Source organism: Cnephaeus nilssonii (assembly GCF_951640355.1).
Source record: "Cnephaeus nilssonii genome assembly, chromosome: 18".
NCBI lineage: Eukaryota > Metazoa > Chordata > Mammalia > Chiroptera > Vespertilionidae > Cnephaeus > Cnephaeus nilssonii.
This window is the reverse complement of record NC_137089.1, coordinates 32351604-32495782: the sequence shown is the minus strand read 5'-3', so window position 1 is coordinate 32495782 and position 144179 is coordinate 32351604. Positions and strand designations below refer to the sequence as shown.

General features: G+C 41.9%; 1 protein-coding gene and 1 pseudogene across 3 annotated transcripts; both read left to right on the top strand.

Annotated features, from left to right (window-relative positions):
• The first annotated feature begins 41814 nt into the window (after nt 1-41814).
• CA8 (carbonic anhydrase 8) lies at nt 41815-125251 on the top strand. Of its 2 annotated transcripts, none has more exons than XM_079796370.1 (9): nt 41815-41945; nt 43133-43324; nt 55284-55408; nt 86893-86988; nt 93890-93952; nt 97055-97103; nt 98460-98572; nt 106462-106630; nt 124423-125251. In XM_079796370.1, the coding sequence occupies exons 1-8, from the start codon at nt 41846-41848 to the stop codon at nt 106594-106596; spliced, it is 873 nt and encodes a 290-aa protein (XP_079652496.1). In that variant the 5' UTR covers nt 41815-41845; the 3' UTR covers nt 106597-106630; nt 124423-125251. The 2 variants fall into 2 exon arrangements, with proteins under 2 accessions (XP_079652496.1, XP_079652497.1); XM_079796371.1 differs by lacking the exon at nt 124423-125251 and adding an exon at nt 116301-116345.
• Nucleotides 108813-109587, top strand: LOC307113910 (TIP41-like protein; annotated as a pseudogene). Its single transcript has one exon. The product of its transcript is annotated as a TIP41-like protein (transcript).
• Nucleotides 125252-144179: the final 18928 nt, after the last annotated feature.

Below are 144179 nucleotides of genomic sequence, written 5' to 3'. Positions count from 1 at the left end.
ACATCATTTGCATTGTAAATGGTAAATAGTAGGCACACGATTCTGCTTATTAGGATATCTTACAACAGAAACCACACAAATACTACAAGTTGTTTTTACAAATGGACAAAGGAGACACATAATGATGAATTGGTTTTTCTCTGAGTAGACAGCAAAAGAACATTCCTAAAACTGACTGTGTGAATTTAGTCACTTAGTTTACATGTTTGAATATCTGTCTTGTTCAAATTGTGACTTTTTTCCTTTCACTGAGTTATTTAATTTTCAGGAATAGGATTAATGTATGAAAAACAAATTAAAGCACAGAATACACCGTCTCTTCATGATTGACTAGAATGTGGCAATTGAATATAATCTAGCTATCTATATAAAAGCCTAAGCAACCAAACGACTGAACGACCAAACGACTGAACTACCAAACGACCATTTGACCGGTCGCTATGACGCACACTGACCGCCAGAGGGCAGATGCTCAACGCAGGAGCTGCCTCCTGGTGGTCAGTGTGCTCTCACAGTGGGAGTGCCACTCAGCTGACTGATGGGTGCCAGATGCTGGGCTCATAGCATCTCCCGCCTCCATGGCTGCACGCTACTGAGCAGTGGTGGCAGGTGCAGCGGGGCCGGGATGAGTGGGAATGGTGCGGCACCCAGCCAGGGCTTGGGCTCCTCCCTGGCCACCTGCAGCTTTGCGCACTACTACATCCCTTGGGGGATGTCGGACTGCGGGGATTGGGCTGAAACTGGCAGTCCAACATCCCCCAAGGGGTCCCGGATTGCGAGAGGGCGCAGGCCAGGCTGAGGGATCCACCAGTGCACGAATCTGTGCACCAGGCCTCTAGTCAATAATATTGTAGTAACTATGTATGGTGCCAGATGGGTACTAGAAATGTCGGGGTGACCACTTTGTGAAGTATATGATTATCTAACGACTATGTTGTACACTTGAAACTAAAACAAAATAGTATTAAATGTAAACCATACTTGAAAAATAAAAACAAATAAATAAAAGAATAAAACTAAGCAAAAAGAAAAAGAGAAGTGAATGAGTTCGGAAACAGATAAGGAAGGGGAGGGAATGAAGAATGACCCGGGAACATTGCTGGTCTTGATTTCTCATAGTTCTTTCAACATGTATTGTTTAACAATCAAGTTTGTGAGTGGAAAAAGTAATTAGCAATAATTTTCCCCAGAAGCAATAGCTAGAAGAAAGTGGCACTCAATTCTAGTTAAGAAATCAAAACAAAAAGGCATATTTCTATTCAGCCAAATTGAGAAGTCTCTAATCTCCTAGTATGATTTGGAAAGTATGTTCTAGATTTTTCTCCCCCGGGGACAATGTATTAGTGATAAATTCTTATGTATTCCCCACCCATTCCCACATTCTCTTTACACATTTCATTCTGATATTCATCTCCCTCTTCAACTGTCCCTTACTTTTATTTATTTTAATTTTTGATATATCTTTATTGTTAAAAGTATTACAGGTAATCCCCTATATTCCCCATTGACCCCCTCCATCCTGCTCTCATCCCCTCCCTTTTAATTGCCAACTATTGTGGATAGTAGTGGTCTCAATTTAGCCTGGCTTATTTGCTACAGCTCATATGTAAATTAAAGGAGCATCTCTTACATAGCTTTATGCTAGTTTAGCCTTCTTGTTATGGTACTGAAAACCTTTACCCTTTCTTCTTAATTTGGGGATAATAAAAAACATCATGGCTATTATATCACATTGCATATGTTAGTGTGGTCATATCATTAACTCTTTGCACTCGCTTGCTTTTTTCTCGATTCCTTTATTCTACTCAGGATTTAATTTTTTAAATACCCCAGATTTTACAAAGCGCGGCAGTAGAATAAAAAACTGGAGTTTCTTTTCATACAAACTTATTTATTTGGATTTTTTAATATTTCAAATTATTGATACATTCAAAGAGTAATTTTAATCTCGACATCCGAGTGCAAAAGGTTAAGATATAAGTATAGTATTTATCAATACCTGGTCTTGGAGACAAATTGAACCTTGTAGACTTAGAAGCACTTTATATAGTCTTATAGTATAAGTATAAAATATTTTGGACACATTGAAGCTATGTCTTGAGCTATAAATAGGTTAATGAAATAACTAAAGGGGATCATGACATATCTCACAAATGTTCTAGCTAAACAGCTGTAGAAGTTCTGTTAATGATGCCCTAAGCTTGGGAGCTGGGAAGGAAAAGCTGCAGCAACTGTCAGACAGCACGGGGAGCTTTTCCAGTGCAGAGCATCCTTCTAATTTCTCCCTCACAATGAAAAAGAGAAATACAACGTAGTAAGTGCTTTGTCTTTAAAGCATTCAAGGGATTACAGACAATTCTGTTCTGGCTGGAGAAATATTTTGATTTCCACTATTGCCAAGTCATTTCTTCCCAAGCATCCAGGACAGCTTTCTGCCTGAGGGAACAGAGACCAGAGAAAAGCTAGTGGAGCTCCGATGGACAGGGTTTGGAGTGGAGCAGGTGAATGGGGAGGATGGATGGGCGGAGGATGCACTGGGAGAAGACTCGAAAGGACAGCCGGGAGGTGGACTACTTTCTCGTACATCTGACTCGCTCACATTCTGTTTGAGATCCAATTAGACACGAAAACTTCACCCAAAGAACAAGCCAAGCAGCTAAATAAACACGTCTCCCTGGGCAGATACCACCTCCAGAAAAGAGGACAAATGACCATGGCGTCCCAGGCGTTTTCAGTCACACCCACACCGAGGAGGAAGTCTCCGGTCATGAAACTCATTGGAGGACCAGTATTGGAACACCAGGAGGGGCAATTTCTCTGTCCCTTTGACCCGACACTCAAATAAATAGGCCCATTTTCTTTTCTTTTCTTTTTTTTCTTCTGTGCGTAGTTTTAAAGTAAAGCTGTATTGACTTGGCCTTGAGGTGGGGCAATGGAGAATGGAAGTAGGCTGCCTGTAACATGTTCATGTGAACACGAGAGTCAAGGTGCTTGCTAATATGTTCATTTCTGAGAGGTACATGGTATCTTGCAGGCAATGGGAGTTCATCATATTTCATTTCTGGTTACCGAACGATTCATCATTCTTAATACCACTTTTCAAAGAAGATTTTGAATCAGGAACAAGCATCTTGGGGAATTTGTGATATAGTGAAGTTGGATGGAAGGCTTACATTCAGAGCAGCGACTGAAAACAAATAGATATAAAAATCACCAACTGAGCCTGCAAAACAGAGATCGGCCTAAAGTCTTTGTATTTGCTACATATAATTATGGTTTTTAAAAAATGCTCAGAACTAAAAAAACCCCAACACATCCCACACAAAGGAACAGCCCATTTAGTTTAGAAGGAAATGAGAAGAATTGTCGAGTCTGCGTTTTATCTCTTTTTCAGTGTCCTAAGTCATTGCATTTCATCCACTACTCATTTAACCTTGCATCAAAAAAGAGGTAAGCCTTTGGGAAGCAGTTTTTAGGGCTCCCCTGCGTAACTGCAGAGCTCAACATTATAAACTTCATTTGAAGTCACAACTCCATCGTTCATTGTTGGAATTCAGACATTCAGAGGTGACAACAAAGTCGGCATCCTCTGATATATGCTTCTCAAGTGCATTCATGTAAATCTTCAAAGAGTTTTTCCAAAGCCTCATTTGGGATGGAAGCTATGATTTTAACATAGAAACCGATGTGAAGAACACAGTGTTGTATATGTTGTCTGTAGTTAATAATAATTTTTCTCATCACATATAGGGTTTTAAAAAGTAGTAAGACAACCAAACAAAAATAACCACATCCAATATCAAGAACATCCCTGTAAGCCTCCCCGACTCCTTCACTCTAGGTGCAGGGGGTCACTATGAGGTGGCAGTTACTTGGAGGCCTGACGTTTGTGCCTCCTTTTAAAAATGTGTTTACCACTTTAAACTTTAGATCTTAGTTTTAGGAAGCAAGTGGTAAAATCTATTGAGTCTGAGTTTCTTCTCCATCCACTTAATTCATCTGATCTTGGGAATATCCTATAGGGTGGCTGACTTTGGCAAACCTCATCAAACCCATAGGCCCACTCTGTGTGATGGTGTAGAGGAGAGAAATGTTGTTCCCTGGATGTTGCATCATTTCCATATACCAAACACTGATATTGTGTTAAAAGTATTTTTCCTCTGATTCTTGTACTTGTTCTGTCTTTAACTATTTGGGAGACATTATGTCATAGTAATTAATAATTCAAATATTAGAGTTAGATAATTATATATTTGAATTCAGACTTCCACACATGATAGTTCTGTGACCTTGGACATGTTCATTCAACTTTTCTGGAGCCTTAAAATGGTAATTTTAGTATTTATCTCATAGGCTGTTGGGAAAATCAAAATTTGCATATTATTGTGATATAAGAGAAAGTTATTTTTCTCTTTGGTACTCAATTTTCTTTTTTTTGAAAACAGTGGAAATGATTTTGCTAACATTCAATGAATTTTTGATTTATTGGGAAGTCTTTGGGTTACTCTCTAGTTTTTATGTAGATTTTTATCCCAATATGATGGAGAAGGTTGTATACATTAATTTAATACAAAGCAAATGCTTTGGTTGCTGCAATTCGATTAATACTTGTTTATCAGAGGTACAGAAATCTGGTTATGCTACCAATGTTGGACTGTAGAAAAGTTTTCTAACCTCTGTGAGTTTCATCTTCAAAATGGAGATAATAACATCTACTCCACAAAGCTGTTGAAAGAGTAGATGAAATAATATATGCAAAGTACTTAAGGCAGTGCCTGATGTATTATTTTCATTATAATTATTGAACATAGAAAATGTAAAGAATTTCTGACAAATTATGTGGGGGAAAATGGGTCAGGTTGAAGAATGTAAATGGTACAAAGAGGTCATGTAAGTACTGTATATACAGGTCAGAAATAGTCATTGGACATTTGGAATACAGATACCATCTTAATAAAACCTAACAGAAAAACTGCCCAGTGAGCCACAGAACCAATATCCAGGGGATGGCAGATTTACCCTGGGTTATTTGCTGGGTGGCTGAAATGAGCAGTATTAATCACCCCCCAACGAGCAGTCATTTTCTCTTACCTTAAAATTATTTTTTCATTACATAAACAAAACATGTTTGTGAAGGTTGAGGTTTCACTGGGTTGATACTAGAGGTGTTTGATTAAGAGACACAAATTCCTTTATTGACCTAGCTACCTTGTTTCCTCCTGAGGTTGATGAGAGAGATTTAATCCAAGGGACTAATGGGCATATCTGTCTATCTATATAAAACCCTAATATGCAAATCAACTGAACAGCGGAACTACCGGCAGAATGACCGGTCACTATGATGTGCACTGACCACCAGGGGGCAGACGCTCAACTCAAGAGCTATCCCCATCCCGCAGGCCTGTACCGGCAGCGGTGGCCAGCCAAGGCGGGTGAGAGCAGGGGCCCTGATCACCCCGCTGGTTGCCCCACAGATTGGCCCTGATCACTGGCCAGGCCTAGGGACCCTACCCATGCACGGATTTTGTGCACTGGGCTTCTAGTCAGATAAAGAAATACATCCTTTGATTGGGCTTTAACACTAAACACTCCTGCAGAACAGCAGGAGCTGGGTGGGACCCTTTTGAGAGCAAGGCTTCCCCAGGCTGGTTACTATGACTGTTACTATGACTGCCTGGTACCGACCAAGTCACACGTGTGCCTGTTTGACTTGCACCTCTGTACACAGGTAAGTCTGGGAATTTGCTTTGCAAATGAAACAAAATACTATCGTGGCAGGCAGAGCAAAACAGCAGGTTCTCTCCTATGGGATCGTTTAAGCTCCCTTGTCTTTGTCTCTAAAATCAGGACAATTTTCCTTTTTACCACAGAGTAAAGGGGGTGGGGTGGGTAGAAAAGGACTTCCGGGGCAGTGTCCTCAACCAGCCTGCTCATTACAACTTTAGAACTATTGACCCCTGGTGCCTACCACAGGCTAACCAGAATCCCTGGGGGCAGGCCTGGGAATTTAAAGAAAAGCTCCCAGGTGATTATGGGGTGCAGCCAGGACTGAGAGCCACCATCCTAGAGGCTAGCATTATTTGTTATGAGAAAATGAAAAAAACTACAGCCAGACAAAATCAAACAAACAAAGAAACAAACATGATCTCACTACCTCAAAATACTGACCGTTTCCCTTGTGGTCATATCTATATCACACCTCTATCTCTGCATCTATCTCTGTCTATGAGATATTTTAAAACAATGTGCAGAATTACTTTCGGTAACCTATAAGTAGTGCATATAAAATTTCCCTTTTATAATTTGTCCTTTTTCTGAACAGGATTCTTTCCTGAAGCCATTAACCAAAAAAAAAAAAAAAAAAAAAAACCACAAAAAACAAAAAACACCCTGCCTCAGTCTGTTCCGGCTGCTATAACAAAAGGCCACAGACGAGGCATAAACCACAAACATATATTTCTCACTGTCTGGAGGCGTGGAGTCCGAGGCCCGAGTGCGAGCATGGTTGGGGGAGGGCCCTCTTCTTGGTTTGTAGCCAGCACCTCGTTGCTGCGTCCTCTCGGTGGAAGGGGATGGGGTCCCTCTGGAGCCTCTTCTATAAGAGCACTGATCCCCTGCCTGAGGGCTGTATCCTCAAGACCTAATCTCCTCCCAAAGGCCCCCCCCCACACCCCTCCCTGCTAATCCCATCATCTTTCACGGTTAGAATTTCAACAGATGATTTTTTGTTGGGGGCGGGGCACACACATTGAGAACATAACCTCTCAATCATGTTGCTTCCTATTTAACTTCTTCCCTCATCCCTCCCTTGGCTGTAGAATGCGTTGCCCACCAGGCAGCCACCGGAGCTTCAGTTCTTCGAGATGTGCAGGTCCACGTGGCCTTGAGACATTCCAGGCCCTCACCTTGTGGCCCTGTCGTTGGTTCCCCATAAGGAGCAGAGCTGACCTGTTTACCACTTTGCATACTTAACAATAAACCCTCCCATCAGAAACCCTGCCCCTTCAGCTGTGATGTTTTCAGAACCAAAATGGTCTTCCATTTTACCTAAACTATTGGATGAGGCTAGATCTGCCTCCTCCGGATAAAAGAAAAGAAATGTCTTTTAAAAGAGTGGGGGGCATTGTTCTTCAGTTCTCCTATAGAAAATAATTGTCTGAAGGAAAAAAAAGAGGTTTGAATGTGATTACTCAAGAAAAGTCTCTCTGTTTTTCCTCCCCTCATTATTCTTGGGATACATTTGGTATTTCTTCACCTCAAACTTCATTTATCCCCCCTCCTCCAGTGTAGACCAAAACTCTCCATTCACTCTGTTGAGGAATCCTGGGCGAAAGTACCTGGATTACAGCACAGCAAGGCTGCTGCGTGGATCAGAGTCAGCACTGGGATGCAGGGAGGGAGGGGGACTGTGGGAGCCTGAATTAGGAGCGGTGGCAGGGAGGAGGGGGAAATGGAGTTGGGCCTGAAATGGATTGGTGCAATTGAGAATCCAAAAGTTAGGGGAAATGAAAATGGAGACAGAGGCAGGCACGTAGCAGGAGAGGACCAAAGTGAGGATCTCTGGGTGCAAGGACAGAGAGCTGCAGGGGTGGTTTTGGCCTGGCCCAGCCGCCATGAAAGGCAGGTGCAAGAAATGTGGTTGTGAGGGAGGCTGGGGACTTCAGAAGACGCACTGCTGAGCAAAGGAGAGTGAGCCCTTTATTCTGTGGGCACTGGGGAGCCAGTGAAGAATTCTGCGCAGGAGTGTGATAAGAAAACAGTCCTTTATAAAAATGAATTCGGTAGCCATGGGTAGGATGGCTTGGGAGAGGAGATGATGGGGGGTGGTTACAGCACTGTGGCCTTGGCTCAGGCATTGAGAATTGAGGGACTCACCTAGGAAGAGCACAGGGGGAAGGGAGAGATGGGGATGGGTGTGAAAAACACTGCAAATATCCTCTGAGGATGAAGTAATTGGATGGGATTGGCCTGTGGCAAGAAGAAGAAGAGGAAGGGGGAGGGGGAGGGGGAGGAGGAGGGGGAGAGGAGGGGGAGGGGGAGGAGGAGGAGGAGGAGGAGGAGGAGGAGGAGAAGCCAAGGTTATAAGCCTGGGTAACTGCAAGAATGGTGATCCCGTAAACAGAAACCAGGAATGCGGGAGGGTTTGGGAGTTAGAGGCTGTGGATACTACAGACAGAGCTTTACAAGGATTTTAGTTAAGAACAATGACAACAAAAGTTCTAAGTTTTGAACTCCACACCCCGAAGGGAAGAGGAGGGTTTAAATGCCCAGGAGACTTGTGAAGAATGAACTAGAAGACAGTGCCCACCTGGCCACATTTGGAAGGAAGGTTAGTTTTAAAATCATCTCAATCTGTCTGGCTCAGGCAGGTGAAACTTCTTCCTAGAAACTCCCTCTGGAAATTGCGTTTGTAGCTTCTTACATAATCGTCAAATATTGACTTTCTGAAAGGGGACCCCTTTCATGCCAAGTGAGGTGATTTTTAAGGTAAAAGAAGGTTCCACTGATGCACCCTTACCGGAGTCCTATTAATATTTCATTAATAGCACTATTTACATCTGAATAAGGGTTAATTGTCTCCTTCAGGGCAGCTTTTATTACAAAACTATGAATCTGCTTCCTCCCTCCCACTTCCAGGTCTCCCAGGGGTCTTAATTAGAACCCAACAGACCTGCTACAGAAAATACATAGATGGCTTTATTTTAAAGGATTTTTTAAAGCTCATTTGAAAAATGTCATGGCAAAAAATTGTACGGATTTATCCGGTAGTTTTCACATTGGGCTGTTTCGTAGTCCCCTTGCCAGAGTGTTCACTGACAGTCTGTGGGGATATGTGTATTTATATACATAGCACCTACAGGGGGCTACAAATAATTCGCAAAAGGAGTTCTTTGTTCAGCGCATTTTTTATGCTGTGTTCACTGCTTTCCATGAATTCTTTCATTTATCTCTATAGCAACCTGCTGCAGTGGGCACTGTTGTTAGTGTCCGTCTACATTATTTGGAGCGTCTGTGCTTGTGATTTCACGTACTTGCTAACATTTATTTGTGACCCTGAAATCCATACTCGTGGCGGTTTCACAGTCATTGTTGGCCATGACAGGTGCAGAGCAGAGAAAATTTCGAGTTGATCGACGCACACAGGCCCAGGGGGGTCAGACGTGGCTACATTCTGGGAACTTGTTTCACTTCTCATACTGTAAGCTGTTGTTGTTGAGATCTATTTAGTGCTATGCTTTTCGCATTTCTTTTGCTCTATGTTGATGATTTCATTGTTTTAAAAGGCTCCCAAGCTAGTCAGGCCAGTGTGGCTCACTGGTTGAATTCAACCCATGAACCAGGAGGTCACATTTCGAGTCCCAGTCAGGGCACATGCCCAGGTTGCAGACTCTATCTTGGGATGTACAGGAGGCAGCCGGTCAATGATTCTCTCATCATTGGTGTTTCTCTCTCTCCTTCTCCATTCCTTTTTCTGAAATGAATAATAAAATATATATATATATATATAGGCCCCCAAGCTAGTATTCTTCCTAAGAGCAAGAAGGCTGTGATGTGCCTTATGGAAAAAATAGGTGTGTTAGACATAACATTTATATATTTATGTGTGTATGTATGCATTCCTACCCTATTATTTTGTATTTTCTCCAAACTCCTCTAGATTTCTTTTTCTATTCTTTCTTGCTTTTCCAAATATTTTTTTCTTATTTGATTTTTCTCCTTTACCAATTTGCAAATTATGCCTTTTTTTGCTATTTACACTAGAAATTTTAAATGCATATTTTAATCGTCTAAGTCTAGATTTAATCAATATCTTTACTTTTTTTCTTAAACAAAACAAAGACCTTAAAGCTAATTCTAATCTTCCCACTCCTAGAAAAAAGAAAAGAAAAAGGTATGTTAGATAAGCTTTGAGCAAGCATGAGTAATTAGTTCATTGCAAGGTCAATGTTAATGAGTCAACGCTATATATATGTTAAATGAGGTGCCTTAAATAGAAACACCCATAAAACAAGGTTCTGCACTGATGGGTTGAGGAAAATATTGTGACCAGAGTCTCCCAGAAACCTAACCCTGTGCTTTCCGTAGGGGCAATGGTTTCATGAAAGCGTTCACTAATTCAGCAACTCTGTAAAACAAACAACTGCAGTGGATATGGGAATCCACTGGTATCTCCATGTTGAGAAAGCTGAGGCCTCAGGTCATATGCCCCAGGGCTTTCTGTCCGAAAGGTAAGTGACAGAGCCCAGATTCGACTGGTTCAGTTTAATCACTTCAATGCTCTGCTGTCTCCAAAAATCCAGTTTAAAATTGTTCTTTGCTCCTTCCCATGGTCTCCCGCTGTTTATATTTTCTACGTCAGCCATTTGCGTTCTAAGGAACATGCCTTCCACTTAGAGGTTGATATTCTCACTTCCCACGTGCTCTGTGCATGGGAATTGGGGCTGGCCCTTCATAATTACTTATGGGGACTCTGGACTCCCTGGCTGTCATGTCACCCCTCTCCTGAGTCCACAGGGCGTGAGTGCCTACAGCACCGGGAAATGTGGCATCAGATGTTGGGGGCAGCGGAAAAGTCAGTGCACGTGCAAGGTCAGAGGAATCGTCAACCTTGGTTTTTATCCTGAGGAATTCTGAGCGCAGCTCCTGCAGGTTGCAACCTGGTGTCATTACCGACATTGTATTCCCGGGCCAACGTTTTATGCCTGGGCTCTTTGCTTCAGCCCACCGCCAACATTAAATCCTCATCCAGAACTTCCTGACAAAACATAGCTGATTTCAACCACTTAAGGGACTTTGAAAGGTTATAATTTGTTAACACAAAAGTGTTGGCGATAGCACACATTTTGTTTAACTTTACATAAAGTCAACACCTTCATTTGCAAGCCTTTGTTCTCCCAGAGCTCTTGAGCTTCCAGTGGTAGACATCTGCACTCCCAAATTTACTTTATTATTTTGGAATTTTTTTTTTTTCTGAATAGAAAACGAATAGATGTTTCTTGCAGATTGTTTGGAATATGAAGAAAAGCAAAGAGAAGAGACTATAGGTGGTAATTGCTAGTCCCATCACTCACGCATAATTCTTTCAGTGTATGGGTCCTTTCGGTTTTTTCTCCTTTATACTAGTACTTTATAAAGTACAAAATGTTGCATTTCAAGCTCTTTTATTTAATATTGCAAGATAAATATTTTCTCATTTGGTTAGATATAGTCATTACTACTATTAAATGGTAGCAAAATGTTTTAGTGTGTGGGTTCACCACAAATCGAAGATTTTATAAAGCTGTATATTCAGGGTGTTTTTTTTTTTGCTTATTTTTATATTATAAAACAACTCTATAAGATTCCTTGTAGCTAAATCCTTGCACAAATCTCTAGTTATTTTCTTTGGAAAAATTATTAGAAATGAAATTGGTAGATCAACAATATGCACATTTTTGAGGCCTTTGAAAGACTCGCACCCGGTTGCTGTGTAAATATTGGTTAGGATCCAAACAGCTTTTCCTCTTTAACTGAAATTTCTTCGTGCCAGCAAACATATTAGTGGTATGGTAGGCAGGGTGAGGCTTAGAGAAATCTACTTCAAGGACTGTGTGTTGGAAGAAAAATTACTATTACCTTTTATATCTTCCAAATATCGATGGCACAAAGATAAGGGTCAATTAGAACCAGATTGAATGTGTGTGTATGTCTGGTAGGGAGGCGGGGGAGTGGGGATGCTCTGTTAGTTTGGTCTGTCATAAGGGGCCCTTTTGTTTCCCAAGTTCTAGACCATCCTGACTTAGGCTGTATACTGGGACTTGCCCGGAATAGTAGCTGTGATGGGATGGTGACTTTTGAACACCTTATACTGAACACCTTATACTCAGAACTTGCCACCTCTCCTTTAACTGGCCACATTCCCAAACAATACTCATCTAGAGCTTGGAACAAAGTGACTTCTGCAGGTGTAATTGCTGCAGGGTAGAGCTCCACTGGGCGAGTTCTCCTTAGTTATGAAACAATTATTTAGTGGAGACAGTCTCTAGCTGCACCTGCAAGTATCTATTTTCATTTCTGGGAAAGATAGCATTGTTGTCAGTGTGCAATACCATTGGCAAACCATTGGCAAACTTGTGACTGTTATGCCTAGAGCAAACCATCACCACCACATACGTCTTCCTGCTTATAGAGTAATTAAGGATAACTCTTAGGAAAGGGTAAGTGTTGTTTATGTCTACCAATAAAGAAGCAGTCAGGCACACTCAACTCCCCCACCCATGGTCCAATAAGGCATTACACATGGTTTATGTGTCAGATCAAAATGTCTTTTTGAGATCTGAACCAATCAGATGGCAGAGAGCAATAGCATTTTCCTCTCGACGAAGGAAACTTTTATAGTGCACGGTGTTAGTTTACACATGTCCACATCTGTCACAACAACAGGAATTTGGCCTTTCCTTTGTCTTCTAAATAGCTGGTGGTAGCAGCAAATGGTACTTACTCTGCACTAACCCTGGCAGGCGATTCAAAGGCTAGTTGTCAGGGCTGGCAAAAGTGTCTGGCAGGTTGTTTGTGGTTGAGGTCCGTACTCTCATTTCTTGTACACTTTCTTCACTTTCTTTCCTCCTCACTTTCTCTTTTTTAACCTAAGTCATAGAGAAGAAGGATCTGCCAAACAAATACTTATTATGATGATAAAATGTATGTGATTCCTCCTAGGAATATTTTAATTTTAAAGTAAGCCTACAAGAAGGAGGAGGCCCTTAATTTAAAAAAAAAGCATTTAATTTCCAATGTGTGATTTAATGTCATTGCTGTAGGTATGTATTTCAATGCCATTGCAATATATAGGTATATATTTATAAAGATGCATATTTATTTTGTTGGTAAGAGGGTAAGAAATGTCTGAATCAAATAAAATGTGCATATTAAAGTTTCTAGTGTAACCACTAAAAATAGCAAAAAAGGCATAATTTGCAAACTATTAAAGGAGAAAAGTGAAATAAGAAATGAAATAAGAAAAAAAATAATTGGAAAAGCAAGAAAGAATAGAAAAAGTAATCTAGGAAAGCTTGGAGAAAATACGAAATAATAGGGTAGAAATACATACACATATAAAGACATAAATGTTATGTCGAACACACCTATTTTATCCTCCTTCCCCCCACACTGGCTTCGGTCTATACCAAAGGGGCCTCAGATTCACTCAGAGTAGCTTCTTGAAGAAATATGATGGCTTGTTCACTTGGGAAATATTGCCATAATACTTAGAATTCTTAAAACTTTTCACTTGTCGAGCTGCTAACCTCCCAGTAGAAACATGACTTGATCTAGATTCTCTTAGTTGACATTTATTGAAGAGGTCAGTTTTAACGGCACTAAAACTGCATCACAGAAACCTCCCATTACAAAAGGCCATGCCAAGTGCAATAGGTGAGAAGTTGATTTTCCTTAAAACTTCATTTCCCCCATCTTTTAAATCAAATGTATCTCAATTACCGTAGGAAAATCCTGAAGCACTAATATTACCTTTTATTAATTCACAGTATCTCATGATAATGGCTAAAACCTTATAAGATATACTTTAAAAAGGCCAGTGTGTTTGATAGAAAAAAACCAAAGTGATGTTTCACAGAAGCCATTGGTCATATAAAAGCCCAATTCCATAGCTGGGAAAACATACATTTGCAATATCTGTAATCTGTCAAGATTAGTGAACATGGGCTCTGGCCCATGTAGCTCAGTTGGTTAAGTGTCATCCTATGCACCAAAAGGTTGCAGGTTTGATTCCTGGTCAGAGCACATGCCTGGCTTGTGAGCTCAGTCCCCAGAAGGGGGCGTGCAAGAGGCATCTGATCAGTGTTGGTCACATCCATGTTTCTCGCTCTCTCTCCCTCACCCTTGCTCTCTCTCTAAAATCATTAAAAACATATTTAAAAAAGATGGGGACCATATAAAAGTCTAGCTTTTGAGAAACCTGTTCTTAGCAGCAACATAATTTCCACTGGGAAAGTCATCCTTGAACCAGTTAAGGAATTACCTGGAGTTTCAGTATCCAGGTAAAGCCTGCTTATTTAGGATAAACCTGCTTTGGGGTTTCAAGATTTATAAAACTTTGCCCTGCCTCGTATTTTGAAGTTTATTAAAGTACGGCCAAAAAAAGTCTATATGATTGCTCTAGAGAAGCAGCAGCTTTTATTGAGCTCTCGGGGTACGGTGTAGTACAACACAGAGCAAAGCCTCCTGTGTTCTGTGATAGAACATGATCCTGTAACATGGTAAGCTAATGACAGAAGAGGCATCTACTCGGCTTTACCCCGGTGCCCAGAAGAGAACAACTAACGCTCTGACACCTAATAAGTAATCCAATGGCAAACGGAACATTAAAGAGAACGGAAGTTGCCTCAGGCATTTTCCAAATACTAATTGTGCCTTTGGGAGACCTGTGATTGTAGAGAGTTTGGAAGCAAAATAATCGATTTTTCTCCTATTGAATGAATGATTAACATTTCGCCAAGGCATCTTAGGAAACTTAGGTCTTTGCTTTAGGGAAAACTTAGCGTTACATTTCCCGGGGTTCCAACGCCCGCCCGTCTGAAAACCCCGCCAGTTCCACCTCTCATCCTGCTCTCTGCTCTCTGTGCCTCCTGCTGCCCTGAATCCTCCCAGTGTCTTACTGCTTCCAAGTCGCTGTTCTGCTAGAAATCCTCCCTTGCCATCACTGCCTCCCATTTCCAAAGGTCTAATTCAAATATCACTTCCTTGGAAAAACCTCGGGTCCCCACAACTGGGAGCAGCCTCTCCTTGCTAAGACCACTCAGCACACAGAGCTCATCACGCGGTTGTGTTAACAAAGCCTATTTAGTGCATGTGTTTCTCGGCAACACTCCACACACACCCTGCCACCCAGCGCTTAATTGTCCCCCTCTGCCCCTGTCCTTCAGCTAGACCAGTGGTCGGCAAACTCATTAGTCAACAGAGCCAAATATCAACAGTACAACGATTGAAATTTCTTTTGAGAGCCAAATTTTTTAAACTTAAACTTCTTCTAACGCCACTTCTTCAAAATAGACTCGCCCAGGCCGTGGTATTTTGTGAAAGAGCCACACTCAAGGGGCCAAAGAGCCGCATGTGGCTCGCGAGCCGCAGTTTGCCGACCACGGAGCTAGACTATACACTCTGGGAGGGGTGGCTGTTCTAGAAGTCTCTTGAGAGCCATTCTATCCAGCGTCCACATCATTGGAAGGGTGACCCACAGGAGGCGTTAAACACATTTGTGGTTGCTTTCTCCCTCTGCAATTTCTTTCATAGTGTGCTGGCATTAATAAATATTTTTTTCATTTGGTTCAAACTGTGTTTATTAATAAGCTTGCCCAATCTGTCAAGGGCTTTTGGAAATGAAATAATAGAGTTGTCTAAGCCCAGCTCAGTTTCTCCAAAGCATCCTTTGGGCTGTGTTATTAATGACACTAGAGGCCTGGTGCATGAACTTCATGCATGGAGCGGGGGGGGGGGGGGGGGTCCCTCAACCCAGCCTGCACCCTCTTGCAATCCGGGACATCCCTCTCACAATCTGGGACCGCTGGCTCTTAACCGCTGGCCTGCCTACCTGCCTGATCGCCCCTAACCACTCTGCCTGCCTGCCTGATCGCCCCTAACTGCCTCTGCCTCGGCCCTGCCACCGTGGCTTCGTCGGGAAGGACATCCAGAATGACCTCTGGAAGGTCGTTCGGCTGTCTGATCTAATTAGCATATTACGCTTTTATTATTATAGATAGAAATGCTTTGGAACATTGCCGGACTGTTTGCACAGCCGAGAATGGACTTCTGTAGGTATCGGGCCTCTCAAGTCAGCAAAAGCCACAATGATCGATGAAAAGGAAGGCACACACACAAATAGGATGGTGAAGGCCTGGGGTGGGGGGCGAGGGCGGGCTGGGAGAAGTCAATGGGGGAAAGAGGGGACATGTGTGATACTTTCAACAATAAAGATTAAAAAATATATATTTCCAGAAACCAAACAAACAAATAAAAGGAAGGCACACAGATGAGCACAGGATACATTTCCAATGTTGTAAATTTTCCTCTCCTAAGGGGATTATTGGAAAGCAATTTGTAACCCAATGTATATTCCTATAACTTCTCGGCATATAAAAACAAGGATACGTAGCAAACTGAAACCTATCATATGCTAAACTAAATATATTAGAAGTGTGCAAAGCGTATCCCTGTGGCTTTCTGATTTTGTAATTTGTAATAAAACCGTCAGTATTTGGTACAAATGTTGGCAGAACGTTTCCGTCCAAACACGGCTGCATGAAGGAGCTAGCTGTTGAGAGGAAAGCGGAATGTGGGAACACTTCCACTGCGGGGTGTGCGTGTGGGAGTGCCGCCTTCTCCACGGTGACACCCTGCTGCCCGCGTTTAGAAACTATTTACAGAAAATAGCACTGAATCTCAGACCCTCTCAGATGTGCAAACCCAAGATTAAACATCAACATCAACGGCACAAACTGGGTGGAGAGGCTGTTCGCTCTCTAACATAGGCCTTTTCATGGACATAAATTAGGTGATTTCCGCCCCCTCCCCCCCAAGTTAAACTTTGGTTCATTTTAATTTAAGGTTGCTATTTGTTCCGATATTTGTCCCCCGTTTTCCCAGCGGCACAACGTCGTTGGAACATTCTTAGAAACCAGAATCCAGACTTGACTCCAGTGAGAAGATACACAGGCAGAGTGGAGATTTCCACGCCCAAGCGCGGGCCGCCCCGCTCCAGTTCCTTCTCCATCACGTCCTGCATTTTCCAAGACAAGAACAAGGAGGTTGAATTGCAGCGAGAGCTGGCTGTGTGAACATGTTTAGCTTTACTTACTTACTTGGAATGAGGGCCGTCTGGGGAAAGGAAAAGTTCCCTGTAGGCTCTCGCCAGCAATGCTAACCCCGGACAGTAATGTCCTTGCTGCCTTCTCTCCTGAGCCAGCTGACAGCATCCTATTCTCTGGCCTCGTGCAGGCTTTTCTACTTTCCCCTCTCTCTGTGTGTTGGCCCATTTTTACAAACCTTCTTATTTTCAGCTTTGGAGCCATTGTAACTCTTTTTGACTCTGAACTTCAATTTTGTGCATATTCAAAACGCTTGAAGACATCCTAACTCGATAAATGTCTCCCTTCGATAGTTACAGAAGAGCCGTTGAAAGTGTGGTTCAGGAGGCAGACTGCACAGATTCAGAGCCAGACGCCACTCTTGCCTGGCTGTGTGGCTTCTGGCAAGTTCCTCACCCTCTCCAAGCTTCTGTTTTAGCACCTCTAAAATGGAGATAATAATCAAACCGATCTCTTAAGGCTGGGATGAGGATAAAGAAGATAATGTTTATAAATAGCACAGTGTCTGCCAGGCAGTGCTCAATAGATGTGAGCGACGCTTTGTATGTGGGTTATCGTTACTGCACAATCTTTTAATTTTTATAAAATTCTCTTGGAAATATCATCCCAGCCAGCCCTTCATTATAATCATAATTGGGTCATCCTAAGTTATCTCTGCCAGAGCGGTGCTCCGGGCCTCACCTTACCGAGCACCGGTATTAATTCGGTTCTTGTTAATTTATCAAGGGACTTCCACTAGCTACTCATTTAGCAGAGCCCAGAGTCTCCCCGTGTATCCTTGAGCTGAGAGGCAGGAGATCAAGTACATAGAAAAAAACCTCCCACTAATTGCTTAGCCTTCCAGCTGTTCATTTTCTTGTTTCTCAAAATGGCTCTTAGCAGCTAGCAGGAGACGGGGAAAAGGTTGCTCTCAATTGGAACTTGATTTAAGGTGTGTGGACACAAAACGTTCACTTTCAGCTGCCCTCCCGCCCCCAGTCAAGCCTGAAAATACACGAAGTACAACCTGTAATGTAGTTAGTAAGTGCTGAGTGGCCCAAGGTCAAAGGCAACCTGGCCCGAGGGGAAATCGGATCTTGTTCAAAAGTGGCTCTTGGAGGCTGCCTTAGGCCGCATGGGCTCTTGATTGTTACCTTGGTTCTGGGAAGGCAGGAGCAGGGAGATGAACGCTGGCCCCTTTGGATCAGGGAGAGAACGCCTTTCCGGATTCCTTTCTCTGTGTCTTAGACTGAAGTAGCTGGAGCTGAGGCCACAGTGCCCACTGGTCCAGGCAGAAGGGACGTTGCGGTGCAGCCTGCTGGGCGCGGAAGGTCCTCTGTCAGTGCTCAGTGCCACTGCAGGGTCCAGGTCCTGTTTGCTGAGAGCCAGGAGAAAGGGGCTATTTCCATTTTATTTGTGGGAAATGGTTTCTCTGCCTTGTTTTTCTGTTTCAAGTCATTGACTTTAAAATAAAATGTTTGGCCCTGACTGGTTTGGCTCAGTGGATAGAGCGTCGGCCTGCGGACTGAAAGGTCCCAGGTTCGATTCTGGTCAAGGGCATGTACCTTGGTTGCGGGCACATCCCCAGTAGGGGGTGTGCAGGAGGCAGCTGATTGATGTTTCTCTCTCATCCATGTTTCTAACTTTCTATCCCTCTCCCTTCCTCTCTGTAAAAAAATCAATAAAATATATCTTTTAAAAAAAAATTAAAAAAATGTTTGTATTGATTTTTAGAGAGAGAGAGAGGAAGGGAGAGGGATAGAGAGATAGGAACGTCCATAAGAGAGAAACATCATGGATTGGCTGCCTCCTACACGCCCCCTACTGGGGATCAGGCTGAAAAGTGCCCTGACCAGGAATCTAACTAGTGACCTCTTGGCTCCTGGGTCAATGCTCAACTACTGAGCCACACTGGCTGGGCTCAACTCATTGACTTTTATAGTTAAGACTCATCAAGGGGTAAAAAGCATAAGATCTTAAGGAATATTTATTTCATAAAATCTAAAGATAAATTCTCTCTTTTTCCTCCACTCCATCTTTATTCAGAAAAATTACATATAATGTAGAAACAGGAATTTTTACCCCCGAAACTATAATTCAGACACTAAAGAGTTGTTTTATTTGGTCTCAATATTTCTGGATGTCTGTTTCCTAAGATAGAAAGTGAGGGGCTGGGAGAATAGACACACTGTGAAGCTCCTGTCAGATTTAAAAACCTCATGGCTCTGCTAGAGGCTTAATTTATATAGAAATATCCTGCCCCCCCCCCCCGCCCCAGTCAGTTCCAGATAATGTGCTATTTTTCACAACATTGCTGATAGAGCATCTATTTTCAGTTTCCAATAAAATGGAGAGCAATGTGACCCATTTAAAAGCTAGCTCATGAGAGAATATTATCCACCAGTTATCAATCCTTCTATTTAATTTTCTTGATAAAGACCATATGATAGAAACATCTTTTTACTGCAAAACTAGTAGCAGTGTAGACTACATTTGATAACACTGTACATGCTCTCTGCAATAGCCCCGAAAGATAATTTCATATTCATTGCCAATTCAACTTGGATGTGCTGAGAAAAAGGAAAAAATCACTTTTGTGCTCATCCCGCCCGAACAACCGAACAGTTAAGAAGACATATGGTTTCTCCAGATCATTAGAAACTATAACTGTTCATTTCAATGTGGATTGCTCTTGTGTTTATGATCCAGAAATGACTGCCATTAAGATCATAAGAATTTTTTGTTTAGTTTTAAGAAACTATTCTCCTATTTATATACATGCTTTTTTAGAATGAGTTAAAGGATGTTCACAGTATTATAACCCAGTTTATGGATGCCATTTCCCAAATTTCATTTATCTAACAACAATCTATGGGTGATAGTAAAGAGATTGTACACATTTGTTTCCTTAGGGAAGGACAAGAGTTGGACATTTTGGATAAATGATGTCAATTCCTCATCTTAATATTCCATTTTGGTAACTAAGTTCTTATTCCTGGGTTAGGGGCAAACACCAGAGTATTTATTTTTAGTGATAGGCTAACTTCTAGATGACACAATTAAAAAAACCCCACACAAGATGATGGTACCTTAGCCAGTAAATATTCTGCACACAAAGATGTTTAAGAGATGCTTTATAAAAACAAAAAAAAATGAACCCATAATACTGACATTAGTTCTTTAAAAATTTTCTTTATTTGTTATTGAAGTATAGTAGACATACAATATTGTATTAGTTTCAGTGCACAACATAGTCATTCGACATTTCTATACCTTACGATGTGATCACCATGACAAGTCACTAGACTGAACCATCTTGACAGTATCAGTCTGAATGCTTTCCAGTTTCTAATACCCTGACCGGGAACACTCCATACGCACACAGACGCACACGTACACACACTACATGTACACATAGACACACACTCAGGTGCACACACACACACACACACACATGCACACACACAGAGACACACCTGTGCTCACATACCACAGACAGAGACACACATACTGGTGTCGGTGGTGGGAAAGGAGGACACACCCAGGAGTGGCAGGAATGCCAGGAGAAGGCAACGGTGGGAGGACTGAGTCGGCTCAGAAACCAAGGCCGCCAGGACCATTCCATGTGATGCTCCCTCACCTCCGAAGGCAGCTGTAGGAAAGGTGCCGGGGAGGGGGGAGTCACATGGGCACACCAACCAGGGGGCATTGTCAGCAGGCTGCTCGTGGATGGTGCCCCTGTCTCCAGCTCACTTTTGAAAACAGTGGTATGGGGGGAGGGAGTGGAGAGTGAAGAGTGAGTGGGGAGTGAAGAGAGAAAGAGTGAGGGTGGGAGAAAGGCACTCCCTAAAACACAGACTTGGCAGAAGAGGAGGCTGCCAATGCATCCTGCTTTGCCCGTTGTCTTTGACTTAGAAACAGAGTCCTTTCACTCTAAAAGTGTCTCAATATGGATGATAAATTGTTACCCTATATATGTGTCCCAAATGCTGTTAGCCTAATTAATGATGGGCCCCCAGTCCTGGGACTCTAAAGGGTCAAGTGCTGCAACCAGGGAAGGAAAATGGCTGAAGGTTCGCAGATAACGTGGACAAAGGGAAGAAAATGTCGGCACTTTTCTTATATCTATATATATAAAAGGCTAATACACAAAGTGTCCCCTTGGGAGTTCGAACAGGAGACTGGGAGTTCGATTGCTCGCTATGACGTGCGCTGACCACCAGGGGGCGATGCAGAACGAAGGAAGGCCCCAGCTGGCAGCTGGAAGGCCCCGATTGGCCCCAATTGCCGGCCAGGCCTAGGGACCCTACCCCTGTGGGTGTCTAGTACTTGTATAATTTTATTGACAGACTCCTGGCAGCTTAGAAATGTGGAGAAGTGTTTTTGTATCAAAAACAAAAATTTTAAGGTTGGGTACGACTTTTCCCTCATTCAAATCTCTGTCACTATCTTCCTTCAGCCTCTAAATAGCCTCAGCGGTGCTCGTGCCCACATGCTGCCCCTCCCCTAGAGGAAGGCTGGGTCTGGTGACTCCTTCTAGCACACAGAGTGGGGCAGAGGTGAGAGGACGCCTCTTCGGAGATTACGCTATTTATCTCGGTTCTCTCTCTCTCTGAGACTGGCAGCCATGCTGTGAGTTGCCCCCAGGAATGATGTCTCTGGCCAGCAGTTAGCAAGGACTGAGGCTGCCAACAGCCAGGTGAGTGGCCTGGAAAGAAGATCCTGCCCAGGGAGCTTTGAGATGAGAGCCGCCCCAGCCCCAAACTCGACTGCAGCCTCATGAAGGCCGGAGGTGGGCCTCCAAGCCGTGCCCAGATTCCTGACCCACAGAGACGATGGTTTTTAAGCTCCTGCATTTGGAGTAATTTATTATCAGCAAGAGATAATCAAGACAAACACCATTTTTATTCCCTTGCAGGTTCATGGATTGGCTTTCCGCTCCCCCACGGGCCAAACTTGAGTAAAGCCAAATCCCACGGCTGGCTGTCACTGCACAGCACTCGGGGAGTGCCTGTTTAGGGGGAGGGCAGGAAATCAACAGACTTTACAAGGGAAATGCCACAGTGAGAGGATTTATAGGCAGAGGAGCTTTTGTCCTGGCGCATTGACCCAGGGGAGACCTTGCCCTACTCACTGTGTAAAGTCTCCAACTCCTGTAGCTCAGATTGTCTGTATGAAGACTGCCCATCGAGATCCCTCAAATGCATCCACTTCCATTCCTGATGGAGCTGCTTTCAGTGACTGAAACCTCATCCACTTTCTCCACCGGAGACCCAGCCCCCCAAGGCCCTGTCAGGGTGGCCGGGCCGAGGCGAGGCCAGGCAAGTGGTGCTCCCTGTGTTTGCAGAGCCAGGACCCATTTCCCTGCAGCTGACGGGTGAAACTCTGCTGGCTCGATGCACATTTTCCTTTGCTGGTTTGAAAGCACAGCTTCCATATAAATGAAGCACCATTTCTCTTTTTGATAAGGGCTCTCCTCCGGTTTCATTCACTCTTGCGAGGCAACAAAGCCTGGTGGTTCAGAGCTTGGTTTTGGATCTGATCCTGACTTCCTGCCTTCAGGTTCTGGCTCTCGTGGTTTTGGCTGTGTCCTCAGGCCATGTGCTTCACCATCCTGTGCATCTGTTTACTCAAACAAAACTGGATAATAGTACCTGTTTTTGAACCCTAGATGGTTGGCTCAATGGATAGAGCATCGGCCTGGGGACTGAAGGGTTCCAGGTTCGATTCCAGCCAAGGGCACATGCCTGGGTTGCGGGCTCGATACTCAGTGGGGGGCATTCAGGAGGCAGCCAATCAATGATTCTCTCTCATTATTGATGTTTCTATCTCTCTCTCTCCCTCTCCCTTCCTCTCTAAAATCAATAAAATATATTAAAAAAACACAACAAAACTGGATAATAGTACCTGATTTGAACCCTAGATGGTTTGGCTCAGTGGATAGAGCATTGGCCTGGGGACTGAAGGGTGACTGAAGGGTCCCAAATTTGATTCCGGCCAAGGGCATGTACCTTGGTTGTAGGCTCCATCCTGGGTTGGGGAGTATGTGGGAGGCAACCAACCAATTAATGTGTCTATCTCACATCAATGTTTCTCTCTCTCTGTCTCTCCCTCTTCCTTCTACTTTCTCTAAAAGTTAAATAACCTTGGGTGAGGATTAACAAACAAACAAACAAACAAAGTACCTGCTATTGGGCACCAGCGAACACGTATCCTTCATTCACTTGTAAGGGCTAGAAACGGTCCGCTGTCTTGGAGTGCCGCACAGTCGGGAACACATGGACGATGGCCTGCAGGGTGTTGGGCATCAGGAAGTTAATGTGTGCAAAGTGCTCACAGCAGCGCCTGGCTCCCCGTGAGCTTCAATAGCACAGTGTCATCTGGCACAGATATAAGCAATCATGTTTTAAATCAAAATGCTTTCTTGAGCTGGGATGACTGTCCAATTAAAATTTTTGGAATTTGCTACGAGTTGTGAAATAACCCTCTGGCATATGCTGGGTTCTTAGAGAGCACTCCATGACTCAGATTCCTCAACAGAGGCAAGACCTCTCTCTGTAAAGCCTTAAGAAGTCATTTGTATTCAAAGTGTGGGGATACGTCTTGAATTACTCCGAGGAAAGAGAAATTGCCTATTTAATAGGTAAGATGAGGACTCCACAGAATTGTTTATGGAACTTCCAAAGAACCGCCTGTTTGTAAAATAAGCGAGGCATTGCAGAAAAGTCAGTTCTGTTAGTCAAAGGAGCGTGGGGTTTCCGTTTCAACGTTCCAGGCAGAGGAGGTGGTGATGCAGAGCTGTTCACAAAGACCTCATTTCATAGGCCTGACGAATAGCTCTGGTTTCCAGTGGAGTAAGGAGCAATACTCTGCTTATAAAGCATGGGAATGGGTGATCTGTTTTGGAATTAAAACACACACACACACACACACACACACACACACACACACACACACACGGCACAACTTTCACAAGAGGCCTGGGTGTATCTTCGCCTAGAGTCTGGACTTTTCTTTCTGCTTCCCTGACTCTGCCCCACTCTCTCGACTCCCTACTTGCTGTCACCTCCCCTGCTTCTCTCCGTTCTTTCCCTCAGCTGGCTCCTGGCTCCATTCACACGCTCCATGCCCAGGCCTAGCACAGGATGTGCAGGTGTCAGAAGGTATTGGTTGGAGCCACAATACATACAGTTTGGAGCCACAATACATACAGTGGTGATGAAAATGTGAAGTCTGCACATAATTTTTCCCACACGCACTGGAGTAGACATGAAGGAAAAAAAAATCTATGAATGAATATATCAGATGAAAAACAATAACCCACACTAAAGTAGATCCTAGACCCTTGAACTCAAAGTGTGGTCCCTGGACCACCAACACTGGCATTACCTGGGAGCTTGTTAGAAAGGCAGAATATCTAAACTAGACCTCTGACATCTAATCAGCTTTTTGGTCAGATTCCCTAGAGGTTTGTATGTACATTAAAGCTTTAGAAGCACTTCCTGAGAAAGGCGAGGTTAAAACTCAAGTTCTCGTGGCAGCATGGCATTGCAGTAAAAGCACAGAACCTAATGCTAGACTGCCCAGGTCCAAATCTGGCCTCCATCTTCTACAGCCTGAATCATACAACTTTCTTAACCTCACAGACTCAGTTTTCTCATCTATGAAATGGGAATGATGACAATACTACCCCCATGAGCTTGCAATTGAATTAACAATTGGAGAATGCCTAGAACAGTGATTAGCACATAACAACTAAGTGCCATATAAGCATCAGTTAAATACATTTGCCTAAAGCTCAGTGTAATATAATAAAAAAGTTCTAGAACTTCTGTAACAAATTTATGGAGTGATTCCCAAAGTCTACTTGAACAATTCCTTCACATTCTCACCCACTATTTCCTTACTCCCTCAACTAGGCTGCTGCTGAGCCTTGTACATATTTCTACTCCGCGCTTCTTACAATACAATGTCATTATTTGTTTATTGCTCTGACTTTGACTATGGGCCCTTGGGAACAAGGGGACTGTATCTTAGTCTTTCTCATGTCCCTCCAGAGTTTGGTACAAGAAAGTGATCAACAAGAGCTTTTAATATGAACGAACAGATGTTTGATTGATCACTCTTTCCTAATCATTCTCAAGGCCCTGATATTTATTTTTCTCATGCATTTTTCTCTTTGTATTAACACCATCAATTGATATTTATGAGGATATTTATGAAGAATTTTTGCTTTAAGTAAGTTTGGCCATGTATTCTTCACTAACAGCGGGATTGACTCCATCCAGCTTTTAGCCCATCTGGACACACGTATTATGTATTATGTATTATGTAGTATGTATTATGTAGTATGTATCATGCACCTAGATATTTGGACCTAAAGAAGACATGCAATCCTATCTTTGATTACTCATCAGAGTATTAGCAAACCAAAGCCAGCAATATATAAAAATGACGTACCATGAGAAAGTGGGATTCATTCCAGAGTGCAAGGCTATATCATTATTAATATAATAAAAGACAAAAACTACATGATCCTCTTAATAAGCACAGAAAAATATTTGATAAAATCTACCACCTTTTCATGATAAAAATAATCAACAGACTAGGAGTAGAAGGAAACTCTTCCAAACTGAGAAAGAGGATCTGTAAAACACCGCCAGCAAGGATCGTGCTTAAATGGTGAATGACTGAATACTTTCCCCTTACAACTGGGTGCTCAAGCCCATTTTATAAAATTGTGTGGGATTGGCATATGATCTACTCATATCCCCCCGTATACTCTAAATCATCTGTGGGTTAATTACAATACCTAATACAATTTAAATGCTATGTAAATAGTTGTTCTACTGTATTTGTACGTCTTCCACACAGACGTGACCATCGTAGGCCTAACTGCACAGCACACATCAGCAACAGTGCAGTTTGACCTGCGGTTGGTTGAATATGCGGATGTGAAACATGCAGCTGTGGAGGGCCGGCTGCCCATATCTTCCATAGGGTGGGGAGTCACAGAAAGGAGTGACATAAAAGTTGTGACAAGTATAAAATCAGCACTACGGGTTTGGAGAACTTTATCTTTGCATTCAGCTAGCTGACTTCATAGCTGACTAGTGGGGAAGCCAAAGAAACTTGGGTTCAGGATCCTCACTTTCACAGGGTCCCTTGCAGGGCCTTGGAGGGGCTCTAGCAATTTCATATTCCTTTAAGGAGAGTAATTTGATTGAAGTATAACATTACATAAGGAGAGTGGACAATTCTTCCTGAAAAGGATGCTCCACCCTCAAATTGTGTAAGTTTCAGGCCCCACAAGGGCTGCTTGAGCTTCTGCTGGACCTTGCTCCTGGAGAGAAATTCGTCCCCTCCTTCCTCTCTCCCAATCTAGCCATAGAAGCAGGTCCTGTTTACCACAAGGTTCCCTGAGTTCCGAGTGGCTCTGGCATTTGGTAAAGACTTAAACAACACAACAGTGGTTTGCTCAGGCTGAAATCATGTGTTCAAACTCTCAACATTACATCTCAAAGGCATAGCTGTAAGAAAAATGTCTAGCATTCTATATAACAAAAGGGTAATATGCAAATCACCTAACGGCAGAATGACCGGTCGTTATGACGTGCATTGACCACCAGGGGGCAGACACTTAATGCAGGAGCTGCCCCCTGGTGGTCAGTGTGCTCCCACAGGGGGAGAGCCGCTCAGTCAGAAGCCCTGAGCCGGCCAGTGCAGTGGTGGTGGTGGAATCCTCTCCTGCCTCCTCGGCAGTGCTAAGGATGTCCGACTGCCGGCTTAAGCCCGATCCCCGAGGGCAGGGGCCATCAGTTGGACATCCCCTTAGGGCTCCCAGACTGCAAGAGGGTGCAGGCTGAGCTGAGGGACCCCCCCAGAGTGCATGAATTTCCTGCACTGGGCCTCTAGTTTGAAATAAAAGGTATAGGATAGGGGAAGCTTGGCTAGAGTATCATCTGTGAAGAAAAGAATTAAGTGTTTTGTTTCACCATAAACTCCATGTGTCAGTGGTACTAAGGAGGTTATTACGTAGACAGCTCTCGAGTTATGAGATGTGGACTAACCAGGCAAGCTAGAGGAGTCCCCTGTACTCAGACCACATCTAGGGTATCATATTGTGTTCTGGGGATCCTATTTTGAAGGTGTTGAAGTATAATTTTCAAAAAGGTAAAAATTGCAAAAATAAAATGAATATGTGTCAGATATTTTACTGAACCCATTAATTAAAATCCACTTAAAATGAGATTTTGACTCACAGAGATTTATAGCCTCTGTCAGACAAAATTTATTTGCATTTCCACGAACAGCAATCATTTGCATTCCTGTGGCTATTCAACATTTGCGTTGTTACCCATTTTCTATAACTTACACTCTGTTTCTACAGATTTGTGACATAGCCAATCAAAGGCAATCCAAAGTACCGCCCTATACAATCAGATAATCCCATGGGGTCGGGTAAATATGCTCTCAGCTCCACTGGAAAGACACCAGAAATCACTTTGGCCCATTTACAATAGTTGTCCCATGTTCCCTGCATGAGGGATATTACCACAGGGAAGACTGTTCAGCAGAGAGTAACCCCAAAAGCAGAAGCCGCTGAAATCATGCATCATAAGGACAAAGCAATGGTACAGGGGTCTGACAAAGACATGACACATCGTTGATAATGTTTCAAGTTATAAAAAAACGAAGGAACTGTCATAAAGCAAAGGGTCATCCTTATTTCGTTAATTCTGCAGCTCAGAACCAGGATAAAGGAAAAAACAAAACCAAAACTGGTAGTTACAGCAAAAAAGATGTTAATTTAATATATGCAAGACCTGTTCAGAAATGAAAGTGCTGATCTGTGGGTTCCTCGCCATTGACTATATTCAAGGAGTTATAGAATTTTCTATAGGAATTTTGTGGAGCAAAATTTTATATTTCTCAGAAGTTTGCTCTAGAATGGTGTTATCCTGTTGAAATATAATGCAATTAAAAAAATATAATGCAACTCATATGTAATTTTAAACTTTCTTGTAGCCACATTTTTTAATAACCTAGTTAAATTGATTTAATAATATACTTTATTTAACCTGATATATTCAAATCATTATTATTTCAACATGTTATCAATAGAAAAACATTAATGAAATCTTTCATTTTGTTTGTACTAAGTATTTTACAACTACCAGCAGGTCTCAGTTGGATGAGCTACATTTCAAATGCTCCATAGCAGCATGTAGCTGGTAGGAAACGTTCAAACCTGTTAGGATTTTTATGAGTTTGTTTTTTTTTAGCCAAACCGACGGACAACTGCTGGGAAGCAAAATCTCAATGGATTGAGAAAATGCTCCAGAGAATGGCAGTTTTACCACTTATTTTATATATCAGAATTAAAGGAGAAGACCCCGGGGGGTTATGTGAAATCCATCAGTGACAGATTAGGGAGGAGGGAGGAAGCAAAGTGGGGAAATCTGAGATTGGATAGAAAGTGAAACGGATAGACACATGCTTCTTTCACATTGGTGGGTATAGGATAGTTCACAATCAACATTTACAGCCATAGAGATGGTATTCGGGTCACAAGATAACAATGAGGGGTTCTTTTGGTGGGAGATTGTGCCCTGAGGGGTCTGGAAAAAGGGGTTTGCTCTGACATCCAAAGGCATGTTATTGTAGATGCAAAAAGACAAGAGGCAGGCTCAGTTAAGGTAAAGATGGGCTTTTGTCAGGAAGATACTGGCCTAGGACATGATTACCAGTCATGACTTACTTTTAGTTAAGACGTTTTAATTTCAGACCATCCTATGTGTTACTTTAGGTCCCTGAGTTTGTAAGGCCGCCATGTAGCTCCCCCTGAGCTTGTTGGGTTTGGTATGTGGCCCCTTTCTCATCCACCTGGTAATTACCTTAGACAGTACAGGTCTAGGGCATTGGTTCTCAAATCCTGGCCTGGGGGACTTGTTAGAACATGATTGCTGGGCTCCATCCCCCAAGTCTCTGATTTGATGAGTCGGGAGAGGAGCCCAGGAATTTGCATGTCTGACAATTTCTCAGGTGAAGCTGATACACTTTAAAGACCACGGGTCTAGCCCTGGCGGATCTCTCTCGCTCTCGCTCTCTCTCTCTCTCTCTCTCTCTCTCTCTCTCTCTCTCTCTCTCTCTGAAAAATCAATTAAAAATCCCCCACTGGTTTAGACAAACCTAAGATCTTTTCACATAAGATGAGAAATGCTTCTCTTGTCTCATTTTTGTGAGATGATTTTTTTTTATGTTTAGTGAAATTGAGACTTTCCGTGTTGACTCCAAATGATTCTGCTGTTCTCAGCCTTCACTGAAAGTTTCCTCTATTATATCATCTTCTCCAGCTCCTGATGTTACTGGACAGGGGCCAGCCGGGAGCAGGTCTGCGTCGGGCCGGCCTGCAGTGTGTGGGTCCTTACTTCGTGTGAGCAGGAAAGATTTCTCAACAAGAGTCCAGTTGGATTTGAGAGTTTGTTTATTAATGCTGGGGGCAGTGAAACAAAGGAAGAAATCAGGGTAGAGGAAGCAGCAGGGGAGAGCCTCCGAGGTGCTCTGCGGGGTCTGCCTAGAAAAGTTACAGGAAAGAAGGAGCCAAGGCGGGGCTGCTGTTAGCTCACTGGGAAGTGAAGGTCAAAGTGGTAGACGTGGGCCTAGGCGGGGCTGCTGTAGCTCCCTGGGAAGTCAGAGGAAAAGCGGGCCTTGGCGACAGGATCAGGGCTGAGCCTGGGTCCAGCTGCTGTGCCCACTGCTCCCTTGGCTGCAAGCCTCCTGAGGACCCTTAGGAATAAACAGTTCATGCCAGGAAGGGGCATGGGGGTGCTCTAGAGCCAGCCTTTATTGAGTCTTTGTCCTGAGGGCTTTTTATCCTTTTTTATTTTTCGGCCGGTGAGAATCTTGGGGGAGGGTTTCAGTAGAATATTCACCAGCTTTCCAGGTGCATTTTTTTTTTTAAATATTTTATTGATTTTTACGAAGAGGAAGGGAGAGGGATAGAGAGTTAGAAACATCGATGAGAGAGAAACATCGATCAGCTGCCCCCTGCTCGTCCCCGCATTGGGGATCGAGCCCTCAACCCAGGTACATGCCCCTGACCGTAATCGAACCCGGGACCCTTCTTCAGTCTGAGGTCAGATGCTCTATCCTCTGAGCCAAACGGGTTAGGGCTTTCCAGGTGCATCCATTCAAGTGAGTGCATAGGGGAGTTTTGGATTATTCTTGGGTCTGTTTTACTGTTATCTTAGGTCTGTCTGGTTTTAATGGGGTTTCTGTAATTTTGTCCCCAAGACTTCACCTGTTCTTGGGTTTAGCTGGCACGAATGGCATTAATTGGGGCTTTGTCCTCTATGTTTCCCAGGCCAGGGTGATTCAAGCTATGTGTTTTCTGGTCAGGGAGGAGGGTATGAACCATTTGCTCTCACGTGCCCTTGGTTGGGGAAGATAAGGTCTTGCAATTCCCAAGCTGGCTGCAAGCTGCCCGAACTGTTTGGCCTGGTTTAATTTTCTTGCCTCAGTTTCCCCATTCTACTTGCCCAGGGATTTTCCTAGCTTCTTGCTATCCGGCTACACTAGTGCTGTCTTTGTATTTGACTTTCAATAGAGGTACTTTTACAAATGTCACTGAGAACATGAACATAAGAATAAGTAAAAGGTGGAGTTTAAGACTGTTGCAGTCTAAAGGGCAATGAGGGATGGGACACAATTTCCCAATGTGTTAGACCCCAGAGGCATATTTTTATTTTTAAAAAGATTTTTATTGATTTTTAGAGAGAGAGAGAGAGAAAGGGAGAGGGAGAAAGAGAAACATCGACATAAGAGCAGAACATCAGTCGCTGCCTCCTGTCTGCCCCTCCCAAGACTTCATCTGTCTTGGGCATGTTTCCTGAAGGGGAATCGAGGAACGGAGCCAGCAAACTTTTAGTGCCTGGGATGACATCAACTGAGCCACACCAGCCAGGACTGAACATTTTTATGTTTTCTTTTGTATAACATATCCTTCGGCTTCTAAACCCAGGATTTATCTAAATTTCTTGAAACTGAATGTTTTAAACTATCATAATTTTTTTGAAGATTAACAGTATAAAGTAGGCCTTTTTATTTTCCCTCAAATTACATCTTTTAATCTCCCCATGAGGAACTTTCTTAATTTTATTACTCCAGAATGTGGCAAACACATCTATATCTGATTACTGCCATCACATTATTTCCCAACTAGATTCCGTTTAGATATTGCTTTGGAAACTTTAGTCAGGGTCTTACCCGTTGGTGCTTATCCATTGGCTACATCCATCCAAATCCATAAGGGATTCCTTTTTCAACATGTGCTATCAATACCCACATTTCTTGCTTTAGCCGCTTTGGCTCAGTGGATAGAGTGTCGACGTGCAGACTAAAAGGTCCCAGGTTCGATTCCGGTCAAGGGCACATGCCCAGGTTTCGGTCTTGATCCCCAGTGGGGAGCGTGCAGGAGGCAGCCAATCAATGATTCTCTCTCATCATTGATGTTTCTATCTCTCTCTCCCTCTTCCTTCCTCTCTGAAATTAATAAAAATATATTTAAAAAAACATTAAAAATGCTGACCTTGGGATCATGGACTTAAAAAAAAACCACCCCCCCAGACCCCACATTTCTTGCAAAAGGTTTTTGCTTTGGCCCCTTAAAAACCAGTACCAAAGCAGTTATGAAAAGAGAAAGGAAATTAAAAAGAAGGAATTATTTGGATTATTCTTTGGTCTGTTTTACTTTTATCATAGGTCTATCTGGCTTTAATGGGATTTTTGTTATTTGCTCCCAACTTCATCTGTCCTTGGGTTTAGCTGGCATGAATGGCATTAATTGGGTGTTTTTTCTCTATTTTCCAAGGCCAGGGTGAGTCAAGCTATGTATTTTCTGGTCAGGGAGGAGGGTATGAACTATTTGCTGGAAAATGGGACTGGTCTAGATATTCTTGGGAGCCAAGAAGACACAAGTTTCTTCTCAGTGGAAACAAAGAGACAGATATCTTTATTTTTCATGTAACCAAGAAACACAAGTTTCCTTCCTTCTTAGGAAGTTCAGGGTTTCTCACAGTCACCACAAATGCACAAGGTTCCCATCAACTCCAAATATAACTGGGCTTGGATGTGCTTGCTAGTCAGGAACACCAGGTTCCCATCAAGCCCCTTCCAGAATTTTTAAAATTATGGTTCTTGGCCCTCACTCTGTCCCACAGCTTAGAACCCCTGCTGTAGATTCACTTAAAAGAATTCTTCGGAAGGTCAAACTGACTTGGGGCCATTATTTTCGTTTTTCCCAGGAGGAGAGCCATTGCTCTCAGCTATCCTAAAAGTCCACAGGGATGCTCTTTCAGAATCTGCAGAATCATGTTGATAACTTAAAATTGCCACATGACCGTTCCCCAGTACCTTTGGTTTACGTTCATTTCATTGTGAGAGATTCCTTCTTTGGGTCACAAAATGAGCTAGGATTTTTTTTCTTTTTCTGGCAGAAACAATATGCTAACGTTATATAATTTTGTTCACTTGGGGTAATTGTAAGAATTGGTCTAGATTGGAACACTTTTACAGTAGGACAAGGCTCTGTGGGTGTTAGTAAAACACCAACCAGGTGTTGGAAAAACAGACGCTGAGCCTAGTGGAATCACAGTGGAAGTGTTGGGATTCTTCACTGTGGGGGGATATCTAGAACAACTCCACCTTGTGCAGCCCCTACTGAGAGACTCCCAGAGAGCGTGCTGTCAGAGAGGAACTTGGAAACTCAGAGAGCATCAATTAAAACAGTGGTCGGCAAACCGCGGCTCGCGAGCTGCGGTTTGCCGCTCTGTTGACTAATGAGTTTGCCCACCACTGAATTAGAAGATAAAGAGAAGTTGCTAGAGTTCAGGGTTGGATATGCCCAGCTGCAGAGAAATGCTGAAAGACTGTATGAATGTCAAGCATCAAGAAGGGACGTGAAACTTGGCTCTAGTCTTGGCTTCCCATCAACTACAGGGTAAACTCGGGGAATCACAGGACCTCTCTGGACTTTGCCTTCAAATTAAGGGATCTTCAAGGTCTCTTCAGTCAGGAAAAGTCAGGAAAGGCCTTTGAAATGAGCACAGTTTCTGGGTTTATCTCATGTTTCTCACAGACAAAAGTGTCATGAGAAAACAGGGAAGTTTTGTGCTCAAACTGTTCCCTAATATATCAATTGAATTGGAACAAATATGCATTTTCAAAACAAGCATTCTAGTCAAACTGGCTGTTCCAGTTTAAGCGCATTATCTTTATTAACTTTTTAAATCCTCCCAACACCCCTTTTGGTTTGGTACTATTATTATTATTATTATTATTATTATTATTATTATTATTTTGGTCTGTGATGATCAATATCTTTACTTCTAAAGCATACATCGGACTTACTATATATTAACATCAAAAGGGGCTATCTAAAATGGGGTCGTTCTTCTTAAAAATCCAAATTCTCACATTTTGAAATAAGATCCAAAATGAAATTTCGATGTTATGATAATGATGCTCAAAGTAACATTCAGTGAAACCTAATCAGTGGGGTTCCAATCATAATGCAAACATGCTGTACTCCATCAGTATTACAAATGTTTATTGCTTTGTGTGTTTCATTAGTGTCCCCATTCCTCCTCATTCCACAAACTTTTTATGGAATAGAAATATTTAATGTAAGACATCTTGAATGCTTTCTGGTTTTGAAGAGTAGCATTTTTAGATTGCTAAGTAGGCACTTAATTCCCTCAATGGGAAGAGAAGCATGTGCCTACAGGAGGGTAGAAATCACGGCAGCAGTCTTTGGAGAAAACCACTGTGCTCAAATTATTATTTTCCTGTGAACGGGTTTGCCATCTTACAAGACAGCCAACAGCATGCTGTAGGAGAGGTGTCCTGGTTGCTATGGGAACTGAAGTATGGGTGTAGCCAAGGGGCCATTCTAATTTGGCCACTGCATCTTCTCTCTCTCTCTTTTAAAAAAAAATATATTTTATTGATTTTCTACAGAGAGGAAGGGAGAGGGAGAGGGATAGAGAGTTAGAAACATTGATGAGAGAGAAACATCGATCCAGCTGCCTCCTGCACACTCCCCACTGGGGACGTGCCCGCAACCAAGGCACATGCCCCTGACCGGAATCGAACCCGGGACCTTTCAGTCTGCAGGTCGATGCTCTATCCACTGGGCCAAACCAGTTAGGGCTGCATCTTCTCTTAATGTATAAAGGGCTCAATACATTTTTTTAGAATTGTTCTGTCAACAGTATGTGTTCATCAAAGCATGTCATTTACTTTGTATTTTATTTCATGTCATGAGATTATTTTGAATCATATTTTAAAAATCTCTAAAACAAACATAGACACACTATTGAAATGTATCATTTTGCACTTATATTTATACCATGGAAAAACTATTCACACTATAAAAAGGAAAATAATCTTGATCAAAAAGTGAACCCACACTGGCTTCTATATTTGACTGTTGGTTGTTTGTTTTTCCTTTTAACTGGCCTGCCCTTACCTCCTTTCCACCTCCCTTCTGTGGGCAAAAGAGCACCTATTTATCTTGCCAGACCCAGCGTCCTTTATGAAGCCCCTCTTGACATACCTGCCGCCAAGTAAACTTTATTACACTTTTTTAAAAATATATATATTTTATTGATTTTTTACAGAGAGGAAGGGAGAGGGATAGAGAGTTAGAAACATGGATGAGAAAGAAACATCGACCAGCTGCCTCCTGCACACCCCCTACTGGGGAAGTGCCCACAACCAAGGTACATGCCCTTGACCGGAATCAAACCTGGGACCCTTCAGTCCGCAGGCCAACGCTCTATCCACTGAGCCAAACCGGTTAGGGCTATTACTCTTTCTTTATGACCCCACTGCACCCTGAAAGCCTTTTCGTGAGTAGTCAGACTTTTATTGCGCTAATATCTACAAAGGCTCGTCAGATCACTGTGTGGCTGGTGGCACAGGGAAGTGAATTCCTAAGTGCCGCTTCTGTGCTGCTTGGGGGGATACAGAGAGGAAAAAGATGAACCCTTTGCTCTCGGGGAGCTCATTGTTTATGAGCCTTTTGCACTCGGATGTCGAGTGTGACTCGACATGGTTAGCATCGGTAGCAGCTCTTTTTATACTCTTTGAATGTATCAATAATTTGAAATATAAAAAAATCCAAATAAATAAGTTTGTATGAAAAGAAACTCCAGGTTGTTTTTTTTAAAAAATATTTTATTGATTTTTTACAGAGAGGAAGAGAGAGGGATAGAGAGTTAGAAACATCGATGAGAGAGAAACATCGATCAGCTGCCTCCTGCACACCCCCTACTGGGGATGTGCCCGCAACCAAGGTACATGCCCTTGACCGGAATCGAACCTGGGACCTTTCAGTCCGCAGGCCGACGCTCTATCCACTGAGCCAAACCGGTTTCAGCAAAACTCCAGTTTTTTATTCTACTGCCACGCTTTGTAAAATCTGAGGTATTTAAAAAATTAAATCCCGCGTAGAATAAAGGAACCGAGAAAAAAGCAAGCGAGTGCAAAGGGTTAGAGAAGGTGCTTATAAAATACGTACTTACAACACAATTTCAGGGCTAGAGATCTATACAGGGTGGTAGGGAAGCACTTGGGAAACCACTTGAGTGAGGGTTTCATTTGGCAAATGCTAGGGAGGCTCCCGAGACAAGGTGGATTTCAGAGTCATCAACATAGTGATCTCAAACATCCCAACTTCAGGGGCTGTCGTTTTGGTGCTGAAGTAGGTGTAGGGCTCCAGGCATAATTGGTGTGATCTCAGAGAAGTGAAGAGAGCTACAGGCCACGTCTACTTCAGGAGACGGGGATTTTCTATGGGTTAGAGCTTTCTCAGTGAGTGCTGAGGTAGCGAGGATCCCAGTCAGGGCCAGGGCTTCTAAGAAATTGGCAAGGGATTGATAAGGGTACTGTTTTAGACTGTTTAGTGTCCTTGCAGGCCAGAGAGATACTTTTACTTTGAGGAAAAAAAAAGACATGCAAAAAAGCATTTGAACAAATAAAAATTACCCTTGAACTTACCTTTACCTGATGGGCTACTGTAATAGTCAACTTTTGGTAGGTTATCCTATCTAATAAAGACAGAATATGCAAAATTGACCGTCACTTTGTGACAAAGACGGTGGCACCCACAGCCAATAAGGAGGGAATATGCAAATTGACGTGACAAAGCCCTGCTCTGGGCCTCTGGGCTGCTTGCGAAGGTAGAAGGCGGCTCCAGGCTGGAGGGAAGGCGGAAGGAGGCTGCCAGAGGGAAGGAAGGCCCGGGTCCGGGTCCCAGCAGCCAGGGGAAGGGAGGCCTATTCTTGCACAAATCTTCGTGCATCGGGCCTCTAGTGCTACTATAACAAACAACCCCCAATCTCGGTGGCTTATAAAACATAGGTTTATTTCCACATTACATGCTGTTGACTTCAGGTTCTCTGTCCTCTGATCCATGGGTCTTCTTCATTCCAGGATCCAGAAAGAAGGAACAGTGCCTTTCGTGGACTGGGTAATTTGGGGGCCAGGGGACAACAATGATGGTGCAACCACACGAGAGCAGCTAAGGCTTCTATTAGGAAGTGGTGTCTACACCTCTGCCCATATTTACTTTGTCAAAACCATGAGGTATAATATCACAAAGAGGGGCTGTGAATGACAGAAACAATACAATTTGCCACAGCTACACTGAACTCTAAGACTAAAAGCTGATGGTTCTGAAGACAAAAAACCAAGAAGAGCTCAAATAAAAGTAGGGTGTGATACAACTTAAGTTAGCAAAATATAAGATTAATCAGTTGAAGAAATAAGTGTGAAAGAAAGAATCAGGGGTGGTGAACACATAATGCAATATATAGATGATGTATTATAGAATTGTGTAACTGAAACCTATATAATTTTATTAACCAATATCACCCAATAAATTCAGTTAAAAATGTAGTTCAGCATGATAAAGTAGAAAGACTATCAAGCTGCGTGTCAGAAGACCTGAAATCTATTCCTAGCTCTGCTACTAACTGGCTGGCCGACTTGGGGCAAATATCTCATTTCTCTGAGCCTTGGTTTTCTTATTTGTAAAATGTGGAGACAGGTTTGGAAGATTACAATTCTGTGATCACCAATGTCAGATCTTGCAGCACTTTCTATGCCAAGAGAGATGCTAAGCAAATTATCAAATACTCTTGTATAATAGAAAACAGCATTTCATTAACTCCATTACCTCCCATGGGGTCTGAGGTAGACAGAGGAGTCCAAACACTTGGTATATTATACATCCAGTTGATCCTAATTTATCTGTAGTTTATCTCTTCTCTGACACTTAAGAAGGGTCAAAATTCTCAAGAGCTTAATAGGAATGTGAATGTCCTTTAAAATGGTATGGCCACTTGGTTAATGTTACATCATTCAAAGGTCCCGCGGATTGTGAAAAATGAATGACAGTGACCTTGAACATCTACTCTCCACTTGTCCAGAGAGTAGGGGCAAGGGAAAGGGAATAATACTGTTAATCTTTCAAATGTTATATAATTGCTGTTAGTATATTATAATGCTCTGTTCACATCTCTACCTTGATATGTATGTCCTGATGGGCAACTTTTTTACATCGAAAGATTCATGTGCAAGATTTCTACTCAGATAGTAAGATGCAGTGTAATTATAATAAACATCAGCTTGCAAGAGAGAGAGAGAGAGAGAGAGAGAGAGAGAGAGAGAGAGAGAGAGAGAGAATCAGAGCTTTTTGGCTTATAAACAAAAGATTGAAATCTTCAAAAATCAAAATGTATATAATGAGGAAAATATTGATGGTCTTACTGACAAAACAAAAATCACGCTAACAAAGTAACCAACCAGAGAAGTGTCCTACTTCAGGCATGAGCCCATTGAAGCCCACAGTTTCTGAGTAATTTGGACTGGGTTTGACAGGTCTCAGGAGGTACTCGAGGAGAGAATTGGTCTTTAAGAGCATTGCCATTATTCAGCACCATTGCCCATGCCTGGAATGCTATCCACTCACTCAGTGCTCCCCCCCCCCCGCCCCGCCCCTCCCCCCCCCCCCCCCCCCCCCACCAATCCTCTTTATCCTTTTTGGTTTGCCTCGAATGATATCTTTTCCAAGAAACCATCCTGGATTGTTTCCATGCATATGATTTGCATCATCCTTAGATGTAATGGTACTTGCATCTCTATTGAACATATTGCCTTTATTATTGCTAATTATTTACTTTCCACCCCTTCTTAAGAGAACTGTGCATTCCTTGAGGGCATATGAAAGAACATAATTCATTGTTGTTGAAGTTCAGAGATTTACAATCTGGTTAGAAGTCATCTGACGTGCACATGTTAGCTCTATCCTTGAGGTGTTCCCAGAGCATGAGGTGCCCACAAGAAGAAGGTAATAATTATTTATGCCTATTCTAGGGCCAGAACCCACCAACACAGTAAGAAAGCTCAGTAAGATAGCAACTGGTGAGAAAAGATTGGCAAGAGAGGGTTGTGTGGGTATGGGGTGCTGGACCCAATCTTCTCTCTTTGTTCCTTTGACATCTAGGTAGTCTGTCCCTTTTAGGTGCTTCTATTTATATTCTCTTAGTATCAAATAGTAATTAGCGATATAGGCCTTAGTTTTAATAAATTGGGATATTGCCTGGCCAGTCTGGCTCAGTGGTTGAGCATCGACCCAGGAAATAAGAAGTCACAGTTCAATTCCTGGTTTGGGCACATGCCTGAGTTGTGGACTCGATCCCAATGTGGGGCATGCAGGAGGCAGCTGATCAATGATTCTCTCTCTTTCATCACTGATGTTTCTGTCTCTCTCCCTCTCTCTTCCTCTCTGAAATCAATAAAAATATATTTAAAAAATAAATTGTGCTACTGATGTTGTTTAGTGTTAGTTATGCAAACACTAAAAGTAAGTAATATAATGTAAGGAATCAAGTATGGTGTTAGGTTAAAATGCATTAAAATTATATAAAGGGATATGTGGAGTACTTGTGTTCAAATATAGAGCATGAATATTTTTAGATTCTTTGATATTACATTGAGGTGTGCTTGTTCTATTTTGTAAATCCAAGAATTGCCCTATATCTTTGATCTGTGTGTTTAGGTTTTATGGTGGCAGATACCTTATAATAACTAGAAATAGAAACTCCATCTTTAGGGATAATATAGTACAGGAACCTGAGAAGAGAAGGTCTTAAGGTGCTGTTAATTAGCAGAAATCTGAAGCATACAGTCTCAAAGCAATTAAGGCTGTTAATTGAATATTTGGATGCACAGTGGAACGGCTCATATGTTGATGGACAGTGTACTGTAGGCTTGAGAGGAGTTACATTATACACATGATGTTGAAAAATTCAGAAAGAACAAATGTGGGTAAACATGTTTGTCTGGTAGTTAACTGCACTTATGAATGGTGATTCATTGTTGGCTATATGCAAAATTACCTGTTAGCTGCAAAATTCAGTATTAACAATTCAGTCTTTTAGCTTATCTGCGGTAAATGTGGCACACCATTTACTCGTGGAAAGTGGAGTTTTTACCATGGTGACTTTACTGTCCTCTGGTTTGGTAAACATGTCTATCATTCATGTGATACTTTAAATACAATTGGTGGTCACACAATGGCTATGATGTAGCCTCTACATACATTTGGGGGCAGAGAGAAATGAACATTGCTGATGGGCTCAGGGTAGCAAAAATATTTTGTTCTGCAACCCTCAATGGGGTCCATTAGCTGTAGCATTTGATTAATGCATGGGCATATTTCTAAAACAAAGTTTATAAATCTTTCAAGATTCTGAAAAGGTTTTCATGAAAGGAGAAAGAAATGAAATGTTCCTTTAGAAGAAAGTGGTTAATATTTGGGGTAGTGTTTCTTTACTTCTTTTTTGGAAATAGCCATAGCCTTAGCCCAGTCAGCATGGCTCAGTGCTTGAACACTGACCTATGAACCAGGAGGTCAAGGTTCGATTCCCTGCTAGGGTACATGCTTGGGTTGTGGGCTCAATCCCCCCAGTGTGGGGTATGTGGAAGGCAGCCAATTAATGATTCTCTCTCCCTCTCCCTTTCTCTCTGGGGGAAAAAAAAATAAAAAGCTATAGCTTTGGGATAGAGTTCTGCTCTGTCAAGCTCTGGCTCACGAAGGTGCGGAGGAGAGAGGCTATTCAAGAAAGAACACCCAGAAGGCACTGAGTAAAGAAAGAATTTAGTTTCTCTCAGACTGTGGCTCAGTCCTCTGAATGGTGGACTTTCTGGTGTTGTGTTAAGGAGAAAGACAAATTACTCGAATTACAGGAAATCCACAGGTCATCCTCACAGCTACTAAAGTTGACCAATAGTTTTCACCTATTTTGCTAAACATTCGAGAAAGTGGCAGATTGTTGAATCCCCCCCCCCCCGCCCCCCCTCACCCCCGCCCCCTTTCAGTCCCAATCCATTTTCTGGAGAAATTTCTAATTGCCTGTGAAGTCGCTTTTTAAAAAAGGGGAGGGCTGAGCAGGCAGTGGACAACGGAACCCCAAATCCCCAAACTGAGCATCTCTGTCTTTACTCTATGAGGAATGAAGCATTCATAGGACGGTATGATTTAGGAACCCACCATTCAAACTGCGAACAGACATTTTAATGAGTGCACAGAGCATATTAAAAACAAGCTTCACCGAAGGCCCAAATCGGAGTTTATTATACACAGATACCTTCTAAAAAAGTGGTGTTACCTGCTCAGGGGTTACTGGCTACAGCTTTTAAAAAGACGTTGGAACAGGGGGCTGAAGTCATTAGCACTGGGTTGGGAGGTAGCAATGCCACCTCCTTGGGCCAGGAAAGTTCCTGTTTGTTATGCAATGTGTGCATTTCATTATTTACACGATTTCATTAGGCGACCGGGAGCTGTGTACACAGCGAGCTACCGCCGCAGCAGCACCCGAGGGTCTGAAACTAAAAACAAATGCGCTTTCTTGCCTTTCACTACTCTTGCCTGGGAAATATATATATATATTTTTAATGGAAAAATATCCCCAACTTATATTTACTTCTCTAGATTCAAACAATTTCTTCTCTTACATGTTTTTTTAGGAACTACACATTTCTTGGAAGTGTTTCCATACTCCTTTCCACTGTGTTGCCAGGAAAGTCAATAAATACTCAGTAATAAAGATTGAGAGTGGGGGCCGCTCTTCAGTGAATGCGCTCTCCCAGCCTTCTCTTTTCTCCTACCCTAGGCAATCCATCTCTCTCCTCCCCGACCCCCTTTCTTTCTTTTTTTTTTGGCATTTCCTGGAGTTAGGATAAGAAGAAGTAAGAGCAGCAAGGCCCTGGCGGGGCCCCGCACACCGGGGTCCTGAGGACAGACCCGGGTGACTCACGGGGCTGGGGACCGCAGGCGCGAGGCTCAGGAAGCGCGGCGAGAGCGGGGCGGAGAGCGGGGCGGGGAGCGGACCCAGCGGTTTCCGAGGTTTCTGCGCGGTCGCCCAGGGCCTTTTCCTGCGGTTCACCGCCCCCCCCCCCCCCCCTCGCATCTCCCGCCCCAGGTCAGGGCCACCAAGCCGAGGGGGCGGGTCCTCCTGTGCCAGACACGCCCCCGCCGGGTTTATAATTCGCCGGCCTTCGCTCCGAGGGCTGCCGCTTCCCCCGCGCTCCGCCCAGGCTGGCGACGCGCTCCCCGCGCTGACCGCCCGAGAACCGGGCCCGAAGCACGCGCTTACTCACCCCCGCGCGCACACTCACCCCCGCGCGGACACTCACCCCCGCGCGGACACTCACCCCCGCGCGGACACTCACCCCCGCGCGGACACTCACCCCCCCTCGCCTTTCGCCACGAGCGCTCTCGCTCAGTCCCCTGCGCTCCCACTCGCACCCGCGCGCCCCCCACCCCACGCGCTCGCACTCTCTCGCGCGCACTTTCCCGCGCTCCCACTCCCACTCCCGCTCGGCCCGCTGACCCTGCGGGGGCGCTGACCCTGCGGAGGACCCACGGCCTCCCCATGGCTGACCTGAGCTTCATCGAAGATTCCGTCGCCTTCCCGGAGAAGGAGGAGGATGAAGAGGAGGAGGAGGAGGGTGTGGAGTGGGGCTACGAAGAAGGTAACCCGCCGCAGGTCGAGGTGTCCCGGGTCCCCGGACGGCGGGCGCGTCGGGGGCTGCGCGCCGCGGGTGTCCCGCCCAGCGCGCGGCTCCGCACACCGCGGCTCTCTCGCGCTCCCAGCACCCCCGGGGCCCCCGCTTTCCCACGTGGGTCCCTGGGCCCTTTCCCGGTCCCCTGGCCGGTTTCGGGGCACCGGCCGCGGCGGGGCTAGCGGGCGGGCCTGCCACCTGCGTTCGCGTTGGGCAGCCTGGCCTTACCGCCCGGCAGGTGTTGGCACCGCCTCCACCCCGAGGGCGAGCCTGACAGCCGCGGCTGGGACGTTTCTTGTCTTCGGAGTAGCTGAGAGGAACAGCGCTGCCTTCTGCTCCACACCCTGAGAACACAGTGTTAGCGAAACGATTGGTGTCTTACTTGCTAGAAGCAAGCATTTCTGCCTCTACTCCTTTCCTGAAGGATGCTAGCCAGGCTCCTCTCAGGCCAGACATGTCCTCAATTCCAGGCTGAGTCAGTGGGCTTGGAGAGAAGGGGGTGGACTTTTCTCAAAGTTTAGATTCCTGAATGTATCCCTGAAGATGTAGGTCTCTTAATGGAGCCGACCACTGGTGCTGATGTTGACCACATCTATTGAAAAAAAATGCCTAGTTTATAATTTTCATTATAAAAATATGGAAAGAGCATATATGAATGAATACACAGGTATGTGTACCTGTACATATGTACACTTCAAAATGCTGTATTTGCATTTTTGAGAAGAGGCGTTTATTCATGAGCATCAGATTTGTTGTTTTGGGTTCTCACTAAGCATGTTGAGAGTTACAGGTATTTCCCAAGTACTGCACATAACTGATGAGCAGAGAAAAACTTTGTGCTATTACTTTTTTTCTGATCACTTAAAGATGACCTGAGTTTCTTAGTCATAAATTACTACCCCTTTGTGGACAACTACAAACAGAATATTTTGTTAGTTCAGGATTTTGTATGTAGTATTTGAGACTATTAGATTATATAAAGTATAAATGCAAATATTGACACACATTTACCATAGTTCATCTGTATAGAGATGGTAGTCATAACCCTCTTAATGATGTCAAGGATTATAAACAGTGTTTCAACTAGTTTTAACATGTTAAGTTTTGCTGTCACTTTTTTTGTAACCTGTTATAAATGTGCTTCATTCTGTCCTTAGGTGTTGAATGGGGGTTGGTGTTTCCTGATGCCAATGGGGAATACCAGTCTCCCATAAACCTGAATTCACGGGAAGCCAGATATGACCCCTCACTGCTGGATGTCCGCCTCTCGCCGAATTATGTGGTCTGCCGGGACTGTGAGGTCACCAATGACGGACATACCATTCAGGTTATCCTGAAGTCAAAATCAGGTATTTTAGAAGATGCTTGGCATGCTCTCGTAAACTCAAGTCATCTTGCAGCTGTTGAACTCTCCTTTAGCTTGCGTGACCTTAAAGGTAGAACTGACATAGCTCCATTGTCAGGTACCCTTATGTGTTATAAAATGCGTTTTGGGGAATTGTTTTTGAAAGGATGAAATTATGAAGATGCCAGTTTGGTTGTTCTACGTTGTACGATGTTACTTGAGCAATCTTAGTTGGTCAACTTACACCTTGTGGGGATTTGTGGACAGGTACACATAGGTGTACCAATCTGCATTTTGTCCTAAATTGTTGATTAGTGTAAACTATTTGGATAATTATAATTCTTTGCATTGTAAAACTAAAGATTATGATTTATTGACATTATCTGGCATTTAATGTAGACGTTTCATATTTATTTTTCTACTATGTTAATGACAAGAACATTTTTAATGAATAGCAATCAAAAATATCCTCTAAGCTCAGCAAAAGATTTATCTAGTAAACAAAGCTTTTGCTTTTATGTATTTATTGTATTTTTTAAACTCCTCTTCTCCCCATCTGAACCTATTTGAGCTGGATCTGAAATGTTTTGTGGAAAGGGTGCTGGGCAGTTACCAAGGAAATTGGTTTTCAGCGTAAATGCAGGGAAGAGGAAAACAGAATTCTAAAAATTAGCATTATTATTATGCTATTCATAGTGAATAGTGACTTATTTCCCTCTTAGAAAGAATGTAAAATTAGGATATTTGAAATGATAGGAAGTGCTTACTGGAGACCAACTGTGCTCAAATTCTGGATCAATAAGTTTGATATTTTAAAACATAAAACCATCAGATTAATTATTAGGTCAGGCAGGTATTGATGAGCAGCTATGGATTTTTCATTCATTGTGAATGTTCCTGAGCTTTAATTTAGAATCCATGAGGTAGTCATAGGTTCATGCAGCCTTCTCTGCCTTTCTGAGGTCAAAGTATGGGCATCGCCCAAAACAGAGTCTAGGTTGCATGCGCATTTAGAGAGACAGCTTCAGATGTAAATTTGAATTTAAATCAGAGTATTTGTGTGTGTGTGGGGGAGTTATCTATGAAGGGACATTATGTATTATTATTATTTTAAAATATATTTATATTGATTTTAGAGAGGAAGGGACAGGGAGAGAGAGATAGAACATCAATGGTGAGAGAGAATCAGATTGACTGCCTCCTGCATGCCCTGCACTGGAGATCGGCCCGCAACCCAGGCATGTGCCTGTCCAGGAAGGAATCAAACTGTGATCTCCTGGTGTATAGGTTGATGCTCAACTACTTAAGACACTCTGGCCAGGTACAGTCTGTATTATTTTAAAAATGTGTAGTAAAATTACTGAATACTGACTTCTGACCTATAAAAACATGTTAAGGTAATACGTGTGTGTTGGTGTATTGACATGCTTTTGTACTTCTGGAAAGAAAATGTTCCTATATCTGCACAACAAAAATGCATTTCCTGTCAGGCGCCACTGTGAGTCAGTGTTGGTTGTGTATAGGTGGACAAGATGGTTCTTGAGGATTCCTGGTTTAGTAGGAACACAACCCTTTAAAGTACTAGTGTTAACATGACAATGGTGTTAGCTTTATGGGAGCACGGAGGAATGACTGAGGACAAATACTGTCAATTAAGCGTGTGTCTATCCTGCTCTAAGGTCAAATTTACTTGATCAGATTGAGGTTAACGTTTTCTTCTGGTAACTTCTCAAACACTCTCCTTGGCCGCCTCAGAAAAGAGATTGTCCAGCGCTGTGTTGGCCCTCTCACCACAGGTATGTGTCTTGCTCAAGTAGCTTTCTTTGCCGGTTGATTCTTCTCCGTCCTCCACCCCTGGTCACTGAGGGAGAGCCGTCTGTTGGTCTGTCTCGGACTGTTTGGGATACACAGGCCCCCGACCCCTTCCTCCTGCCTCCTCAGGGGGAACGCGCTCCTTCAGATGCCCCATCTCCTTTCTGCCTCTAGGATGACTTCGCCAGTGTTTCCCCAAACGTAAAAGGAAGTAACAAAAAGTTCCATGTCTGGACCAGTTTATTTATTTATTTTTCTAGGATATTTGAGCTTCTTAAAGGGATAGGCTACAAGCCCAAACACCCTGCCATTCGTTTATTTAGTTCAAGTTTTATCAAAATAGAGTATAAACATAATTGAAATAATGGACTAGTACTGTATTTCTCTCTGCCTCTGGGGTCTAACCTGCTCCTCCCACCTAACACCACTTTTTGTCCTGGGGACAATCACTTTCAGCCCTTTGCTGTTCCTCCTGCTGTCACTGCCATTCTTCTTAATATGGGGAGAGCCGGGGGCTCCCTTTTCTGAAGATGGGGCCAGTTCTCTTATTCCCCTCCCACATCGTAGTTTTGCTCCCCATTGTCCCTATACTTAAATTATAATTTCTACTTAAGTTAATACTCAGTGTTCTTTTATTTTATTTTATTTTTTATATTTTATTGATTTTTTTACAGAGAGGAAGGGAGAGGAATAGAAAGCTAGAAACATCGATGAGAGAGAAACATTGACCAGCTGCCTCCTGCACACCCCCTACCGGGGATGTGCCCACAACCAAGGTACATGCCCTTGACCGGAATCGAACCTGGGATCTTTCAGTCCGCAGGCCGACGCTCTATCCACTGAGCCAAACTGGTTTTGGCAATACTCAGTGTTCTTATTATTATGATTGTGTAGCTATTATTTCTGGCTGAGATTATAGTCTATTTCCTTTACTGAATAATATGTTCCCCTACTCCCCCCAGAATTAATGTATTTTTAAATTTACTTTTTAAATTTATCTTTCATGATTTCATTTTCAAAGTCTCTGACAGATGGCAGATCTTCTCCCAGGATACTGACACATAATCAGGTTATCCTTCCCTCCCTCTCATCCATCCTTCCCCCCGACCCCACACCCCACCTCCAGGCCTCTCTTCCATCTATTCCTGCCCGGCTGGTCCGCTTGTTCTCCAGGCCTGTTGCATGGCCATGCCCCGCAGCTCCCTGGAACCGAGGCCCAGCAAGTCCCTGTACTTGTCTCCCGTGTCCAGTCCTGTGTTTTCTAGATGCCGTGACATGCTCTTGTGGGGTCGTTCCCTCATTTGAAGGCGTTTTCTAGGTTTATTCCCTTCTGCAGCTCATCTTCTAGTAACCTCCCGAGAGGAAGGGCACGTGAGGGTAAATGTTGGGAGACCTGTGTGTTTGCACGTGTCTCACTTGTATGGAGTTGGCCTGGGCGAAGCAGCCCGGGCTGGAACTGTTCGCCCGCAGATATTTGATGTCACTGCTGCATTACCAGGAGGTATTCTGCCCTCCAGGGTGCCACCTGCTTGTCAACTCTTTTATATGACCTTTTCCCTTCTCTAGAAGCTTTTACAGTTTCCTCTCTGTGGCGATTGCTTTGAAATTTTACAACCCTATGCTTTGGTGTGGTTCTTTTTTCAGTCTCTGTGCTGGGGACTAGGTGGGCTGCTTCAAATCAGGATTTCTCAAAGTTTTCTTACATTATTTCATGGATAAGTCTTCTGTTTTTCCTTTTTATCTTCTTTCAGTCACTCTTATTTTTTGTTCGTCTTTTTCTTCTACTTTCTGTAGTGTCCTCAACTTTTAGATTTCCTACGGAACTTTTAACTTCTGCTAGTTATTTTTAATTTCTAAAAAGATCTGCTTATTCTAGGAATTGTTTTAATTTTTAACCTCCAATATCCAGCATTTATTTCATGAGTGCAGAATCTATCTCCATTCTTTTCTGTATTGCTTTTTTGTTTCTTTTTTTTAAAAATCTTTATTGTTGAAAGTATTACAAATATCGCCTTTTTCCCCCATTGACCTCTCCCAGCCTGCCCCCGCTCCCCACCCCCCGGGCTTCACCACCATATTGTCTGTGTCCATGGATTATACATATATGCATAAAAGTTCATTGTATTGCTTTTTCTTTTCCCGTCACGTGTCTGTTTATTCTGGGTTCCTTCTTCTGTTTGTTTTGCTCTCTTTTATTATTGGAGGTTTTCCTCAAATGTCTAGTGACTGCTGGCTCATGGTTCCTATTTAGGAGTGGGTCTAAAGAGGGGATTAGGAGCTCTGTGCACCTGGGCAGGAATATGGTCTGGTGGACGTCACAGTAATCTGACGAGGTAGGGACCTGGCCATGTTGCAGGAGGAGCCTTTGTAGGTTTTGTCTGTTTCTTTGGGGGCAGGGTGCGTGGCAGCTCACAGCTGGCTGTTTGCCGCTGGTTACTGACTGCAGGCAAGAGGGTAACCAGAGTGCACACCGGTGACAGCTGGTGACCCTGCACTAGCACATCACCATCTGCGGAAGTCCACAGCTTACCTGAGGGGTCACTGTGGTGTGTGTGGTACACTCTCTGGGTTGGAGCAGATGGAGAATGACATGTCACCATCACTGTGGTGTCATTCAGAACAGTTTCACTGCCCTCAGAGCCTCTGTGCTCCGCCTGTTCCTCCCTCTCTTCCCAGCCCCAGGCAGCCACCGATCTTTTTACTGTCTCCATTGTCTCACCTTTTCCAGAATGTCACATAGTTGGAATCATCCATTATGTAGCCTTTACAGTTTGACTTCTTTTTCTTAATAATATATGTTTATGTTTTCTTGGGTGTTGCCTTTTTAAATAGAATATTCATAGAATAAGCACAGTTATTTTAAGAAATCAAACTTATTTCATACACACCACCCAACTGAAACGTCTGGCCTCACGGAGGCTGTCAGTGGCCTGGGCTACTTTATTCTTTCTTTCTGTGTTTTCTTTGTTTGTTTGTTGTTGCTTTGTCTATAGTAAACAATAAAAAAGAATCGCCAAAAACAGTTACAAAAATTGTAGCATAATTTAAATGGTGACACCTATTAAGTTAAAGCTTTTAACATAATCCTAATGATACAGTGCCTATATATAAACCCGTCTGGATGTATTGCCTTACTTTAAACTTGAGGCATGCCCTGAGCATGAGCCCTCCACTCCCAAACCCCTGCTGGAGCTCCCAAACCAAGGTCATTGATGATCTCCTCATCCCACAACCAATGGATACTTACAATTTCTTTACATACTTTAATTCTGATGCATTTGCAGTGGGCTTTTTGGAAACTCTCTCAGGTTTGTCTCTGTGACACTTCACCTCCTGATGTTTCTTCTTAGTTTTGACTATTGCCTTTTCTCTGCCAGTTCTTGATTCTCCATTCCCTTAAATAATGGGGTTTCTCAAGGTCTCCTCCTCGGCCCTCCTCTCTTGTACAACATGCATCCGTAAGCAGTACACTCATACAGACTGCATGCTTTCGGTTCAGTGTTCTGCTTTCCAGCAAGACAGCACGTGAGTCTGGGAAAGGGGCTAAAGTCGTAGATTCCGGGAGTGCAATGGGCCCTGGAGGGCAGCCAGGGCAGCCTCCCGTCTGAGGTCCTCTGGTGGCAAGTGGCTGAGCGTCCTCAGCGTGAACAGCGCAGGAGAGGAAATTCATTCCTCACTGAGAAAACCCATTTTGTTTTTTGAGTAATTTCAAAGATTGAAAAGTTCTATGATCTCCCTCATTGTTTCCATTTTGGGGTTCTGGACCTACATAGGACAAATATAATTGTCACTAGAAGCCCGGTGCATGAAAATTCAGGAGGCGACCTGGCGATCAGGGGAAGGTGACGCCCCCATCACACCTCTGCTGCTGCCACTGTCGGCAGCGCAAGCCTCGGCCGGCCCTGGTTAACTGAGCCTCGGGTGGCCCTGGGCGGCTGGGGGGCTGAAGGCGGGTCCAGCCACACCGTGCACCTGCCACCCCTCCGGCCTCCCCACCCCCCAGCGGGGCTGAAAGGACTGGAGGATTCCAGCGGGGCTGAGGGGACTGGGTGTCGCCATCTTGTGGCTATGGGCACTGTCATCTTTGTGATGGTGTGACGGTCAATTTGCATATTCCCTCTTTATTAGATAGGATTTCCACATGTCATCCTTTAAAATATTGACTACCATCATCATATTATGAAAATGCCATTTTCCCTTTTAAACATATTTGTTCCTCCAACTGTTCCTCAGACATAGTCTTTCATTCATAAATATGTAGTGATTGATCATTTATTACAGGAATTACACACCTATCTCTGAGGCCAGGCAGGTATCATAGATGAGAGCAGCCAGGAGAGCAACTCCTGTAAATGGCTATTGATCCTCTGCTTTAGGTGTAGTGTTGGGAGGCAATAGGGACTGGTGGAGACTGTGGGAAACCGGCACACCTAGTTTGCCAGATGTTTAATGTGTCAGGAAGAGGTGGAGATGGGGGCTTGTGAGCCAGACACACAGCCACTGGGTTCATCTGGCCTGGAAAGTGCAGTTTGCAGTCTTTGTTTTACCTTATGCAAGGTGTTCCATGCTTTGGGGAAGGTAAATACAAATCACACCCAATGCCTGCTCTCAAGAAGGTTACAGTGGTAGGTTGTGAAGAATAGGTGTACAGGGGGAGATTATTTTTTTGCCTGGAATTGTTAGGGAAAGATCTGGGGGAGGAAGTGGCATTTGCAATGATCCTGGAAGGGTGAATAGCATTTGGATCTGGGAGAATGGGATGAGTGGGAAGGGAGAGCAGTCTGGAGAAAATATGTGGCTACGTACAGGGAAAACACATCCTTCAGTACATCTGGAAGAAAAGTTTCTTTCATAAGTGAGGTTAATAGAAAATATAACGGAGAGGGTATGTTGGAGCAAATTCATGAGGGACCTTGAACCAAGTCTCCTGAGTATAACCACTTTTTATTTTCTGTCGGATAATCAGAATGTTGCTTTAGGAAAATGAACCTGGCAGCGCTGAATAAGATGGGATCTGGGGAAATTGGGAGTCAGTTTGCAGGTTATTGGGTGAGACTCAGTTTACCAGGACAGCAGCTACAGTGTTGACAGCGTCAGTGGGAGAAAGGGATGACACAAGAGAGATTTCGGAGGTGCCACCTACGAACGGGGTTGACTATATGGACCAGGGGAGGAGAGGGTGGGCTGGGGTGGAGGCCCTGCAACTGGACCATGTTTTGGATCCTGTCACTGTTCTTCTCCCTCTGCTCTGAGCATGTTTCAAGGAGACAGAGTGCCTCCGACGGGGAGTTGAGCCAAGGGTCGCGTTCCAGGTGGGACCTGACCAGACTGTTGGCCCGTTATCTCCCCGACTATGGAGAATTTCATGAACGCTGCCACATGAGTCTCCGTGGGACACGTGGATACTGTTCTGTGGGAATCGTAACAATTTAGTGTACACAGACACATTAAAATGGGACATACTTATGGCGATGTAGAAAGTAGCTGAAGTGTAAAAATGTAATTGTTATAGGTTTCTCGCCTGAGTGGTTTGATACTTACGTTGTGAAAAAGTGTGAGACTGCCCAAGCTTGTGCAATAGAACGTCATTCCATCTGACGGCAAGCAGTGTGTTAAGGGTGATGACATGGTTAAAGGGCCAGGGGCCCGGGAGAAATTGCTAATCAAGGCAGGTCACTTGTGCCCTTTCCTGCAACTTATTATAGAAACCCTAATTAGAAAATTCCACTCCTGGGTCTTTTATAATTCTTAATGCTAATTTTAGGCTAGATTATTATTTTTTATTATTAACCATACTTGTAAAAAATGACCACTTTTTATAGTGCTTCTTAGCAGCCTTGCTGATTTAAATACGGGGTTGTCAGAAATATCTTAAAAATTATTTTCTCTCGCCCTAGCTGGTTTGGCTCAGTGGATAGAACATCAGCCTGCGGACTGAAGGGTCCCAGGTTCGATTCTGGTCAAGGGCACATGCCCGGGTTTCAGGCTTGATCCCCAGTGAGGGATGTGCAGGAGGCAGCCGATCAGTGATTCTCATCATTGAGGTTCCTATCTCTCTCCCTTCCTCTCTGAAATCAGTAAAAAAATATTAAAAAAAAAATTTATTTTCTCTCATCTTGAGGCCCGACCTTGGCCATGGGTGACCTCCAGCTTCATTCCCTCGGGACACATTCAAGCTGCTTCCCATCTTGGAGCCCCTCTCAGCCTCCTCTCCCTGCTGGCCTGCGCCTTCTCACTTCTCTCAGCTTCCTCTTCAAGGCTCTGCTTGGCAGTCGTCTCCTGTGCCAAGTTCCCTGACTTTCTGATGCCCTTGGTGCTGGCTCATTCCTTGCTGGGTGTTCTCCTAGTGCCTTGTGCACTTTCCCTTACTCTTCTGATGCAATTTATGTAAACCGTCAAATCCAGCTCCACAAGCACTGAGAGGGCCCCGCCAGCACCACGGCTGTATCCTCTCTCTATGAACTGGGTGCTCGGCGCAGGGCATGGCGTCCGTCTCGCAACGCGCGGGTTGAACTCAAATGCAATGAGGGAGATAAGCCTTGATGGACAACAGCCTTTGAACTACCTGGGAGATTTGTTTTCAGCGAATGGAGAGAGAAGCTTAGATAGGTTGAGGTAGATGTATATATATCATGTCTCTGTGAGGTTCCCAAATTTTGGAGCAGGATCTCTTTTTATCTCATAAGCATCGTAGCAGTGACTATTACAGAGCATTAAAGAAAATGGGTGCAGCAGCAATGACATCGGTTTATTTTGTATTTTTTCCCACAAGTTTTTTTATTCTAAGGAAATGCAGCATGTCATCAGTGTGAGTTTCATTGTAAAACATTTTACTGACCTTAGTGACGTCACAACTAATAAACCTGCCATATGGTGGCACAATATCACTCAGCAAAATTTGGTAATCGTAAATATGATATGAGGGGTCTCCTTATTTGAAGAAAAGCTATACCGAGGCAGAAAAATGCCTTAAGCGGATGTTGCCAAATGGGTAAAACTGAGCTACTGTTTATTTTTAGTCTGAAAACAGAGTCATTCTTAGGGGATGCACAGGTAATACTTAGCTGGCACCTCATAAAATTCTGCTTTCAGGATTTCGTCATTCTTTGTGGCTTTGGACAGCCACATGATTTTAGTGCGGTTTAACTTTGGAATACTCATCTGCAGGAAAAGTGAAAGGTTCCCAGCGCCTGATTCCTGGCTGACGCTGCCTCTTTGTCACCCCTCCCTGGGGACCAGGCCTGGGCAGAATGCTTCCCTTTTCTGTGCTCATTGTAAAAATCCACGAGATCACGAAATGTTGTCTCTTTTGTCAAGATCGGTATATCTTGCCCTGGCTGATGTGGCTCAGTTGGAGCATTATCCTGTACACCAGGAGGTGGCAGGTTCGGATCTCTGTCAGGGCACATACCCGGTTGTGGGTTCAATTCTGGTTGGGTTGTGTGAGGGAGGCAACCGATCGATGTTTCTTTTCTTCTCTCTCTCTCTCTCTCTCCCTCCCTCCCTTCCTCCCCGCTTCCTTTCTCTCTCTAAAGAAGAATCAGTGTACCTTAAGCACTTAATACAGTGTCTGGTACAATGTATGTGATCAGTGGATCCCTGGGGGCCTTCAACTTCTCCTAGCAAGACAGATCTATGGAGTTTCCAGGTTCTTTTTCTGGTCTCTTAAAGTCACTGTCAACATCAGTTATAGCATCCATTTTTTTTTTAAATAAGTAAGTACCAGTAGTTTTTAAAAATCCTCTCTCCCATTTCACATGACTTTATTTCACAATATTTCTCCTTCCTTGTCCTTAGCAATGTGGCGCTAAGCCTCCTCTAAGGCAGTTTTCACCTTTAAAAAGCAGAGCCCACCCCGGTGAAGCGCTCAGCTGTGCTCCCACAGGGTGAGGGGTGTGTTCTCTAGTTCTCATGATGAGGCTGGGGTTCAGCCAGGGACTTCCTTGCTTTGCCCTCTGTTTGGTTTGGGAGGTGGGGTACACTGTGGCTAGACTGCAGGCCTCCTTCTGGGTTTTCCTTAAGACCAAGTTTGGACAGCTGTGGGGAAGGAAGAGAGAGTTTTGAGATAATTCAGAAACTGTGGCACCCGGTTGAAATAGAAACCTGTCATCCCTTCTTCCATCCATAGCTGGGTGTTTATTGAAGATGCTCCGTGAGCCACACTGCAGCTCTGGATATCTGTGACCCGTTGTGATCCATGTACTTAAATTTTTTTTTATAGTCCTGGGAAATAGAACTGCAGTTTAGAACCATAGACTTAAAGAACTCATTGTTTTCCTGGCCGCGGTGGCTTAGTGGTTGAGTGTCGACCAGTGAACCAGGAGGTCACAGTTCGATTCCATGTCAGGGCACATGCCTGAGTTGCGGGCTCCATCCCCAGTGTGGGGCGTGCAGGAGGCAGCCGATCAATGATTCTCTCTCATCATTGATGTTTCTCTCTCTCTCTCTTCCTCTCTCTGAAGTCAATAAAAATACATTTTAAAAAAAGAAGTCATTGTTTTTCATGCTTGCAGATACTAAAATTTGGTTTTCCCCACCCCTGTCGCACCCTGGGACGTGGGTCAGAGGACCCTGGGTGGCTAGGGCAGGCCGCATTTACCCCCTCTCAGCCATGTTCTTCTCTCCTGTCCATGGGGACGATCCCACTGACCCCTCAGATTTGTTGTGAGACTTAAGTAAGACCAGGTCTGAGGAGAAGCATTAAAATTGTGAAATATAGTATCCTAAAGGCCATGCACTTCACCTCCTTCCCCCATGATGTGAGGTTTATACACTTGAAAAATGAAAACTGCTTTTTGCTATTGAAGCTCTTTTTCTTCACTGAGCTGGTAGAAAGCTTAAAAGCAAGTTTTCGGGCACTTTTAGCAAGGACTTCTGACACTGGTGTGTGCGATCGCCTCATTTCTCCAGCTGTTTTCTGCCCCTGTCTTTGTTTAACCTTTGTTCTTCTTCCTAATGTATGCTTTCTGGCTGTGTTTTATGTACCTTGATATAAGCAGCTTGAAATTCTTTTTGGAACAAGTTATGGGGTGTAGAACCGACCAAACAAGTAAATACCTGTTGCACTAGTTTGCTTTCTTCTCCTTTGAGTTTTAGAGTGAGATAGACAGCCAAGCTGTTCCTCGGGAGAGCAGGCTGGACATTGTCACTTGCTCTGCAATGGCAACCCAGGTGTCAACGCTCACATGTTTGAGAGCACTTCTGGGGGAACGGGGTGAATTTTGTCAGCATCTTGACTGAAAAATAACCTTCAGTTCTTAGCTGATACCATTTACAATGAACATTTTTTTAACAAGAAAAATGCAAACAACCTTTATTTATATTGAAATAGGTAATTTAAAATAAACTTTATTTCAAGTTTTTCCATATGATAATCAGGGAGTGTTTAACTAAAGAAAGTATTTTATCGCTTCAAGACAGGTTCTTGCACAAATTTATTTTTCATTACTTTTAGAGTGCCCTTCTTTGGGACAAAATTCTGAGTCATATCCAGAAATGAGAACTAGAGACATGGCCCTATAGAACCGATGCTCATATTTTAAGTATTAATATTTTATTAAATTTTATTTTGTTTGCATTGTGTGTGACACTGAGCGGTAAATTGCTTTTTAAGTGTGATTGCATTGTTGAAAAATCTGATTGGCTTAATAATAATTCTCTTCTAAGATAATTTTATTAGCTTACACCTATTCTCTAAATTGAAAGCCTATTGCTACAAATGGATGATCTGAAAACAAGGTTTAATTTATTGATACATCTATAGCAAGTTATTGGTTAATCTGAGACTCAAACAATATTTTTGCTCTCCTGATGAGTGCTAAGTTTATATCTCAGAGGGCATAACTACTGCATTGATTTTCTTTGTCTAAAGTTAACCACGTTAAAAATGAAATGATATACATATCATTACGAAGGTATTCCAGAGTTTTTGAACTTCTGCTTTTATCTGAATGGCATTATAAGAATTTCAGCAAAAACCCACATAGTGTAAATTCACAGTTGTGATGTATTTCTCATTTTGGCTATACAAATGGAATCTATAGAGCTCATTCGAGTTTTTGGCAAAACATGTCCCCAGTGTTTCTATTGCTGTGCTGATGAATATGTTTGAGATGTAATTAAATAGAATTTATTTTATTTTATTTTTTCAGTTCTGTCGGGAGGTCCATTGCCTCAAGGGCACGAATTCGAACTGTATGAGGTCCGATTTCATTGGGGAAGAGAAAACCAGCGTGGTTCTGAGCACACAGTTAATTTCAAAGCTTTTCCCATGGAGGTAAGAATAACAGATCATCTTGTAAAAACTCCTGTTGTTCACAAAAAGTATTCAGTGACTTACTAAAAATGGTTCAATTTAAAAGTAGATGCATAGCTTTTCCATTTTTACCAATTTGCATTAAAATTAAAAAGTGTGTAATGAAATGTAAGCTTGGGGCAGCAAATGAGGCTTCTCAGGGACTTCCGTGGGCTTGGAGAGTGCACGTGGGCTGTTGGCCATAAAGGTAATCTATTCAGTAAAGCCATTAAGTTTCATCCTATTATTATTCCTGTTGTAAGAATTTTGCTGCCTCTGCAAATTCAGTAGGTCACTTTTGTAGATGCTCTGACTTGGTAATAAGCTGAAAATAAATAACTTTTGTTTTTTTTTAGTAACTAAACGTCTAGGTTAGCTCTGATTAAAATTGGTAGGTTGGTTCTATTCTTCACCACAAGCAATTAGAGAGAGAGATTTTTAGAAGGTCGTTTTTGTTTTTTTTTTGTTTAAAGAACTTCTGTCCTCATTATCTTTTTAGTCAATCCTGTTCTTTTTCCAATATCTAGTTGAAGTATCAATTTCTTCCTTGGGACTTGAGTTCCTTCTCGAGGCAGAATTAATTTCTCCCTGATCTTTGCTCCCAGGGTCCTTGGTAGGTTGCTGCTGTGGCACTGATCTCATGGATTGTAAAACCTTTAGTGTCTAAAGTGTCTTTCTCATTGACTGTGGGCTTCTGTTATGGACTCAATGCTTGTGTCCTCCCCTCCACCCCAAATTCATATGTGGAAACTCTACCTCACCCCAGTGTTAGGAGATGGGGCCTTGGGGAGGTGGTTAGGGTTAGATGAGGTCATGAGGGTGGAGCCTTCATGAATGGAATTAATGTCTTCGTAAGAGTCCAGAGAGCTTGCTTCTCTACTCTCTGCCTGGTGAGGACAGGATGAGAAGACAGGCATCTACAAGCCAGAAAGTGGGCCCTCACCGGGCAATGGGATCTGCAGGCACCTTGATCTTGGACTTCCCAGCCTCCAGAACGGAGAAATCAGTGTTTGTTGTTTAAGCCTCCAGTCTATGGTAATTTGTTACACAGCCTGAGCTAAGAAAGCTCCTGAAGAAAAAGTCTCCCCCTCCTCCTTTTTACTCGAATTTTTTAGTCCAGTGCCAGGAACATCAGAGACAATCCAGGCTGGTGAAAGGGAGGAGATGTCTTGGTTGGTCCCGGCCTTGTTTATATTTCTTTTCTAAGGATCCGCAGTTCTGTCTAGGATGTAGCTCTTCAGTGGCAGGGAACAGTATATTTTGGGGGATGCTGACATGCCAGTCCTCCTTCTCTGTGGTTCCCAGCTGCACATCTGCTTAATCTTGTATAGCACTGCTCATGGTCAGATCCAGGCCTTAGTAACTGAAATCACTGCTGTATAATTTAATAACTTATTCATTTAAAAATATATTTTTATCGATTTCAGAGAAGAAGGGAGAGGGAGAGAGAGATAGAAACATCAATGATGAGAGAGAATCATTGATTGATTGCCTCCTGCACACCCCTCATTGGGGACTGAGCCACAACCCCGGGCATGTGCCCCAACCAGGAATCGAACCGTGACCTCCTGGTTCATAGGTCGACGCTCAACCAATGTATAATTTATATAAGGATATATATGCCTCAAGGAATGAAGTTAGAGGAAATATTTCCCAACAATACTTGAATTATAATTTAATAATGTAATCCTTTGGAAGTTCAGGATGCTCCTTTCATTAAAAAAGACTCCAATCTTAAAAGTGGAATAATCAATGCTTTGAGGATAGAAGGGAAAATCTCATTGTAGTTAGTTAAAGAGAATATGTGATATATACTCTTGTGATAGGACAATAACAGCTTCTTGAAGGCCTTGATGGGGAAGGTTGGGACTTCAAATGTCACATTTCCAGGAACTTTTTATTCTCAAAGCCTACAGACCCCCGGTCACTTCTAACTGCCTTAACCTTTTGCACTCGGATGTCGAGTGTGACTCAACACGGTTAGCATTAGAATAAAGGAATCGAGAAAAAAGAAAGCGAGTGCAAAGGGTTAAAACACGTCCTCCCTGTCTCTGTGGCACCTCTGGCTACTGCTCTGTCCTCATGCAAAGTGAGAAGGAAAAGTTCACACCAGATGCATCAAAGAGGAGGACGTGAAATCATCCAAAACAACTAAACCTGCAGGTGTGGAGGGCAAAGTGAGGGGGAGGAAAGGCCACTTCATCATTTTGTCTCCACCAGGCCTCCAAGACGTCCTCTAATAACAAAAACTTGAAGGAGAGATGGGAGTAACCGGGTAGGCAATGACTTCTGGCTGGGAATTCAGTGGCCTTGCTTGTGCCACAGGGTATTCACAGTCTTGGGAAAGTTTAATTAGATTAGGCGAGTCAGTGGTGTGTGCTCTTTGCTCTGCAGTTGAATAGAATTTCCGGACCAAATGTTCAGGCTGGTCCTGCTCATTGGTGGTGGTGTAGCTGCTCCGGTCCATTAACCACAGGTAATGGTTTGTTTGGAGTGAAAATTAAATTCTGCTAGTGAGGCTTTGTTTCTGCAGAAATATTTATATTTCACATCATGGGATTACTGACTGTAGTTTTTCCAAAATAGGTTATGAATAATATTTATATTCTTTGTTAACCCAGATTATCCCTGACCCAATCAAAGAGAGAATATATGTATCAATCATTCAGTGTTTGTTTAGTGCTGCATCTTACTGTGTGCATGAATGCTGTGGGTATACAGAATTAGAGGGGGATAGCTGCAAGCCAGGTAGGTTTTTGGTTTGTTTGTTTTAAAAAATATATTTTTACTAGAGGCCCGGTGCACGAAATTCGTGCACAGAGGGGGGGGTTGTCCCTCAGCCCAGCCTGTACCCTATCTAATCTGGGACCCCTGGAGGGATGTCCGACTGCCCGTTTAGGCCCGATCCCACAGGGATCGGGCCTAAACGGGCAGTCGGACATCCCTCTCACAATCCAGGACTGCTGGCTCCCAACTGCTTGCCTGCCTGCCTTCCTGATTGCCCCTAACCGCTTCTGCCTGGCAGCCTGATCACCCCCTAACCACTCTGCTGCCAGCCTGTTTGCCCCCAACTTCCCTCCTCTGGCGGCCTGGTCACCCGTAACTGCCCTCTCCTGCAGGGTTGATCACCTCCAACTGCCCTCCCTTGCAGGCCTGGTCCTTCTCAACTGCCCTCCCTTGTAGGCCGGGTGCCTCCCAACTGCCCTCTCCTGCTGGCCATCTTGTGGTGGCCATCTTGTGTCCACATGGGGGCAGGATCTTTGACCACATGGGGGCAGCTATATTGTGTGTTGCAGTGATGATCAATCTGCATATTACTCTTTTATTAGATAGGATAGAGGCCTGGTACACGGGTGGGGGCCAGCTGGTTTGCCCTGAAAGGTGTCCCTGATCAGGGTGGGGTTCCCTTGGGGCGTGGGGCGGCCTGAGCGAGGGGCCTGTGGTGCTTTGCAGGCTGGCCACGCCCCCTGGCAACCCAAGTGGAGGCCCTGGTATCTGGAATTTATTTTCCTTCTACAATTGAAACTTTGTAGCCTGGAGCGGAGCCAAGCCTGGGGCTCCCTCCTCGGCCGGCAGCCATTTCTGTTGGGGTTATAATTGAAACTTTGTAGCCTTAAGCAGAGGCCTGGGCTCAGCCAGGGTGTGCGGAAAGCTTTGCTTCCCCTGTTGTCGGGGGCAACCCTGGCCTGCTCTCTCAAGCTCCATTCTGCCGCCATTTCTGTTTGGATTTGTTTACCTTCTATAATTGAAACTTTGTAGCTTGAGTGGAGGCTTAGGCCTGGCAAGGGCAGGCGGAAAGCTTGGCTTCCTCTGTTACCTGGGAAACCTTGCTCTCTGTGGCTATAGCCATCTTGGTTGGGTTAATTTGCATACTCGCTCTGATTGGATGGTGGGCGTGGCTTGTGGGTGTGTCAGAGGTATGGTCAATTTGCATATTTGTCTATTACTAGGTAGGATTGACTTCAGAGAGGGAGGGAGAGGGAGAGAGAGGTAGAAACATCAATGATGAAAGAGGATCATTGATTGGCTGCCTCCTGCATGCCCCACACTGGGGATCGAGCCTAAAACCCGGCCATGTGCCCTGACTGAGAATCAAACCATGACCTCCTGGTTCGTAGGTCAATGCTCAACCGCTGAGCCACATTGGCCGGGCTGTTTTGTTTTGTTTTACTTTAATGGAGGCTGTGAATACCAAGCTGGGCTTTAAGGAGGAGAGGACTCACAGGGTGTGCTGAAGGAGAGGAGAGAAGGACTCCACATAGAATAGTCCAGGATGGAATGAGATGGCTTATGTGGAGACGGGTAGATAATTTCCTGAATTGCCATCAGGGGCTATAGGACAGCTGTGTTTGGGAACCAGGTACCCTTTGGGGTACATGATTAAAAAAATTTAGGACACTTTTCATATTTTATTTACGTTTTAGGACTAACTTTAATCTCTAAATCACATATCAATCCATATTTCCATTTTGTTGATTTCACTTAAACTTCAATGGATGGTTTATTAAATAAACACTGTAAATAAATATTTACAAGTTTGTTATATGTAACAGGAATGGCTTTTAACAGAAATTCATCAACCTCCTTCTTGGCTTTTTAAAATTATAAATACAGATGTAAAAGCAATCTTGAATATATTTTGTTACTACTTGAAGCCAGCACCCACATCGCTTCAAAAAATAACACAATTTGTGACATTAGACAATTTAAACTCTGGCTCTTTCATTAAACGAGATGGATAAAGTATGCCATTTTTGTTTTTCCTTAAGATTTTTATTTTTCAGAAACACACTTTTCTTGCCATGCTTTCATCTTGTAAACCTGACTCCTATTGTGAATACTCAAGATTTATGCTTAATGGCAGTGCCTTAATGAGGAAAAACATAGTGCAGCATTTTTCTCCCTATTACCTGAAAATGTAATTTTACTTAACGTGCTGATGTTTTGCATCATGAAATTTAATCAAGACAGCCACATGAGTAGAATAGAAGGTTGTTGATTTAAGATAAGTTTGAGATCCCATCAAATTAATTTCTGCATGTTTTCCTGGTGGCTACGGAAGCTTCATATTTTCCTCGACGTCATAAATGTCTTTGCTTTTGAAATCCAACCATCAATACTCTGTGAATATGCATTTAGCTCCTTTGCTAACACTGGTATGCTCTGTGCATCCACCATCTCACTAGAATTATTCCATTCTTATTAATTTTTGTTACAAATCTAACTGATGGGAGAACTTCTAGGTATTCAGGTTCACATTCTACTTTCAGGCTACATATTCTGTTTTCATCATTTGTCTTTGGAGACTGTTATCTTCTTTGCTTTTTCAAGGTAGCCTAATTCTGTGTAACTCTTGCTAAATTATGATTAATCTTTAGACATGAACAGCTACTTTCATACTTCTGTGGGACAGTACTTCCCAGGCATTTAGATTTTATCCTGGGTCAGTAAATCTTTTTAATTTTTGTTTTTCAATTACAGGTGACATTCAATGTTAGACATTTGCATAATTTATGAAGAGACACCCCCCACATAAGTCTAGTACCCACCTGGCACCATACATGGTCATTACTGACTACTTTGTAACTACTGATTTATACTTTTGAATCACTTCATCTTTTTTACCCAGGCCCGGCTCAGTAAAATAAAAATAAAAAATTAGTGGATTGGGAGATCACGGCCAAGTTTTTCTTTTCCAAATAAAACATTACTAACTTTCTGCTCTCCCCATCATTCTTTTAAGAGAGGGTCTTTACTTTAATAGCTAAATGTAGGAAGGATAGGGTCTGAGAATAATAAACATGGACGTGTAAATTGGATAGTTTTAGCCTTTAGAAAACTCACTGCCTTATTTCTGTTTGTCTCATTTCACTTCACATGAACGATAGTTTTGTCAGGTTGGGTGCTGGTCCTTCCCACAGACCAGCAGGAGAGCATGTATGGTGGGTCTGACTTCCTTGCCCTTTGGACCTAATAAAAGTTTATGGTTGGAGAGTGAATTACCAAGAAAGAGGCACAGCATATTGTAGGTGAAACGCTTATCGTAATTTGTATTGTATTTAAAGTGCAGCTATTGCTTTGTGTACCCTGAAAGGGCTGTGATAATTGAGCTAGCCACATACCAGCTGGTTATGGAAAATTGAGTGCATTAGGAAGTAGAAAGGAAAAAAAATGAGTTTCATTGTGGAGAGCAGGATTCTTTAATTGTGAAGAGTCCAGGTCTTGGTTGCAAAATAGGCCAAAAATAATTATGAAGAAAATGTCTCATATCATAGTGCCAGTCCTGTATGTTACCCACCGCCCTTAGCGTTCCAGGTCTCCAGATACCTTACATGTCTTCTTTTCTTTTCAGGCATATGTAGTGCTTACCATTTACGTGTTCTTTTAGTGAGAATGACCTGGCCTTGTGGGTTGCTGCCTCCCAAGTCATTTGTGCATGCTCATTTATTTTACTGCTCCGAGAAGATGCCAGGAAGAGTTTGCTTGTTTAACAGTGAAATGATGGTCTTTACAAGCTATTTCACTTCAGTAGATGTCTCAATAGAGCTTCATGTTTGTGAATTTCCTCCAAAACAGACTTTCCCAAGGAATGTAAGAGGGTGACTTTAGTGAGACAGGACATGGGAGGATTATATATATAATTAAGAATTTATTTTTAAAAGGAACTTTAGAAATCACCTGGTCCAATAACGTAGGAGAAATCCAAGGCTCCAAAGGGTCACAGGGCAACTTAGAGGAAACCATAAGGTATGGCCTGGGTGAAGAAAGATCTATTTTCGTTAATTAAATATTCCATTTAAGAAAGAATCACCCAGGGGGGCAACAGGGAGACATCTGTAATTCTCTCAACAATAAAGAAATTACTCCTCTTTTCTCTAATGGTGTAGATGGAAAGAACACACACAACCTTCTTCATCCCTATGAGGAGCTTTTATGTCCACTCACCCCCATTCAGAGGCTGGTGACTTTCAGCCTTGCAAAGGACCACTGTAGTGCAGCTGTGGCCTCATGCCCGGGACCACTGTAGTGCAGCTGTGGCCTCATGCCTAGGACCACTGTAGTGCAGCTGTGACATCATGCCCAGGACCACTGTAGTGCAGCTGTGGCCTCATGCCCAGGACCACTGTAGTGCAGCTGTGGCCTCATGCCCAGGACCACTGTAGTGCAGCTGTGGCCTCATGCCTAGGACCACTGTAGTGCAGCTGTGGCCTCATGCCCAGGACCACTGTAGTGCAGCTGTGACATCATGCCCAGGACCACTGTAGTGCAGCTGTGACATCATGCCCAGGACCACTGTAGTGCGGCTGTGGCCTCATGCCCAGGACCACTGTAGTGCAGCTGTGGCCTCATGCCCAGGACCACTGTAGTGCAGCTGTGGCCTCATGCCCAGGACCACTGTAGTGCAGCTATGGCCTCATGCCTAGGACCACTGTAGTGCAGCTGTGACATCATGCCCAGGACCACTGTAGTGCAGCTGTAGCATCATGCCCAGGACCACTGTAGTGCGGCTGTGGCCTCATGCCCAGGACCACTGTAGTGCAGCTGTGGCCTCATGCCCAGGACCACTGTAGTGCAGCTGTGGCCTCATGCCCAGGACCACTGTAGTGCAGCTGTGACATCATGCCCAGGACCACTGTAGTGCAGCTGTGACATCATGCCCAGGACCACTGTAGTGCAGCTGTGACATCATGCCCAGGACCACTGTAGTGCAGCTGTGGCCTCATGCCCAGGACCACTGTAGTGCAGCTGTGGCCTCATGCCCAGGACCGCTGTAGTGCAGCTGTGGCCTCATGCCCAGGACCACTATAGTGCAGCTGTAGCCTCATGCCCAGGACCACTGTAGTGCAGCTGTGGCTTCATGCCCAGGACCACTGTAGTGCGGCTGTGGCCTCATGCCCAGGACCACTGTAGTGCGGCTGTGGCCTCATGCCCAGGACCACTGTAGTGCAGCTGTGGCCTCATGCCCAGGACCACTGTAGTGCAGCTGTGGCTTCATGCCCAGGACCACTGTAGTGCAGCTGTCGCCTCATGCCCAGGACCACTGTAGTGCAGCTGTAGCATCATGCCCAGGACCACTGTAGTGCAGCTGTGACATCATGCCCAGGACCACTGTAGTGCAGCTGTGGCCTCATGCCTAGGACCACTGTAGTGCAGCTGTGGCCTCATGCCCAGGACCACTATAGTGCAGCTGTAGCATCATGCCCAGGACCACTGTAGTGCAGCTGTGACATCATGCCCAGGACCACTGTAGTGCAGCTGTGACATCATGCCCAGGACCACTGTAGTGCAGCTGTGGCCTCATGCCTAGGACCACTGTAGTGCAGCTGTGACATCATGCCCAGGACCACTGTAGTGCAGCTGTGACATCATGCCCAGGACCACTGTAGTGCAGCTGTGACATCATGCCCAGGACCACTGTAGTGCAGGTGTGGCCTCATGCCTAGGACCACTGTAGTGCAGCTGTGACATCATGCCCAGGACCACTGTAGTGCAGCTGTGACATCATGCCCAGGACCACTGTAGTGCAGCTGTGACATCATGCCCAGGACCACTGTAGTGCAGCTGTGGCCTCATGCCCAGGACCACTGTAGTGCAGCTGTGGCCTCATGCCCAGGACCACTATAGTGCAGCTGTAGCATCATGCCCAGGACCACTGTAGTGCAGCTGTGGCTTCATGCCCAGGACCACTGTAGTGCGGCTGTGGCCTCATGCCCAGGACCACTGTAGTGCGGCTGTGGCCTCATGCCCAGGACCACTGTAGTGCGGCTGTGGCCTCATGCCCAGGACCACTGTAGTGCAGCTGTGGCCTCATGCCCAGGACCACTGTAGTGCAGCTCTGAAGACAAAAGCCAGAGTGGCTTTGTGAAGGTATGGGAGTGCTGGATTGCAAAGGTAGGACCCTTGCTGTGCCCTGAGAACTGGACTGGGTTTACTGGACCGTCTAGTCCCACCCACCTTGCTGAGTGACACCTAGGAAATGGCAGTTCACATGAGGCCTGTGAGCTGAGTTCTGCTCCAGGGAGTGTTATTTTTTTTACCTTCCAAAGCCGATTCTTACCAGGAAAATCCACTCCAGTTTGAGATTTTATTTGCAACGATTGCTAATACTTTGGATTGAGGTTGCTTTATGTGCAAAAAAAAAAAAAAAAAAAAAAAGCTTGCATGAAGAGGAGTTAAGACTGATATGAAAGGAAACAATTTAAAATTTGAATGTTCAGCTTCTTTGGGAAATTTTGTTATTTTGACCAGAAAAAGCATCTATTCTCTAAATATAATGAATTTTATGATTATTGTTACTTTGTATTCCAGAATCTTCCATAGGGCTAGCAGCCTGAGCCTCATGGATAAACAAGAATTAGAATCTTGTGCTATGGCCTCTTTAGTGGTCTAATTGCAAAACTCCCTCTTACATATATATTTTTTAAAATGTATTTTTTATTGATTTCAGAGAGGAAGGGAGAGGGAGGGAGAGCTAGAAACATCAATGTTGAGAGAGAATCATTGATTGGCTGCCTCCTGCATGCCCCACACTGGGGATTGAGCCCGCTACCTGGGCATGTGCCCTTGACTGGAATTAGACCCGGGATCCTTCAGTTTGAAGGCTGACGCTCTATCCACTGAGCCAAACCAGTTGGGGCCTCCCTCCTACTTCCTAATAAAAACAAAAAACAAATTTACATTTCCTGAATTCTGATGAACACTTGCATTTTTACTCTTTAAAAATCATGTTCCTGCTTTGATTTAGCATGTTAATTTTTGCATTTATTAAAATGTATTTAGTGCAGAAACCTCACAGTTTACTGAAGGAAAATAAATTATAATGTTGAGCAAACAGAAATGTTCTTTTAGATGTTCCACATGATGTGGCAGTCTGCCGTTCCCACTTCGAAAAAGAAGTGTATAAGGTCAACTTGACCTTTGAGTGGTCACTTTGAACCTACCTTTGATTTTATATTTGTAAGTATTTTCTAGTAGATTATTCTTTGTCATTGTTTGAAGTTTATAAAGAGTCTCTTAGCAAAATAAATTTGAAAGAAGCATTTATATTGTAGCTGAGTTTACAATGTAAGGCAAATTTGTAGAAAATAACAAGTTAGTTCCTATAAATAAATATGATATATAATTAATTTATAGGTACTTACAGACTTGCTGCTGATAAAAAATTAAATTGGGTCTTAACAGATCTGTTTTACAGTAAAATATATCTCTTAATATACCTTCGGATAAAAAAATGCTCTGATTTAAATATATAATCTAGAACCAAATGGCCAACTTTAAAAGAATTAATTTCCATGCACTCATCCATTGTGTGCCCATCTGTCCATCCATCCACCCATCCACCCTTCCTTCCTTCCATCCATCATCCATCATCCATCCATCCATCCATCAATCCATCCATCCGATCAACAAATATTTCTTAGGAACCTACTGGTCAGGATTTAGACTAAGTGATAGGGATAACAACAATGAGTGCAATACGCAACTGACTCATGGATGTTTATTACATTGGAGGAGTCCAAATGCAATATATGTGATTTGTCTCCGTCCCCTTTCTCTTAATGAGTGTTTAGAAGATATAATTAAGTGTATCTGTGGCATTTAAAGGGCTTCATCCCCTCCACCCACCCTGTGTAGTATACAGATTCCACCATTAGAAGCCAATTAGAAGATTTTTGAGACACATATTAGAAAGCAAATACGTTGCTCTTTGAGATGTAAACGATTGTCAAACAAACAAATATTTATCCACCTGTATGTGAAAGGCACTTGTGCTAGATTAACTACCATAACTTGACAAAATTGGAACCAGTGAGACACAGAATAGGCAAGGTCTGATGGTGGGAAAAAGTGAAGAAGGGTCTTTGTTCTGGAAAGCTGCTAGAGAACAGGGCACCAGTGCTGCTGCCTCGATGAACAGTGGAATCATGGGAGGGAGTCAGAATGGTGTACTTGGTAAGAATTTAGGCTCAGAAGTCAGGACAACCAGAATTTAATCCCAAGCTCTGCAACCTTGGGCAAGCTCGTAAACCTCTTACAGCCTCGATGCTCATGTCTATAGACAGGCCTCAAAACTAGCTCAGAAGTTGTCAAAGAGTAAACCCTTCAGTGTGTATTTTCTACTATTAAGGAGCGACGCAGACGTAGTGAAGACAAAAATCTAGTGAAATATCCTTTTTTTGTTGTTACAAGTAAGAAATGAGAGAATTTGAATGGAGAATAAAGTTCGAAGTCTCTTTTTTAAAACCCCTACTCGCCACTTTAGTTGAATATAATTTTCTATAGGTTTAGTCAATATGACATTTCCTGGTCATTTTTCCTGACACACCTTTTTATTATGATGATGCATGCATATGCAGTAGAAATTATATTAACAGCTTTTTTTTTTTTTGTAGCACAATTCAAATATTTTCTGTGTAAGATAGTTGGGTAAAACCTCTGATGGAATGGAAAGATGTTAAGCAATTTTTAACTCCATAAGATCTTAACAGATATAAAAACTATATATGTTTTTCTGTTTTTGTTGTTGTTTTGTTTTGTTTTGTAGTTATGAATGGCAGCTTGAAAAGGCACAGTGATGGTAGTAAGATCATTGTGCCCTGGTCACTGCTTTGCTGTGCTTTGAATACATTTTTTTTTTCTTTTATCTTCTTAGGGCTACACACAGCAAAAACTCACCTGGAATTCTAGGACAACATACCATGAATCTTAGGGGAAATTGGACCTTTGGTGCCAGGGTTCCCTAGGAGGCAGCCCGCTCTGGCGATGTAAATGATCAGTTAGGGCGAGCTACAGCCTGAGTCCAGTTCACCATGGTGTTTGCTGTCCAACTTCTGGGTGGCTGTTTAGCCTCAATTCCTTCACTGGCACAAAAGGATCATACAATTGTACCCACCCTTAGGAAACTTAGGGAGAGACTGGAAAAATTAATGATCTATTGGAGGCACCATACATTGAATAGGGTGGTAGAGAATATTGTTATTGAACATAATCTGATATTCACTTAAAGTACCTTCTAAAAGCATTTAAAGTGTATAATTAGCTGTATTGGATGTAAATGTTGTAACTTAGTACAATATAGCTGTGGGTTGTTTTTTTTTTTAAGCCTTGAAATGAAAAGCAGATTTTAAACTGTTGGCTGTAAACATTAAATGTAGAAGGCAGGCATTTCTCCTTGTAAGACCTGACAAATGAAAGATGGATCTTTTATCATCAATTAATGCATTCACTTGGGGACCCTAAGGCAAGTACATTCTCTGAACCCAGCTTAATGCATCGCTTAGAGCTCTGGATGAGAGAGCTCATTCAGTGGAACCAGTTTATTTGGTTTCAGAGTTAATGTGTTTCCCATGAATACTCCTTGGTGAGTTCTGTAAGCTGGTGAGTTCTCTGAGGAGCTCCCATAAAGAGGTCCCTTCTCCCCAGCTCCAGTTCTGAACAAATTAAGGGAGAAGGCATTATGAGGGTCATCAGATGATTAACAAAATGTCACCTCTATTGTGGATGGAACAACACTGGAGACGTAGCTTAGTGTGGACGGGAAGAAAGGGCCTGCCCACTAGGTGATAGCCTGGGAAGGTGGGCGGGTGGGGGTGAGTGAGGTTCTAGGTAGGGTTTCTTAGCTCGCTCTCTAAGGATTGCTCACATTTCAAAAGAGGGGAAAAATAGGGAGGAGTGAGTTGAGGGAGTAGAGCGGAAGGTCAGCCTTGTTTAGGGAAAATCTTTCTTTACAGGAATCAAGAACAGGGAAGAGGCATTTCCTGTTAGTAAGACCAACCATTCCAAATTCTCCCACTTTACTACTCTCTGGCCCTAGACACTAGCAAGAGAGCAGCCACATCTGGGAATCAGTGAAGGAAGTTCCATTTCCTTTTATTGCAGGTTTGTTCGCTTGAACCATCTGGGACCTTGTTCCTTTTTGCTTGCTGCTCCATTGTACCTGGGATAGTCATATGGTTTCCCTCATTCTGAAAAGAGTTGGGGGTGGAGGGAGCAAGGATTTTGAAGCATGTGTAGGATTTTAATTTTCTTTCTTTCTAATTTACTTGGGTGAGGTTTTGCCCAATTCACCATCGCAGCTTGGGCCAATCATTGTTTAAACCAAAGGCTTGACACAGGGTGGTTTATAGATGTTTCATTTTTCAAAAACTGACCTGGGTCCAGGGCTTACATCATTAATCCTACTCCAAATTTGGGTTGTACGGGGTTGGAAATATTTTACAATGATTAAAAAAAACAAAAACAAAAAAACGAATGTTACTTATCTACCTTGTTATGGAGAAGGAATATTACAGATTTTTATCAGCAGGCATTGTTCTTAATTAACTTATCAGCCCAGGCGTGCTTTAACTGTGTTCCCAGTCTTGCTGGTTTCTAAGTGGTCTAGAGCTTGGCTGTTCTGAAGAGCTTGACTGCAATGGCTTGGGTCATCGTGGGATAAAGTCTACACCGTCAGTAATTGGGTCACCTTTTCCTCAGCTGAGCTCCGTGGGCTACTGCTTCCCGTGTAGCTCTTTCTCCTCCAGAGACCGTTTTCCCCAGGAGCAAGTGAACAGAAAGATACCGTTGAATTTTGAGTCTGTTAGGAAGGCAAGATGGTGAAGTGGCTCAGTTAACAAACATTGGCTAAGTGTCTGTATTTAAAGGCAAACCCCAAGAGAAATATAAAATGTGAGAAAACAGTATTTGTTTTTAATGATTCCTTAGTCGGGTTGAGAGAGGTGGAATTAAGATGGAACCATGTGAAAAGATAGCACATGAAGGGTGAAATGATTGTTCCTTCCCATGGCCCATGTTTCTTTTCAGCAGAGAAGTCCTATCCAGTCAGTGTGCCTGATGGCTCCCACAAACTTCTGTATTTTACGGTAATGGGGGCATAAGACACATATGTAATACCTTAATCAATAAAGAAATTAAAAAAAAACCACTAAAGACAGTGGCAGTAATCTAAAAGATACGGACTATGAAAGGAACAAATGAAGGTACATCCAATGACATGGATATTTATTTTGAATTTGGTATGAAAACCACATTTTTACAAGTAACACAGACTTATATTTTAGAGCATTAGAATTTGTGTGTGGGCATCATTGATCTGGGTGAGCTAAAAGTCTCTGGACTACTAGACTTTTTGCTTCTTGATTCTAGTTAAATTTGAGCCCTCTTTATAGGAAGAATTATCGTTGGTTGTTTGAGTCTAATGTCAAAAACATGTAAGTCCCATTTCTTATTGAATAAATATTGAATCTTGTGGGGACAGAGATTTGAGAGAGTGGCAGATAGTTTTGCCTTTCTCTTCCCAGCACTCTTTTTGGGGGGCAGGTAAGTTTGGGGAAGATAATTGAACTGACCAACTACTATAATATCTTTTTGGAATAATTTGCAGTAAGTATGTACATAATGTTATGCTTGTGAAAAATGAATGGATATTTTGAGCAGGAGGCTTGGGGGAACTTGTGTTGTTAAGTGACATGGGGATGCCAGGAGAGAGAGGGAATTGTAGGAAATATGTCAAGATCAACCATAGTCATGTTGAATTTGAGATTGGTTGAGATTTTTATGTAAATTAAGCTGAAAGATAAATTCTAGGGGCTGAGGAGAGGTCTAACTTTCCCATAAGCTCTTGGCCTTCTGATATATAAATGCAGTTGGGGCTCTGTTCGCATGGAGGAAAGGGGAGGAACTGTGTAGTGAGTGGAAGTCAACTGTGTCTGCTGAGAAAAGGAACATCCAGTTATACCAATTAGATGCCTATATGAAAAAGTGACTTTTTTTTTGTGCCACTAGATATCTCTTCTGCAGTTATTTTGAAAACCTGCCAGATCTTTTAGTTTCAGGACAGCTTAATAAATAAATATTTTCTAATTGTGATTATGTTTTCTCATTTTAAAATGCATTTTTGTATCATTATGTTTTTATTGTGCCTGCCATTCTAGACTAAATGTCCACCTTGTGCAGTATAGTTAGTCCCATTGAAAGTCTGCTATGAAGTGTCCACTAATAAGGTGTTACCATTTTCCCACAGAAACATGTTTTCATTCAACTTTCATATTAATTGAAATACCTAATACTATCCTAATATATAAAGAGCCAGGGTCTGTAATGTCCAAAATGACCGAATGCCAAGCTGCACGCGCAGCAGGCTCTGGTGGGTGAGGACTGGCAAGCGGGCTGAAATGCTGACCTCTCGGTCCCTCCTGGGTCGCAGGCCCTGCGGCGACCCAGCACTGACTGCCACTGCCAGGGCAGGTGTGATGCGATTGGTCGGGGGGCCCCGCCATTACCCCATGATTGCCCCACAGAGGGAGGCCCAGGCTACCCGGCCGGTGGTGGTGGGTGGGGCCTCCCTCTGTGGGGCAATCAATTGTGGGGCTCCTGGACTTCGAGAGGGTGCAGGCCAGCATGAAGGATCCCCCTCCCCGCCCGAGTGCACGAATTTCATGCACCAGGCCTCTAGTGTATTATATAAAAGCAAAGATGAAAAAATAACTATATCTCTCTAATAGTTTTAGAGAGCAAAACTATCTTCTAAGTTATGTTATTTTAGAGCAAGGAAGGCTCTGGCTTTCCTAAGGGGCCCATCTCAATGAGTACATCCTATATAATAAAAGCCTAATATGCAAAATGTCCGGTCCATCGGTTGGCCATTCAACCAATCAAAGCGTAATATGCTAAAGTGGCTCAACCGCTCGCTATGACATGCACTGACCACCAGGGGGCAGATGCTCTGACCGGTAGGTTAGCTTGCTGCTGGGGTCCGGCCAATCGGGACTGAGCCAGATGGGCTGGACACTCCTTGGAGCCCTCCCACAGTCCCTCCCCAGCTGGCCAACCTCCCGCGTCTCTCCTGGCCTGCACCGGTGGGGTCCCTCGGCCTGACCTGCGCCCTCTTGCCATCTGGGACTCCTCGGGGGATGTCGGAGAGCCAGGGAGAGCCAGTTTCGGCCCGATCACACAGGGGGAGCGCTGCTCAGCCAGAAGTCGGGCTCATGGCTGGTGAGTGCAGCGGTGGCAGGAGCCTCTCCTGCCTCTGCAGCAGCACGAAGGACGTGGGACTCCCGGACTGCGAGAGGGCACAGGCCGGGCTGAGGGACCCCCCTCTAGTTTACACATTAAAATACAGTTTTGTTCATTGATATATTTCATTTGTATAAAACAAACATGCTATTTGTAGTAAGAACTATTAGCAAACAGCGATTTTGCTCCTATTTACACGAATTTCCTTAGGTTTTTGGAGAATGCTTTGGATGGCTAAAATAATAAAGGTGTGAGCCGTGCAGTATATGTGCTAGTTAGACAATGTGACTACTCAGACCAGACAAAGGAGAGTGTTTTGAAGCAGACTCTAGCCAGTTCGGGAGAGGCAGGCCCGGTGGTAGGCAAGATTGTGTGGAAGTGCAGTCCTTATTCTCTAATTGGTGTGCCTATATCTGCCTTTGGAACATATAAGGCACTTTCATCGTTGATGATAATACATTGTGGGTTATGTACAAAATGTAATCATCATGTTTTTTGAGTGTTTTCCCCCATGTCATGGTGAACTGTACAAAATTAAAGTGTGTTGTCCCACAAACATAGATTCAGTTTCCATCTGAATTGTGCCTTTTCTGGTTCACACCCACTGATGCCTTTCCTGTTCCCAGTTGACCTTTTTTTTACCCAAGCTGTTTTGGTACAAGTTCCACCTCAATCAACGAAAGTGATCCTTTACCTTGTCACAGCATTGAAAAAAACTTGGACTCTGTGTTTAAGGTCAATGGTAGGTTAAAACCCAGTTTTCTAAAATGTCTTTTTAAATTATTTGGTTCATATTTGGTTCCTGTAGCACTGCCTCCCGTGTTAGCAGGAAAGTCTTACACACATCTCAGGGAAGCCTAGTCTTCTTTAATTAGCACTAGAAGTGATGTGGTTTATTGTGAGTTCGCTAAAGAAATTGATCTTCGTGCAAAAAGTGAGTTGCATTAGTTTGTTATCATTTTCAAGTACATTACCAAATTTATTTACATAAGGAAGTACTTTGTGGGGGGGAAAAGTGTAGATTTTTAAAAATCCTTTCCTAAGGACATGTTTATTGATTTTAGAGAGAGAGGAAGGGGAGGGAAGAGGGAGGAAGGAAGGGAGCGGGTAGAGGGAGGGAGGGAGGGAGAGGAGAAACATCGATGTGAGAAAGAAACATTGATCAGTTGCCTCCCATAGGTGCCCTAACCGGGAATAGAACCCAGGACCTTTTGGTGTACGGGAAGACATTTCTACCAACTGAGCCACCCAGCCAGAGCACAGGTGTAGGTTTTTACAGAGCCCTTTGTCTGTAGGATTAGGTCAGCCATTTTTTGTAGTCACCTAAGGTAGATGGGGAAATGCCTGCATTCCATGGGGAATATTTTGATGAAATTTGGTTACATATATCTCTATGTATACATTTATTTGTTTAGCCTGTCAAAGTTCATTCTTCTCACAATATTTTGAGGATACAATATTTATATTGTTGGAATTTATATTGTTTTATGTCCCTTGCATTATCTCATGGCCATAATGCAAGATGCATTTTACTGCAATCCTCAGGGACTTGGGGGGAGAGAGTTAACACTTATGAAGACAATCTGTGTGCCAAGCACATGCCATATCTTGTTTAATCACTAAAATATTCCTTAGAGGTAGATGTTATGTCTGTTTTTCAGCTGATTAATCAGTGTAAGAGGTGTTAAATAAGTTGCCCAAGGTGAGACGTGGGCTAGCTACCGTTCCCTTCTCTCTACAATATGTACCTTCTCATATTTCTAATAAAATTATTCTGATTTTTACTGTAGATAATTGCAAAAAAAGTGAAAGCCTGTGAGTATTCTGTGCTACAAGTGAGGATTAAAATGTTTTTTCTTTGACATTTTCAGATACGTGCATTTTATTGTAAATTGTAACATTTTGAATATTATTGTTTCTGAAAATTATCTTATTAGGCAGTGTCTTCCGTGTATAAAGTTGGGAATGTGAGAAATGAAATAGTGCTGAATTTTAAACCCAATCAAAATTGTTTTATATGCATTTTGATTACTAAACAGAGCTTATTATTATAATGGTTATCACAAACTTACCTGAAACAGTTAGTACATAATAAATCAAAATTGCCACACTTTTAAAGATCATAGAGATACATATTTTTTAGTGCATTGCCTTTTAAGGAGTTTCGAATATACCCTACCCACAGTAGGAAGCCCCGGGTGAACTTTCCCAGGAGGGTGACAAGGTCAGCCTTGCACTGTTTAACTGTTAGGTGGAGAATGAATTTGAAAAGCCAACTTTGGAGGCATGGGGGTGAGTTAAGAGATCTGGGCTGTGATTCTAGTAATAGATTATCAATTTCTAAACTAAGGAATTGCTCATGGGAATAAGCCAAGCGGGTGGATTTGGGAGATTTTAAGAAGGCAGGAAAAGGCAGGACATAGGTCTTAGTGATGTAAGGGAAGGGGGTTGATGAAGAGATTTCTGGTTTGGATCCATTAGCAGAGCAAGGAGCAAAGAGGGAGACATAGGTTTGAGGGGTGGTGGAGGGACTTGGATTATGATTTGCTAACTTTAAAATATTTCAGTAGGCAGTTTAGTAAAGGGATCGAGACTCAGGATAAAGATTTTGGTTAAAGATGTTCATTTTGGAATTATAGGCATCTAGATGACAGTTCAAGGCATGGGGGTAGATAAGATGACCTAATAAGAATATGCTGATTGAGAAGAGAAGAGGTGAGAGATTGGAGTCCTGACAGAACCACCATCTGGGGGGTGTCCGGGGAAAGAAACCAGTGAAGGAGCCCAAGATGAAAGGGCTGTTGAGGACAACCCTGGGGAGTGTGCTGCCATGGAACCCACGAGAAGGGAGTGGTAGGAGAAGAACAGGCAGAGGTTTCTGATCCTGTAGAGTAGTCAAGAAAGCTGAAAGGTGTGATATAGCAGCAGGAGGTTCCTGGTGATCTTGGGGAGAGAGACATTTCAGTGAACTGTGGAGGAAAAGGGAGGGAGGAAGTGGTCATGGGGAGTGTAGGTAAGGTTTTGAAAAAGTCTGCTGCCTAGAGCCAGTACTAGGAGGAGATGTGAGGTCAAGGAAGTGGTTTATTTAAAGATGAGAAAAAGTTGCACAGCTTTATAAGATGGTGCGTGGCTAATAGAGAGGGAAACATCAGGTCAAACCTCAGGAGAGTGAAGAACTGATGGACCAAAGACCTTCAGGTGGTCAGGAGAAGAATGGAGCAGAGCAGAGGCAGCTGCTGACTCCTAGACAAGAGGCTTGACAACTCAACCGGCAGGATGGGGGGAGGAGGCAAGGACAGCGGATGTCTGGCAGGACAGAGAGATAGCTCAGGTGGTTTTAGTTTCTCTTCCAGGCAGGAGATCTTGATGTTAGAATATTAATGATAGACACGACAGGTTGCAAACTGATGGTCGTTGGGTTGGATTTAGGGATGGGTCCAGCTGGAACTGTCTTTTTAAATTTTGGAATTTAAATACCTTTGGGCGGGGCACTGATTTTCCGGTTTTCACAGCTCCCCCAGTCCCTGCCTCATTCCATTCTTCCCTCATGCATCAGCCCAGTTCCTGGACGAGTTTGAATTTGTGACTCTGATGGAGGTGAGCAGGCTTTCCAGAATGGAAGGCATTGTTAATTATCTTTAAACCTTCAGGAAATAAATAGTTGTGTTCAAGCAGCATAATGAGAACATAACCAAACTGAATGGAGATGAGCATTTTATTTTTTAAAGACCATGCTCTTTATTTTCACTTATTTAAAAAAAAATATAGTTGACAAGCAATATTATATTAGTTTCAGGTGTACAACACAGTGATTCAACGTTTATTTACCTTACAAAATGGTCACGATAAGTCTAGTGCCCATTTGTCATCAGACATAGTTATTATGAGTTTACTGAATATATTCCCTATGCTATACATTATATCCCCGTGATTTTTTTTTATAACTGGAAGTTTGTATTTCTTTTTTTAAAAAATACATTTTTATTGATTTCTGAGAGGAAGGGAGAGGGAGAGAGAGATAGAAACATCAGTGATGAGGGAGAATCATTGATCTGCTGCCTCTTGCACACTGTACACTGGGGATAGATCCTGTAATCTGGGCATGTGCCCTAACCAGGAATGGAACCGTGACCTCCTAGTTCGTTAGGTCCACGCTCAACCACTGAGCTATGCTGGCCGGGCTAGAAGTTTATATTTCTTAATTTCCTTCTCTGCTCATCCTCCTCCCCCCTCTTCTCTGGTAAGCATCAGTTTGTTCTCTGTATCTATGAGTTTGTTTCTGTTTCATTTGTCTTGTTTTTAGGTTCCACATATAAGTGAAATCATATGGTGTTTGTCTTTATCCTACTCGTTTCAGTGAAGACCGTGGTCTTTAAATACAACCGTGGTCTTTAAAAAGCCGTTGCAGCTTCTCCTTTTCCTCCCCACTCGAGTTAGTTCTAGTCAGCATTTACTTCCTATTTACCAGGAGCTTTCCAGATAATACCTCTTGCCTTGGCAATGGCCTTGCAGGTGAGAGGCTATGAGAGCTCAGGTAATTTTTGCAGGAGATCATTGAGTTTTTGTTCACACCAAGTGTGTAACTTGTCACCGTGTGCTGTTGGTGTTGGGCTCAGCCTGGCTGGATTACTAGCCGTTACTTGGGTTTACACTCTCCATTTCTTTCCCCTGGTTTTTCTTGCTTCTGTAGAGAATGTTTGTGGTGTGTGAGCATTCACACTGAATTCCACCCTGATCAGTGTTCTACCCTCCTCTCGGGAGGAGAGAGCTGGCATGGAAATGGTGGGCCCAACCATCTGGGCCACGCCCTGGCTCTTGTTAGTTGTGCAACGAAGGGCAGGCTACCTCACCTTCTGTATCTCCGTTTTCTTCTTAAGATAAGGTGTTGGTGAGAGTCATAGACTCTCCCACGATAAACATGATAGCGAGGACTGAGCAAGGCAATGTTTGCAAAGAACAGTGCCCGGTGGAGAATGTAACATCGGAGCTCATTAGATACATACAAATACTAAATATCTTCTGTCATTTATATTGCACACTAATCCTTTTTACTCATCTTTTGCTTCTGTTGAACTGTCAATTTTATATTTTTATTTATTCACAGCCTGGATTCTTTTGAGCTCTTTGTATTTACAATATTGAAAGCATTGAACACTGCAACCTTGGATATTATTGGGACTCAGTAAATGTTTTGATGGATGCTGACATTATTTCAGACCTCATTTGTCAGTTGTAGTTCTTATGTGGGGACACAGGAGGGAGAGAAAGCAGGCATTTTTCACTGATTCACTGTACAAAGTGAACAGATGAAATCTGTATGTGACTTATGTTCCTTAATACCGAGACACTTTGACAGTGTCCTTACCTTCTTTATTTTATGGAATAACAAATGAAACATAGAGCATTTAAGTTAAGGCAATTTAGTTGCAGCCATAACCCACAATTCATTTTTTTTTTTAAAAGAAAACAAGAGATTATTTCTTGGAAAACCAAATGTCAAAGAATCCATTTTAACTGCTTACATTAAACAAAATATTTCAAAGGGATGCGCTTTTGCTTTTATTCTTATGACTGTTCCAACAACCCTTTTCCAGCCTTTCAAAGTCATTCCCTTTGTAAAGGAGGCTTCACTTTCTTGGGAGCAGCGCCCCAACAGTATTACTGTGCCCTGTTCCTAAGAGGGCCACCACATCGAGGTAAACAAAAGGCAATTAGCATTCAAAGGGGAAATCATTTTGCTTTGAAAAAAAAAATCTTTTTGTAAATTACATAGAACTAGTGCCTTTTAAAATGAGGATTCTGAACCCTAAGAACACTATAAATACCATTTGGTATTAATGTATTAATGGACGAAGATGCTCTGAAATGCTCCCACACGCCCTCCCTCCTCTTTCTTTTCACCTATCTGAGAAGGTACATAGTTAAGTTCAGGCAAACATAACAAGGAGGTGACAGAGATAGGCTTTCAACTAATTTATTTTCCATTCCATGCTTTACAGCGCTTTGTCACTATTATATCTGTCTACACCTTGAATGTCCTTCTCTGACTAATAGCTGCATAATATATTGACAGTGACATCTCAAAGTGCAGGAGCACCTGAAAATAATATACACTAAATCTCAATGTATCTGCAGACGAATGGCTGCCTCGTGTAATTACGAGTGGGCCTGGAGAGAGGGTGCGTTCTCTGCTGGTTTTCAGTTATTTAATGCTCCCATTGTGTTACTCAAACATTTCACCAGTTTTCTTTTAAAAAATTTCCAATGCTTAACACCGTCTTTCTCTCAACTCCTAGTATCATAAGCGTGGTTGAGACATTAACTTTTCCCCCCTCCTTTTTCTAATTTGGTAGCTCTTTCTGAGTGCCCTGAGAAGGATATTTTAGGAGTGATAGAGCATGGGTGAGGTGAGATACCTGGCTTCTAAAACTCTAAATCTAGCTGGATTTTTTTTCACAACTCCCCGCAGTTGTGTTTCCTTGGGACTGAGGAAAACAATTAAGCAAAGTCGGGACCCAGACCCTGGGCTCTGCTCTTGCTGAGCCCCTTCCTCTGCGAATCTCTACTGTGTAGAGGCCCAGCTCAGAGCAAAGCTCTTGATGACAATAGTTTGGCAGAGAAATGTTTTGTAGGGTCACTTACATCTGTGGTCATAAGCACTGAGTATTTCTGACATAAACATTTATAGCAGTCTGTGTGAATTTTCAGGTTTTACTTTTACCCGTTAAGGGATTAAGGAATCCTAAAAGTGCAAGGTGCATTTTGCTTCAACTCAAGCACACTGTTTCTCCTTATTAAAAAGAAATCACCTAATTTGGAAACAGCCCAAATGCCCATCAGCATGTGAATGGGGAAAAAAAGCTGTGGTACATTTACACAATGGAATACTACGCTGCTATAAAAAAGAAAGAACTCTTACCATTTGCAACAGGAGGGACCTGGAAAGTATTATGCTAAGCGAAATAAAAGTCAGAGAAAGGTAAGCATCACATTATCTCATCATATGTGGAATCTAATGAGCAAAAAATCTGATGGACAAAGTAGATCCAGAGACATAAAGCATGGAACAGACTATCAAATCTCCGAGGGAAGGCAGGGGAGGGTGGGTGGATAGGAAAAGATCAACTAAAGAACTTGTATGCATAGATGCATAACCCATAGACACAGACAATAGGGTGGCGAAGGCCTGGGGTGGGGAGTGGGGGGAGGCTAGAAGAGGTCAATGGGGGGATAAAGGGGATATGTGTAATACTTTCAACATAAAGATTTAAAGATAAAAAAAAGAAATCACCTAGTACTCACTTCTGCTCCCGTTTGATGTCTGTTTTCTCATCCTGCCCACCTGGCCCCACTCATTTCATCCTGAGGCCTTTACATTCTACCTCTGTTCCTTGTATGGCAACTGTCTTCTCAATAATCTAAAAAAGTAGATCCCAAATCTCCTGTTGTCCTCATTTTTCCTTTGTTTCTTTGTAGCTATTGTAGCGTTGACACTGTGGACCACCATTTCCTCTAGAAAGTCTTCCTCTTTTGTCCTACCAGAACCTGGGGATTTTCAGGGTTTCCAATATGTTTGATATTCTTTTCCTCATGTCACCACCTCCCAAAGCTTCAGTCTTGCCCCTCTGTCAGTCTCCTTCGCGCCTTGCTCCAGGGGTGGCCTGGGGCTCTCTATAGATATCTGGGATGATCTGCATTCTGTACTGCCAGCCCCTTCTTCTCAAGGCAGTTCTGGTTCTGCATCTCTTCCTTCTGGGAGACCCGCTGGACTGTTCTGATGTAACTTTCAGCTCATCTAAAACTGAGCTCGTCTTACTTTTGGTCAGCGATTTAGGGTAGAAACCTCGGCTATCACTTTTCCTTCACATCGGTTGGTTCAGGTTGTATTTCTGTCTCCTCTCCAACATCTTCATCTTCTGGCTGTCTACCAAATACCTGTCAAGGCCTAGGAGGAGAGGTAGAATTTGGAGAAGGGGGAAACAGCATTTCAAGTGAGTGGAACATAAACCAAATGGAGGGCTATTGTGAGGGGCCAAGAGATACACTTGACTTGAGTACTTTGGGGACAGTTAGAGAAATTTAGGAGTTATAGAGAAATTTAAGCCTGACATGGGTAAAACAAGGAAATTAGACATTTTTGAGCAGAGAAAATGTGGTGAAACCTGCATTAAAGAGAGATTAGTTGGGCTTTGTAAACAGTTAGGGGCCAGGAAAGGCCTTGGTGAGTTGGAGATAAAGGGGAAGGGGTGTCCAAGGCCTCTAGCCTGGGAGGTTGCGGCCTCCACAGGGGACTGAGAAGGTGCCTTTTTTATTTTTTTAAGGAAACTGATGTCAGTTCTATCCATACTCAGCTTCAGGTGGCATAGAAAGGAAATGTCCACTAAGCACTTGAAGGTAGGAGGCTTCACAGAACTTGTGTGAGTGCACGGGGCTGGGGAAGGAAATTTGTGAGTCATAATTGCCTTCGCAGTTTTTACTGCTTCTCCCATTGCTCATGATTTATCCTTTGGTACTTGAATGCTGTCGCGTTATTTATGTTAATAATAAACCTCATTTATCTTGCAGATAGCTTTCTGTTAGGCTGCCATGAAATCTTCAAACTTATTTTTCTCAGTGACAAAGAAATGATTATAAGGCTATGGCTTGTCACAGTTTCATAACTTTGGACAAATTTATTGCTGTGAGTTAAGTACATTAAGATGAACATTTCGCAGGTACTAATGGCGTAGCAGGGTAATCGATTGCAGGCAGCTTGGATTTGTGAGCCCTGTGGGAAAAGCTCAGGCCAAGATTTTCTCTAAACACATAAAAGGATGTTTTAGGGTTGTCATCCCGTGGTCAGATTTTTTAATGGGAAGGCATGGTGGTCATGATGCCGGCCGAGTAATAATGTACCTTTTTGCCTTTTTATTTCTTTGTGAAACAGACGTTATTAGCACACATGAGGTCACATCCATCCACACCCATTGAGACCTCTGTGGTTGGGGAGTGGCAGGTGCGGGGGAGAAGAGAAGTGAGGAGAGACTCAGTTTTAATTGTCAGAGAAAACCCCCTTTCCTGACTCTGACAGACCTGAGTTGGGAGGGAGCCAAAGCCTTTTGTCTTTTGAGAGAGAATCAGTGAAGGGAGAGTGGAGAACTGCCCATTGTTTCAGTCGAGGAAGAAATCTTGTTCACTCCCCCCCCCCCCCCCCACACACACACACACAACTACTGTTGTTGGTCCCATAGTTGGAGTTTGGGTTCAAACCGCAAGAAGCAGCCCCTGTGCCACCTGCTGTGCTGTGTGTTGACGAGGTTCCAGAAGGTCTCAGTGAGGCTGAGTCCTGCCTGGGGTCGTCTCCAGGCCAATGGACCCTAAAGGAGCGAAGTGACTGAGCAGAGTGGGCCGTCGGAGTCTAGGCAGCAGAGGTAGTAATAGCACTGTTTAACCCTTATACTCCTTAGACATGCTCAGGGGCCTTGATATACTTGGTCCTGCCTACAAATGGGTAAGCTGCTCTCCATTCTCACAATGTATGAGTCTGCTTCGATGCCTTTGCAGGCTGCATATAACTAATGCTAATGACAACAAAATGTGATAAGAATACAGGAATAGAGCCCTAGCCGGTTTGGCTCAGTGGATAGAGCATCGGTCTACGGACTGAAAGGTCCCAGATTCGATTCCGGTCAAGGGCACATGTCCAGGTTGCGGGCTCGATCCCCAGTGTGGGACGTGCAGGAGGCAGCCGATCATGGATTCTCATCATTGATGTTTCTCTCTCTCCCTCTCCCTTCTTCTCTGAAATCAATAAAAATATATTAAAAAATAAGAGTAAAGGAATAGAAAGAGTGCCAGGGGAGGTCAGAGAAAGGTGTGGAGAAGCCAAGCTTTTAAGAGACAACACTCCTTCTGTTAGACTGATGCTCAGAGAAGTTAGTGCCTTGTGAAGTTCACAGAGCTGAAGAGTGGTGGAACTGAATCAGGAATCTGATTCCCAGCTCAGAGGTCTTTCCCGGGAGTGTGTTGTCCCTAAGACTCGATCAGTGGGGTTGCAGAGTGTGGCGTGTTTCTGCCTCTGCATTCTGTGTGCTGCTGTGGACCAGGCTTGCCCCAGAGCCCATCTCATTGCAGTTCATCTTCCAGCTCCCCTGGCCTGATTATACCATCTGCTTGGACCTCTGCTAAGCCTCCCTTAGACTCCGTGGGCCACTTCTTCATTTTCTAAGTCATATTCATAGTGTCATATGCCTTTCCATTCAAAACCATCCTATCTAATAAAAGCCCAGTGACTGAACGGCAGAACGACAGGTCAGCCAGTCGCTATGACTCACACTGACCACCGGGGGGCAGACGCTCAAGGCAGGAGCTACCCCCTGGTGGTCAGTGAGCTACCACAGTGGGAGCGTCACTAGGCTGATGGGGATGAGTGGCTGCTCCCGCTGCGAACCCCGGGCCGTTGGGCAGGAACCCGGGCTGTGACCTTTGCCTCCTCGCCCCAGCTGCTCCTCCTCTCTCCTTGCTGCCTCCTCCGGATGCCCGCAGGCTGCGCAGTGCCACCGCTGGGCTCGCAGAGCTGACCCCGGAGGCTGGGAGGCGGGTTCAGAGGCTGGGAGGTGGGTTCGTGGCTGCTGCGGGACTGAGGCCTACTCTGCCGCCTCTCAGTGCTATTGTCTCTGGGCCCGGCCCTGACCGGATTCCCTGGAGAGGTGAGTGCTCTGGCTCCATGGAAGATGCCGGACCAGGGGGCAGCTGCTCAGAGGGCGGGTCCACAGCCGCTCCACTGACCTGGATGAGTGGTGCTCCCACAAGGGGCTGATCCCTGCAGGCCACGCCCCCCACCAGTGCACGAATCCCGTGCACCGGGCCTCTAGTATGTCTATATTTTTAAATAAATTACATTCATGTACTAATATGTATTTTCTTTCTATCTATCATTCATCTCTCTCTTTATATATCTACCTATCTATCAAATCTACTTTATGAAGCATAGGAAACTTGAAATACAAAAGGCATTGGATAACAATAAACATCAGTAAAAGTTCTAATATGTTCCTTCTGATCATCAGTGGATTGTTGTGTTCCCATTTCCCTTCCCCAAAAGAACTGTGTTTACTGTTAGGAGAATAAATTCCAAATATTGTAATTTTAATTGTTAGAGCCATGTCTTTATTCCTGTTGCTACTAGTCTTGTTCAGATTAAAATCTCCATTCATCTTTATACTTTTAAAAATTTGTTTGCACAACCTGTGTTAGTCAGGGTTCTCCAGAGAAACAGATATATATCTAAACAGGTCTGTGTCTACGTCTATGCCTACGTCTACATCTATCTATGTCTGTCTATATCATCTCTGTGTATATCTATCTATCTATATCTGTTTATCGAGAGATGATGAATTAAGATTTATTTTAAGGAACTGGCTCATGTGATTGTGGAAACTGGCAAATCTGAAAACTTCAGGGCAGGCCATAGAATGGAAGCTGAGGTGGAATTTTTATGTTATTATCTGGAGGTAGAATTGCTTCTCCTTTGCGGGACCTCAACCACGTTATGGAAGGTAATCTGCTTTACTCAAAGTTTCCTGATTTAAAAGTTATATCTAAAAAAATACCATCATAGCAACATCTAGATGGATGTTTGACCAAACAGCTGGGCACTGTAGACTAGCCACGTTGGCACATAAAATGAACCATCCCACACACCTATCATAATTTTTTTCAGCTGGAACTTTTGTGGTAGCATCCTAGCTTACCTCCAGACTTCCAGGTCTCATACTTCCAGTTCACTCCCACAGTGCCAGAAGGACCTTTGAAGGAAAGACATTGGTATGGGGAGTTTGTTTGGGTCTAAACAGCATCTATACTAGTAAAAGAGTAATATGCTAATTAGACTGGGAGACCTTCTGGACGTCCTTCTGGACAAAGCCATGGTGGCGGGGCCGAGGCAGAGGCGGTTAGGGGTGATCAGGCCAGGAGGAGAGGGCAGTTAGGGGTGATCAGGCTGGTGGGGGGGGCAGTTGGGGGCGAGCAGGCCAGCAGGGGGGCCGGTTGGGGGTGAACAGGCTAGCAGGGGGGGGCAGTTTGGGGTTATCAGACTGGCAGTGGGGGCAGTTGGGGGCGAGCAGGCTGGCAGGGGGGCAGTTGGGGACAATCAGGCTGGCGAGGGGGCAGATGGGAGCAAGCAGACCAGCAGCGGGGGCAGTTGGGGGCCAGCAGGCCAGTGGGGGGGCAGTTGGGGGTGATCAGGCTGGCAAGGGGGGGCAATTGGGGGCGAGAAGGCAGGCAGGCAGGTGAGTGGTTAGGAGCCAGCGGTCCGAGGTTGGAGAGGGTGCAGGCTGGGCTAAGGAACATCCCCCACCCTGTGTACAAATTTTGTGCACCAGGCCACTAGTAAATAATAATAATATTCACTGCAATATTACTTTAGTTATTTCCAAAACACAGTCATGATAAAATTTAAGACTCTGTGCAATCTGAACCCCTCTAGCTTTCTAGCCTCATCTTTTCTGTCACTGCCAGCCTTATGTACCCTTTAGTTACCCACAAGCTACTCTTAGTTATTCAAATGCACTGATCATTTTTCTGTATCTACATGGCTTTGCTTTATGGAACAGAGCAACACTAATATAAGGCAAAATATAAGATAGGAATAAAGGAGGTACTGTGGGAGAGCAGAAATTGATGTGAACAATTCAAGCTTTTGAGTTCTGAAAAGCTTCATTAAGGTGAGGAAAGGGTGAGATCGATGGTGTTTGGGCTAAATTGCGCCCCCCCCCCCCCCCAATTCATATGTTGAAATCTTAACTCTTAGTACATCAGAAGGTGACCATATTTAGAGACAGGATCTTTGTGGAGGTAATTAGGTTAAAATGAGAAATGAGGTTGTTAGGATGGGCCCTAATCCAGAATGACTGGTGTCCTTAGAAAAAGAGGAAATTTGGACATATACTAGTATATGCCCAGAGAAAAGATGATATGAGGACACAAGGAGAAGGCAGCCATATACAAGCCAAGGAGAGAGGCCTCAGAGAAACCAAACCTGCGGACACCTTGATCTTGGACTCCAGCCCCCAGAACTGTGAGAAAAAAAAAATTTGTTGTTTGCACCACCCAATCTGTGGTACTTTGTCATGGTAGCCCTAGCAGACAGGTGGAGTGAGGAAGAGCTTGGGGAGCACAGGGTGAGCTAACCCTGAGAGACAGTAAATTGTAGAGTGTTATGTTTGTGGATTGTGCATCTGAGTTACTACTACATAGAATTAAATACATACTAGGTTACAACTCGTTTCCAGAATGTGTCAGAAATTTGCTTGGTAAGTGAATTAACCATCTGTACTATCAACATGACTGATAACTGTTGATGTTGACTTTGATCACCTGGCTCAGGTAGTATTTGTCATATTTCTCCACTGTAAAGTTACTCTTCTGTATTATACTCTTAAAAAAAAATCCTTATCCAAAATTATGTTTTTATTGATTTTGAGACAGAGAGACAAAGGGGGGGGGGAGAGGAGAGGAGAGGAGTGAGAGAGAGAGAGAGAGAGAGAGAGAGAGAGAGAGATTGATCGGTTGCCTTCTATATGCACCCCATCTGGGGATTAAACCCACAACCTTTTGGTGTATGGGACAACACACCAAGCAACTGAGTCACCCAGCCAGGGCTGTACTACACTCTTGGAAATGAAGTCACCATGTGCAGCACACACTTATGGAGTGGGTACCCTTACATTTTTAAACACAAAAAAATGTACACCAGATTTTGAAGAGTTGGTGTGAGTGATGATGTTGCTGGATTGTGAGGGGTGACAAAAAAGAAAAAAAAAAAAAAAAAAAGAGACCGTGCTTTTTTGGTTTATTTGTTTTGTGTCAAAAAAAATACCCCATAATGTGGCTATGAGAAGTAAGAAAAATGTTGACTTGAACTTTGTAATTTGTCGAATAAAATTAGATTTCAACCTTGGGCCTTTGTTGATTTAACTAAGGCAGTCAGTTCTTATCTACACCTCTGTACACTTATCTGTACCACTGGGACTGCTATGCTATTGTTGCAGCCAGAAAAGGAAAGATTAAAATTGGTCGGTCTTTCATTATTAACTGAGAGGTTATAAAACATTGTTTTCTTAAAGGCAGTGCCTTGACAGTTAAATTTATTGGGCAGTCATAGTCCTTGTGGATTTTTCAGAGCCTGACCCACCCTTGTCTTGGGTATAGTCTTTTCCTAGGCTACCGTTTCTATTACATATGGGCAGAAGACTTCATTACCTCCCTCTAGTGGTCAGCTTTATAATTTCAGAATCTTGGACAGATTTAGCAGGAAAAAACCCACCAAATTTGTGGCAATCCTCATGATAATGTTCCATACTGTTTTAATATGGATGCTAAAATGATATGGTGATTGTATTGTAGCTATGTCTTTTTGGATTAGAACTAATTTTTAAACGAGGCAGTGTTTTAAGGTGGTAAGTAATTATGATTAAAAGCTAGAGTGACGAAGATAGTATTCTAGGCAGAGGCTTACCTAGCTACTATTATACTAAGAACCTCAGTGGCCATTTAATTTTAGCCAGGGAATTGAATTTGGCTTCTTGCAAGTGTTTTATCAGGGCTGTAGGAACAAGTGCATATTCTAGATAAACTTGAAACTACAAAGCTTTATGAGACCAGGAGTGAGGGAGTCCTCTTGAGCATTGTTTGTCATTCCTTCACAGATTAAACTTTATCTCCAGTGCTGGAAATGGCCTTCTTTTAGAGCTCCGCATCAGCATTTTTTTTTTATTTTACCGTGGCTTTAAACAGATGCAGTATTTTTTTTTATAGGATCCTATCTCTGGATATGCTTAGGGTGGGGAACCTTTTTTTCTGCCAAGGGCCATTTGGATATTTATAACATTATTCACGGACCATACAAAATTATAAACTTAAAAATTAGCCTGCTACATTTTGTCAGACGTTTAATTAAATCACCCCTAATGCCTTGGCAGGGCCAGACCAAATTATCTCGTGGGCCTTATGCGGCCCTTGGGCCGGACGTTCCCCACCCTTGGCTTAGAAGGTTGAAATAATTTACCAGAATTTGAGACAGGCTTTGCCTTATTCTTGATGGAAATACTGCAGGTACTCATCCTTTGAGTGAGTTCTAGTGTTGGTTCCATTGAGAGGGTATGACATTTAAAGAAAGGCAACTAAATCAATGGGAACTTTGCCAGTCTCCTTCGATGTGGTCCTGATTAGGACTAAAGCACAACTGGAGAGGCAGCGAGCCACTACGCATTGCTTCTGCTCAGAAATAAGAAGGAAGAAATTCCTGCAGGGGAATTACTGTGTTAAAGCAGTAATCCGTTTGCGTCTCTTGGTGATACTCTTGTTGCTTATGATACCATATACACATAGTTCCGGAAAGTTGATCTGTCTTTGTTTTTCTCTATGGGGGTACATTAAGTAACGAGGTCACCTGTCTGTTGTTGCTCACCCAGCTGCATCTGATCCACTGGAACTCCACCCTGTTTGGCAGTATTGATGAGGCTGTGGGGAAGCCACATGGAATCGCCATCATTGCTTTGTTTGTTCAGGTAAATGGTCTCCTATGATTGTTGAATTGTTCAAATGCTTGTTTCCAATTCATTTTGCAAGATATATATACTTACGAAATGATCACCATGATAAGTCTCTAATAACCATCTGTCACCACACAAATGTTTACAATAAAATTAACTATATCCCCATGCTGTATCCTGCACCCTTCTTATTTATTTTATAACTGGAAGAGTACCTCTTAATCCCCTTCACCTATTTTGCCCACATCTCCACGCCCCTGCCCCCTGACAACCATCAGTTTGTTCTCTGTATCTGAGTCTGTTTCTGTTTTGTTTGTTTTAGATTCCACATATAAGTGAAATCATACCGTATTTGTCTTTCTCTGTCTGACATATTTTATTCAGAATAATACCCTCTAGGTCTATCCGTGTTCTTGCCAATGGCAAGATTTCATTCTTTAAAAAAATATATATTTTTATTAATTTCAGAGATGAAGGGAGAGAGATAGAAATATCAACGATGAAAAAGAATCATTGATCGGCTGCCTCCTGCATGCCCCACACTGGGGATCGAGCCCACAACCCGGGCATGTACCCTGACTGGGAATTGAACTGCAACCTTCTGGTTCATAGGTCGATGCTCAACCACTGAGCTATGCCAGCTGGGCAATATTTCATTCTTTTTTAATGGCTGAGTAATATTCCTGTGTGTGTGTGTTTAATATATATGACATCTTCTTTATCCATTCATCTATCAATAGCCACTTAGTTTGCTTCCATATCTTGGCTATTGTAAACAAAGCTGCTATAAAATTAGGGGTGCATATCTTTTCTAATTAGTGTTTTCATTTTTTTTTGATATATACCCAGAAGTGGAATTGCTAGATCATATAATAGTTCTATTTTTAATGTTTTGAGGAACTTCCATGCTGTTTTCTGTGTTGGCTGCACTAATTTACAGTCTCACCAACAGTGCACAAGGGTTCCTTTTTGTCCACATTCTTGCCAACACTTGTTACGTATTATCTTTTAGATAATAGCCATTCTGACAGGTGTGAGGTAATTTCTCATTGTGGTTTTGATTTGTATTTCCCTGATCACTAGTGATGTTGAGCATCTTTTCATTTGCCTATTGGCTATCTGTATGTCATCTTTGGAAAAATGCCTATTTAGATCATCTTCCCCTTTTTTGATCAAATTGGTTTTTTTATATTGAGTTGTATATATTCTTTATATATTTTAGACACTAACACCTTATTGGATATATTTGCAAATATCTTCTCCTATTCAGTAGGTTGACTTTTAGTTTTGTTGATGGTTTCTTTCACTGTGCAAAAAAGTTTTAGTTGGATATAGTCCCATTTGTTTATTTTTGCTTTTGTTGCCCTTGTCTGAGGCAACAGATTAAAAAAAAAACACAGTGCTAAGACTAATGTCAAAGAGTCTATTGACTATGTTTCTTCTAGGAGTTTTATGGTTTCATGTCTTACTTTTAAGACTTTAATTCATTTTGAGTTTATTTTTGTATATGGTATAATAAAGTTGTTCAGTCTCATTCTCCTGCATGTAGCTGTCTAGTTTTCCCAAGATTGTCTATTGAAGGGACTGTCTTTTTTCCATTGTATATTCTTGCTTTCTTTGTTGTAGATTAATTGACCATATATGTGGGTTTATTTTTGAGCTCACTATACTGTTCCTTTACTCTATGTGTCTGTTTTGGTATGAGTACCATACTTTTTTGATTACTATAGCTTTGTTTGTAGTATACTTTGAAATTAGAAAGCATGATATCTCTAGCTTTGTTCTCCTTTCTCAAGATTGCTATGGCTATTTGGGGTCTTTTGTAGATTTTTTTGTTTGTGGGAGGAGATGAGCTCAGGGTTTTTCTATTCTGCCATCTTGAACTGGAACCCAGAGTATTTGCTGGTCTCCCGTAAATTTTAATGGTGGTGACATCAAGCACATACACAGAGAACACTGACAATTTAAAAGTAGGAAACTTGGTCTTTGTGGGTCATGAGAGAAAAGCCATATTCATTAGTAGAAACTGGTTCATTTACTTGTTAGATATTTTCTTCAGAGTGCCATTGAGGGACTTTGGAGAAATGACTTAGAAAATGTGTTCTGAAAGCAGAGTTTCTTTTATTAATGAAAAAGAATTTGAAAATATTTTTGGACTCTGGCTTACTGCAAAATCTAAGAAAAATCAATAATGTAATTCTGTAGTGGATTTCTTTTGTTCTTTGCTATTAATAATTTTCACTCCAAGATGATTTGAAGTGCCTTATAGAAAACATGGATAAAATAAGACTGGCAAAGACCTTGATAGATACAGTCAATATAAAGTTTGGATTTGATCTCTGTGACGGACAAAGGATATTATATAAATTTAGTGAAATGTACAAAAGCGGACCATATGCTTTCAAAGGTAAAAATTTCATTGAAGGTGAATGATGGCCAGAGGGAAGGAGGGCAGGGGCAGTGGGCAAAGTGGGGTGTGGCGGTGGGGACATGTGTAGTAGTGTCAAAATACAAATACAAAAATAAAGTTATAAAAACAAAACAAAAAATACATCCCCCAAATGAATCTAATTCCTAAGATGAATCTTTTTGACATTGTCTTTTTATAAACTTGATGTGAAAAAAGACTTGCAGGTGAAGGAAATCCTGGACATTTTAGGCTTCTTCCTCCTTTATCTTACAGAAGAGAAATGAAGGGCCAGAGAGGTCAGGTCACTGTTTATAATCACACAGCGATTTAATGTCACCAGTTGGCACCAGAAACCATTCTCCACTCTGTTGTTTCAGTGTCTCATTTTTAAAAAATAAAACTAGGAATACCAGTGACCAAGTGGTCACATATGGAAGGGGAAGGGACAATTAAAGCATTGGTGGAAAGCCAAGACTTTTGAAACCAGCAAGAGTATTTCCAGGAACAAGCTCAATATTGGAGGCAAGGGGAAGTGTGAGAGCATGCACACTTGTTCTACCTTTCCATACGTTTGCCATGAGGAAAAATTCTGGTTATCTCTGTGACAGTGCCTTTCAGGAGAAAGTAAAATTACACAAACTTGAAAGCAAAATTTCATGAAGGAAAGAAGGACTGATGAGGATTGTCAGTTGGAGCAGAGAGGAGAGGGACTGTAGTTCACCCAGGGTGTCACACTTGGGTGAGAAAATGGGGGGAGGGGAGATTCAGGGCAGTGAGTATAAATGTCCCTTTCAAGGAGCTTGACTCAAGAAAAGAAAGACAAAAGGGAGAATAAGGTAGGGATGTACAGTGAAGGCCTGTTTGTTTCATTCTTAAGATCTGAGATTTGCCTGTGTTTTTATTCTGAGCAAAATGAGATAGTGGGAGTGTTAGGTTTAAAAATACCGGCAAAGAAAGGGGATAATGGACATAGGAAAGTCCTGGAGGGGGCAGGAGGGCATGGGGTGGAGAGCGTATGGCATATGTGTATGGACTAACCTTGGGTAACCACCCTTTATTCAAAATAGAGGCCCAGGAGGAAGAGGTGGGTAGAAAGGGGATGAATTTGTAGGTGGAAAAGGAAGGAAATTAGGGAAGTTCATGCCTGATGACCTTTATTATCTCTAAGAAAGGAAAGCAAAACTATTTATAGAGCAAAGGAAATGTGGGTTTGGAGTTGGGTTTTGGAATAGCCCAGAAGAAGAATGATAATATGGACTTGACAGTTGGTGTGGGAGACCCACATGAGCCTGGTTATCTCAGATTGTACAGGACAGTGTACTGTGGATTGTTCTCGATCCAGGTAGAGGAGCAGAGGATTCTAGCAAATTGTTCCACTGACCTGTTGCATAGCAGATGATTCAGGACTTAAGGATTAGATAATGGAGAGTGTTTGCAGAGATGTCATTCAGTGTAGGCAGGGAAGGAAGGAGACAAAGCCAAGAGTCTCCTGAGAGTTGGCTCCTTGTGCTCCATTAATGGGAAGAGAGGCAAGAAGGGAGAGCTGGACAGTGAGTTTTCAGAGTGAAAACAAATCCAGGGTGCGTTCCCGGGATGGTTTGCAGAGGTAGGATGGGGCTGAGGGTAAAGAGACATGCCAGGAGGGGACGGGTCACTAACATGGATGAGGAAGTCCTCCAGAGTGATGGCAGGGGTGATGACTGCAAGGGAGTGACCAGTGTGTCAGTAAGTGACAAGAAGAACAGAGATGGAAGACGCTGACGTCGTCTTGCCATACTAGCAGTTAACAGCTGTGCGTCACTACAGGTTGCCCAGAACCAAACCAGAGAGGGTCAGACCAGCATTACCACCATTTGTCCACCATCCAGAACTGTAATGTCAGTGCTGACATGTGCACATAAGGAACTGGTGGACATTGAAATTAGGTCTCAAAAGAACTGTTGGCCCAGAAAGAAACTCACTACAGACTGATTCATTTGCCTGTCAGCATAACCATTGTTGCTTGCCTCATTTTCGGTTCTTATAAGTGTATTTCTAATAGCACATGATCTCACTCATCTAGGGGAAATAATGAACAACATAGACTGATGAACAAGAACAGACCCAGAAACAAGGAGGCATGGATCAGACTGTCGGGCCTCAGAGGGAGGGTAGGGGAGGGTGGGGGTAAAGGGGAGAGATCAACCAAAGGACTTGTGTGCAAGCATATGAGCCTAACGAGCGGTTAAGGACAACAGGGGTGTGGGGGCATGTGTGGGGAGGGGTGTGGGCTGGGAATGGGGGGATGAGGACAAATATGTGATACCTTAAACAATAAAGAAATTAAAAAAAAAATAAAACAGCTGCTAGTAATTAATAGGGGGAAAAAAAAAAGAAGAACATGACAGCGACAGTGGCGGATGGTCCACTCAGAGGACAGCGTTATGCATGTGGGTCTGAGTACCGATCTGACGGTAACAGCAGGGCACTGACCACAGCTTTCAGTCTTATGGGAGGGAGCCTGCACAGTGTCCACTCAACGCCTGGGAGAGCTGTGACCTTGTGTGGACCTGAGGGCGTCCACATAGACCAGGAGGTGGTAGAAGAGCTTGTCAAAGTTGCGGAGTTATCCTGTCTCAGCGGGCATAGTGGAAAATGAGGGGAGCTGGCAAAATACAAGGCAATGAAGAGCTGAAATTCTAGGAGAGGAAAGTGGCCAGAGGGCTTGCATTTGGGGTGGTGGGGAAAGATGGCAAAGGTGAGAGGTAAGAAGTGAATTGGTCTCATAGCTCCTGGTGGACTCTTGGCACCAGGTGTGTTGTCACCTCGGTTACTGTAGGATTTTAGGGGTTGGGGGTGTGCAGAGTGTCATCGATACTTGCTTTTTTGGTGCTTGTAACCTCTGTAGACAAAAATTTGGCAGAGAAGGAAAGGGAAGAGATGGAATAGTAGCTCGAGTTTGTGGCTAGATACAAAGCTTTGCCCACAAAATGAAGAACCTTTATAGACAGAAGGAGCCAGTAATAGTTACTGAGCGCTGCTCTATGTAAGAACTTACTTGATACTGTATGGCTTTCTGAGTAAGAACAACATGGGTGGTATTAATTGACTTACATTGCACTATGCCCTGTTCTGAGGTATCTGTTTGATTTAGTCTTATCTTCAACCCCATCGCTTTTGTCCTCCGCACTGTATAGGTGAGGCATAGAAGTTAAGTAAACTCGCTCAAGGCTGAAAAGTAAGTCAGAATCAGAACCCAGGCATCCAACCCACATGACCTTGCTCCGGAACCACTACTTTATGTGGCCCTACAGCATTCACATGAGGACTCTTCGTAGTTATCATGTGACAGAGATGCTGGAAATGAAAACAGACCCCCAACTCTAGGCAGACATCCAAATGCTACACCACGGTTAAACCAATAAAACAAAGCAGGGCCCATGTCGGCTTTTGCACTCAGGAACACAGTTGCCTCAGGTTATTTCTACCCTCAGAGAATTTATTTCCTGTTTTTAGAGCCTACCTCAGGCATGGCAAACACTTGGAAAACAAAGTCGTGATTATTGTTAACTGATTGGCCTGTCTTAGATTGTGCAGATTTCTTCTCTCTTTTCTTTCCTCCTTGATGCCTTTCCACTAGCATGTTTCACAACTGGTTCATATAGACAGAAACAGAGGATACAAATACGGTGATAGCTATTCTGGCGCCTTAGAGGCCATTCCCTAAAAAGTTACATGGAAGGAAAAAGGCGAATGGTAGCAATGATTATCTGAGGTTATAGATCCTCTCCCATGTCACCGTGCTCCGTTATCCTGGACCAGTGAAACTTGGTTGAAAAGTGGAAATCAGATTGCACTTATCATTTTTAAATGTAAAGTCAAGTATACTTAATGTAAGATTTTTTTTAAAAAAGTCTCAAATTCCTTGGAGCATTGTATACAAGCAAAAGGATGTCATGATATGTTTTAAAACAGGAAGTCACGAACAGCATATTATTAGTTGAGAATACAAAGGTGATTATAGAAATTATGTGCAGTTGTAATCAAGAAATGTCCTGCTATCGGTGACTTTAGCCTATAAAAGCACATACCCACTTTTCTGAGTTAATGACATTTTTCAACATTGATAAAATCTTTATAATAGTGATCTAGACATGTCAGATGTAAAAATGGGAGGGTTTGGGCATGTGATGAGTAATTTTGATTCAGAAGCATCCTTGAGACTGTTGTATTGCTGTGTTAGATGATTTGACATATTTGTAGCCTTGTACACAGCATGATGAATTTAGATGGGTTCTTGGAAACGTCCAAGAACATATCTAATATTTGATTGTGCTATAGCTTCTGTTACAGCTTCAGTGACCTTCAGTGAACGTTGACCTGGTTATTCATGAAAACGTCATTGATTTATTCCCCAAGAAGGAAATTCAGGTGGACTTGATCCTCGCTTCTATAATTAGTTATTTTGAGCAAAAGCTAAGTATTTAATACGTTTGTGGTTAATGGCATATGCTTTATGTTTTTCAGATAGGAAAAGAACATGTGGGCCTAAAGGCTGTGACCGAAATCCTCCAGGATATTCAGTATAAGGTAAGTCACTGTTTTAAAGGAAATAAAAATCCTGGTTGTCTGAGAGGTCGGTCCCCAAAGGCCACCTTCAGGCTGGAGGATTCACTAAAAGGACTCACCGAAAAGCTGTTATTCTCATGGTTGTGGTCTAATGCAGCGGAAGGAAACAGATGAAAACCCAGTGCAGTGAAAGGCTCTTGGGCATAAGACAGGAGAAACCAGGCACAGTTTTCGGGTGGAGTGGCATGGAGACACCCATATTCTCCCAGCAGTGATGTGGCATAACACGTGTGAGGTATTGCCAACCAGAGAACCTTACTTGACCTTGGTGTCTAGGGTCTGCATGCCTGTGTGACTGACCTCAGCCACTCGGACCCGAGCCCTTCCACCCCGACCCTGTGCTGAACTAGACATTCCTCATAAATCACATGATTAGGACCAACTTACCTGGTCAAACTGGTACAACATGGGCCAAGGCCTCCGGCACACACAACACTCTCTAAGGCAGAATATTCCAGGGGCTCAGAGATGGTCAGCCAAGAGCCAGCCAAGGGCCAGTCTTTTATTTTTATTTTTTAACAGATATTTCTTTAAAAAATATTTTTTGAAAAAAAATGTGTTGTTGTTTTACTTTTCCATTACAGGTGACATACAATATTATATTAACACTAGAGGCCCGGTGCATGAAATTCATGCACGGGGTTGGGGTATGTGTCCCTCAGCCCAGCATGCACCCTCTCCAATCTGGGACCCATCGGGATCAGGCCTAAACAGGCAGTCGGACATCCCTCTCATAATCCAGGACTGCTGGCTCCCAATCACTTGCCTGCCTGCCTGCCTGCCTGATTGCCCCTAACCGCTTCTGCCTGCCAGCCTGATCACCACCTAACCATTCCACTGCCAGCCTGATTGACACCTAACTGCTCCCCTACTGGCCCAATTGCCTCCAACTGCCCTCCCCTGCTGGCCTGGTTGCCCCCAACTCCCCTCCCCTGCAGGCCTGGTCCCCCCCCCCCAACTGCCCTCTCCTTCAGGCCTGGTCCCCCAGTTGCCCTCCCCTGCAGGCCTGGTCCCCCCCAACTGCCCTCCCCTGCTGGCCTGATCGCCCACAACTGCCCTCCCTGCTGGCCATCTTGTAGCAGCCATCTTGTGTCCACATGGGGACGGCCATCTTTGACCACATGGGGGCGGCCATCTTGTGTGTGGGAGTGATGGTCAATTTGCATATTACCCTTTTATTAGATAGGAAGGGCCAGGCTTGAAGACAGGCCATTTTTTGAAATGTGAAGATTTGAGCAACCCAGGCCTGCTAGGTGAACACTTTCTGCCCATTGGTTATAGGAAAGTTGTGTAAACAAAACGAATAGAAACTATGGCAACCTTACCTCACAGTACTTCTGTACAAAAAAAATAAAAATAAAGACAAGTACACATAAGCCATAGGATAATGTATTTCACAGAAGGTGATGAAGATTGGTTTGACCCTGCAGTGACTCAGCCTAGCATTGCTGGGAAGCCAAGTTCTGTTGTAAACAGTACCTTTATGCTTCCATTAAGTCAATAGAATCTCAGTGACCTTGGAGGCGACCTAAAGCCAAGTCTGAAATCCATCTGGGAATGAAGTCTGATTAGCTCTATGCTAGCACAAGCCCATTGCATCTTGAACCAGACAAGAGCCTCTAACAGAGAGAGAGATCTGAGCGCCTCAGAATGAATTCAGGTACCAAGGGAAAGCACCGAGTAGTCAAAGAAGCTGGTGAAAAAGGGTGTGAGGACATATTTTTGACTGACATTTGTCTGATAGAAATTAGGTGGAGAAATTTTCCTTTATTTCTTCAGCTAATATGACATAAGTCAGGAGGATGGTAGGAGGCAAGTAAGCTGGATTCTTTTAAAAAAAATTTTATTTTATTTTATTGATTTTTAGAGAGAGAAATGAAGAGGGATAGAGAGATAGAAACATCGGTGCGAGAGAAACATCAATCAGGTTCCTCTTGCACGCCCTGCACCGGGGATTGAGCCCACAACCTGGGCATGTGCCCTGACTGGGAATCGAACCAGTAACCTGTTGGTTCACCAGCTGATGCTCAACCACTGAGCCATACTGGTCGGGCAAGCTGGATTCTTTAATGAGTCAAAGAGTCTCTAAAAGTAAGGAAGAGACGTAGAATTTAGGCATTAACTTTCTCTGTTATGTCTGCATTCACAGAGTAATCTTATAAGAGATATCCAACTGCCGTGACATGTCTGTCTGCCTCAAAGGCCTGAGCAATTTAAATAGCACTATTTATAATAATGGCTATTAATATGATTATTGAATAAGGGCACAAATACTTTCTTTTTTCCCCCTAAATATATTTTCATTGATTTCAGAGAGTAAGGAAGAGGGAGAGAGAGAGAGAGAAATATCAGTGATGAGAGAGAATCATTGATTGGCTGCCTCCTGCACGCTCCTCCCTGGAGATCGAGCCTGCAACCTGGGCATATGCCTTGACCAGGAATTGAACCTTGAACTCTTGGTTCTTAGGTTGACACAACCACTGAGCCACTCCGGGCACAAATATTTTATTTGAAAATGAAATTTAGCTTTGATAAAATTGATTTGAAAGAGAATCTTTTCATGTCAGTGTCAGATCTCCCTCTCTGGAGGAGAGATCTGAGAGCTGAAATACCAAGTACAAATGGGACAAAATGAGAATTTGGGAGGTAGGTTGTGATGCCAAGATCAAAGTACGAGGAGGAAAGTCAAGTCAAAATAATTACCTGAGCCAGGGTTCAGGCATTTTACTCCAAGGCCCAAGTATGGCTGTGCTAGGAGCAGGAAAAGTAGGTGACAGGGGACAGACAGACACTAGATAGACAATTGTACATTTCACACCAGGAATTACAGGGAAACTGGACTGTGGTAGAAAAGGAAATAGCCTAGACTCAGAGCAGGAGTGTCTTGTTGGACCCAGCCACTGTTGTTCCAATGAGAAGATAGAATGAGACACAAATCTGTGCGGTCCAATGATGTCATTTAGAAAAGATGTCAACTGGGATTTTTCAGTGCTAATAACTCTTTTATTGTAAAATTAAGAAATTTTATGTTAACATGGGATAATTTTATTTTTTATTTTTTAGGGGAAGTCCAAAATAATACCCTGCTTTAATCCTAACACTTTATTACCAGGTAAGTGTACATGGATGGATTGTATAAAGATGAATTTTAACTATGGATATGCATTCATTGCTTTCCTCAGAATATATAATTATATATTACTATAGTTAATAAAGGCTCTTTACAATATATATACTAGTATTCTCTGTGGTAGGTACCCCTTACCTAAACACGAGAGTAAACCTTTTGAAATAACAAATACTTTACCACTAGTTTCATTAATCATGAAGGGTTTCCTTTTTGTAAAAATTGCTACCTCTTTGTAAGCGCCAGCATAATAATGTAACCTTGTTATACTTCTAGAATTGATCAGTGAAGTTTTTATTAATCTATAGAGTGAAATAAACTTGACATCTAATTTTATAAGGTAACCTTTTTGCAATGATACTTACTTGTTAATTCTGATTATTTAGGTCTGCCCTAAATAGGTAGGGATTGTGTATAAAATACTCAGAATATAATTTGTAGTTAAAGGCTATTTTGTACAAAATTTTGGTCTTTACAAATCTCTACCCAAATTATGTGAAATTTCTTGGTGTTTCAAATGTAATCAAATAGGTCGATGCATCATATCTTCTACTTTGTACATTTAATTGCTCTATAGCAAACCAAACATTTACCCATCGTATTCAGTCACGAATTTCTCTAATACAGAGCTAAAGATTTCCATAAGAATAGTTTCTTTTATCCTATCATAATATGCTTTTAAAAATTTGTTGTTAAAAAAGCAATACAGATAGAAGTAGCTAGAGCAGAATGGTTAAAAACACTGGCTTTGAAGCCAGAATGCTTTGGTTGGAATCCTGGCTCTGCCAGGTATTAGCCCTATGACTTTGGGCAAATTATGTAACCCTTTGTGACTCAGTTTCCCCATCTGACAAACGGGGCTAGTAATAGGAACTATCTCATTGGTTTTTTGTAAGGGTTAAATGAGTTAATGTTGAATAGTTCCTCCCATGTAGCAAGCTTTCAATAAATATTAGGTGTAATTAGCTAAGTCCTCCACTAAAGTAAAAAAAACACAACAAGTATGGGTACACTTTTGCTAAAGTGACTAAATTTTACATATATGTACATATCAAGTGTATATGTATTAAGTTTATATATTAAGTTTATATAGTATATTTGGATATACATAATAAACCACTGATAGAAACCACTATAAATAATAGAGGACTCATCGTGTTTTCCATCAATTATTTTCTTTATGATGATTAGTTAAGAACACATGTGAGGTTCTAGTTTAACAATGACATCAGTCTGGGAAGTGTTATTTGGACAATTTGTAGTTTTGAAAATTATTGTTGGAGTCTCAAAATTATGATTAATTAACATGCCTTTGTGTGACATGTCCACGTGGTTGCACAGATCCTCTGCTGCGTGACTATTGGGTGTATGAAGGCTCGCTCACTATTCCACCTTGCAGTGAGGGTGTCACCTGGATATTATTCCGATACCCTTTAACCATATCCCAGCTACAGGTGAGTGCGGTACCTTAAGTCTTTTAGAGTGAAGTTCTGAGTTAAAGGTTACATTTTGTTTCTGTAAAAGGGAAATGTCGGTTTTATGTTTTAACTCCCTTTAGATCAGTCACTTCTTTGCAGATGAAAGTTAAATGGCTCGAACTTGTGAAAGCAATTGAAAGGTCAGGGATGAACAAAACCCAGCCATCCTTTATGATCTGTATTTTAAAAGTCAGTTTTTATGGAGTAAATAGAAGTCGCTGAAATAGTCAAACTTTTTGATTAGTCTAGTTATTCTTTTATGGGGGTTTTCTCAAGCATGTAGAGGAGAAAGGTCTTGGGAGTATAGTGAGAATGCTGGTGATTTCTGTAAGTCACACGTGGGCTTTGAAATAGCTCTTCTTATGCTAGCACAGGAAAAATATGTATGAAGAAGGATGAGGTATTTAGAAAGAATACCCTGAGAAGTTCTGGATTGTTCTGAAGCCCAACTTTTCGTCACCTCCCTCCCCCACTGTGGGCTCTGAATAGGTGCTATAGATGCTAATGCACAGGGAAGTAACCTGGTGGAACATGAGGCAACATAACTATACTGTTTTTAAACAGGGACTTTGATATTATTATAAAAGAGGTACTTTACGTGTCTCCTATCCTCCAGGGATCGATGGGATCCCTGTTCTGGAAGGCTATATTTTCCCTTCATGATGAACCTCAAAAGGCTTGAGCAATACTCTACAGCAAGCATGTCAAATTCGCGGGCCACGGGCCACATGCCTCATTCATTTGGCCCCTGTTAGCCTTTGAGTTTGACATGCTTGCTGTACATAAACCAAGTTTTCTTTAATAATATTTTATTATATCCCCTGCCATTTTATAAGTTCACATTTATTGAGTTTATGGTTGTAATTGAGTTTATGGTTGTAAATATTTAGAGTTTGAGATATGTTTGAGACATCCAAGAAGGGGGTATAATATATAGGTGGTGGTTGGAGCCATAGTATAGAAGAGGAGAGAAAAGAAGTGCAGAGAACTGAGACTGGCAGTCCCCAGGGGCACACCTTGGACGAGTTGCCCCCAGGGAAGGTTTGAGAATTTTGAAAGTCAGGAGGTTGATGTGATGTCTGGAAGCCAGGGGAGGTGTGAAGTTCAAGGAGGGAGTAGAGAGGTGAAGAGTATCAGATTCTGAGCACACATGTAGTTAGAGATGGAAAAGTTTACTTGGATTTAGCCACAGGGAGAGATCTCAGACTTGGGGATGAGATCGAAGAAGCTTAGGGTCTATAGTCATGTGTATTTAGCATTACAGTTTTTGTTTAGGGGTAATTTTCTTTAAAACTGGTAAAAATTTTAGTGAAAAATAAAGTTTTTCTCTATAACACAATACATTTCTATTTTTTTAAACTAAGGATTAACCTTGCTGAGCCACAAGAAAGAAAATTCTCAATTTCACTTAGAATTCCATTAAAGATTTCCTTGCTAGTCTGGTTTAGGGAATGTTAATGTTGAGCTGTATTCTGAATGTTACCTGATGTTCTGTACACGTGAGATACAATGTTTTACTATCACATTGACCAGTGTGTTATGCTAAACTCCAGAGATAAATCATTGTGCCTTTGGGTCTCACTGGCTTCAAAGAAAACCCTGCTTTGTAACGTCCCTCTAAGTAAGGCCAGTGACCGTCTAACTCTAGCTCACTAAGTCATGTTCCTCGATAAAGGGGAGCCTAAGCCAATAATCTCACCTGCTCTGGAAAATAGATGACTTTTGCCCTGGTGGTTAGAGCATTGGCCTGTGCACTGGAGGGCCTCCGGTTCGATTCCCGGTCAAGGGCATGTACCTGGGTTGCAGGTCTGATCCCACCCTCGGTAGGGGTGCTTGTGGGAAGACAACCAATTGACGTGCCTCTGTCACATTGATGTTTCTCTCTCTCGCTCCCTCTCACCCTCTCCTCTTCCTTCTGTCTCTAGAATCAATGGAAAAAATATCCTCATTCCTTGAGTGAAGATTAAAAAAAAAGAAAGAAGGAAAATTGATGACTTTGCAGTTAGCTGTAGCTTTTCAAGAGGAAAAAAATTAGGTGCAGTTAGCACAAAGCTCACTAGAGCATCTGTTCAGAGGGCAGCAGTGTTAAAATGTGAACACACACACACACACACAGACACAGGCATGTATGTTAAAATGCAATTTGCAGTGATTTAGAAAAAAGTTATAATCTTAAGAGAATATACATCAGTCTGTTCTTGACTTAAGTGTCTCACTGTTGCTGCTCATACAATTTCAGAGAAAGCAGAGCCAACATAGAAACAGTCTAGAGAAAACAGTAAAAATGAGAATCTGAACCAAGAAAAATTGAGGTCTCATATTATTGCACTTAAGAGCAGAAAAAGAGATAAAGATCAAGAGAATGAGAATTGATACATAAGATAAAAGGAATGGCTAATGGCAGGTGGAGGCTCTACATAGCTGGTGATATTGAGAAATATGAAACTTGTATTGAGGAAAAAATGTTTCATCTTACATCATAGGGTTAACATATGTGATTAAGCTGCTGGGTATTAGTATGGAAACAATTGCTCTCTCGAATGCATAATCTGCCACAGGATAATAATGCCTGCACCAGCCACATTAAAGAGACAAGCTCCAAGTCATAACGCTTTCCTGTGCAGTGCACAGCAGCTGGACGCAAGGAGGAGTTTTCGGCTGAAGTGTACGGCTGACAATTCCACCCATCGTGGAACGTTCCCATCTTCCTGAGAACCAGGAATTCTAGACTATGGAACTGGAAGTGCCTGCTTAGTTGAAGTTTTCACATTATGTTTGGTTAGCATACATAGGCTAAGGAAAACACACACAATTGGATGGATTTGAATGAGTGTAATTTTCTTTATTTTAAATGATCAATCACCATTAAATGCCTTTAAGCTAAACAGTGTTCTAAGCGTTAGGAAGCCAAAGTAAAAAAAAATAATTTTTTTCAGCTCGATTGTCACATTTGGAAATGAGGTGCCATGAACATACTAATGTCATCGGATCCAACATCAGAAATTGTAAGACACAGAGCCATTAAAATGTGAACAATACTCAGAATTGATAAAAGGTGGTATTTTGATATAATGGCATATGTACAAGTATGTGCGCACACTTAGACACACACAAATGCACAGACATGGATTGATCATTAAGTTTTACTCTCCTTCCTCTTCCTGCTCCCCCCCCCTTTTTCTGCATTTCCCCCTGACCAATCTACTTCTATTTCTTACCTACCATCTCAAGCCTGTCTTTATTTCCTGTCCCTTTCAACATCAAATGACGCCACGGAAACAAAAGATTATGGATTATGTTCACATCGTTTTTCACTGCGTGGGTCTATGTTTGTTAGAACTTGGAAAACCATTTTCAACTTTGCTTCTTTTCGTCTTACCTCCTCTTCATCCTGCCCCATTCCCTATTTCCTGTGGATTGAGAAGTGGGACTCTTCCTGGCTCCCTACAGCCTGAGTGAAGGCAGGGTGTGTGCCGGGCCCGCGGGGCCTGGGAGCACACCTGGATGGCCAAGGAGGTCTGATTACGTCCAGGACTCCTCAGCAGGCCTTTCTTGGTCTTGTGTTCCTCATGGGATTTGAGGGGCTGTTAACCCTAACACCGAGTTGTTGCAGGGCCACGGCATGGTCATGTTTGAAAATGAGTTCAAGTGCTTTGGAACAATTGTGGTAAATTGTTTCCTGTGTCCGTGATTCTCGAACAGTCTCCTGGAGGTTGCTGGGCCTCTCCCCAGATTTGCTGCTTCAGCAGTTCTGGGTAGGAACTGATGCCAGGAAGCACACTTTGGGAACCACTGTTTTTTATCTGCCGGCATTTATCTCCGGCTGAAATTTCGACCAGCACTCTAGCACCAGAATGTCGTTTCTGACAGCTGGCATTAGACCAGCCCTGTCCAATGGAAACATGATATGAGCCAACTACTAGATTAAAATGTTTAGTAGCCACTGTAAAAAAAGTCAAAATAAGAGGTGAAATTAATTCAAGTAGTCTATTTTAACACAATTTATCCAAAGTAACATTTTAACATGTAATCAATATAAAAAAATCACTGGTATGATATTTTGCATTCTTTAGTCACACTGACTTTCAGAGTGTATTCTGCACTTCAGCAGATCTCAGCTTAGACTAGCGGCATTTCAAATGCTCAGTGGCCACATGGGGCGGGCGGCCACTGTGTTGGACAGTGCAATTCTAGGACTTTCTCTCTCCTCTGAGACTCCCTCTTTCCTTTCTTAAAATGCACTATTTTTAGGCACTTGTGGGAAATTTTGTTCATATTTCCAGAGTGTCTTTCATGATAGAGAGCACATCCCCTGTGGCTATATACTCTGTAAATGTGTAATTTTTGAGTAAGTTTCAGTATGTGCGGCTTATCAGTCATGATCCTAAAGTGAGGATCATGTGGCCGAGACCAGGCTGGGGGTTGGAGTAAGAACACAGTTTCCATCAGTGTTCTGGGGAAAGGCTGTGCTCTGAGCTCTTCCTTAGAAAAGAGAAAGATCAGATTAAAGAGTAGGTGATGGAATGAGAGTTGGTGTATGGACGAGAGATTAGTAAGGAAGGGGAAGCGATGATTTGACAGATGGGGTAGAAGAAAATGAAACAAACAAAAACAGCAAGGCTGCAGGACCTGAAAGGTGGATAGCTACATACAATCTCACTTTACGTATATATGTGTAGACTGTTTAAGTACAGTCTGCTTTCAGCTTTTTTTATTTGATTGCTACCATAAGGAACTATATTATTCTAATTCACATATCATCATAGTCTGATGATAAAAGAAAATAAGGTGAGAACACCAACTTTTATGTTTTAGTTTTCTCTTTTAACATGATAACCAATGATCTGTAAGTCCCAATAAGTCAGTTAGAGGATGTACATAGGATCTTGGGAACTCCCAAAAATAATTAGTGCCAAACCTCAAACCCTGGACATTAGCCCTTTAAATGCACTCATAAAGAAAGCGGCTCAAAAGTCGAACTGTGAGTGAATAGCCTGGTTGGTTCATGAGTCAGTGAAGGTTGGAATAAATGTCTTAACTTAGATCAATTGGAGTGCAACCCAGGTTCAGAGAACAGTGAATATTCAGCCCTGCTGCCTTCAGAAGATGAGGATTTGTCTCTGAAGAGTGGGATCCCTCTTTTACGTTGGTTAAAAACAAATGCCATGCTTTAGTAGAGTAGCATTAAAAATCGACGAAATCATGCATACGGATATATATGATAATGATAGTCTCTGTACTGCCTGACATTTGAATTTTGTTGAAGACTTTTATCCTGGGATATTATTTTTTTAATTTCTCACTATCTCTCATTTCAGCGTGGGATAACGCAGTATGCACTTGAAACCATTTGAAGTGACTAAAGGGTTTGAGGGGTGGTTACTTCAGAAACATTGGCATTTCAGAAAGACGTGTTTTTCTCTGTTGATGTTTGAAGTCTTCAAAGTGTTGCTCTGATCAGAGAAAAGCATTTCTTGTGAAATAGTTCTCTCCAAGAACACAGTGGTCTGAGATGGGCCCGCTGTTGATTCAGATCATCTCGTCTAGGAGCTGTTCCCACTGAAGGTGTGCAGGGGAGGCCTGGAGCTTGAAAGGCTTATCTTCAGTTCACGATACGTAAATATAAAGTTAGCCTCGCTTTAAAATAAGCTTCAAAGCCCATGAAAGTGGAGAATTTCTTAAAAGATGTTGAAGCAGTCAAGTTTCTAGTCCATGTTGCTCATCGGGGACCCTGCCCAAGGTTATAGGTTCTGGTGGCAGCTATGACATATGGTTCCATGGAAACTGAATGCGAGGAGGATGATTTTCCATTTTCCCAGTCAACTGGTTTATTTTTTTTCAGTCTACTTTTTGCGTATAAAATTGGAGTTAAATATTTATCCAAAATGCTAAAGGTTTGACCTCAAAAGAAGTTGTCTAGTAGATATCAAATACCATGTGTTTGGACATTATGCTGAATACTTTTCATGAAATATTCTATTTACTTCTAACACCATCTTTGCCAGTACTGTTACTTCATCTCCCTCGTACACATGTGGAAACTGAGGCATAATGAGGTGAAGTAATTTGGTTGTTGGGGTCTTAAGTGGCAGAACCAGGATGAGAACCGGCCTTTTGATGACGAGCCCACTGCCTTCACCTTCATAATCTTCTTTTTGAAAAAACATAGGATCCTCTCACTGACCAGGGTCCTTCCCACTCCACACATAGGGAAAACTGAGTGAAATACATTCCACATATAAGTACGGGGGATTCTCATGCAGCCTTGACTCTAGAAACTTCCCAGACATGGCATGCAATAATCGCCACTCATATCCCCACTCGAAGACCCTGAGAAGGTCTAGTGACAAACCATTATGTAGATTAAACAGCCAATGGCTCATCTGACTGGCATTTTTATATAAATACAGATATTACTTTTAAAAAAAAACAGGACAGTTGACACCTAGACTTAGGAAATCAAACATTATTGGAGACATGGAAAAATAAAATATTGGAAGTCAAATTTCTAACCTGGATTCTAATCTAACAAGCCATTTAATTTGCCCCCAACTCTATATTCCAACATGTATATGTGGGGATTGGATTAGAATCTTGTGAGATTCAACTCCTTTGGGGTCAGTGAACTTCTACTTCAGAAAAAATGCACATGTAAATTTTTGCATGTCATTGAGAGGTTTCATGGGCCCTCTAAAGTCCGTAGGAGTTTTTAGGTTTTTATTAGTATCCCTGCATTAGTTGATTCCTTGCATTTTCTTTCACTTTATGAATGTGGAGACTCTATGGCTGTGCTGTATGAAGAAACCTTTGTGGTATAACCCTCTGATACACAATGGGCTTTTGGTCGATTGATGCTGATCAAATCACATTTGCTCAGCATCCATGCAGGATGTAGGTTCTCTTGAATGGACTAGAATTTCTGAAGAGGTGGCTATGGAGCTGGGAAAAGAGCAGGTGGGCTTGGAAGTGTCAGACTTGGTTAATTTGGTTAAAGTATCAGTTTCTCCTTTTGCGTAAGGAATGAAGACTGTCTGAGTCATGTGACTGTGAGGCATTTAAATGAAATAGTAGACAACGAGCCCTGTAGATAAGTCATTCTCTGTAGATGGGAATGAGCCTGGTGGTGTTCCTCACATGTCTGCTTGTTGCTTCCATACTTCTCAGAGGGCCATGTCTGGCAGGCTACGGGTTCTTAGGGGGTATAGACCTGGAAGGTCAGAGAAACTGCAGTGTGGCTGATGGGAAAGGCCCCTGGGGACTATGGGAACAACCTTTTCACAGGTAAAGGGAAACCTTGGGACATGGAGAGGCCTCCTGAGAAAGGGAAATTAACTTGAAAATTGGTATTGTTAAGGGAGGAAGTTGGGTTTAAACTTTTGGGAAATTAGAGGTATTCTTTGAACCTGCATTCTCCAAAGGGCTGGAAGAGCAGCAAAGAGAGTCTTTGGATGAAGGAAACCTCCATCTAATAAATCTAACATTTAATCAGTGTTAATGTACAATAACATCAGAACTTATTAATTAAAGATATACTTGGGAAGCCTATGAGAAGACGTTCATTCATTCACTCTTTCTTATTATCCTACTGGCAGGCATGAAAGATTTTTGAGAGAGATGCATATCATATTTGCATTAATAAGTCCAGCAGGTTTTCATGACACCTGTACGTACTTCTCTGGTCTTCATTTCTCTTGCAAGGATCATGACTAATGTCTTAGGTCTGGAAGAATTAAGTCTGTTTTCCTGTTTTTGAAGTTTAGTTTTAATTTTCTCTTTTTTAATTGTGGCAATGTATGCATATTTTAAGTCACTCTTGTTAATGTCCGGTAAATGATTAATCTACATTTTTCTGCTCTTATTTTCAGATTGAAGAATTCCGAAGGCTGAGGACACATGTGAAGGGGGCAGAACTCGTGGAAGGCTGTGATGGGATTTTGGGAGACAATTTTAGACCCACGCAGCCACTTAGTGACAGAGTCATCAGAGCTGCATTTCAGTAGCCAAAGGGAACAGGAACAAGCCAGGCTTCCTCCGGTACGTGCAGGCGAAGTCAGGAAGTGGGCACGTGGTTGTGTAAACCTACCAGACCAAAGGTACTCCCGTGGTGATCCTGATAATTCAGCAGTATGGATTTTATATTTTGGTAAAATGTATGACACATTCCCAAGCCCCATTAATTTGGAAGTGAGGTGGTTTTTAAAAAGATTTCATGCATTGTTGAAAGGAATCTGCAATGCTCAGATTTCCCCACTAGAGCAGCCTTTCATTCCAAATGTTGCTTTAATACTGATTCTCCTAAGGACAGAGAAACAGGGATATGCAAGCACCCCTTTAGTACTTTACTGTGTCGAACCCCTGAAGCTTCAGCAGTCACCTCCTCATGACAGAGGAACGTGAAGGAAGGGACTGGAGGAAGGTGTGAGCCTCAAAGCTGACCCTCATTGTCTGACCCAGATTTGATTGTATTGTTTTTGGGGTAGGAGACGGCATATCTGTCGTGCATGAAAATACTTGTCCTATGGAAGTGCTATTATTTGGTAATCAAGAAGCACTGGTTAATAATCAGAATATGGTATTTTTTGATTGATTAAAACACAATACATACATTTTTAATATATTGAATTCAATATATGGATTCCTTACCCCTAAGGAGCTAACAAAATAAAACATCACAAACATGGAAAAGATAAAGTCTACAAAAATGACTGTACACTGAATTATTTCTTTACCTTGTGAATTGCCTAAGAGTGTGTACAGAGGTCAGCACATGGCCGGCAAGCCACTGCTTCCCATAAGAGAGTCGTATCTGTTGAAATACTTTTCTAGGTAAGCAGGACAGAGCTTTGACTGTTTAGTGGACCATTGGGAGTAGATAGTCACATATTATGCAAGCGGTACAAGGAATAGAAATCTCTGGCGCCCAGGAGCTCACAGTCTCGTGAGCTAGACAGTCAACACAGGAATAGTAAAAGGTGATCGTTTTGTCCATGTGTTTCCCAATCCAGTCTCCTTGCCTCTCTGCTATTACTACACTGTATGTACCCAGGACTCCAGCCAAACTGTCTGTTTACATCTGTGATTGTGCTTCGCTCACACAGTCCTTCCTGCTCCACCTTTTGCCTATTGAAATCCTTGCTACCCTGCAGGCCCAACTCCAATACCACTCTCAACAGGAATTCTCTGCTTCTCCTCTAAATTGTACCTCTCATTTCACATTATTTCTTCCATTTAACTTTGTGTATTTCTTATTTTTTTGGTTAGATTTCAAATTTCTTGAGGATTGAAACATATTTATTTTACTTTGAATCCATCATGACACATAACTTTGTATCTTGAATGTCCAGGCAAATTACAAGTTCCTTAGCAGTATCATGTCCTATATTCCAGTCATTTATTCCTTCTCAGTTTCTATGTTAGACACTACAGTGCCTTTCACCCTCCTAGTTTTGAAGATGATGACCAGGCAAGTTGCTTTTGGCAGGAATGAGAAGAAACTTGTAGTAACTCCATGAATGAGAAGAACAAAGAAATGTAGCAATGGAGATTTCCGATAGTGGGAATATCTTTTGCAAAGGTCCCAAGGGGCTACTCCTTGTGGAGGAGGTAAACATTTAATGCACTGGGGTACCTGAAGGAAGACCCCGTGAGCCTGCGGATAGAAATCAAAGCAGGGAGTTAGGCAGGGCCCATTCTTGGAGGGCCTGCCAGGCATGTGAAAGCATCTTTATTTTATTGTTGATGCATTGAGAACTTACACAGATGTTTTCAGTAGATCACAGGGACTGGAGATCGAATGCACTGGATTGTAGTGGAAGGACATTGCAGAAGTCAGCTGAGTAGCCAAGGTGAAAGACATGGAGGCTCGGATTCTGACGAGGAGCAGTGGAAGGAGAGAGACGTTCATGTATGTGAGACACACCTTGAAGGTGATAGCTAGTGACAGATTGGATGAGGTAGAGGAGGGTGGATAGATGAGGTAGAGGAGGGTGGAAATATCAAAGATAAGTTTTGTGTGGATAGAGTGTAACTGAGTGACAGCAGGAAAGCTGGAGGAGGCTCTGTTCAGGATAGAAAGGAAAATAAAGAGTTGAGTTGGGATGGTAATAGCTTGGAAGCCCCGGGGGCTGGGTCACAGGGAGGCAGGGGAACCCGTGTCTGCTGCCACCACCGCTCCAGCCTGTTCCATGTGGCCCATGTGGGCACCGTCTTTACTGTGATGATCCCTGGCTTCCAGATCAACCACTGGGACTTCTTTGGGCCCTGGAAGCTTACGGCAGCCATGACCTACTACATCATGAAGCTGGCAGAGGTGGAGAAGTTAGCTGATGAATTGCACGTGCCATTTACCCCCGGAATGATGTTTGGAGACAATGTTTTAAGAATGCAGCATGGTTCTGGCTTTGGGATTGAGTCAATGCTACAGATGTTTTAAGATGTGTAAACAACTACCAAGGAAGCTTCAAGTAGCCTGGACGGAGGGTGAACATTCCAGGGAGGTTATTAAACCCTCCGACTGGACCTATGCAATAGATTATAAGGGAACATTACATGGAGAATCACTCAAGTTAAAGGTAAATCATAAAGACAGAGTGCAGTTGAAAGCCAGAGAGCAGATTAAGTTTTTTTGCAGAAGTTCCCTTGTTTGAGGATGAACTTCATGATCATGGAGTTTCAAGTCTAAGTATGAAAGAGTAATGCCTTCCAGCTTTTTCCTGCTGTTGCAGTTTTTCTTGTGAATTGATGGAGTGCTTATCAGGATGAATGACAGGAGACTTTACCACGAGGCCGACAAGACCTACATGTTATGAGAATATACATCACGAGAGAGCAAAATTGCTAATTTCATCCACGTTTCACCTTCCCTCTTCACGGAACCTAATGAAATATCACAGTATTTACCAATCAAGGAGGCAGTTTGTGAGAAACTAATATTTCCAGAAAGAATTGATCATAACCCCACAGACTCTCAAGAAAATGCATCTGTGGAGTAGAATGTGATGTACCGTATACTCACCGTGGAATCTGATGGAGACCTCGGCTATGTGGATGGGGGAATTTTTATTATGACCATTGTCTTATGTAGGTGCAGATTTTTCTGTAGCCTTAAAGGGTGAATATAAAAAAGATAGCTGCAGGCAGGTTCCACTCCTCCTTACCCCCATGGCGCATGTTGAATGAGAGATGCCTGTCACTCACCAATAGTGGATCCACCATGACGGTAGCTGGAATTTTGAGAGTGGAGATCAAAGAAGATGTCTAAACTGAATATGGGGGTTGTTGGCATAGAGATTAAATACATATATATGTATAATGTTCTAATGCTGCATAGGCATTAACTCATGAAATGCTCATACAGTCTTTGAGTCTTTATAGGTACATTAACCAAAGCACAGAGAAGTTGGGTCACTTGCCCAAAGTAATGCAGTTGTGCAGCAGCACTGGAAGAGGGACCCAGGCAGCCGGACAGAGGTCAGAGTGTCCCCACGCTGGCGGTCAGGGTGGAGTGATGCCGAGCGATGCATGTTGCCACAGGACAAAGTTGAGTGTCAAGGGAGGAGGCAGAGATGCTATGTGATGCTACTTGATTCACTTACATATTGCAATGTGATTACCATTGTAGCATTGCCTAACGCCCATCATGTCACACATATATCATTTCTTTCATTGTGGTGGGAATGAGACTTTCTTCTTTATTTTATTTTATTTTTAAAATATATTTTATTGATTTTTTACAGAGAGGAAGGGAGAGGAGGAATAGAGAGTTAGAAACATCGATGAGAGAGAAAGATCGATCATCTGCCTCCTGCATGCCCCCTACTAGGGATGTGCCTGCAACCAAGGTACATGCCCTCGACCGGAATCGAACCTGGGACCCTTGAGTCTGCAGGCCGAGGCTCTATCCACCGAGCCACACCGGCCAGGGCAAGACTTCTTCTTTTTTTTAAAACAAAAGAAATACTGAAACTTTTCTTTATGCAGATGGAGGGGCTGACGATGCTGTTTCTCAGAGGGGCTAGTCCTCGCTGTGAAGTGTCTAAAGAGCTGAACGGGGATGAAATCCTAAAGAGATTTGCAGATTGACTTTTGTAGGAGAATAGACACTTCATGTGCTGTAATCGGAAGAAAGAAGAGGTGGTGGTTTATAGACATAGTGAGTCTGTGACTTGCTTTTGTTATTTAAGGAAGAATGGGGAGGCAGCCAGGAGGGGCCAGAGCAGCAGGGAGGATGGGAGATTGGAGCAGGAGAAGGGTGGAAGTGTGGGCTTAAGGAGTGGCCCAGTAAGAGGGGCAGGCAGTGAGGTGTGATGAGGTTTGTTCAACATGAATTTATGACTCTCTCCAGCCTAGGTTTAATATACTGTCTGTGATGATCAGTGACTATAAGTGACCCTTTTTAATGAAATAAGATTATCTTGAATTTTTGATCTATATCGTCCTAGACCAGAGGTGCCTCTCTAAATATCTAAATAGCCATCACTATTTTATCACTTTTATATACATACAGCACAATGAGATTATGTATATTTCAGATACTTAATATTCACTGTATGATAGGAAGATATTGTATAATTTTGAAAATCTTAAGTCAATTACAATTTGGGTATTTTGAAAAGGAGGATGGAGTCATGTCCTTTTTTTTTGGAGGCTGAGATTACTTAAAGGAGGTCATTTTTCCAGAAATTCCCAAGAATGGTGCAGGAATTCTTTCAAAGGCGACCCCAATTCTTACTTCATCCTTTTATGAATACATTTTTGATCCTTTTATCTTGAAATATGTTATACAAATCTAGTTATAGTTCTACATAAAAATTATATTGGGAAATCAGACTTATGGATGTGTGCTTTTATTTGATATTTAATAATGCCCTAAGGCAGTAATTCAAATTTTTATTAAAGTGAAATGATTTGACAGTCAGACTTTGAATTTAATGCATGAATGTTTCATTTAAGCTCTTGGAACTGAAAAGAAAAAAACCCCACACTTTTTTCCTGGTAGTTCTCTAAAAAATGTTTAAAATAATTTAGATTTATTTTAGCTATGTTTTACTAAAATAACTTTAGTTTTGGGACTTAAAATGGCATTTTTTTTTTGCATGACATGTCTAGACATCTGGAAGGCTTTGATAACCAAGACTTATTATTCCCATGAATAATCTGTAACTTTTCATATTACCATTTCAGAAGTAAGAACTCTGATTTTGTACTTGTATAGAGAGTTAGCATATAACTCACCCAGGTGCATTGCTAGTTCAGATTTCTGGGAGCCAGTTGACATTAAATGATTCTTTACCTATTGAATTTTCTATAGAAAGACTGAAAATATCAAAACTTAATAACAACAAACAAAAAATATGGCCAAGCATTAGGCCCAGTTTCTTTGTTGCTCTTGGTGTCATAATATTGGTACTAATCTACAATGAAGTGATTATTTGTCTATTTCTTTCATTGAGTATTATCCCATTTTTAAAAGGCTATTCTTACTGTCTAGTCTTATCTATTTCCCCTGTGGCTCAGGTATTCTTAAAATGCACACATGCTTACAGTAACTATAATTAATTATACTTATTTAACTTATTTTCTATAAAAAGCAATACCATAAAGCTCTTTAAATATTTCCTTTTTTTCCTGTCTTAAAAGGGGAAATATAAGTATGTCCCAAATAGATTTTTAAAAATGCTCAAAAAACGTAGAAGAAAAAAGAGGGGTGATTAAGCAACCTTCTCTGAACAATTGCTTTGTCAAACTTGCCCTCGTAATTCTTTCTGGGTCTTTGAAGTCACCCTTGGCTGTGTTGAATTCTTCTCCATGTATACTTTTGCAATTAATAATGTTGTCTTCTGAGTGTTAATGAAGCTATAGCTAGCATCAATTCTATATCGGTTTTCTTTTATAACCTAAAAGATATAGGGTAGAAAAGGATAGGGCATTATAGGAAAGGAGGGGCTGTGTGGGGAAAGAGAGAATGTCTACTTGGAATGACCATGTAGGTAAACGCTGCTATTATGCTTCCTGGATAAATGGAAAGCTCAAAGCCGTACTTTTAGTCAATAGAACCTGGACTCTCCACAATCTAGTAGTTTAACATGATGCACAGCAAGCATTAGGGTGAGGGATGAAAGCTCGATGGGTATTGCTGTTTTCTATTTACTGTATCATATAGAACTTCTTGAAAATGGAATGAAGTTCCTGAAGGGTTTCAAAATGATTTCAGGAAGAGGCCCCAATACAAGGGTGTTCAATCTATCTATTGCGTTTTGATTATGTGATATGAAATTGTTATTAACCCAAGACTGAAAATATCAAAACTGTATAGGCATTTCTTCAAAATGACTAAACAAAGAGAATACTCCCAGCTTCCATATTTGTGTCTCCCCCCCCCCCCACGCTTTAAAGAATAGTTTATTGATTTCTAGAGAAAAGGAAGGGAGAAGAGAGAAACATAGATGTGAGAGCGTAACATTGACCTGCTGCCTCCCACCTCAGATCAAGCCGGCAACCCCGGCATGTGCCCTGACTGGGAATCAAACCAGAAACTTTTTGGTGCATGGGATGACGCACAACGGAGTCACACTGGCCAAGGCCTTTCCCCCTTCTTTTTTGTGTTTTAGAAATGTTAATTATTTATTGTGCATAAAAATCCCAGAATAATTTAGTGCCCCTCTTCCCCCATGAATTCAAACAAAATTGTGTTTGGGCGGAAGAGACCATTTTGCAGTATGGGCCAACTTATATGGTGAACATTAATATATTCTCATACCTTAAATCGATTTTATGATTTTAAACCTGAAGGATATATTTTCCATAAGAAAATCACTGAGACCAGGTTGTCTCCTCTAAACATGTTCTGTTATGCCTTTCATCTCATGGATGCTCATTTTTGGTAATTTCCTCAAATCAAAATTTTAGCTTTGTTTTTCCACTTTGAGACTTACGGAAACCTTATAGAGAGGTATTCATGTCAGTTTCATTGTCCTTTATACATTGTCTATTCTCTCTAGTTCTCTTTCCTGTGATCAAGTTCACAGAGGTTTAGGAAAGCAGAGGCATCATAGAACGTAAAATCCCAGCACTCACTCCCTGCCAGAGTCCTCACCGCTCAGCCTCACGGGCCTGCTCTCTCCGTAGGTGACTCACACCCACAGCTTCAGTTGCCACTAAATACAGATATCCCACCCATTTATATTCCTGCACCAGGTCTCTCTATGAAGTTCTAGAATTGAGTGCCTGTCAGTCTGACTTTTCTTTTGGGTGTGTCAAAGGCATCTCCAACACAACATATACGAGACTGAATTTATGATGTTCCTTCATAGACTTGCACTCCTCTTCTTCACCTTACCTCACCTCACATCATCTCACATTTCCATGTATCATCCAGTTCTAGATTTTCCTTCTGATAGCTCCAAATCTATCTATCACAACCCATAAACTTAAAATCATCTCTCACCTAGATTGTTGCAAGGGCATTCTTCCTCTCTTCTACATAGGATTGTTCGAGAAAGATTTATAAAAATAACAGACATTGATGACACAGAACACTCAAACGTGTGTGCCAACTCTTGAGGGATTGGTACAAGGGTGTTGAGTAGGATTCTGAATCCACACCTGAGCACAGTGGAACACAGTGACATAACTAATTGTCACCATTTGCCATACGAGGCTGGTGGTGGTATTGTGGTTTGTTATTGCCATCCACATGAACTATAGTACTGTGGGCATCTGATTTAAATGTCTCAGCTGTTAAAGTGAAGTCTTTTAAATGGGCTTTGGAAAATTGATCTGCATTAGATCTACCAATATGTAGCTTGGTGCTAGCGATTACAAGGAAATACAGAAACATGATGAAATCATGAAGTTCTTTATTTTTAATACTTTCATTTCATTATGTGATAGTTAAGGTCCTGCTGATTATGCTAGCAAGCTGCTTACATATAGCACAACCTGGGAAATCTGAAATTTCTGCATGGAAATGAACATGCCTGATAGTGTACGGGCACTTCCTCTTTATTAGGGATGGGAGCCATCTCCTGTAAGTTAGAGAAGAAGCCACATTAGAGGAAAGGTAGATATTGACATCAGTCTCACAAAGGTGTGAGACAATGTCTTTTAAAATATATATATATATAAAAAAATAAAAATAAAATATATATATAAAAAAAGCAACACGAAAATTTTGCTCATTTACCTTGGAGATATTTCTATGTTAATACAAGCAGGTTTGCCTTGTTCTTTTGGCTACTTCAGTTTTAATTAAACGAATATTCTAGTTAAAACTTTTAACAAAACAGTAATCTAGATAATGCCCAATGTCCTGGACAAAATCCAAAATATTTATTAGGTAATATGGAGGTTTCCCTAATCAATCAAGTTGCCACTAGACAACACATTCTCAAATAAATGAATTGCTACATTTCCGTTTTCCATTACAGTGTTTTAAACTCTTTCAAAATTTCTCAATTCTTCTCATTTCAGTGGTCGCAGACTCATAAAGGCCTTTAAGCCTTGTCTGTGTAAAATATTTTCCTGGACATCTTAGAAGCATGGAGTTGAATTGGATCTCAAAACGTTAGTTAATCCAGTCTTCTGCCCGAAGTGGTCTTCAACCAAATTATTCCAAATGGTTGCTCCCCTTATCTAGACACAAACAGGCAAACAAACCCGTGTTGTCTGCGAATACCTACTTCAGAGTATTTTATTCCTGCCTAATTCAATGAGAAAAAAAACCATCAAGAAATACTGTCTGTAAAGTATTAACTAAATTGGAATGCCATTCTGGTAGTAATGTTTTTATGGTTTGCCGTAAATAAATATTTTTGATTAATGTCATCAGTTAGATTCCAACTATCCTAAGATTTATGTTATTTTTTTTTTTTGCAGCATGCGTGAAGTCCTATAACCTTTATGCTGCAGAGAAACTCATAATTTTTCACAGATATGAATGTTCATTCTGATTTAATATGGGGACAACCAACGGTTCTTTAAAGAATGATTATATTTAGTGGTTCCCAGCAACAAAATCACTGTAATTAGGAATAAAAGATTGTAAATAAGAATAACAATGTTATTAATCATCTAAGTTAGTCATTTATGGCACATTCCTGTACTTGAAATATTTCCATAGGAAATAATGCTAAAATCCACATTTACTTATAATTAGACATAATACAAACCTTCTCTCATTATAACAGTTGCCCAAATCCCAATTCAACTTAATTTCCTTGAATCTGATTTCTGGACTAAAAGCATTAAGCTTGAACTAGTGAAAAATGTATAATATGTGCTTCAATTAAGAAGTAATTAGATACTCAATCACCCTTACAACACACCAGGGATTAGGGAAGAAGGAAGAAAAATATGATGCACTGTAGTGTAGAAAATAGTTTTGTTAATTAGTTTAGTGCTAATTGAGATTGAGAAAGTGTCAAAGTATCATAACATAGGTTTACTTCTGAATTGCTTTAAAAGCTAATAGTGTTTAATATTTTAGGATACTTTGATGCAGAGAAGTGTGGAAATGACCAAGCTATATGATTTACCCTAGAGTTTTGATTAAAGTTTATGCATTCATTCTAAGGTATACATATTAGTGAGTGATGGAAGGTAAAAAACAAACGCTATTTTATATTTTAAACATTCTGTTGTATTGTACATCTAATTTAATCCTCACAACAATTCTGTGAGGCATGTGTGTTTATTCTCATTTTAGAGATAAAGAAACTGAGACTGAAAGGGGTTGAGTAACTTGCTCAAGGTCACAGCCATTAAAGTGCAAAGCAAGGATGCAAACCCAGGTAGGTTTCACTGCAAACCCTCAGCTCTTTCCACTGCACCCCATTTCAAAGAGCAAAGGGCAGAAAATTATGAAGGCCTTTCTATTTGTGCCTCCTTCTCTCTTTAGGAACAGTTCCTGGGAATGAGGTTTCTGGGGGGAAAAGGACATGCCTGGTTTTGTTTTGGGTAACATATTGCTAAAATCCCCTCAGTAAAGGGTTATATTAATTTTTGCTTACATCATTGATTGAACACTTTATATAGAGGGTGTTTTTGCCATTTATTTGTATCAATCCCTTTGTATGCCTCTCACCTCTCTCCTGTCTTTTTACTCTTCACTTTCTTGAAATATGTTCATCTCCATCTACCTAATGAAATGGCTGTGGCAAAAGTCACCTTTGATTTCTTTCTCCTTTTTTTCTTTGTTCCCATATCTCCAAATATAATACATAGTCATGGAAGAAAAGTCAAACAATACAGAATAAAAGGAAGAGGGAGCAAACGTTTCTCATACCCTCCTCTCTGATAGCTGTTACCAGTGCTGGGTGTTCGGGTGAACATGGGAGACCTGTAGCACAGTGGGGGATGGCTCGGGTTCCATTCTCACTCCAACACTAATTAGTTGTGTGACCTTGAAAAAGTTACTAATATCTCTAAGTCTCTTTTTTTTCATCACTTAAGAAGAAGACCATAATAGTGTCCACCTCATAGGGTGGTTGTGAAGATATGATGAGATAATGTAATCAAAGTTGCTTAACATGGTTTTGGTTCATAGTGTAAGTGTTCAATAAATGTTACCTTTACCATTATTTGTGTCCATTTGATCTCTCCTATGCATATATTTCATATGGATGTGCATATATATATAGTGTTCCTTATGGGATTATATTATGCAAGCTGTTTCCTATCTGCTTGATGATACATCTTTTCTTTAAAAAAAATATATATTTTATTGTTTTTTTTTACAGAGAGGAAGGGAGAGGGATAGAGAATTAGAAACATCAATGAGAGAGAAACATAGAGCAGCTGCCTCTTGCACACCCCCTACTGGGGATGTGCCTGCAACCAAGGTACATGCCCTTGACCGGAATCGAACCGGGGACCCTTCAGTCCGCAGGCCGAAGCTCTATCCACTGAGCCAAACAGGTTAGGGCGATACATCTTTTCATGCCATTGAAGAGATGGCGTACTTTTAAATGATTGTACTAAGTTGCCTTTAACTATGTAACAAAATTTATTGAGCTATTTCTCTATTATTGTGCATTTATGTCATTTCCAGTATTTAGCTATAATCAACAATACTATGGTTAATTTATGCATTTATTTCCTTAAAAATTCTTAGTAATAAGATTACTGGCTCAGAGAGTTAATTGTAATATATATATGCAAATTGCTCTTCCCCAAGAGTTGTATCAGCTTATGTTCCCACTAACTATGTGCCCAACTACACATTTATTTCTCTTTACCTTTACTAACATTGAGTATTTTCAATTTCTTTTATTCTTGCCGATCTGATTAAAAATGACTGCTACATTATGTTACATATTTCTGTGAATACTTGATTTTATTCCTGAATTTCCTGTTCTGTTCCATAATCTGTCTATTCATGAGCATTGACCAGGATGTTTGTGGCAAGAATGCATATTTTAGTGTTTTGTAGGACAAAGTCCCTTACTAATCTTTTTGACAGAATTTTCACATGTTTAATTCTTCCAGAAAAGATATAGGATCATTTTATCAGAAAGACTGACATAAAGAATATAAGATAAAGAGGGTGAGTAAAAGAGAAAAAGAAAGGAAAAAAGAATCTTGCTAGGATTTTTCATTTGGATTGTATTGAATATATAGAGTAATTTGAGAATTGATATCCTTACAGTATTAAATCTTTTAGTTAAGGAACAACGCACAGGTGTATGCTTATTAAAGTTTTTTATGTTCTTTATATATTGTATAGTTTTCTCTTCTTACTAAATTTACCCCAGTATGTGTGCATTTGGGCTCTGGAGTCGGCCTGGGGTATCGCTTGATGAGGAACACAGCATGTACATTTACTGCTCCACAACTTGGGCAAATCATTGATATTCATTCAGCCTCAGTTTCCTCATATATGAAGTGGAGGCACTGGGAGTCACACCTCTTAAAGATGTTGTGAGGATTAAATGAAACATGGCAAAATGCTCAGGACAGTACTTAGCCAAGGGCTCGCATTCAACAAATGTGAGCTATTACTATCAATTTTGATTAGTGATATTTCCCATTATATTCTAATATTGGTTAATATTATTTCATTGAAAAATTAATTGTTTAAGTCTGTCCTTGGCTTTCTCACTAATCTTTTCTATAATTTCCAATAATACTTTAGCTGATTGTTTTGAGTTTTCTTTATAGACTGTGATCCCATCTGTAAATGACAATTTTATCTCCTCCTTTCTAATTTTAATACTTACTATTTTATTGCACCATCTAATACTTTCAGAATAATGTTAAATAAATTAACAGTGATGTCTGGTACCCCTTTCTTATTTCTGATACGCTTGGATTTCTACTTCCCAAATCCAGAAGCATTTTCCCCAACTCTCTTTAAATCTTCAAAAGCATCCCATGTTCTTAAACTCTTTCTTCCTCTCTTTTTCTTCCTCGTGACCACATACTGTTTGTTACTAGTGGGTATGTTGAAAAAGAAGGTAGCTATATGCCTTTGCTTGTAATGGAAGGACATTTATCTTTAACCTTCTGTTTTGTGTATGTCAGTATTCAAGGGGCTATGTGAAAACAAACATAATCAGACATAGATTTTCCCTGAAGGAGTTTACAGCCTAGTATTGGAAGTTAATCAGGTGCACAGCTAACTCCAAATCAAAGCAGCATATAGAAACTACCCTGACATAGGGTTCTACTAGTGTACAGGAGAAAGAGACCATTCGGAAAGACAAAGCCCTTATGTCTAGCATATAGCTATTTCTTAAAAGAATCCTATTTTGGAGATGTTACATTGAATTATCTTGCTTAAAGAGGGATGTGTTAGTGTGTTATCAAGGAACTGAGCCAGACTCGCTGGGATGTAGATCAAGCCCAGGACCTGCAGTGGCCTTTGAGAACAAGGACATGTGTGCTCATGTGCTTTCTTATTTTTGATAGCTTTTCAGGAAATTCTCCAATAGTGATTTGATTTGCACTCATTCCCAAGGGTCTCCTTATAGAAGATAATTTAAGGTTCTGAAACAGTCACAGGAAAGATAGCATCTGTTATAATTATTTTGAAAGAGCTGAAAATTTAGAAGACTTCTTAAGATACAGTCATACTTCAAGGTCTCATTACGGACAATGACCATTGTATAATAGAACATTTCCTTTTATAGTTAAGCTTTTTTATTATTTATATACTAGGGACCCAGTGCATGGATTCATGCACATTGAAAGGAAATTAATTAGATGGTGGCCGGCAGGGTGGGACTGGGCGAGACGGGTCAGACACGCCCTGGAGCCAACCTCCCGCAGTCCCTCCCCAGCTTCTGCGGAGTGAGCGGGATCCCTCCAGCAGGTGGGGTCCCTTGGCCTGGCCTGTGGGGATTGGGCTGAAACCTGCTCTCCAACATCTCCCGAGGCGTCCCAGAGTGTGAGAGGGCACTGTGCAAAGTTGCTGTCTTCAGGGTGTGGAACGCAAATGCAAGTGTGCAGTAAACCATATTTGGGGCCGACAGTGCCTCAGCAACAACATAACCCATGGTTAATGTGGAATTCCACGAGGAATCAGGCTCCCTCCTCTCTGGTTTCAGGGTTTGTCACCCAAGAACCGCTGCTGCCAAGTCACTGCAGCTTGGAAGTTCCTGCTTTAGTGTCTGCCCCCTGGTGGTCAGTGCACATCATAGTGACCGGTTGGACAGGTGGAGGGACACTTAGCATATTAGCCTTTTATATATATATATAGCTAGATAAATGGGTATTTGGAGGAAGTCCCAAAGGGCAGAAAGTCAGCCTGATCACCTTTGTATATTCAAAGTGTCATTTCTTTCCTTATATACTGATTATCAAGGAATACAGTTATTGTGAAAACTTTAGAAAATATACAAATGTATAAAAAGGAACTTTCATTTTAAACACTGATAATCCATTAAACATAGACAGTTAATTTTGTTTCCATCACAACTTGCAGTAAAATAACAGGAAATAGATTTTTTAAGTGCACAAACCTACAAGCATAGCCAAAACAAAAGAGGAGATAACAGCGACAATATTTTGGAAGCTAGAAGCAGATGCTTATATGATAATGGATTTAGCAGATGTGAGGAGCAAGCCTGTGTACATGACAGAATCTCTTAAAGTCCTAAGAATTGGTGACAACAGTTACCAATTTCATTAGAAGTTGGAGTGAAAGGAGGCTCAAATCATCTGTATTGGTTAGAAGCTGTTTAAGAAGCACTTACATCTCCCAGTCTTTGGTGGGTACCTGGAGATACCCTCTGGAGATGATGAAGAGAGTATCTCTCTATTAGGGGACATAGGCATAATTGATCAGGATCAGGATACTGCAGTGAAAAGAGGGTGATTGAAGGACATCCTCATACCTCCTTTCCCTCTCGTGCCCCACTTGCCTTCCAACGCATTGGTAGCCCGGACAAGTAGCCAGAAGGTTCTTTCTGGAGAATCTGACACCCAGGGATTTCTCTACTATAGCCCAGCTGGCTCATCCTGTGGTGAAAGCACAACAGATAAGACCCCCTGTGTGCTTGGAGTCTCCATTCTGGTTTCTAGTAGTGGTTGTTCCCTTTCTTAGATATGAGAAGTTAAGGATATTTGAAGGAATCCTGTAACATATAAGAGTCCACAACAAACAGAAGAAGGCAAGTTATCAGAAAGAAAGACCTAGGAAGAGAAAACTTCAAGAAGGCAATCATTCAGATCTTCAGAGAGAGAAGGAAAGAAATTGCAACCATGAAATAGGAATGGGATGCGATTAAGAAACTGAAAACATGAAAGCAGAAATGAAAAATCTTATAGCGGAAACAGAAGGCAGAATTGAAGAAATTTCTTAGCAAGTAGAGCAAACCAGGAGAGGATGAAATAAGAAAATTGGAGAACCAATTTAGGAGCTCCATTATCCAAATAATAAAAAAAGTAGAGAGAGACCAGAGAAAGTGGAGGAGAGGAACTAGCAACAAAATTATTCAAAACATTTTCTCAGAACTCATGGACATACATTTCCAAATTATGAAGGACCCCTGAATTTCCAGTATGGTTGACCAAAATACATCCACACCAAGGCACTATCATTGTGACATTTCTGGACGCTGAGGGAAAATCACAGTGGAAAAAAAAAGTCAAAGGTCAAAGAACCTGGAATTTGAACATCAAAGATCTCAACAACATACTAGGAGCTAAAAGTCAAGGGAGCATGTTCAGAATTCTGAGGGAATTTTCATCCCACTTAGAATTCCTTACCCAAACTTTTGATTAATTAGAAATGACTTCTTAAAGTCCTTTTCAAGTATCAAAGTCACTAAAAACTTATTTCCCAGGAAACTACTGGAAAATCTGCTTCACCAAAAGGGAGTAAGCAAAGAAAACAGATGTGGGATTCAGGAAACAGGAGATCAGACAAAGAAGAAAGGCAAAGGAGATTGCCAGAAAGATGGTGACCCAAGGTTGAAGGCAGAGAGGGTGTCAGTCAGATGTGAGCAGAGGAGAAGGTTCTAGAAGAGTTTCCTTAGGACAGTGAAACTGATAGACTGCATGATATCTGAACTTCCTGAGAGCCAGGCAATTGGTAGGTAGTTTTGAACTGAGTACATAGGAAGCTAAGGTAGGAAGAATCCAAGATAATTAACTCCACAGAAAACAAAAAGTTGTGCAGGAAAAGAGGACTAATGATATATTAATACACAGAGCTCAGCTCTGAATACTATTTATATCATCACAATACTAGAAGCTGACTCTTGAACCAGCCAAAATTACTGGGAAAATGGAGTAAAGGGAATGGTGATATATGTGTGTGTGTGTGGCGGGGGGGGGGGGGGGGGGGGGCGTGGGTAGGGCGGGGGGTGGGGGGCGGGTGTCTGACAGGAGGAAAGAGGGTCAATCTTCATTCTCTATAGGAAAGGTCAACAGACAGTACTGGAATGGAGCAATACAATCATGCTGCTTAGCTTTATGGTGTTAATAATCAGCTAAAAGAGTTGAGGAGGAGGAAATGGGTGGCATATGGGATGGGATTGATAGTTTTCTTAAGAAAACTTTTAGAATTATTTAACCTTTTAGGATTATTTAACCTTCTGTGTGCATGTATAATCTTGAGGAAAATAAATACAAATAGGAGCAATTGCTACTCTCATTTTGTTACACTTTTAAAAATGTGTACAAACACAGGCATACACATGTACACACATACGAATTTTCTTGGAGTGTTTGCTTTGGGCCAGATATTGTGCTGGACCTTAGGAACCCAGAACAGTGTAGATGAGACCAAGTGTGATTCCGTCCCATGAACACTTTCTCTAAAATGCTGAAAAGTTAATTTCAAACACCTGCTATAGAAAATAATAGACCATCCAGTGTGGCAGTTCAGTTTTCAGCTAGCGAGATGTCTATAAAATCAACTGAAATGGTCACTGGTAGTTCACTTATAGGCTTTGGAGGCGATGTCACATTATATCTGTTGTCATATTACATTCTCACACAATCTCTATGAGGTAGGTATTGTGCCAGAAGGGTCAGGTAGATCGCCTAAAACCTTACAACAAGATGGTGGTAGAGTTGGGATTTGAACTTGGGTCTTCCTGATCCCAGATTCATACCCCAGATTGTGATCAATTGAAACATTTCCCCAGGTAGTATGGTATCTGCAGTGAATAAGATTGAAGGTCTGTCTTTGCGGGGATCTAATATCAAGATCACTATGAGAGTTCCTTGCTTTAAGAGGTGACATTTTCTTTGAAAACTATAGAGAAAGAAAAGCTCAGTAAGCATAGGGTATTATCTTTTGTTTCTTCTGTGAGAGAGATCTTAGGAGAATGAGTACCTAAATTCACCGGCAGAGTCTACACTCAGGTACATTAGAATTCATTCAACATTTATGGAGAACCCTCTACATCAAACCCTTGGAGCTTCAAAATGACACCAACAGGCAAGTGCAATCTGCTGCCATGTGGATGTATGTTCAATGTTAAAATGCTTTGGATTAAGACATGACCTTGAATGATTAGTGATTTATTTATCCATTTATTATTTATCCATGTACTTAATAGAATTGTAAAGGTATTTGGGAACTAGGAAGAAGTGATTATTACACATAAAATTAATGACAATAGTTGGAAGCTTTATTTTATCATTAAACACTAGAGGCCTGGTGCATGAAATTCGTGCACAAGTAGGGTCCCTAGGTCCGGCCTGCAATCAGGGCCGATCATTCCTGGCTGCTGGCCGCCGGCCCAGCCCCCTGCTGCCACTGCCGCTGGTCACCCTCTGTGTGGGGGGCGAACACAGGGGGCGACTGGTGGGGCAATCGGGGCCCCGGCGCTGCCTGCGTCCACCGCCACCCACCCCGGTTCCCCGTTTTCCATCAGGCGTTCGGAGCCTGCCGGCCAGGGGTAAGGACCGAAAGGTTGGCCAGCAGGTCAGGCAATTGGGGCCTGAGGGCTGGGGGCAGCTCCTGCGTTGAGTGTCTGCCCCCTGGTGGTCAGTGTGCATCATAACCAATCATTCATTCCACCGTCCGGTCAATTTTTATATTATGCTTATATATATATATATAGATTATTGTTTAATTATTATTAAACATTTTTGTTTAGGAAACAGTTCAAGCATTAATTTATTTATTTGGGGGTAAAGTGCTTGGTTCTATGAAATTTTGCATTAATAGGTTCGGCCACACCAGTAAAATTATGGTAGACTTTGCAGGAAATTTGCAGAGGTGACAGACTTGAGCATGAAGGTATTTTGAGATTTCTACATTTTCTTACAAAGGTTTTAGATTTTACTGTCTCTTGTTGGACTGTAACAGACTTTTCAGTCTGCTGTAGAGGAATGTCTGTAACATAATTGATTTTTTTTTTTTCATAAAGGAGGAAGACAATGGTGGTATAGTGCCCTAGGATGAGAATGGAAACGTCTGAGCTGCAGCTTTGGTTTTTCCTGAAAGCCTGCATTGTTTGTCTTCAGCTAATCCAGCTTTGATGGACATCTCTGGCAGTTGCCTGTACACATGCTCTAATGAAATATTAGGAATGGCTGTACATTGAAAAGAAGCCCCATATTATATATCACTGCTGGTAGTATTCATATTTTTTACACACACTGTTTATTGCTTATATGTAGAAGAAATGAAACTAGTTTTCAGAGTTGTTATTAATATGAATATATATCATGTACTAATGTCGAGACAGGAAAAATACATTTCCAGCATTAGCAGTCCTTCATTTCCTGTCTCCAACAGAAAATCCACTCCTTTGGAGAATAATGTAAGTCTTGATAATAAAATAAGAGTTTTGATTAAAAACAGAATACAGCTTCAAAGTGGAATGTAAAGGATTAGTAAAAATCATATCTCATGTTATTTTCTAGCCCTCACACCACAGCTGATGTCAGGCTGGGTTGTTATTATGGAAAACAGTTTGGGAATGAATGCAAAAACATAATACTCACTTTATATATTTCTGTCTTAGTAAAAGGATTTATTTGAAGATATGAATCTAATCATATTTGTTTGACATATTAGAAGCTGTGGTTTCTAAGACAAAAAAGAAAGTAGGTACCTTGAATAGCTCCTTTTCCATGATAGAAACATAAATTTAATAGTACCCCATAATAATTTAGTGTTGTACATTTTGTAAGACTTCAAAATATTTTATTCTGTGAATTTCATGTCTTCGGTATATTGAAACATTTCTGTCAAAGGTGGCCAACAGTATATTTTAATTAATTTTAAGTGTTACTGGCAAATTTTAGCATATGTTTATATATAGGTTAAGTGTGACAGAATGAGATAACTTATGTAAAACAGTAGAGTGCGTGGTGCAAAGCAAGTACTTAATAAATGTTTATTGTTATAATTATTGTTGTAAAACTAGTAACTTCAGAAACATAGTCCCGATTTGGAGGGATTTTGTGATGCAAAATATGTAAGTTAGAAATAGAAATAATACAGGTGGAATGAGCATGTGCTGAGAGACTTTAGATGTGTTGAGTATCGGGGACCATGGGGGTGTGGAAGGTGTCGGGTGGAGCCGTGGGCAGGGGGAGAAAGCACTAGAGCTGCAGCCCAGTGAGGAAGGCGGCGTGTCGTGTTGTGAAGGGTCAGGATGCGTGGCTGCGTGGACCACATCAGGGCAGCACGAGGCAGAGCCGCTGAGGGGCAGGGGCGAGCCCTGGATTCTTCCTTCCCACGGTTTCTCGCGTGTATACAGAAATGAAGAAATGGCAAAGCATGGCTACACAAACTGGCATGTTTAAACATTTATATCTTACAGAAAAAAAACTGATAAACCACGTACTTGCCAAACACTGACTGCAGGTGTGGCCTCCTTTGTAGTCAACATCAAAAGGAAGGCAAACTCCCAACCCCGTCTGGGAGGAGAGGCCCTGGCACGGAGGGTCACGGGCACCCGCCTCTCTGCTCCTGGCACGGTTGGGTTGAGCAGCCCGGGGCTGTTCCTGGACCCAACTTCCGATGCCTCTCGTAGTCTCCAACCTTCTGTCCCTTAAAAATACAAAATAAACATAACAGAAATGAATTCAAGTGACTTTCAAGGTGGTATCCAGTTTCCCATATTTTCCCTTTTCCTCTCTAATATAAATAAAATTAAGGAATTACATTAATTTGCTGCACATTTTCTGAGTCAAAAGACTAAAAATCAACTCCTTGGTTCAACGTGTGGTATCCATGGATTAGATTGTGTGGCAGCTTCATATTCTTTAATGTGGAAAATCGCTTGTTTCCGCAGCTAGTACCTCAGAGTCAGCTGTGAATGCTGTTTGACAGGGGCGCTCTTTTAGGGATGAATTTGGAAGGGTCACCTGTCAGTGAACAGAAGTGCAAATAACTGTTATCAGATCCATCCTGTTTTGATGATGGCTGGGAAAGGAAAGGTATGCAACAGACCCTGAGATAGGGGAAGACGATTCCTAAAGCAGAAGTGTAAGTGTTAGAGGAGGGGGTGGGAGGAGGTAGTTAACTAGGAATAAATGATAAATTTCAAAGATCGTGACGTTTAGGGTAGATTTTGTTGAACTAACAAAGGAAAAAAGGCGACAAATGGAGGTGCTTTTCCATATGGCTTACACGTCTGAAATCACCTCTGATTCATGGTAATTAAGGGATCCGGTCCTGTGTAAAGTCACATTGTCCTCAGAAGTTTTGTCAGTTAAGGTAAGTTGAGCCTTCTCTTTTTTTGTCGGTAAATTTAGCTGAAGGCTTGCCAGTAGTGTTGCTCCATTCAGAGAACTGACATCTGATTTTATTGGTTTTCTCTAGCTATGTTCCTGTTCTCTATTTCATTCAGTTCTGCCCTGTCTTTATTATTTCCTTCCTGCTGCTTGCTTTGGGGTTCCTTTGTCCTTTTTCAGGTATCATAATGTGAAAGGGTAGGCTGTTGATTTGAGATCTTTTTGTAATACAGGCATTTACAGTTATGAATTTTCCTCTAAGCATTGTTTTAGCTGCATCCTATAACTTGTGGTATGTTATATTTTTGTTTTCATTCGCCTCAAAGTATTTTCTGACTTGCCTTTTGATTTCTTTGACCCAATGGTTATGTAGGCACACGTTGCTTAATTTTTACCTATTTATGAATTCCCAGGTTTCTGTTATCGATTTATAATTTCCTTGCAAGGTCAGAGGACATACTTTGCATGATTTCAATCCTCTTAAATCTACTGAGACTTGTTTTATGGCCTAGCATATGGTTTATCCTGGGTTGTATTCCATGTGCACATAGTAGGACCTCTGCTCTCTGAGTGGGGCTGTGTGGAAGAAGAAGCTTATGACCTCTTGGATGTTGTCCCCAGGGATTTAGCCTCTGCAGCCTTTTTAATATTCCTTGATTGGGGGCTGATGGGAAAGGGAGCCCCATCTTCTTGGCCATACCCACCTAAAGTGGAGATTTAATCATGTCAGCTTTGGGGAGGGGAAGGGAAAGAGTGGGTTTGTGGCTCAAATTCCAAATACACTGTTCTTACTGAGATTTAGGAGGTCTTCTTCAGTAAATGTTTCCCTACTTGCTGTGTGTCCTTAGGGGAATTTCCAGACACTTTAAAATTCTTGTTTATTCACCTGTGATAGTTGTTTACAGGGGGCAGCAAATCTGGGGGCTCCTCACGTTGCCATTCTGAGTGTAATTCTCCATCATTTAGGGTAGCACAGTACTCAAACTGTTAGGCTGCCAGATCCCTTTTGAAATTTTCACTTGAATAAGCACATTTTCCAAAAATTTGTGTCAAATACCAACATTGTAATTAAGGGTAGACTCATGCACTTTTATAATTTAAAGTTTCTTAAAATGAAAATGAAGTTGACATATCAGGCATTAACTTATTGAGATAATAACTGCAATTTTATTTCATCATTTATTTTTCTAATTAATTAAAAGCAATTAATTTGTATGTGCTGATTAATGCTTTATATGTCTTAACTCTTGACTCTTGAAACTTAACCATCTTGAGGATAGTTCATTTTCCTTAGAACTATCCACATTTAGTGGGAAATATTAATATAGCAAATATTGACATGATTAAAAAGCAGCCTCTATTAATTGAATGCAGAATATTATCTTGGGTCATAGTAGAGGGTATGATGAACAGGAAGAGGCATTATACACTGATGATGTAATGCAGCCCCTGACGATATGCACACACAGGCATTCTCTTTTTTCCTGGTCCTTTCCTCTATTTAGAGTTGTGTGTCTGGCATGAAACTCCTAACGGGCTCTCACTGAGATAATGAGGGTTTTAAATTAGACATTTTTGTGTCATATCAGACTTAGATTACATTTTAATAAGGCACACTAGAAGTTTTATACGTTGGGTCGTACAGGAATACTCATTTGGAAATGATGCTATTGAGTTTTAAGAAACTTTTCGATTTCTGAAACTTAAGTGGACCTGCATAAACTACTGCCTTGCAATGTTTTTACTCCCCAACTGGAACACTGTAGTTTTAATGAGTCAGTAGAACTTAAGAAATTTCTTAGAGCTGTTCCAAAGACCTGAATATGCTTGCTTCATACCTTGGGGGCCTGATTCATTTCCAGAATAACTCTACCGCACAATTCCTGTGTTAAACTTTAATTGCTTTCAAATTATATTGCAATTTAGTCAGCCTCAATAGGAATTTTCCTGTGAAATTATATTAGAATCTGGCCCAAAGGTGTGTGTGTGTGTGTGTGTGTGTGTGTGTGTGTATAATATATATATATATATATATATATATATATATATATATATATTTATAAAATGCAGATCAAAGTCTATACATTGCATGAAAAACACTTTATCTTTTATAACATAAAGATGCTTCATCCTGGCATAAAGGAAATTCACAGTATTATAGCACAAGACTGGGATGAAAATGGACACCTTGCAATTTCAGTCATATTAAATAAATTTCCTTGCAAATATTTTTTGGAACAAATCTCATTTGAATGAAATAATCTTACTACAAAAAAACCCTATAACATACATGATTTCTTTTCCCTTCTTTCTACTTACATTTAGAAATTATATTTATGTGGAATAGTTCCAAATATTCAATAAATACATTTGAGGTCCTATTAAAAATTCATATGCAGGTCTAGTGAAGACTTATGATGGTTTTGCAGAGAGGGAACAGTAGTCATGGTGGCCAAGCCCAGCCTTCAGTTTGGGAAAAACAGGAGCCAGGTTAAAAAAAAAAAAGCCTTTAATTTCACACATTTTTATTTGCTAAGTCCACAGAAAGGATATGTGAATACAGTTCTTACAGGGAAATTGACCTTCCCAGGAAGAGGAATTAGTGCTTCTTGAGCACGAAGGGGGTGATTTCCTCATTTGTGTAAGTGTGAGAAAATGTCCTAAGTGGCCCTCTGTTGTGAGAGACAAGTAGCAGGCGGGCAGTTAACTCCAGGGGACAATGCATCCCACGTAGGTTAGGATGATTATTACTGTCAGTCCTTGCACAAAGTACACATTGAAAACATCCTGTGAACATTGGTTATGCCATTATTTCTCAGTGCAGTTCTGAGCCTTGGGCTCCGGCCTTGCGTTCTTCTGTCCTCATGGCTTCCCCGAGAAGATTGTAAGACCCACCATTGGTAACTCACACTTCATCTTTGGAGGCCTTTTCTTCTGGGTTACTGACAGGTGGCCTGTAATTTTACCATCTCATGCATTTGTATTAAATATCTTTAATGATCAAAATCACTGTATGATGGGAATTAGTTTAATGGTTTAAGCCAGAGGAAACTTTTCCTTCTCTTTTTCTAACTCGCCTTTTAAAAAGAGGCCAGCTAGGCTGACATAATTAATTTCTGGCGATTCTTAATTCTGTCCTCTGATTTATCCAAGGGTAACCTTCTTTCCTTTTCTGACCAGAAAGAAAAATGTGTCAAATGTGAAGTGGGGTCAAACCTAGGAATCTGATGAAGAATTATCTTTTATTTTGAATTCCCTTAGGATATTTCAATGGGTTGCACAACACTCTTAACAAAACAGACTTTCCCCAACACCATTAGTTCCCACCATCTCCCTGTGAGGCAGGAACACAAGCAGCAGGGAAGCTGTGGTACATCCCCTCCAGCGGAAATGTGGAAACAGAGCCACAATACAGCCCCAAGGAGGGCAACAGCGCCTCCAGGCAGAAAGTGATCTATAATAGAAGGATGAATCTATAAGTGCAGAAATGAAAGAAGCCATGAAGACTCCACCAAAGGAGCAGAGAATTTCAATGAGGCCAGACCTCCAGTGCAGCAATGACTGTAGTAGATACAGGTCAATACCTTAAATGATTCGAAGTGGTCTTTGTAGCATCAGTCTTGGAGCAAAGTTTTGTGACTAACTCCAGGTAATACGTTCTTGTGCTCCCATCATGTCATGGGGCCAGATGGTGGGGAATTATAGAGGGTCAAGGGAGGGCTGAGTCTGTGTGCAGGCCCTTTAAGAGGATGCCTGGGTTTCCAGCCACCTTCTGGCTCACCTGGAGGGAATCTCCACTGATTGTCACAGCCAGGTGTTGAGGGGATTCCTCTTCCCAAGCTGGTGCTCTGGGCTGGGGGGACGCTTCCCTCTGCAGCTGAGCTCTCTCTCCTGATTCTGATCCGACACACGTGGGTGTGGGACCAGCGTGGGTAGTGTCTCAGCCCCTCCCCCTGTCTCCACGGGGCTTCTTTATATCCTTAGTTATAGGCGTTCGGTTCAGCTAGTCCTCAGATAGTTCTCCAGGTTGATTGTTCAGTAGTTTAGTTGTAATTTTGATGTGGTTGTAGGAGGGGAGCACAGCATTTTCCTGCTCCACCACCTTGGGGGGAACTCCCACAGCTGCTTCCCTCAAGCAGAGGCAGCTACAAGGCCCAGAAGAGTTTTGAACATGGACTAATGTTTTCTGCAGATTAACGCCCATGTTATTCCTGCTAGATTAGAACGGGGTAAACTGGCGGCAGGCAAGCCTTCCACCCAGAAGTATGGGCAGGTGGAGAGAGATCAGAGCCAAGAAGCAGAAGGTAGGACCGGTACCTCCTGGCTTGAGAGCAGGTGTCTGAGGGTCCTCCTTCCCCTCATCCCAAGCTCTTCTCCCCTCTGTGAGTCACTCAGCTAACAAACACATGAATGCAGATGCAAGGTAAGTTGCTGCCCCGTTTACTTTTTTTGGGGGGGGAGTCATTTGCAAGTTTTTCGGCTTAGTCTCTATGAAGTAAAAAATAGTGACATCCCAATCTCTCTCTCTCTCTCTCTCTCTCTCTCTCTCTAAATTATCCTTATTGTGCTCATGGCTAATCCTCCCAGGTAGCATTTAAACCCATTAGAGGTAAGGACTGTGTTTTTAATCTCTGTGATAGGTTCCCACAGCACAGTGTTCCCCCATACACCTTTGATGATTCCTCAAAGAGATAAAAGATCCTGAGCTTACTAGCAGGCACAAACAAACCTCAGTAACAACTAAATACAAATGTACTTATCTTTTCGGAAACGTACAATAAAACCTCTTTGTGTGTGTGTGTGTGTGTGTGTGTGTGTGTGTGTGTGTGTCTTTCTACCCCATCTTTTCTCAGCTCTGAGTGCTGAATTCATGGTAAACATATTTGCAATCTGGAAAACACCCGGCAGCTTCTTGGCCTAATATTGTCCTAAAACCACATCAACCTTTTTCTTTTCAACTTGCTGACAACACACTCGTTGGGGGTCATGCACTCAGGATGGGCGTGCTTTTTCGATAAAAACTAATGGACATGTGGTTGTCCTATCAGCTTTCGATCTTGTGCTATTTTCTGAAAGCTTTCTTTAAGAGGATGCATGGGGTCGGCTGTGACACACCCGGGCCCTCAGCTCTTCCTCAGTGTCCTGTAACCTTGTAGGTCCCTGTTTTCTCCAGGCCCATGCAGGACAGGACAATCTAAAAGGACTTTGGAGATGGGCATCTACAAGGCAAATTTGAGGAGCTGGGTGCTAGGTGTTTCTCCTCTGCCGGCTGATGGAGAGTTGGGGGTAGCAGCTGCTTGAATAGGGAGGTCTTCAGGCCGAGGGGTGTACCATCTCGCGAGACTCAGAGCAAGCCCAGGAGAGTTGGCAAATCCCCGAAGGTGCTGTGCCCCGCCCATTCCTTACCTTATCAGCATCCAGTCTTCTAAAGCTCTTTTTGTTTGTTTTTAAACAGAACTCCTTTGGATATTTGTATTCCTGTAAAAGATTGATTTATTCTATCCACTTTATGCTACATGCATGATTTTTCATTTAATGTGAGCTACTGCTCTATTTCTCATATTGATGGGGACTCATCTTTAGAATTAATTTCAGTCATTTCTTTTCTTCATATCTTTAGCAACTCACAAACATTACTTGGAAAGACTGTGATTTATTGGATCTTTTAAAAACCATTAATATCTCTTTCTATTCCATAATTATTTTATTTAAAAGGTTGTAAAGTTACATATTTTTCTTACTGATAAGTGAACATAAAAACAGTGTCACTCTGTTTATGCAGGAAATATAGGATAAAAGAAATATCAGGATTAGTTGTTATGTCCACATATTTCATTGGGTTTTCTTCAGCCTTTGCAAATCCAGGAGCAACACTAGGATGTTTTTTCCTCTTTTAACCTACCAGAGGAAAGATAGCACCCCAAGCAGTTTTTCAGTGAGCTTAGTCTTTCTTTTTAAAGTGGTCTAACAAGAGTGTTGCCCGAAAGCCTTCTCCCTTAATGTTGGAGTGATGAACCATGCCTGGCGCAGTGCATTGCTTTGCCATGACATCTTTTTCTGCACAAGCATTCTCAATTGACTGTGGATGGATGAACTGTCTTAAAAGGACAGCCTACTGTGCTTCGTAATCCGAGTACTGCAACAGTGGGCGTAAAACAAAAAGGCTTTTTGCAGCGTGTGTGAATCATCGCTCAAGCATTTAAAAACATGGGGTCTGTTCTTTCGGTGCAAAGCCCACCCGTTCATGTTAATGAAAGTCACACATTTACCTCAAAGCCAGCCGAGGTGCCTCAGTCTTTCCCCAGGAGTCCCAGATTATAAAGAAAGGAGAATCGGTTCTTCTTTTCCTTTTGAAGTGGAGCAGAATGGACTGGGGAAGCTTGGGCAGAATCTGGCAACTTTTAAAATAAAGCTTTCCATTTGTTGACACCATAAAAATACCTTAGTGTCGGAGCACGCATGCAAATGTCTCCCCTCGTGCTCGACACCTGGCAGGTTTGTCCCTCTTTTTCGCTTTGAAGGGAAAATAAAAATCATTTTGATTTTTGAAAGATAAAACAGCTTTTTAAAACATGCTACAGACACTAGCCACTCATTTTCTCACTAATTCAAATCAAGCGTTCTTATTGATAGAATCTGAGAAAAATAGAGGACATGAAACACAATAGATGAAAGACAGGCAGAAATAGTGGCAGCATAATGGTCCTGTTCCCCATCTCCCACGGGAGCATATTTTCTCCCTCTTATTGAGCTAAACTACCTGTGATGTTGGTGGGCTCAGTGCACTGAAAACGCTTCATTTTCAAAGTATTAGCAAGATCAATTAGCAAATCCTTACATCCAGGAGTAAGAGAAACCATTTGACAATAGGGAAGTATCATGTACTCTTGTTCTTGTGTGTGTGTGTGTGTGTGTGTGTGTGTGTGTGTGTGTGTGTGTGTGTTTTATTTCTTTTTAAAAAAATTAAATTAAATTTTTCTTTATTGATAAAGGTATTACATATATGTCCTTATCCCCCCATTGTTCCTCCATCCCCTCACCCCCCTGGTGTCTGTGTCCATTGGTTAGGCTTATATGCATGTATCCTTCTATGAATTACCCTTTTATGTTTCAATTTTCTATGTCAATCCACATGATGAACCCTATTCATGTTGAGAATTTTGGGGTAGCTCAAAAATAGGGGGCTGCCAGTGCAGTGAAAAGGGCGTGGGTTTGGGGGCGAGAACACAGGCTCAGGTTTATTTAGTTGGTAAATACTTCTGTGTTATACACTCAAGTGTTCGCCTCTCAGTGGCTATGGAATTTTGTTCACGGAATGTAGTTTTTATGAGCTTTAGTATTTTGGAGATCTATCACATTTAGCCTGTTCAGCAATTTTCTTTTAGGATTTACCACTCTCCTACCTAAGAAGGCTGCCCAAACTGTATCTCCTCCCTAATATGACTCAGGTTGGGCAATCTAAACTCTTAATCCTAATGGCCACAGTGATTATTCTGGGTGGAACACGTGGCCCAAACTGAGCCAATCTGGAAATTTTGCTGGAGCTTCCCGGAAAGAAGAGTGAGTGAGTTATATAATGTGTTTGAGTCACTGCACCTAACCTTACCTGGGCCCAGTTCTAGACATTTCAATTATATGGGGTCAAACTTTTTTTTCCCTTTTACCTTTGTTTTTGTTGTTTCATTTTATTTGAAGATCATTTTGGTTCTTTATTGGCAAAATTGGAACAATCATACTGTTTACTTTAAAGATGTGTGGTGATGACTGAATGACATAAGATAGGGGAAAGTGAAATATATTACTGTGGCATCCACTACCTATGGCATGCAACAGTGACCATGGGTGAAGGGCTTGAAACATGCCCACTAACCTTGGGGTGAGGAAGGTAAGAGAGTCATAAATACTGTTGAATTAATGGCTGCAGGGATTTTATTCCTTTCCTGTTAGTGTAAACTATAAACATAATTCACTTGGAATCATGGGACTTTTGAGCAGAAGACCAAGATTCATCTTAAGAATGAATCACTTCCCTACAATACATAAGAGCTTACCCTAACCGGTTTGGCTCAGTGGATAGAGCGTCAGCCTGCAGACTGAAGGGTCCCGGGTTCGATTCCAGTCAAGGGCATGTACCTTGGTTGCAGGCACATCCCCAGTAGGGGGTGTGCAGGAGGCAGCTGATTGATGTTTCTTTCTCAACAATGTTTCTAACTCTCTATCCCTCTCTCTTCCTCTCTGTAAAAAATCAATATAATATATTAAAAAAATAAATACATGAGAGCTTAAGCATAGGTAAGAGAGAGTGGCGAGGAGGTGGTGAACCAGCTTCTGCCTGCCTGGTGCTTACATTTCAATACAGATGCAGGACTGTACAGAAACTTACTCCAAATGGGATTTGGGTCAGCACTTGAAAATATGAATAACAATTCTGATTTCATTGCTTAGCTGTTTATGTCCCTGGTCAGGAATATTAGGAGTTTAAGCATCAGGTTATTTGATTCTTTAGTCCCCTCCTGGGATGTTTGATCCAGATCTGCCCTCATTTTCTTTTCATTAAAATTGGCAAAATGACAAGCTATATTTACAGGTGGCCTCAGGATCCATGAATGGGACACACACAGGTAGAGGCACTGCCCATTCAGCAGGGACCCACCCACACTGGTGGACTGCCACATTCATTGTACCAGGTCTATTTGCTCACCCTCGCACTCCCTGGAAGTATCTTGCTTGGAGTAATGAAAAATAACCCTCTACTGGTGTGATACATCAAATGATTTATCTCAGGCTTACGTTAGGGTTTGTGTTGAGTTTGGCTTTCACTGTGTTTTACCCATTCTAGCACTGGGTACACAATGCAGTATTCAACAAGCAATGTGCTGTGTTTAGTGGAAGGAAAGCAAGCTTTGGAATCAAACCGATTACTTGGAGTCCTTGCTCTGCCACTTAGCATTTGGGAAATAGGTTTTCTCAATCCATTTCTAAGTCCACAGAAGACTTAACTGAACTCATGCTATGAGTTTCTGTAGTTATTGTTTTCCCATTTATTCTAATCATCTTCCATCTAAAGCCAAAACTACTCTCTAAAGCTAAAGGGACTAAGAAGTAAACATTGATAGTCACTGGGATGTAAATTACAGCATAAGGAATATAGCCAATAATATTTTATAACTCTGTATGGTGCCAGGTGGGTACTAGAATTATCAGGGGAATCACTTTGTAAATTGTATGATTGTCTAACCACTATGCTGTACACTTGAAACTAATATAAAATAATGTTTAATGTCAACTGTAATTGAAATATTTAAAAAACACACAAAACTTCTCTTTAGATTACTGTTGGCACAACTGATGGAAAGGGGTGACGGAGCCTCTAAAATTATTATAAGGGATCTGCAGAATCAAAGATGCTTCATATATTGCCTGTAAACCAAATGAATAATGTCTTATATCTATGTCTATATCATCTATATCTATATCTATATCTATATCTATATCTATATCTATATCTATATCTATATCTATATCTACATCTATATCTATGTCTAGGTCTATATCTATGTCTATGTCTCTATCTGTCTATCTATCTATCTATCTATCTATCTATCTAATCTCCTGTATGCTACTATTTTGCAAGTATGTAAACATATTCTTGAATTAGTAACTAAATAAACCTTATTTAAAAATATTACCTAATTTAAAATAGCTTTTTGCAATTATTTATTTTTTAAATCGGTGGGTGATAACTGCATAAATAATATATGTGACATTAGATTTTTTAAAACTTCAAAAGGAGATTTCTAAACAGTTATGAATATTTTAAAAAGATTTTTCCTATTCATTTGTTCAGGTTATTTTGATCCACTTCCAGTTCCTTACTTTCTCCTCCCACCCTTCTTTTTTTCTCCAACTAAGTTTCACTACTTTCTTTTTTAAAAATTGATTTTAGAGAGAGGAAGGCGAGGAAACATTGATGTGAGAGAAATATCGATGGTTTGCCTCCTGCAAATGCCCTGATAGGGGATCCAACCCTGCCACCTCTTGGTGTACAGCAAGCATGTCAAACTCAAAGGCTAACGTGAGCCAAATAAACAAGGTTTAAGTTTATGTGGGCTGCAAAAAACCCCCACAAGCTTCAATTTTCATAGAAATGTAGGTTTATTTAGAAAAATATAAAATAGAACAAGAGCAATGATAAAATTAATGTTTTCCTACATACCATTATATTGGCTGGGCTGCAAAAAAAATTTGTTGTGGGCCACCTGTGGCCAGCGGGCTGTGTGTTTGACATGCTTGGTGTAAGGATGACACTCCAACTCTGGTCAGAGTACTAGAGAGACGGGGCTGCGCAGAGAGCTCTGTAGCTCTGTAGAGACACCCCAATCTGTACACATTGGGAGTAAACTTCATAAACCAAGAAAAGAGCCACTAGAAAGCAGTGAGCTAAACAATTTTCAGAGCTCACAGGGGACTGGGGACAGTTTGCATTCTCCGCAGCCTGAGTGAAGAAATCTGAGGGGGGTGTTGGGCCGAATTCTCAGAGGCCACACCATTGTGTCAGGGCTAAATTGGGTCTAGAATAATCTGCGTGGGCCCTCTGTCATACAGCTCCACAGCAGTCCTTGAGAAGGTCAACATGACGTGCAAGTGAAAGCACCCTCACAAAGCCAATACTGATTAAAGGAAAGAAACACAGCCCAACACTCAGTGACATGAAATTCACAGAGACTAGTACACGATTAAAAGAATTACACTGTAAATAAGTAGGAAAATATGTCCAATAGGCAGGAGAAGGTTCAATCAGTATAAAAGAACAACAACAACAAAACCCCACACAAACCAGAGTTAAAGGAATTAGGAGCCAAAGATGTTAAGACAACATTCATAAGTCTTAAATATGTTTGAGGATGTAAAAGAAAGCCTGAAAAAGATGATAAAAGAAATGGGTAAACAAATGAAGAACCAAATGAGACTTTGAGAGTTGGAAAATACAATATCCAGAAAAAATAGAGTGACTGAGATTACTATCAGATTAGACACTGCAGAAGATCAATGAAGTTAAGACAAAGCAATAGAAATCACCAAAATAATGTGAGGGACAAAAAAAAAAAAAAAAAAAAAAAAGCTGAAAGGATCCCCACAAAATCTCTGTGACTCATGATATAATATCAAGCAGTCGAATATATGTTTAATTAGAGTTCCCAAATAAGAGCAGAAAGTTGGTGGATTAGGAAAATGTTTTAGGGTGCAAAAAAAATCAACAAACCTCAGCAATGGAATAAAGAAAACCATAGTGTGTCAGCCAGGGTCCAATGAGAAGAGAGAAACCACCCAGTAATCTGAACGGAAAAGGAATTTTAAGGGAGCGTTTAAGAAGTTATGAACGGTCATGGTGAGTTGGTGTAATGAGAGGTTGGTGAGTAAGAAGTGAAGAGCACCCTGAAGAATACAGGAGTAGCAGCTCCAAGGCACAGTCACTGCCATGAGGGCTGAGGTAGAGCACCCAAGGGCTGAGGTCCAGATTGCATTAGAGAGGGCACGGCTGTGGCTCATGAATGGCAGAGAAGTCACCATGGTACCCTGCTGTGGAACTTACTGGAAATATGTCCTTAGCACTTGCTAAAAATTTCATACAGTAGGGTGCTGAGAAAGGCTTGCAAGGAGAGGAGTTTCATGGAAGGAGTTCTGCTACAAAAGCCCCTGATGGGGGTGCAGGGTAGGGGAGTGAGTTGCTGGCCATGGAGTGCTGCATGCTGCTGTCTCTTGCCAAATGAGTACACCACAACCAGGATGGGAAGTCCTTGTCTCTCTCCAGTAGCCTCTCTCCCACACCCTTTATTAACGTACAACCACTTGGCAAAGGGAAAAAATAATTAAAGGGGTCACATCCATTTTTTTGAAGAGCAGATATTGAAGTATGAATGCGGAGCTAAGAGAAAATGAATTGGTAACCTGCACAGTCCACCGGTTGAGGACTCAGCTTCCATATACTAGTACACTCTTCTACACAAGTTTGAGCTTCTGTGCACCAACAAAACAACCCTATATTTGCACCTAACAAGATACAGCCATCCATCTGGCAAGTCAGAGTTCTTATCCTCCCCAAAAAGGAAGAACAGACACAGTCACAATACTCATTGTATCACTTGCTGAGTATATTTAGCCAGAGATCTTTTGAGTATTTTGTTACTTGAAAACTGAAATGTCAAGTCGACTTCTAATAATTTACGTATGAAATTAAAATGGGAAGAAAGAAGTTGGCGAGGGTCTAAAACAAAACATGCAGAGAGGAAATATGCAAAGTTACTACAGTTCTCATTTTTGTAATTGGTCACAAGATTGCAGTTGTTATCTGTGCTCCTTCTTCAACTGCCTATCTTGTATCTCCTTCACGCTCTGTTAGAATCTCAGCTGCTCTGGGTTCTTCACCTGGTGAGTGACCCAGTGTTTTCTGAATGGTCTAAGTCCTCAAATATTCTGCGTTTTGTTGTAGTTTATAAATAACTTTTACTATTGGCTATGGAAGTACCAAGAGGCATCCCCGAGGACCCCCTGGGTTCTCCACATAGTCCCCTTTGCCTCCAATGTGCAACAACAATCCAATTTCCCTTTGGTCGTTGGAAAATCACTCTAGTCAGTAGAATAACCCCTTTTTTACATGTTGGTTCAAGGGTGTAAGAAGCCCAAAATGGCCAGTTATAAATTTTATTGATACCAGTATTGTGTCCTTGATGGCAGCATTTTCCTATTGAGAAATATTGCCCCAAAATTTTATACCCAGACAAATATTTTTCAGAAATAATGTCAAAATAAAGACTACCAGGCCAACAAAGGTGCAGACAGTCATTGTTATTTTTGTTTCTTTGTGTGTATAACTTACATAAGCCTATCCTTTCTTCACTGGCTTCTTCTAAAATTGTATATTTTTTATTTTTTGTACTTTCACTATGATAAGTACACATGTATTTCTTATACTTTTCAGCTTGGTATTCATTAGATTTCACAAATATGTGGATTGATATCCTTCATCATTTATGGAAAATGTTTAGCCATTGTTTCTTCAAATATTGCTTTTGCTTTATTCTTTCTGTTCTCTCTTTCTGTGTCTTCAACTGGCCATATGATAAATCTTCTTATGCTATATCTTTTACACTTTTATTTAAAAACTAGAGGCCTGGTGCATGAAAATTCATGCACTGGAGGGTGGGTTCTCTCAGCCCGGCCTGCCCCCCTCACAGTCCAGGAGCCCTCAGTGGTGGGAAGTGACCCGGTGATCAGGGGAAGGCAAGCCCCCCACCAAACCTCTGCTGCTGCCACTGCTGGCAGTGCAAGCCTTGGCCGACCCTGGGCGGCTGGGCAGCTGCCATCCGAGGCTTGCCTGCACCTCAGGCCGGCCCTAGGCAGCTGGGCAGCTGCCATTTGAGGCTTGACTGTGCCTCGGGCCGGCCCTGGGCGGCTGGGGGGCTTAGGGGATTGGGCACTGCCATCTTGTGGCTGTGGGCGCTGCCATCTTTGAGGGTATGACAGTCAATTAGCATATTCCCTCCTTATTGGCTGTGGGTGCCGCCATCTTTGTGAGGGTGTGACAGTCAATTAGCATATTCCAGCTTTATTAGCTATCTTTTTGTTTTTTCATGTTTCATTCAGCTGTTTTCTTCTACCCTATCTTGTTTTACTCTCTCTTCAGCTGAGTGTAATTTGATAATGCCTTCCACTGAGTTCTTCATTTCAGTTATTGTATCTTTCAGTTTTATAATTTCTACTTTGTTCTTCTCCAAATAATACATGTCACTGTTTAATAGTACCGTTTTGCAGCTTATGATTTTAAACTTGGCTTATAATAATAATTTCATAGTCTGTTTTCTGATAAGTCTACCACCTTGAGTTCCTGTAGGTCTATTTCACTTTTCTGTTATTTTTGCTGATTCTTGTTCATAGGATCTTGTTTTTTAGATGCTTGGTTATCTCTGACCTTGTTGGACACTGAAATATAGAAATAATTCGAGGTCCCAAATGTTATAATATTCTCTTGAATATCTTTAGGGTCTCTATAAATTATAACATTCTGTGGTATTTATCCGTATGAGTTGATTAGTGAGATACAAATGAATGAGATTCCATTGTATTGTTTAGAAATATATGTGTATATCTTCCTCAATCTATTCATATCATTAAATGCTTTAATTTTGGGAAGGTAATTTGATCTAATTGTTAATTTTAGACCACGCATTTACATTATTTTTTGCATATTTGATTAAAACTGATATGATTAATGTTCTAGTTTTTCATTTAAGTTCCTTGTTGTATACTGCAAACATTAAAAAAATTATTCTAGTCCAGCCAGTGTCACTCAGTGGTAGAGCGTTGACCTATGAACCAGGTGGTCAGGGTTCAATTCCCGGTCAGGATACATGCCCAGGTTGTGGGCTCAATCTCCAGTGTGGGACTTGCAGGAGGCAGCTGATTGATGATTCTCTCATCATTGATGTTTCTGTCTCTCTGTCCCTCTCCCTTCCTCTCTGAAATCAATAAAAATATATTAAAATATTTTAGATTTAACATTCTGAATCAGATGACTTTTAGAGCTTTAATTGATTAATATATGTATTTATATTGCCTGAGTTAAAAAGTCATGTTTACATTAAAAATAATTTCTATACATGACATTCTTTGTTCATACTACTTTTATGGGAGTGCAACTAATAGGAAGTAACAATACTTTTGCACAAGAGAAGTTATACAGATATTACACTGTAATTTGTTCTGATTATACTGATGGTATTTTACAGATTCTGAGAGATTTTGATGTCGGAGATATAATCCCCTGGGGACTCTATTCAAGGGCCATGTGACTGATCTTATAGAATGCTGTAGATAAAAGTAATAAGTTTTGAAAGTTACTTTGAAAAAAAATTTAAGTTTATTAATCATTGAGCATGGAATTCAGTCTTTTCTAAGAGCTGCTATAATTGTGCCTTCTCAAATTTGATATTCATTCCAACAAAATGATAAAATCAAATTGCAGCAAGTCATAAGAATTTCTCTTCCCTTTTAACTCTAATTTCTTGCCAGACTACCATCTTTTCCCATTTTAACTCTTTCTTTATTACATCTAATCATAAGTATCTTACAGTTATTCCTCTGGTTAGAATAGAACATCATTCTTTCTGGGAAAATGAAGCTTTGCATTACGCTATTTTCCCACATGCTTCTAGGATTAGAAATACAATACTACTCAAATAAGTAGTATATATATTAGTTTACTTACAATTTATTTCCTTTGAAACATAAGAATAAACATTGGTCTGTTTATAACTGGATCACAAGATATATTTCTCTTTTTCTACTGGGGATGAAAATCATACCCGGGCTTTAGATATAAGAATATGTATACATGAGGGAATTAAAATTATTTTGAATCTGTTATCTTTTTTTTTCTGCCCTATACCTCTTTTACTTCATCACATTACCTTCTACTCATAGAGATTCTATATTAAAACAAAACAACACAAAAATGAGATAATAGGTACAGAAATGGATTTTTCCTTCATTCACATACAAGAAACCACTGCATTTTGGTGTACATTGGGGAGAGGGTAATTTAGCTTTTCTTTGATTTGTATTTTCTTATTTGTAGAATAGAAAAGTAATTGATCATTTCCGTGTTTTTTTTAGCCATTTTTTTGAAGCAGAGACAATCATAATTTTTTTTTCTAAAAATTCAAGTACTATTTTGTTTTCTGTGTAGTTTGCTCTTAAGATCATCAGAGGGGTACAAAAAGGAGGGACTGAAAGAACAGAGTAGTTGCCTAAACCATCTTAGACTAAGATTATATATCATTAGTTCTCCCAGGTTCTTCAACAACGTAAGTTCATGGAAAGGTCAGGAAGGAGACAGACCTGCAGCCCTGGTCAAGAGGCCAGATGCCACAGCAGGCACCTGAGCCTCAACGCCATGTGAGACCCAGCTCCTGGGTTCATGACCTGATCCCCATGATGGATCTCACAACTAACAAACTTGCAATAATTTGAGTACTTTAACCAAATGAGAATAGTACTAAATCAGATGCAAAACACACTCATCAAGAGACCTGGATTATATCATGGTGTCTGTATTAATTAGCTGAATAGATAACATAGTATTTTAAAGAACCCAATTCCTTCCCTATGTGGAAAGAATAATATGAGTCTTTTTTTCCTTCTTACCTGATTAAGCTCCTTGTATCCTACCGATTGTCTGCACAAGTCAATGTGTATTCATCATATTGGATATGATGCATCTTGAATGCATCTTGAAACCTTCAATTATGTTCCCCTTAGTTCTTTTATAAACATAACATTGATTTCCCATTTAGTGCAGTTAAAGCTTTTGTTGTTTAATTCTTGCCTTTGTAGAGTTCATTGTTAATATCATTATAATGCCTTTGATACTTAAATCTGGACAAAATCCTTCTTTCTATTGTATTAAAGTTTAACAGAGAGGGGATACACAGGCTCCAACATTGGTTTAAGAATTCCATTGACCAATCCTGGTCTAAGTCACCATAGCACAGGGCAGACGTCCCCCCACGATCCATTTACTACTCTAGCATATTTACCACCCTTTCCTCTTTGCTAACTTGAGCTTGGAACTAGCAAGGGAACACTGCTGCTTGAATCATACAATCTAGGTGGGAACACAAGTGCCAGCTAATCCAATCCAGCATTTGTGGGAGCCAGAGCAAAATCATTGCTTCCCTTTTGACTCATGTATTATGAGGCCAAGTAACCAAAAACACATCAGTACCAAATGGCTCCAGAGATGATTCTGATAGTCCTGTTACATTGCTGTTGTTGCACTTAGCAGAAAGAAAAGTCTTGGCAGTTGGCGGTCCCACTCTTATTCATCTGGTCCAAACTTTGCATCAGACAGTTCAGGCCAGCTTCATTGTTCCCAGAAAAACTCACACACTCATTACAAATGGTCAGCAACCAGCACACAACTTTCTTTGTAACCCTTCCTCCAAGACTGGAGAAGAGGCAGCAAATCTAACAGGTTGGCTGGAACCGGAGGCGGGCAGGTCATACTGGTTATTGATGGCATTCTCTTCCAATAGTTCACTTCCTTCTTCTGTGGTAGGCAGATTAATGGCCCTCCTCCTCCCCCCCCCCCCCCCCCGACCAAAGATGTCCATGTCCTAATCCCCAGAACTGGTGAAGAATGTGTTTGGTTACATAGTGAAGGGGCATTAAGGTGGCAGATGGAATTAAGGCTGCTAATCAGCTGACCTCAACATGGGGAGAGTATCCTAAATTATACAGAGGGAGGTGGGCAGGGTAATCGCAGGGTTCTTAAATGTGGAAAGAAGAGGCAGGAGAGGAGGTCAATGAAATGCAATGTGAGAAGGGCTGCTATTGCTGGCTTTGAAAATGGAAGGAAGGGTCACCGCTAAGGTACGGG

Coding starts and splice junctions, on each gene's coding strand:
- CA8 (XM_079796370.1), top strand. CDS start 41,846: ATGGCTGACCTGAGCTTCATCGAAGATTCCGTCGCCTTCCCGGAGAAG. Junction 55,409..86,892: donor TCAAAGCTTTTCCCATGGAG/GTAAGAATAACA, acceptor TTGCTCACCCAG/CTGCATCTGATCCACTGGAA. Junction 86,989..93,889: donor TCATTGCTTTGTTTGTTCAG/GTAAATGGTCTC, acceptor TATGTTTTTCAG/ATAGGAAAAGAACATGTGGG.